This window comes from Rattus norvegicus, chromosome 19 (assembly GCF_021556685.1).
Source record: "Rattus norvegicus strain SHRSP/BbbUtx chromosome 19, alternate assembly SHRSP_T2T, whole genome shotgun sequence".
NCBI lineage: Eukaryota > Metazoa > Chordata > Mammalia > Rodentia > Muridae > Rattus > Rattus norvegicus.
The window spans coordinates 26,107,664-26,251,281 of NC_141552.1; the positions used below are offsets into that span (position 1 = coordinate 26,107,664).

Below are 143,618 nucleotides of genomic sequence, written 5' to 3' on the forward strand. Positions count from 1 at the left end.
ACTTCTCCACATCATGGATGCCAAGAAAAACACTAACAAAGAACAAAAAACTCTGACGTTGAACTGTGTGGTGCTGGTCACATACCCTGTTATGTTCTGTATGTTATGAGGTTTGTTAATCTTAACACGTTCCCCAAGTGTATTCTTCACATAGGACCCAATAGATTCAAGGAAAATTGGAACAATTATGTGTAAAATGGCCTCAGTCAGGGCCCATAGACCGAAGCATTTGCAACACTTGTGCATGAGCCCATGTGGATTTTGCAATGAGCGGGGCCTAGCAATGTCCAGTACACAGTTGTGAGCTGTTGCTCTGGTTGAACTGTATTGGTGTGTGCATTCAATGAACTACACCTATTTAAATGAATTCTGTGTCCTGTGGTTTGAATCCAGACCCCTTGACATCAGATCTTCCCTTCTGCAGCACTTGGGAAAAAGGCTAAGTTTAGGAAAGGTGACGTCTTGTCATAAGTTATGTGACAAGAGGGATGGTGAATGATCCCTTGTGATAAGAATCAAGGTTTCCTCTGTGGTATTTAGGTCTATACTGGCCCTGTGCAACAGCTTCAAGAACCCATTTCTGATTTTCCTTGGGATTCCCGTGATGATGCACTCAGACATGATTGGAAACAACCAAAACGGTGGTCAGACTTGATTTATAAAATGTAGGTAACATTGCAAACTTATGTTGTAGGATATTTGATCATATTGTCATCCCCAATATTGCGTTATTTACTTAGAAAAATACCTTCTGGCTGTGTAGTTCAGTACTAGCACCAATATTTAACCCTAGAGCTATTTTTGTTTGTTTGTTTGTTTGTTTTTTGTTTTTGTTTTTGGATGAACAAGTACTTTCCTATTTTGTGGCCCAGCCCTAGCTCTTACTTCTTTGCACAGTCATAGAGAGCCCTCAAACATATACTCAGACAAAGCCAGGGGAGTGTATAAAAGGGCCTAAGGCAATACCACATAATGACATTGAAAGTGGGCTCTCTTCTTGATCCACGCCTCCAGCTCTCCTGACATCTACATGAATTATAACTCCTAATGCAGTGTAAATGATGTCTGCGCTATTGCTGAAGGAATCATGAGAATAACAACTGTAAACATTCCACCATGGATAGAATTTGTGGAAAGAGGTGACTGGCAGCCAACAAGAGGGCTCTACAGTTAAAGGGGCTTGCTGTCAAGTCTGATGAGCTTGACTCAATCCCCAGGACCCACGTGGTAAAAGGGAGAGAACTAAGGGCCAAGCTGTCCTCTGGCTTCCACTCATGTGCTTACATGTATGTGAGTATATATGTATATGTCTGTATGTATGTGTGGATATGAATGTGTGTATGCATGTATGTGTATACGTGTATATGTATATGTGTGTATATGTCTGTCTATGTGTGTGTATAGGTGTATTTGTATGTGTGTATATGTATTGTATGTGTGTATATGTGTGTATGTATATGTGTATGTGTGTATGCATGTATGTGTGTATGTGTGTGTATGTGTGTGTGTATGTGTGTATGCATGTAGGTGTGTATGTATCTGTGTGTGAGCATGAATGTGTATAGTCATGTATATGCATGTGTTTTCATGTACGTGTATTCGTGTATATGTACGAATGTATGTGTGTATATGTATGTATGGACACACAAACACACACAATGTTAAAACATAAAAAGCTCCTTGGAGTATTCACCGTGCCTGGATAAGTGGTGACCATGTGGGGGAAACACATGTCCATGTAAGCACACCTGTTCACATGTGCTGAGCAATGCCCAGCCTGGTCTTGAGCTCACTACCTGCCCAACGATGAGTTTCTGCCCACCTGGTCTTCTCAGAGCCAGGCGACAATTGTTCCTGCCATTCCAGTTCTGTTCCCGTTTCTCATGCCACAAACCTTCTAGCTTGAATCTCACCTACTGACGCAGGAACCTAACAGCCTCCAACCCAGTGAAGTAAGTAAACTTCTTCCTGACATCCTCAGGCTTGGTGTCCCCCATGAGTCACAGGGAGGAAGGATGGCATGCACCAAGGAGAAGGGCCATGGGCAAGGAAGAAAGGATCATAAGTCAGTCATCACTGACACCAGCAAAGTGTGTGCTTCAGAGCTGGCTCTGCTCACTCTTGTCCCAGTGGCAGGACTTAAGAGTGGTGCATACCTGTCACCCAGCACTCAGAGACGTCTGAGGCATGAGAACCAGGAGTTCATGGCCATCGTAACTAATGGTGAGATCAAAGCCAGCCTGGGCTGCATGAGACTCAGTCTCAAAGCAGGCAAGGAGGAACTTGCTATATTTGAGCAAGGAAGCTGGAATCCTCCTGGGTTCTAAACATTCACTGCAATACAGAAAGATGCTAGGGCTAGTGTGGCAGAAAGTAGGAGACAGAGAAGCCAGGTTAACCCTCCCTAATCTTCTCATGCTGTGTGAGCTATGAGTAGATGGTGCCCTATACACTGTGGACAGGATGGTCTCTCAGACGGTTCAGAAAGCCATGGAGGACTCCAGCAATTCTCCACTTGGGTGTCACTTGAGTCTTATATGTGTGTGTTTACAAGCCAAAATATAAGATCCATAGGTGACTGTGTAAATTCAACATGGCCCAGCCATGTGCTGGAATATTATTCAGCCTTACATAGGATTCAGATTCTGACCCTTGAACAGGAACGAGAATGGTAGCCATTCTCCTAAGTCAGAACTCCAGGCAGTGCAAAGACAAACTAACACTGTATGACACCACTGAGGGCTGCAGTGTCACCAGTTATATAAAGACAGAAAGCAGGAAGGTCTACAGAGCTCCAGGGGTGACATGGAGTGGGGAGGTTGGAGGGTAGGTGTGTAAGTGTGACTGAGGCTCAGAGGAGTGAGACATGGCTGCAGAATATGCATGTGGCTGCCTCCCATACCTGTGGGTGCTGCCTCCTCAGAAAGGCAAATATAGCAAAAGGAAAGAAACAGAGGGGACAGGCTCTGACCACCTGTAGACACACACAAATGACATAACAGAATGTGCACACTGATGCCTTGCTGCAGGAGCAGTTGAGCATCCAGAAGGGTTGAAAGAGGCTGGAAGGGCTGAGCATGGCACTTAGTTCAAGGACATAGCTTTAGGTCCTGGGGAACCTATGGTGCCCAGGCCCCATCCTGCTGATACTGAGGGACATCGCTGACATTCAGGGTGATGGCCGGGCTGGGCTGGGGAATAGGTGTCCACTCTCACCTGCCTCAGCTTGAAGATGTGCTGGGTGAAGTAGGACTGCAACTGCTTGTTGGATTCATTGATGCAAATCTGCTGGAAGCTATTCTGTTCAAAGTCTTCAAATCTGAATATGGCCAAGACACCAATGGGCAAGCACTGGGAGACAAGGTTTGGTTATAGCCGGGGCCTCCTGGAAAGATTAGCCCTCCTGAGAGGAGTTGCAGCAGAGGGGGTGTGTTTTCCTGACCTGTTTGGTACCCAGTGTTTTTTACCAAGGGTTCCTTTATTACTTCTTGATGGAACCAGGCCTGCACATATCCAGTAAGCATTGGGGTGGAACCTGGGCTTGGTGCCCACATGCTGGCATCGCTGAGGGTGAAGCCTAGCCTATCACACTTGCAGACACCGAGTGCAGATGCCTGGGTTCCTATAGAATGGCGGTTCTTACCCTTCCTAACACTGTGACTCTTTATTTCAGTACCACATGTTGTGATCCCAACCTTAAACTTATTGGAGAGCTACTTCATGAGTGTAACTTTGTTACTGTGAGGAATTGTAATGTAAATGTCTGGTGTGCAGGAGCGCTGATGTAGAACCCACAGATTGAGAGCAGCTGCTGTAGAGGATCAGAGTCCCCTGCCAGCCCTGGTGTTTGCAGAGATCCCCTGGGTTCCTAGTCTCCATGGCTTTCCCAAGGACAGGGTTTATTCTTGGCCGTCTCAGGGCCCGGGACCTCACAGAAACAGCCTCTCCCATGTCCTTCCTGTTGAGGAGAGCGTGGTTGGTCCTCAGCACAGACCAGTCAAACAGGGCGCTGTATAGACACTTGGCCAGGGGTCTCCTGCAGTTATGGCCTCTGGACAGAGGGGTTTCTTACCTGGGGTGGGGCAACCGTGCCAGGTACAGGCAGTGATGCTCAGAGTCAAGACCTAGTTTTGTCTTATTTTCATAGACAAAATTGCCCAGGCTGGCCTCGAACTTGCCGTGTAGCCAAGGATAATTAAACAACTGATCCTACTGCCTCTACCCCCCATGGCCTGGCATTGCAGATGAGTGTCACCAGAGCTGGCTTGTCACAGGTGCTATACGGCTCTAAGTCTGGGGCCTCATGTGCAGGAGTGTTATGACTGTGCCATCCCCACCCCGCAACGAGGGTTTTCACCTTTCTCCTGCTGAAGTCTGCTTAATCCTACCCTGGCCCCAGGACACAGCAGCTGTGGGAGCCTCAAAGCCTGGGGCTTCAGCAGAGCATTGGTACACAGCATAGCATGCAGCCTACAGGGCTGTGAAAAAGCCAAGGAAGTGGTTCTCAGCTCACCCCCTGTAGGAGTGTCTAGTCCATCCTTCTCTCCATGGACGCAGACATCTGCTTCCAACTGCCCGACATGTCCCTCTGGTTTTGACTTTCCTGGATGCCATGTCAATGCCACCACACAGAGTGCTGCCTCTACTGGGGACACTCACACAACCTCTCTGGGGGACATCTGAGCCAAGCAGGGATTGGGTGCACTGCAGAGAGGTCAAGTCATGTCGTGAAGTACCTTGTCCCACAAAGGCTCACTGTTCAGGGAGTTGACTGGAAAAGTAAGCTTATGCCCCTGGGCAGGGTTCCCCATAGGGAGTGTCCCACACCCTGCTATCAGGTCTATTCCTGGTGCCATGCAAATTCAATTTGCAAGACCCAATGCTCTGGAAATGTCAAGAGCTAACGGAAATGTACCAGGAAGTGCACACCATAGCAAAGGGAGAGGATGGCACAGAGACCTATGCTATGGGTTAAAGGGCACGGAAAGGCCACCTCGAGCACAGGGGTCAGTCACCTCTTTCACAAACAAGGCAAAGGTCAATGCTCTCAGCTCTGGGAGCCTAAAGGGCTCTGTGGCTCCTAAGCCCTGCAGCTGCAGCCAGAAGCAGCACTGAACAGGATGTAAATGCTGAGTATGGCGATGTCAATAAAACTTTATTTACAAAACCAAATTGGTGGTAGTAGTGGTGGTGGTGGTGGTGGTGGTGGTGGTGGTGGTGGTGGTGGTGTCGGCGGACTGGTTCACTTCAAAGCATGCTGGAGTGGCATGGCCACTGAGCATCGGAAAACACAGAAAGGAATGCGACCGGACGCAGGGCTCCCAACACCCTAGACGTCGACCTATGGCACTGGAACAGGGTCCCTGAAGGTAAGTCTGGACAGTCAGATAAGGTAAGTACAATTTATTACAAGGAAATGGGACAAGATAAATCTTCTCTTCATCTCGCTATGCTTAAGCATCTTTAAGAGTGCAGGGAATTCATGTCTATCAGTCTGGTTTAGAAAAGTGTTTAGAGACAGCAAGAGTAAACTCCATGGTTCCCTGACGAGGGTTCCAGGGATTCTGATATCTGGGTCAAAGTGAAAGTTAAGGTGAAAAAGGCTGTCAGGCAGGGCAAAAAGATTCCAATTTCTGGTCTCTTTGAGCTGTAATTTTTACTGTGTTCAAGGCCATGAATGCAGACAGGGTAATAACGAATACAGAACAAGAAGCTACAGCTTCATTAAGACAAAACGAAAGTAAAAGTTTTGCCCTCTGCACCATTGCCTGAAGCAGGTTTTTCTAAGTCGTTTCCCGAGGATGGCATGTTGACCATTAGATTCACACGATGATAATGACGAATTCACCTGCCTTTTCTTTTCCTATAATTAGGCCAGCATCGATTCAAGGTGTGGCCCAACCGACTTATTATAAAGGATGATACTGGTTGGTTGAAAAAGGTAGTAGCTTTCTATGAACCATATATTAAGTTTTTATGTATATTAAAATTAACATTGGAAAGAACAATGGTAGGAGAGGAAGCTGGAGGACAACTGCTGCAAATGCTTGCTTTTGAAAATGCTAATGAAGAGTACAGGAGAGCATTATTACCTATAAAGGAGGCTGGGGATATTAATGCTTATATGAAGGCATGCAAGGGTATCTTTTCTGAAAATGGAAAGATGCATATTTGGCACGTATTGATCCAGATAGTGTTATTAAATTATATGTTTAAATACTCTTGAATATCCTACAGGCGCTTTCGCTCAGGATGAGTTGCCTTTAGAATGGGTTTATATTAAATAAAACTTTAACCAAACATTAACAAATAATGAGGAACAAATTTCTTTAATTATTCAGCAAGGCATACAAAGACCTGTTACTCTGTGGGGATATGATTGTGCTGCTATTGTTTTCCCATTATGCAAAGATAAAGGGGAATATTTAATGCAGATGTCTGAGGTTTTTCAATTAGCCATGATTTCTTACACTGGAAATATTGAATTTCATCCTCCCCATAGTAAATTGTGGGATTGCTTTAAAAAACAAAAAAAAATTTGATAAATACACTAATTTCTGTTGATCCATTACCATCAGCCTTTACTGTGTTTACAGATGGCTCTAACACCAAGATGGCTTATTGGACCAAAGATTAATTTTGGGGACAAGAATCTTCTTTTGGGTCAGTACAACAAAATGAATTATTAGCGGTAATTAATGTATTCCAGGATTTTACTCATGATGTAAAAATATTATAGCTGAGTCTGCTTATGTTGTAGGAGTAGTACAGAATATTGCGACTGCTGTTGTTTCTACATCTAAGCCTACATTAAATGTTATTCTCACATATTAAAGGACTATTGTTATTATGAAACTCTAGAATATTCATTACACATACTAGATCACATTCAAAATTTCCAGAATCTTTAACACTTGGCAATCCTATGGTAGATCAATTAGTGGCATTTGCTACCCCAGAAGAACACAGTCATAATCATGCCAATATAGGATATTTACATATTAAATATAAGCTTCCCTATTCTCAAGCCAAACGAATTATTGCTAATTGTCCTATGTGTCAGTCTTCACGTATAAAATGTGTTCCATCTCAAATTAATCCCAGAAGGATGCAACTTAATACATCGTGGCAGATGGATGGAACCCATATTTCTGAGTTTGGTCGCCTTTCACATATAGATGTAAGCATAGATAATTTTTCAAAATTTGTGTGGGCTACACCATTGCCAGGAGTACGCACTGCTCATGTTATACAGCATCTATTGGAAACTTTTGCTGTTATGGGACTGCCCTCTAAAATTAAAATTGATAATGGACCAACATATATTTCTTATCAATATAAACAATTTTGTCAACGATATCATATTGTACATATTACTGGTACAGAACACAATACACAAGGACAAGCTTTTGTTGAAAGGATTCACCATACCCTGAAATGACAAATTATAAAATTACAAAGGGGGAAAAGAGATGGCCTTATGCAACCTGAATGGAGTTTGCAGACCAGTCCCAGAGCTATATTGGCACAAGCATTATACGTTATTAATTTTCTTAATTTACCACAAGGTGAAGTTATATCAAGAGCCGATAGACACTTTGTTGAACTTCCCCCCAGAAGGCATGGAACAGACAGTATGGATAAAAATTGCCCGGGATACTGAATGGCAGGAAGGGACATCATTGTATATAGGGGAGAGGGTTTTGTCTCATTACAGGATGGGAGACTATTCTGGTTACCTGGGAGATGGATCCAAGCACAGAATAATAAGAACTGCTCCCTACCCTCAAAGGAATCCAGTTAAACCAGCTACATTTTCTCCTGATGGATGTTCTCAGGAGATGAGGAGGTGTCCTCCATTACTGAGGCCCTGGCTTCTCTTAGTGTCCACAAACAACAATGGATAAGGATCCGTGTAGTGACAACCCTATTACCTATATGGGGTAAGGTGAAGCGATTAAGCACTGAAAGGAATAATTTTGTCCCCTTCAGGAAAGTCCTGTACTGCTGAGCACTTATTCTTAGCAATGTGTGTTTTACTCATGGTTTCTTCTGCTGCGGCCAATGCCAGTTATCGGGCTTATATTGCTTATCATGATGAAATCCTACTACTTTTCTGTTAGTAAATATATGGATAATGACACAGAACATGATTGGAAGTTAATTCAAGCCTATTTAGAGGGTAATGAAAGTGCTTCAAAGTAATTAATGCCTTGAAATATGATGTTCGAATGTCTTTTGGTAAACAGCTAGAAGATACTACCCCTATGGAAATAGCGAAATTATTGGCTGATCAATTGACAGGATTAGATCCCAAGGCTTGGCTTCAAAGGATTTTCCATAGCTTGGGAGGAGGTAGTTTTGCCATAATCTTATGTACATTATGTATTATGTTGCTTTATTTTTACATGACTAAACCCCTACAAGGACCTTTAGCTATGTTATGTAAAGTGTTACTTTAAAACAAAAGAAAAAAGAAGGAATTGTTAAGACATAGAGATGCAGCTCCCAGGCAGGGTCAAGAAAGGCCTGGTGACAGATTCAAGTAGGGGCTAGAATGCCGCCCTGGAGAAGAAAATGTTTTTCTCACTTGCCTTAAATTATGTTCTGCTGTGTCCCATTTCTGTGGAAGTGGTTCTAACGCTCTCTTGGTAATGGTGAGTATATTTTGATTATAATAAGAAAGGTGATTTTTATATGAATATTTTTAGAAGAAGCTTTCGTTTATTCGTCTTTCTTTGTTTAATCTTCCCTCATTGTTCCTGGTATCCTGGGAATAATGATCTTATGGTATCTTGACACAATGAAAATTGTAGTAATGCATATTCTTAGCTTAATAAGGATTAATAAAGCTTGCAACTGCGTGCAGTTTCTTCTGCCTTTGCTCTGCATCCCCTGTGTCCTGGGGTATGCGACCATACCCAGGGCCCCAACTCACTACACATTGACAATGGGTCACCCCACAAAACACAGAAGCATCTACCTTAGTCAAAAATGGACATTTTATTGAATGCATACACTAACACTGATTGATCACATCCATAGCTAAGATACTAGGGGCAGATCCGTGGCCCAAAATACATTCCTCTAAACCTATAAAGAAAGAAAGAAAGAAAGAAAGAAAGAAAGAAAGAAAGAAAGAAAGAAAGAAAGGAAGGAAGGAAGAAGAAAAAACACAAAAAACTTAAGCTTCTCATAGGAACTTCGCAGGAAGTGTTGTCTGGCGGTCAGTTCTGATTAGGCCATTTTAGATGAAACAGTGCATAGTGACCCTTAATGTGATGGGCCCTATATAAAGCTTTTTGCAATATTGGAATTTTAACAAACCTCATCCAGAACATACAGCAGAGGCAAGGATGTGATCACCATGTCCTTGCTCTCTATCAGGTTATTTTTCTGTGTCCGTGATTGTCAGGCATAGAACAGCAACAATCTGAAATAGCTGGTAGACATGGAACAAAGTGGCTAAAACTATAGTTGTGGGTTGCACACCTCAACTGTCAATGCCTAATGCTGTCCTCACAGTCCTCGGAGGCCCCTCTTGTAAGACTATCTATTGGAAAGTGGAAGCAGGTTTATCTGAGCTCAAAGTGAACCTGGCCAGCCAGGGAGAGGGCAACATGGGATACTTGAGACCATCTCTTAAACCAGCACAAAAACCAACCCTTCATTCAAAGCATCATCTATTAATTCTTTATTATTTACCACTTTCTCCCTACCAGCCTTTCAGTCTGGAATGGTAGAAAAGGACTGGGAATGTTCCTTCTATTCTAAGGACCTTGATCTCTCTTTCCTTAGGTCCACATTAAGAACACATGCAAATGGGTATCACCATCTGAACAACTTAGTATCATCTACTCAGTATATCTAGCCTAATACTGTTGTATGACAATCTCAAGCTTCCCTGAGTTTCGCTGACCTAGCAAGAAGTATGAAGTACTGAGGCCACACCCCAGTGATCCTTTCAAGGGGTTAGAAGAAAGCCGTGAGAGAAACTCCACTTCTTTGTCCTTAGATTAAATCACATTGACACAATGTGGGTGGACTATTTAACCAGACATGTTTCTCCCAACCCCACCTTTTTGAGTTCAGACCATGGCAGAATTCATGCCCCACCACCCTAGATATTGAGTTTAGTGATATGTAATTATTATTTAAACCTATGTATTAAATTTTGTCATTTTGTTAATTTTTGTGGTTTTCACAGTCTTCTTTGATTAACTTTCCTAGTTTTATTAATTTATCCCCTGTGTTCTCTGGTGTTTTGTCCTTCCCTTCAAACTAAAGTATTCCTTTTAGGATCCGCTAAAGAGCTGTCTTACTGGTTACTCATATTGTGTTAAATTTATTTTTAGTGTGCATTAGTCAGCACAGTAGCTGTGCAGCTGCCTGACCTCCATGGACCAGATCTACTTTCCAAACAATAACGCTAACTCTTACTGACTGTGTAGTATCTTGGCTGCTCTTTGTTCCCCTTGGACAGCCCTCAGGACCAGGCTCTCCTCCCCCTTAACCATGGATGCTGTCCTCTTCCTCCCTCCTCTCCATCACACGTTCTTCCTTTATTCTCTGGCAGCTTCTTCTTCCTTCTTCCCTCCTCATGATCCTCTCTAGCAAAGCCCTCAAAGCTGACCTTCCCCATCTCTCTGCTGTGCAGCTGTTGGCTGTTGGCTTCATTATAATCACAGTTAACTGGGAGCAGGGTCAGTTATTTGGGGTTAACCAGTCTTGAGTTCTACAATTAGCATTAAAATACAAGCAGCATTAGGCCAATACACTACAGGGGTGTTGTTTGTTTGTTTGTTTGGTTTGGTTTAATTTTCATTTACCTTTTTACTTGTTATTTTATTTTTGGCTATTTTTTATTAAATGGTAATTTTATTTATTTACATTTCAACTGTTGTCCTGCTTTCCACACTCCCCTCATCAAACCTTACATCCCTTTTCTGCTCAGCTTTGCCTATGTGACAGTGCTTCCCCACCCACACATATCCATTCCCTCCTCACACCTCTAGGATCTCCATTTGGTGGGCAACAAGCCTCACCTGAACCATAGAGCATCCTTGCATACACTTTGGCTGGCAGTTTGGCCCCTGGGAGCTTAGGGATTAGGGAAAGAAGATCTGTTCAGATATTAAAGCCAATGATTGCTGCATTCTCTTCTTTTTCTGGTTATAGGTGAAATTATGTTTGTGTGCTTCTCTTTTTTTAAATTATTGAGAGAAGATTAATTTCTTGGTTTTTCTTGGGTATAGTTTAGTTCATTGTCTTGGAGTTTTCCTCCTATTAGCCTCTGTTGTGCTTTCCTACAGAAAAGAATTCTTTAAATTTGGTTTTGTCATGAAATATCCTGGTTCCTCCTTTTATGGTGATTGAGGATTATGCTGGATATAGGAGCCTGTGTCTGCATTACATCTGCCCAAGATTTTCTGACTTTTAGAATCTCTGTTGAGAAGTCTGGTGTAATTCAGATATGTCTGAATTTATTTGTTACTAGATATTTATACCTTACCCCTTTTAATGTTCTTTCTTGATCTGTGCATTTAGCGTTTTAATTATTATGTGAATGGAGGAATTTTTCTGGTACAATTAGTTTGATGTTCTGTAGGCTTGTTGTACCTTTATGGCCTTTTCTTTCTTTACCTTATGGAAGTTTGCTGCTATGATTTGTTGAAGGTGTTTACTGGACCTATGAACTAGAAATCTTAATTCTCTTCTCTATTTATTATCCTTAGGTTTCAACATTTAATTGTGTCCTGAAATTCATGGATGTTTTGGATTCAATAAACCATACATGTTTATCTGAGATGGGTGTTTTGTGCTTTGTGGGATGACCTCCTTGACCCAGGCTGCATGAAGAATCTCAGCTGACAATGGGGACATAAATTATGAGTATGTGTAGCACGACCCAGGCCTCTTCCAGGTTCTTAGATATTAACTGAGAACCTCAAATACAGTAGTAATGTGATAGTGTGGTGTGAATCTAGTTACTATTCTCTATTTTGATATAGGTGACTCTTTTTGTGTCATGGTCACCTTATAATGACTAGAAGACCTAAGCTTGAGAATGACTAAAGACTACCTTGCTTCTCTAACAGCTGAGCTCTCTAAGAGCCCTGGTGTGACAGCAACTGTTGGTGGACATTCTGGATTATTCCTTCTGTACTTTAACTCTCTGTGTCACTTCCACCATCAGTAAGTTAGTTCAATTCCATAAATTGGAAATCCATCACCTGGAAGAAATACTCTTTTTTTTTAAAGATTTATTTATTTATTTATTTATTTATTTATTTATTTATTTATTTATAGTATACAAGTACACCGTGACTGTCTTCAGACAGACCAGAAGAGGGCATCATATCTCATTACAGATGGTTGTGAGCCACCATGTGGTTGCTGGGATTTGAACTCAGGACCTCTGGAAGAGCTGTCAGTGCTCTTAACCACTAAGCCATCTCTTTAGCCCAAGAAATACTTTCTGAATATGATCTGAGATTGGCCATGGAAAAAGGGTAGCTTGAATTGTCCCACCTAGGTTCTGGGCCTGCACAGGCCTGCTCTCCAAAAGAAACCTGTGTTCACAGCTGTTGGCTGGCTAAGAACGATTTCACGAGACGTGATACACAGCCCTCGGACTTCTGCTTCAGTCATCTGCACAATTTCTCCCAGATGATGTCCTCATACCGCCAGCAGGCGGGTGATGAAGCTGTCCAGAACACCAGAGCTCTGAAGGGATGCCTGGCAACCTAACACGTTGAGCAGGCAAGCTCAGTAAGTTCCCTGTGAACACACATCTCCTGAGATCTCTCTATTTAATCATAGGTGATCTTGTCCACCTAATACAGCACCTCATGTGGAATAACAAAAGCCACCTGCAGGAGCTGTGGTGATGACTCACAGGTTAGAGCATCTGCTGTTCTCTCAGAAGAACCACATGCCCCTAACAATTGGGTAAAGTATGTCAGTGATTACATCATAAAGTGTTTGTTGGAGACACAGCCACATTATCCACACAAAAAACACTATCACACTGGGTACCCCTTAGTGAGTTTGAATTCACTTATTAGCCCAGGCTCCATGGAACATGCAGAGATCCATCTCTAGCTGTCAGTTCTAGGTCCACAGAACCCTTGAGTAAGAATGATGGTCTTAAGAGTCAAGAGATAGAATTCAATTTTTATTCATAACAAATACATTTTTACAACACAACAGGATTAAAATGAATAAAAATATTTAAAAATATTTGAAAGTGAAAAATAGTAACAAGAACACATAAATATGAAACAACAAAAAGAAAACTTCAATTAAAATCATAACAAAAAAATTTCTAAACATAAGCATATTCTTAACGAACATGTAGAAGCACAGACGTATTGCTGTTTCTCCTCTAGCACACATAATGAAAGGCGGTCCCCCAAGCTGTCTCTCAAGTTGTGTTTTCTGAAGAAGAAAGTGAGTAAGACCTCAATCAGTCAGGCTGGCTTAGTGTTATATAAATTTAGGGTCTCTAAGAAATGACAAATTAACTCTGAGGAAGAATATTCATCCAAAAAATATTGTTACCATTCAGGATGTTTGTCATCAGGGACTCCTGAGAAAGCAACTCATTCTTCAGGAAGCTCTCTTACTGGGGTGTGTCCAATTCCAGCTCTCTTGCACTTTCTGAGACCTGGGAGAGGAACACAGTTTTAAGACACTGATTTGGTGGGGAAATGCTAGCCAGCTGTCAGAATGCTGCCTTCTACCACCTCAGTTCTATTGGACAGTCGACATGGACCTTTTAACTGATATCATTGTTGCTAACTCTGCAGGTAGGGCAAAATCCCCGGCAAGCCTCACTGTAATGTGGGCTGACAATATGGGACCCAGACTTATACCAGTGCAAACCAAGAACAGGGCACAGGGAAGAGACCTCATTGGGTTGCCGGAAGAAAGGAGATGTCCATATGTCACCAAGGTTAAAGTCAATGACAAGTACTAATTTGACATTTGCACTTGGTTCTTATCCCGGAAAGGTGCTTCCTACACAAGAGGTCACATTAACACAGAGTGTCATTTGGCAAAGAACCACGAACTTGTTCAAAGCTCTGCATAGGATCCAATCTATCACATGGATATGCAATAATGAGGTATGTTATTCATCTGTCACCATTTCTAGACTGCAGCTTCAAAAAGAGCAGCAAAATATACTTGCAATATAATTCCATTTCTGAAAAGTGTTTACCTTCCCAGAATATTTGTGCATAGGCAGAGCAATGAACAATTCCATTACATGAGGTGGTTGGCTGGTTGTGATTGTAAATTAGAAAGGAGGTAGGAGGAAGCAAACATGTATCAAATTGGCAAATTTTATCAGATATTGTTAAGCTAACACAGCTGTTTGTCCCTACCAGATGATGCTGGGTCTGGACGTTGCTGGTCTTTATCTTTCTTGCTTAAGTCAACCAAATATTTCTGGTTCAGTGCACACTCAAGATGTCCCTCCTTGCTCCCCTGCTTCAGTGGGACCAACTTCTTCCTGCATGTGTTCTCCATCAGGAGCTGGCTGAGCAGGTTTCTGGAAATACAGTCTGCAGAGTAAGATCATGCTGCCCCTTTCTCCCATTCCTACTCCCAAGTCCCACTAACTCTACCAGGTCCCAGATACCCATGAAGACTTAATAAAATACATCTCGATACACATAATGCTGCTGCACAAACCACAAAGAGTTAATTCAGGGAAGAATAAATTGTTTGCTTGGCCCGAGCACCAATTAGTGTCCACATCTCTCAAAAAGAACATGGATCTACAACTATCCATGAAAGCCCAATGCATGGGGCAACATCAATTAGTAGTTGGCAAACACCCGCAAAAGAGGTCAGTAGAACCAAGAGAAGGTCATGCTAACCCTGTGGTCCACGCACTGAGTGTTGTAAAACCTGGTATGACCCCAGAGGCCCAGGTCAGCCTAATAACGTTCTGCTGACTTCAATCAGTGCTGTTCTATCTAGAGCCTTCTGCAGATGCCTAGACAGTCCTGGGATGAGTAACAGTCTTTTATGGAACTGAAAACTGAGTCCTAATGACCCTGGAACACTGATGTGTAAACAGCACAAGAGATAGAACCAGAACTGAAGACCGTCCAATCCAGAACAAAGAAATCAGAAATGGCCATTCCACAGGTGACAGCCTTTCTGACCAGGACTTACCTAGAGAAGGTAATCTCCTTCTTCAGCTTATGGTTGTTCTCATGGATCTCAGTGTTCTCCATCTCTAAGTTGTGCAGAATTGACATGACCCCCTCCTCCATTCTCTCCAGGTCTTCATAATATGGATTTGGCCTGAAGTGTGGCCTGGCCCCAAATGATAGAATACAATGAACATCAGCATTTAGGAAGATATGAACTCAGGGTGGGTCCTGTACTACACCAGTCCTGGAAGGACACCTTCTGAATTCTACATATTGGACCTTCTTCAGCTTCAGAAACATGTTTTTCTGCGTCCAGCACACCAGAATCTCGGCATCCAGATGGAGGGTTCCCTGGCTCCCTTTATTCAATCAAGAGGAAATCTGCAGTCCAGCCAGTAGAGCTATCAAGAGCCTAGGCCACACCTCCCCATGCTCCCCCACCCCCAACGCACCCAGAATCCTGTGATTTCCTTTTTCCTGTCCTGATAACAGACCATATATCAACCCAAAATTATAATCTGCACAACGAATACAAATATACAGGCAAACGTGGCCACATAAGCAAAGAACTGTGCTGTTGACCGTGGGGCTCCCAGAACAAAGCATTCACATCACCATGAAAGTGTCACAGGTAAATACTCAGGCCAAGACATAGACTCCTATATTCCAGGTGTGGAGGGAAATATAAACATATAACAGTTGTGCATATGCATTTGGATGTATGCACACACAGACTCACAGACTGAGACACACCCACAAAAAAAAAGAGAAATGTAAACAGAGTCAGAGAAAGAGAAAAGCAAATATGGAAACAGAGAGCACTGTGAGAACCAGGAGAAATGCATGCACCATTGCTGTGTCTGAGGGGCTCCCACAGACACACAGACAATAACAAACAGGCCTGAGCCTGACAACTTCTAGTCAAGCATTGAGATGAACTGTTTGGGACCAGGCCCCTCAGGCTGCTGCCTGGATCTTCCAGCACTCAGTCCCTGCCTAGCAAGTACAGAGACTCACCATAAACTCACTGCAATTACAATCTTGCAAAGCCACCAGCTGTCAAGGGCTTTGCAAATGCACACTAGACACTCACTCTCCCTGACTTTATCCCCGAATTCTTCATTCAGACCACAAGTTCTGCTTTTCAATAAATGGAAGCAGATGAGTCCATTGTCCATCTCTCTCCTCAGGAAGGGTCAAGGTTCTGAATCTCCTCTATATGGGAGGTGAGGTTTAGCACAGGGTGGTTAGGGATGCACAGCTTTCTAGAACCCAAAACCTTAATAGGATAAGATGAAGGTGACCTTGCAGACCCAGGAATGAAACAAGAGTGTTTGGAGCGATTCATACCTGTTGTTTTTGGATCTCTCTGTCAGAAACCTCAGGCGATCTCTCAGGTCATTTCTCTCCTCGGTAATGAGCTGCAGCTCTTTAATCAGCCTCTCCTTTTCCTTCTTGACCTGCTTCTCGCTTGGGGCAGTTTCAGGGGAAGATGTTTCTCTCCCAGCGTCTGTAGGTAGAAGAACACAAGTGAACCTGCATGGGGAGAATGCATAGTGTGTACATAGACCACAGTTAGGCCTAAACAGGAGAACAAGCCTGGAACCCAGTGTCACTGCTAGGCGATTGGTCTATCCTCAGTGGATCTCAGTTCTCCCACTACTCTATAGAGACCAAGAGATGTAAGCAGCCAGTTGTTCCTTATGCCGGACATCAGGTGCTTACATGTACTACGGAGATGGCTTCTCCAGGATTATCATTAACTGAACAGGGTACAGCTTTATTTCAGGACCCTCACCCCTGTGGCTTCAGAACTCAGATGATAAATTCACCATCCACAGGACTTGAGTGACTGGAGACACTCAGATGTCCTACCCTGATACTCTAGGCCAATATCTTTGGATTTAAATGCATTTCCAGGGAGGACATGGTCAACAGACTTATCAATTCCCCTATTTGAAATACCAAACCCCTGAAGTGCCAATGGGTTACAGGCTGAAACTTGGTCCACATATTCCAAATAGTTTTGGTATTTTAGAAAAATGTTTGTAACACACAACCTCTAATATATAAAGCTAAGGATGACCCTGCAATTAGAAGAAATCAGAGAAGGTCTAAGAACATAAGGTTATTGCCTGGAGCACAATTTTCTCCCTGTTCCTACTGTCAGATATCCACTGTATTTAAAGAAGCAATGATAGTGAAGTACATTGCTGCCCTGTCTAAACTCAAAAAAGGTGGACCCTCCATGACTCCTGATGGTGTTTTTATATCAATGTAACATACCAAATGAACTGAAAAGTAAAGGCCAGAAGTTCACAGTGTAATAGCATTGGCCTAACCATATCCTCCCAGTGGGGATAGAGAATCTAAAGTTCTGAAATCCTTGACTTTCAGGAATTGTGATATTCATGGAAATTCAATTCCTTTTCAGATGCTCCAGTTGTTGTGGCCCATTGCTAGAAAGGTCAGCTTAAGCCTCCAGCCCCCCTGACAGGGAGCTCAAAATATACTGCCCAGAACTTACTAAACATTCCCCAGAAGTGCTGTCTTTGTCCATCATTACTTTGAGACGAAAGGCCAGATTCCTTCACTCTAGTCTGTCCACAATCGACATTCCCCCTCCCAAAATGCTTGCGAAGACGGGAAAACATGTCTTAGCTTGTAACTGCCAGACTCAGACTGAGAGAAACTAGGGCACTGGTTGTCACTGATGTCTGGTGACATCACAGAGGATGCCAGAACTCTCTAGGAGACAATAGAATGTCCAAGAAGGGACAGCAGATGTCATGGGGAGCAGACTTTGCCTCCCTGCTAATGTTCTCCCTGTACTGAGCATAAGCTGAGGTGCCCTTTCCAGGAGACTTTCCTGGGGCAGAGTCACTGAGCATCTCCTGCTTCCAAAGCCAAATTTTCTTCAAGGCTTGATTATAAAAAAACCTTAGTAATTCCTATGCATCTAAATGAATGTTTCCTTCTATATCTTGCCCCAAAATGTCTCATCCTAACTCAAATTATCCTCATTCACCAATGTTAGCCATTAAAACTTCCTGAGATTTCATACCAGCTTGAATATGCAGTCAAAATTTCTTCTGTCTCATTATGTACGGGTGCTTTAAATCACATCAAGAAATAGTCTGCATGTAGGTTACAACATGGGTGTGTGTTAGGGGAACACTCATGAAGTCATGTGCTTAACAATCGACAATTGCCAGAATATTCCTTAGGAGAAAGAGTTGAAATCTTTATGGTGCTAGGAAAAGTGTGGAGACCAGTTGGCAGAGGAAAGTGCAATATTGGAGCCACCAGTGAACGGAACCTCATGCTGCTTGTGGGGTTCTCCTCTCTGCACCAATGTCGCCAAAGGAGCACTGCTCACAGGCCTGAGTAAGATATACCATGAGCTTCTATCAGAAAAATAAAATAGTCAAGAGATATAGGGGGTGCACAGAAAGGTCTAAAATGAGGCTATAAACATCATTAAGTGGATAGAGCAAGGTCCCAGCACCTGTACACTGGAAAATGGCCACCACACCAAACACAAAAGCATCTATCAAAGTGAAAAATGAATACTTTATAGAATGCACACACTAACATTGATTGATCACATCCATAGTTCAAATTTTGGGGGCAAATTCATGGCCCTAACTATCTTTCTCTCAACCCATATAGCAAAAAATAAGAAAGACAGAGAAAAGGAAAAGTCAAAACAAAATCCAAAGCTTCTCATATGAGGACTGCAGGAAGTGTTATCTGGTGGTCAGTTCTGATTAGACATTTTAGATAGAACAGTGCACAGTGACCCTTGATGTGATGTCCCTATATAAAGCTTTTTGCAATATTGGAATTTTAACAAACCTCATCCAGAACGTACAGAAGAGGTAAGGATGTGATCACCATGTCCTTGCTCTCTATCAGGTTATTTTTCTGTGTCCTTGATTGTCAGGCATAGAACAGCAACAATCTGAAATAGCTGGTAGACATGGGAAAACGTGGCTAAAACTATAGTTGTGGATTACACACCTCAACTGTCAAAGGCTAATGCTGTCCTCACAGTCCTTGGAAGCCACTCTTGTAAGCCTATCTATTGGAAAGTGGAAGGAGGTTTATCTGAGCTCAAAGTGAACCTGGCCAGCCAGGGAGAGGGCAACATGGGATACTTGTGACCCTGTCTAAAACCAGCCCAGAAACCCACACTTCATTCAAAGCATCATCCACCAATTCTCGATTATCTACCATTCTCTCCCTACCAGTCGTTCAGTTTGGAATGGTAGAAAAAAATGGAACTGATCTTTCTATTGTAAGGACCTTGATCTCTCTTTTCTTAGGTCCACATTAAGAGTATATATAAATGGATATCACCATCTGAACATCTTAGTATTATCTACTCTGTATATCTAGCATAATACTGTGCCTATGACAGTCTCAAGCTTCCTTGAGCATTGTTGCCCCAGCAAGAAGTATGAAGTACTGAGGCCAGTCCCCAGGGATCCTTTCAAGGGTTTAAAAGAAAGCCATCAGAGATACTCCACTTTTTGTCCTTAGATTAAATCAAGCTGACACAATGTGAACCTGGTGGGCTATTTAACCATGCATCTTTCTTCCAACCCCTCTTTTCTGAGTTCAGTCCATGGCAGAATTCATTCCCCACCACCATAGATATTTCTTTGTATATTTCCACAAGAGCCAGGTTTCTTTCTCTTTTAAATAGAATTAGTTGTAGTCAGTCAACTGTTGCCCTATGTAAGAAATGATTAGTATATATTGTAACTTACCACACTGTATTTGTGTATACAAGTACATTATTGGAAATCCAGCATTACTGAGGAATTGGAAACCAGCGCTGTGGCCTTGCCTTTCTGTGCCTAGTCCTGGCTCACAGGCAACAGGGGGCAGACCTTGATTTCCTCTTCAGGGACAGAGTGATGGTGAATGGGCACTGAGCAGGCAGAGAAACACAGCTGAGGCAGCTCCTTTCAGGTATCAAACACATCATCTCCTTCCCATCTTAAGGGCTGTTGCTGAGGTCTTGCTCCCGTACCTACCTTAATAGCAGCAAATTTGTTACACAGCAGCCAGCTCTTTCCTATTGTTCTGTAATACGCCTCCACATCATGGATGCCAACAAACAAACTAACAAAAAACAAAAAAACCTGACATTGAACTGTGTGGTGCTGGTCACATACCCTGTTATGTTCCGTATGTTACGAGGTTTGTTAATCTTAACAAGTTCCCCAACTATGAGCTTCACATAGTACCCATTAGATTCAAGGAAAATAGGAACAATTATGTGTAAAATGACCCGAGTCAGGGCCCATAGACAGCAGCATTTCCAGCACTTGTGCTTTAGCCCATGTGGATTTTGCAATGAGCTGGGCCTAGCAATGTCCAGTACACAGTTGTGAGCTGTTGCTCTGGTTGAACTGTATTGGTGTGTGCATTCAATGAACTACACCTATTTAAATGAATTCAGTGTTCCTGTGGTCTGAGTCCAGACCTCTTGACACCAAATCTTCCCGTCAGCAGCACTTAGGAAAAGAAGCTAAGGTTAGGAAAGGTGACGTCTTGTCATAAATTATGTGACCAGAGGGATGGAGAAATGATCCCTTGTGTTAAGAGTCAAGGTGTCCTCTGTAATATTCAGGTCTATACTGGCCCTGTGCATCAGCTTCAAGGACCCATTTCTGATTTTCTTTGGGGTTCCCATGATGATGCACTCAGACATGATTGGAAAGAACCAAAATGGTGGTCAGACTTGATTTATAAAATGCAGGCAACATTGCAAACTTATGTTACAGGATATTGGATTCATATTATCAGCCCCAAGATAGTGTTATTTACTTTAAAAAAAATTACCTCTGGCAGTTCAGTTCAGCACTAGCACCGATATTTTACCCTAGAACTTTTTTTGGTTGTTTGTTTGTTTTTTGTTTTTGTTTTTGGATGAACAAGTACTTTCTTATTTTGTGGCCCAGCCCTAGCTCTTACTTCTTTGCACAGTCACAGAGAGACCTCAAACATATACTCAGCCAAAAGCAGGGGAATGTAGAAAAGAGCCTAAGGCAATACCACATAATGACATTGAAAGTGGGTGGCCAAAAGGTGTTATACAATTAACCTCACTTCAGTGAGTGATGACATACCAACCTGGTGGCCTACGATTCTGGAATATTAATCAGAATCCTTTCGTCATATTAGATCTTAATAGAAACAAGGAAGCAGTCCTTTCCTGAAGTATATATTCATCATACGTAAAGAAGATATTACATCCATATACAACTCAGAATAGAATTATCCCCCAAGACCGGAAAGATCTGGCAACATTAATATTAGAAGCTTCTCCTGTGTTACAGTGGTAAGCACAGAAGAAAGAGGAAGATAGGGCTGAAAACAAAAGCATCAGGCCAGAGCACTGTTTCTCAGGATGAGTTGCTAGGTGAAGGTAAATAAACCTTACTAAGTTTAATACAGTATTACATACACTGTTGTAAGTAACTGGAGCCGAGGCTATCCCCAAAGGTTTGCCTGTCTGTGAAATCTGATACCCTAACTCAGGTGTCTTCCCTGGCCTCAGTGGGAGAAGGTGCACCAGCCCTACAAAAACTTGATGTGTCTTGGTGGAGGCACACTCTGAGGGATATTCCTCTACTCTCTCAGAGGAGATGGTGTGAGGACATTGGGGAGGAACTGTGGGAGAGAAGTAACAAGAGGAAGGACAGCAATTGGGATGCAAAGTGAATTTAAGCCTGAATTAAGGTGAAGAGACACCTTAACTAAGGTAACTAATAAAAGAATCAGTGTGTGCCCATGGCTCCAGGTAGATATGTAGCAGAGGACTAGCTTATCTGGGATCACTGGGACGGGAGAACCTTGTTTCTGAGGAAGCTTCATGAACCATGATATTGGAACTTAGGCCTCTGAGGCGGGAGTGAATTGGTGGGTGGAGGAGCAATCTCATAGGGAGAGGGTGTGGGGGACAGAAGAGGGGGTCATGTAGAGGAACATGGAGTGGGAGATAAATTGGAAATGTAGATAAAGTGATGAAAGAAAACTAAAAAACATCAGACTATGAGTATCATTTAATTCAAGCCTCAAATAATAAAAACATAAATGCGAGAGTCTCCTGGTCCTGTTCATGTCATCCTGAATCTTAAAATCTTTTTTCCTCCAAATTCCGTGCCACATGAGGTGCACTGAACTGTCAGCTGCCTGCTTGGATGACAACTGCAGCAGCTTCCCTATGCACTTGCTTTGTAGGAGCACGAAATCTATTGAGCTCCCTTTTCCAAGTTGGAACTTTAATTGGTAAGAGTCTTGCCTTGAGGACACCTTCCACATCTCTACAGTACAGAGGCAGGAGGCTTATCGTTAATAACATTCATCTCCTTAACTATGTCACCCTCCTCTTCAGCACATGAATTTGCTGTGACATTAAACTTCTTAGTGATCTTTTCCACTCAAAGCTGCACATGGTTTTCATGTGTTTGCCCTGTGTGTTGTTCCTTCTCCTGCAGTCTTGAGGAACAGTGACCAAAAGTAACCAAACCACAGACTCAAAGCCATGTTAATACTGTATTGTGTACTATTTTCACAGAGTTGCCTGAGGTGTAAATGGGACATGGAGAATTCGAACATAGTTTGAATCTTAGGCCTTTCACTGGGCAGTCCCTCATCTTCTCTAAAAATTAACCCCATTCTTCTACCATTGAGACCCACCTGCTGGTTAGCTCTTTACCCCTCTGCCGTGGTCTGTTCCATATCTCTTCCTGCCCATGTCTACTCTGAATCTCCTGCTTCAGCTTGCCTCTGCCTATGTCCCTCTCTATGCCCGGAAGTTCTGCCCACATACTTCCTGACGAAGCTCTTGGCCATCAGATCTTTATTACATCCAATCGGCAGTGAGACAACACCTGATACATCTCTTAGCTTGTGTTGAGCTGATGAGAAGGACAAACATCCACAAAATAGCAAACCTGATGATGGGACATAGAAATGACAAGAGAAATCCTGCCAGCACTTAGCTCACTGCCAGTACAGAACTAACAATTGAAAGTTGACACACCTTAGTACAAAGGGAGGTCACCTCAGCATTTCCCCTTTTACTCCAAGAAATACCTTTAATTTAACATTAATAAGCTAGATAAAATAAGAAAACTTATGAGATGCATCAGGTAAGAATTACTGTCACAATATTCTGTCCATTCGTATTTTGCAAAATTGGAGAAGGTACTTCATTATCTAAATTATATTAGTCTAAAATTTTGTACCTAAATCATTTTCTATCACTTTTTAAGCTTTGTATCCCTTATCTATCATAACTTTCATTTATTAACCATAATAAGTCTTCTGAGACCAAATGTACTTTCATTAATTCCAAACAATTTAAGCGTTTATGTCTTTCATCCTTAAAATTTGACACATTTTTTGCGTACAAATTTTCTTTATTCAGCTTCTACACGAAGATTATTTTTGCTCTGATTTAGAGCAGGATGCAAGGGTGGAGTGCAGACCTGAGGGGAGGGCAGATGAATGGAGTTGAGCTGCAGGATGTGAGGTTCACAGAGAATAAATAAGAAGTTAAAAAAAATAAGAAATGAGCACAGTGGGGATGAAGCTGTGAATACTTGGCATGGGGACGTTTGGCAGTGGACTGGGCATTTTAGGGGTGGGGTGGATTGGCGTGGGTTCTGGAGTAGTAAGGATGATGTCTGTTCTTGTCTTTTGGGGAAACTCCTCGGTCTTCTCCCATCCCTCCTCCACCTCTACCCCCACCTCCAACCGCCATAACTGCCTCCTACCACAGCAGCGGCTTCTGGGCATCGGCCTCTTTCTGCTCAAGCTCTTCTATGTGCTCGGGGTGGTACAAGCTTTTAAAAGTCCCAGGCAGTGGGCAGACCACGCACACTCTCCTGGCATCCCCATCCTCTCTCAGGACTTATGGTGCCAGAGCGGATATCGCAGGAGTTTTAATACTGCTGTGGAGTGTCCATAGAGCCCTGCTTTCTGAGCCTCCCATGTCCACCCTGTTCCTGTCCAGGTTCCTGGCTGTCACATTTCTGCACGATGGTGAACAAGTTTGTTTTTCTGATTCTCATAACAAGAAAAGGTTAAGACTAAACTATCTAATCTTCAACCCCATCCAAGATCTGAGGAGGAGAAATGTTGCCTGAATAAAAGGAAATTCAGAGCAAACAGCTTCCAAATCTAAAGAAATGACAGAAATTGTTGGCTACCCTGGGAGTCAGTCAGCAAATATTCCTGTGTCACTGTGGCATCCACCTTCAACTCACTGGGCCAGGAGCTCTGACAACAATCCTTTGAAGCAGGTCACTTGAAGGACTATCCTATTTTTTTTTCCAAAAACTGGGACACAGACTTCCCCATGATCAACTTCTGCACAGTCTGGACAGCTTTCTGGCAGCAGTAGAGGTAAGTGGGTAGTATTTCACCCAATGGTTCTTTAGAGCCCATCATCTTTTTCAGAATAGATTGGGGACACTACCAGGAGTTGAGGTCTCTCCCACTGTGAAAAGCCTTTAACTATTAGGACATCTGAAATGGCAGATTCTTCAGATCTCTAAAGGATTTGAGAACCACTTTTGTATATAATGTCTATCTCAGTGGACAAATGTGGCTTTTTTTCCCCAAGGGATTTACTTCCTACTTAACTTTAAAAACATACACAGGAAGTTAAATAAAGCTTATTTCTGTACCTAACTAAAGCAGTACCTAACATGACTGGAAAACTGATTATTTATAGTTGGAAAGTACTAGCTTGAATTCCTTAATTATCCACGGCAGTGTGCAGTAGTAATTTTATAAAATTAGAATTTTACACCACATTGTGAATAAGTTGCATATACTTATATCTTAAAAATGAATTGAATCATTTATGCAAGTACAATTTTAAATTCTATCATCATTCAAAAATCCATGCCATCCTAAAATATTTGAGACTTGTTATTGCTTTCTAGTATAAATAGAGATACAGTGATCTATGATTTTGTCATTTTAGTCCCTTCTCCTGATTTCCCACAACATTAGACAGAGAATTGAGGAGAGAAAGAGAAAGGAAGAAAGACATCCCTGATTCGAATCTGCTTTACTGTTTCCTCCCTGACCATGGCCAGTAAGAACTTGCAACCAACCCCCTAACTGACAATAATCATCTACAGCCCACGGCAGACAAATAACCACCCATCCACCCTTCCTCTTGAGAATGAGGGGGTCATGTTCCTTTAAGTTGCTTCCCAATGTGTGTGGGGTGACAACATGTTTTGGGGACCTTTCAACAATTGGGACATTTTCCAAATCCTGGGAGATCTTGCAGTTTCCTATGCGTCCAGACCCTGAATGTGGAGGGATTAACTGAAGTCCTGGCTACATTAACAATGAAAAATACAAACACACATTCCTACCATATGAGGAAGGTCACCGGATATCTACCCCTTGAAGTTTGCTCAAAACAATTAGTCAATTAGCTTTTTATTTATCTTCAGGTCACTTCTTAGTAACCAGGCAGAAAAGAGACAGATTGTTTGCCAAAATTATATCAATTGCTTCTAAGCCAGTCACCAATTGAGTTCCTGCCATCCTTTGAAGTTTCATCAGAGAGGCTCTATTTTGCACAGACTCACAATACTTATGTCTCCCATGTGGCAAACTAAAAGAACTGTTAAGATCTCCTTAAATAATTCAACAGTTTTCCCAATCCAAAGTCTCCCACCCTCCTCCAAAAAATCAAGAGATTCCTCACAAACATCTCCACTCACTTCGGTACCAGTTTATATATCAGTCACATTTCTGTTACTGCAGAAAAATACTATGACCAAGAACAACTCAAGGAATACAGTTCTTCACATTGTGGTAACCAACCCCAACTACCAAATTATTTCATTGCTAAGTCATAAATATAAGGTCGCTACTGTTTGAATTGTAATGTAAATAGCATGTATAAAGTATGTCTCATATGTGGTTGTTCCCTGAAGGGCTTGCAACCCACAGGTTGAAAACTGCACTTGTGTGTGGTGGTGGGAGGGGGGGTGGTGAGTTTTTTGTTTTGTTTGTTTGTTTTCCTTTTTCTCAAAACCCAAATGCTGATAAGAACATAGGCCAATATCAGGCTCTTCAATTTTATTCCATTAGGCACTGTGTCTGCTCTCATGATATTAACATGCTGGTTTTTCTTTTTTACTATTCCCCAAAATGAAGGTGAAATCATTAAAGGTGATGCCTCCCGCAGTGCTTTACTGTCTTATTAGTTAGCAGTGTCTGACTGCCCTGCTCAGTTGTGCTTTCATGTGAGTTCTGAGATTTTTTTTTTCATTCCCATGAAGTTCAGCATTGAACATCTGTGACTTATACCTGATTTTAGTGGAAATGCATTAAGATTTTTCTCCAGTTAGGATGCTGTTGGCCTTGTATATTGCCTTTGTATTGTGAAGTTATGTCTTCTCCATATCTCAGCTTCTGCAGGACTTTTTCTTGAATCGCTGTGTGATTTTGCTAAAGAAATTGTCTGCCTCTAGTGCAGTGATCATGTGTTTCCTGTTCTTGGTTTTATGTGGTAAATTGTTTATTCATTTGTATTTGTTGAAACATTCTTGTACCTCTGGAATCAAGCCAGCGTCATCATGGTACCTGATACTTTTGGTATTTTCCTGAATTTTATTTGTCAGTATTTTATTGAGAAATTTTTCACTTAAATGTTCCTTCCAATCTTATTTTCTTTTCTATGTTGCAAAGAGACACCATGAGCAAGGGAACTTATAGAAGAAAGTTTATTGCAGCTTACAGTTTCAAGATCATGAGTCTTTGATTATTATGCTGGGGTACATGGCAGCAGGTAGGACACCATGTTTCTAAAGAACTGGCTGAGATCTTACATCTTATCTGCAAGTTGGACACAGAAAGTGACTGTTAACTATAAATGGTATTGAATTTGGAAACCTCAATGCCCAATCCCATAACATTCCTCCAACAAATCGATATCTTATAATTCTTACCGAACATTTCCACAAACCAGGAATAATCATTCCTATATATGAGTTTATGGGGGCCATTATCATTCAGATCACCATATTCCACTCCCAATTCCTCATAGGTTCTTAAACATATCATAATAAAAAAATACATTAGCTCAGCTTCCAAGACTCCTGTAGTCTTTCGGTCTCTGTACAGTTTATCCACAGTGCTTTATGATACTCCAGGCAGTCCCTTAATTATTCCCCCTACAAAATCAAAAGGCAAATTATACACATCCAATGTGTAATGCCAAAAGTAAATGTTATCATTGCAATGGGAAATTGGGAATGTGGTGAGTAAATTCACGGCATAAACCAAAAAGAGCGCACTCCAAATTTGCTACTTCTGATGAATGACAAAGGGATTAGATGGGTCCACTCCCGTGGCTTTGCTGATTGCAACATAAATCCTAAAACTATGTTGTATCACAGAGATTTGTGGTGCTTGTGTTTTTATTGTCATTCGTTTCTAGGAATTTTAATTTTTCCTTATGGATTTCTCCCTTGGCCCTTTCAGTAGTGTGTTGTTTGTGTTGCTGACTTTCCATGAGTGTGTGCACTGACTGTACTTTCAATTGTGTGATATCAGTTTGATTCCTTTGTGCTCAGATAGAATGCACGACACTACTTCAACCTTCTTATCTTTCCTGAGGGTTGTTCTGTGTCCTAACCCGTAGTCAATTTTGGAGACAGAAGCACAGGCTGATAGAAAATATATGTATAGTTCTGTGTAGTTTGTTAGGTCCATTTGACTGATGATGTCACTGAATTCTGCTCATCCTCTTTTGTTTATTTGCATGTGATCTGTCAACTGGTCAGAATGGACTATTAAAACCAATTACAACCACTGTTATAGCTAATCTGTAGTTTCATATCTATCTGATAGTATGTACTTTTAAAATTAGGAAGCTTGTGTTTAATATGTATTTATTTAGAGTTGTGGTATCTTTTGATAATTGCAAAGTATGAAGTGAATGTCCTTACATGTTGTGGACAGGATTCGTTTGAAATCTATTCTGTCAGCTAGATAGAGAAACTGCATAGAATTGCTATAGGGACCTGTGTCTTAGGTCTGTTTCCCTAGTATATCCTCTACATCTCTCATGATGGTGATCCTGTTTCTGGCTAAATGTATGTCTGTTTACTGGGGAATTGAGTTTAGTGACATGTATTAAATTTTGTCATTTTGTTAATTTTTGTGGTTTTTATTGGCCTCTTTTGATTGACTGTCATAGTTTTGTTACATTATTTCCTGTGTCCTCTGGTATTTTATGCTTCCCTTCAAACTAAAGTATTCCTTTTAGGATCCTCTACAGAGCTGTCTTACTGGTTATACATATTTTGTTAAATTTATTTTTAGTGTGCATTCGTCAGCACAGTAGCTGTGCAGCTGCCTGCCCTCCATGGTATCAGATCTACTTTCCAAACAATAACGCTCAACTCTTACTGACTGTGTAGCATATTGGCTGCTCTTTGTTCCCCTTGGACAGCCCGCAGGACCAGGTGCTCCTCTCCCTTAACCATGGCTGCTGTCCTCTTCCTCTCTCCTCTCCATCACACACGTTCTTCCTTTATTCTCTGGCAGCTTCTTCTTCCTTCTTCCCTCCTCATGATCCTCTCTAGCAAAGCCCTCAAAGCTCCCCTCCCCCATCTCTTGGCTGTGCAGCTGTTGGCTGGTGGCTTCTTTATAAACACAGTTAACTGGGAGCAGGGTCAGGTTTTTTTTTGGATTAACCAGTCTTGAGTTCTACAAATTAGCAGTAAAATACAAGCAGAATTAGGCCACTCCACCACAAGGATTTCTTTTGCTTTGTTTTGTTTTGTTTTAATTTTTCTTTTACCTTTTACTTTATTTTATTTTTGGCTATTTTTTAATCATTAGTTTTTTTATTTATGTATATTTCAAATGTTGTCCCGCTTTCCTGACTCCCCTCATCAAATCTTACATCCCATTTCTGCTCAGCTTTGCCTATGTGACAGTGTTCCCCCACCTACACATATCCATCCCCATCTCACACCTCTAGGATCTCCTTTTGGTGGGACAATAGGCCTCAGGGTAGTCAATGGCCTCCCACCCCATGATGCGACTTAAGTCAGTACTCTTCTACACAGTTACCTAGAACCATAGAGCCATCCTTGCATATACTTTGGCTGGCAGTTTGGTCCCTAGGAGCTGCGGGACTGGTGACAGAGGATCTGGTTAGATATTAAAGACAAATGGTTTCTGCTTTCTCCTCTTTTTTCTGGTTATAGGTGAAATCATGTTTGTTTGCTTCCCTTTTTTGAAATTATTGAGTTGATTAATTTCTTGGTTTTTCTTGTGTATAGTTTAGCTCATTTTCTTGGGGTTTTCCTCATATTATCCTCTGTTGTGCTCTCTTAAAGAAAAATATTGTTTAAATTTGGTTTTGTTGTGAAATATCTTGGTTTCTCTATTTATGGTGATTGAGAATTATGCTGGGTATAGGAGTCTGGGTCTGCAATACATCTGCCCAAATTTTTCTGGCTTTTGGAGTCTCTGTTGAGAAGTCTGGTGTAATTCAGATAGGTCTGAATTTATTTATTACTGGTTATTTATACCCTACCCCTTTTAAAGTTCTTTCTTTGATCTGCGTATTTAGTGTTTTAATTATTATGTGAATGGCAGAGTTTTTTCTGGTACAATTCATTTAGCCTTCTGTAGGCCTCTTGTACAGTTATGGCATTTTCTTCCTTACCTTATGGAAGTTTTCTGCTATAATTTATTGAAGATGTTTACTGGACCTATGAACTGGAAATCTTAATTCTGTTCTATATTTATTATCCTTAGATTTGGACTTTTAATTGTGTCCTGAAATTCATGGATGTTTTGGATTCAATAAACCATACATGTTTATCTGAGATGGGTGTTTTGTGTTTTGTGGGGTGACCTCCTTGATGCCAACTCTTACATTTAGTAGCAGGTTGGATAATGAGACATGGTTAGGAATGGTGACCTCTTGACATAAACTATATGAAAATAGGTAGGTTAATTTATGTGTGTCAAGTATCAGTAGTCTCCTGGGTGGTTTTGGTTCCCAGTTGGCCATGTGCAACAGTTTCAAAAGCCCAGGTTTGATGTTCCTTGGTTTTCCTATGATGATGCACTCAGATATGACAGATATCAACAGAATCCTTGTCAAAGAACTTAATTTATATAATAGACCAAAAATTACTAATTATGTTACAAAATATTTGATCACACTGTGATCTCCAAGAATGTATTATTTACCGATAAACTATTGTGTGGTATAGCATCGCCATGGCACAGACATTTAACACGAGGGTTGGTTGTTTGATGCAAACATGGACTCTAATTTGGTAAGGCTAACCTACCACACACCTTTATTGCAAAGTTAAAACTGCACTTAGGTTCAGAGATGGTCAAGGAAGGACTTGAAAGGAAATGAAGATAACTAAACCAATGGAAAGTCTTTGAGTTGAAGGATTTTTAGAAAGTGTGCAGAGGGAACAGGAATGCTCTTCTGGGAGGTCAGTGAATTAGGAAGGACAGTTGGGAGTTGACTTCTGTATCTGACTCCTGCGACTTCACTGGTAAAAATTAACGTCTGGAATTTTGTGTTGTAAAACAACACATTGGCTCTGCAGCTTTTGGCAAGGGCCATGGACAGAGAGATCACACCAGCTGGGGACAATCTGAAAAGAAGTCAGGTTTTCTTAAGTCACCTGAGAAGTCCTCACGGAGAGAGGAATGAATGGGCAGCACCATAATAGAAGGCCTTAGGATCTCAGATAGTTCTACTCTAGATGCCTTGAAAATAGAAGCAGAAAATGAAAAACTAAATGACTTCACAGGAATTAGCTCAATTCTGAGTATGATTATTTCATATTGGCATTTTATACCTGATTCATTTTTTAAAAAATTAAAAAAAGAGCCTTCTGTTTTAATGCGAGGCTGTCTTAGAATCACAAAATGCTTACAACACCTACATCTAACAGTATCGGGCTCGAGATTCTACTTTTAAATGCATCACCATCGAGAGCTTCCATTTAACCAGCAGGGTCCATGCCAGGCAGACACTGAGCAGGTTGTATGTTCTGTTAATCTCCACAACAACCCAATTCAGCAGAAACACGTCCATTTTACAGATGAAGAAACCACAGCTCAAAGCAAATGAGTATCAGGGTCCCCTCAGTCTCACTGACTGTCACTCAGACCCACATCCTTCTCTGTAAAGGGAAGCCATGGGCCTGATGTGGGCTGTGCAAGCTGACTCTGCTGAGATGATCAATGCTATTCTTGACCCTGGGAGAATTTAAGACAAGGTGACCCACAGACTCCCGGGATAGATTCTGCCTCTGGGTTCTAGGGTGTGACACAGTATCCCTTGCCATGGGTCTCTACTCACATGAGGAGTCTGTTCCCATCTGTCAGCTTCTATGGCAGTGGCTCAAAACACTCCTAGTGGTGCAACCCTTTAATACAGATCTTCATGCTGTGATGGCTCCCACCAGGAAATTATTCCATTGCTACTTCATAACTAATATTGCTACTCTTATATGTGTCATTGCATGCTAAGTATCTGATATGCAAGGTATCTGACATACACTCTCCTAGAAGGGGTCATGACACACAGGTTGAGCAACATTACTCAATAAACTTTTTTTTTCTTTTATAAAGAGAGGCCTTCGTCTCAGAAGGACCTGGACCAGATGCCCTGTAGTAGTGACAAGTTTTAGCAGGCCCAAGGCTGCTTGCCTTAATGACACAGACATTCCTGGCTAAAGGCACAATCTGAAATCACTGTCCCCAGGATATTTCTTACCTCAACCCCCCCCCCCATTACAATGTCTGTCTCCTTGGACATATCTGTCCAGGAAGCCAGTCCCTGTAGTCTCTGATACAGACAGAATGCTAAAGGCAAGAATGCTTTCCCTCTGTTGGCCTACCGTCACTTCTACAGAAGTAAGTTCAAATCCCCGAGTGTAAATGTGTGTCTTTAACATAGTGTGTGAAACTTGAAATCTCATCTGTTTGTGTTAGCAAAAACCTACTCTCACTTCAGATTAACAGCTGACCAACAATTATTTTCAGGAGACCACAGAGGCTGGCCAGGCCTGCAGAGTCAGATCCCCTCCCTGCCTGGGATGATCCCACCCAGGTTGGACTTCAGCTTCACTTATCAGCTGATATCAGAAAAATGTTATCTTAAGATTCTGCAGTCCACGGTCTGGACAAAAGTTGTTAAATGGCTAGTATGGGAGTTTTCTCCAGCTTAAAATCATTCTGGTCTCTTCTCTCCCCTGGACTGCCCTCTGTTCTCTCAGGTCTGTTGGTCCTGGAAAGACCTGGGTTCACCTCAAGGCCTGGGTTGTGGAGGAGGACTTTTTGTTGTGGAAATGAGCATGGATCAAGGATGTAGCCCTACTCTGACTGGGCAATTAAGCTGCAGAAAATCTTCTCCAATGACAGAACTAGGTCATGTGGGAGCCAACACTGTTTCAAAGGGAGAGCTGGTTGCTTTCTCCTGGAAGAAGCACTTGGGGGTTGACTGTCACTTCTGAACCTTCTGTTCTAAGTCACTTCTCAGAAGAAACACTTTGCCTTAAGTCCTCTGTGGGACCCACCCAGCACTGGGGCTGGAGGATCCTATGGTGTTGCAGCTCTGAGCTGGGAGGAGGAGCTAGCACACTGACATGAAGAAGCCTGTTTTCACAGCTGATCTGGATCTGAGGAACAGGTGCTTTTAAAGAAGCATGTGAAAGTATCTCCTGCAGGGGAGCTCACTATGCAGGGAAAGTCACACAGGACAGGGAAAAGTGGCTTCCCAACTTCCACTGGGCAAGAACCAGGGAGGGTATTGGATGGATGATCAGAGAGTTTGAGAAAGGCCTGCACCTCCCTGAGTGTCCTCCCTCAATCATAAGTCCCCCTACTGCCCCAGGGGCACACCTGAGGCTCAGCAAAGCCTGCCACCTGCTGGGGTCCCTCAAACTAAGCAGTGAGTGTAGAACTGTGCAAAACACATCTGGGGATGGGGAGACATAAGTGTCAGCTGGGCCTGTCCTCACTGCCTTTAGACTCTAATGGCAGGGCCGGTGCAGGGAATGGCTACTCCAGATCTCAAATGTCTTGGGCTGAAGAAGTAGGAGATGTCAGAGTCAGGGTCAGGGGCCGGGGCCGGGGCCAGGGCTGGGGACAGGTCAGGGTCAGGGTCAGGGTCAGGGTCAGGCAGAGTCAGGCAGAAAAAATTCAAGTCCCTGCCAGCAGACTGATAGGCTATGGGCATGAAGAAGTGCTGTGGTAGAGAGTGCCCTTGTTCTCTCTGGTTCGGCAAGTAACCAAGGTGTGATGGGAAAAGTTGGGGAACTCACAGACAAATGATTTGACACCAAATCTTCCCTTTGGCAGCATTTAGGAGAAGAAGCTAAGGTCAGGAGAGGTGACACCTTGCCATAAGTTATGTGACAAGAGGGATGGTGAAATGATCCCTTGTGATAAGAATCAAGGTTTCCTCTGTGGCACTTAGGTCTATACTGGCCCTGTGCAACAGCTTCAAGAACCCATTTCTGATTTTCCTTGGGATTCCCGTGATGATGCACTCAGTCAGGATTGGAAACAACCAAAATGGTAGTCAAAGTGCTTCATTTAAAAAATGTAGGGAACACTGCAAACTCATGTTTCAATATATTTGATTACATTGTAAGCCCCAAGATTTGTTATTTACTTAAAAAAATGTACATCTGGTGGTGTAGGTCAGCACTAACACAGACATTTACCTCTAGAGCTTGGTGGTTTTTATTGATAGAGAAATTGCATAGAATCGCCATAGGAACCTGTGTCTTAGGTCTGTTTCCCTAGTATATCCTCTATATCTATCATGATGGTGATCATGTTACTTGCTAAATGTATGTGTGTTTACTGGGGAATTGAGTTTAGTGACGTGCAAATATTATTTAAACCTATGTATTAAATGTTGTCATTTTGTTAATTTTTGTGGTTTTTATTGGATTCTTTTGATTGACTGTTCTAGTTTTATTAAATCATTTCCTGTTTTCTCTAATAGTTTATGCTTCCCTTCAAGCTAAAGTATTCCTTTTAGGATCCTCTACAGAGCTGTCTTACTGGTTATACATATTGTGTTAAATTTATTTTTAGTGTGCATTAGTCAGCACAGTAGCTGGGCAGCTGCCTGCCCTCCATGGTATCAGATCTACTTTCCAAACAATAACGCTCAACTCTTACTGACTGTGTAGCATCTTGGCTGCTCTTTGTTCCCCTTGGACAGCCCTCAGGACCAGGCTCTCCTCTCCCTTAACCATGGCTGCTGTCCTCTTCCTCTCTCCTCTCCATCACACACGTTCTTCCTTTATTCTCTGGCAGCTTCTTCTTCCTTCTTCCCTCCTCATGATCCTCTCTAGCAAAGCCCTCAAAGCTCACCTCCCCCATCTCTCTGCTGTGCAGCTGTTGGCTGTTGGCTTCTTTATGATCACAGTTAACTGGGAGCAGGGTCAGCGTTTGGGGGTTAACCAGTCTTGAGTTCTACAAATTAGCATTAAATAAAAGCAGAATTAGACTAATACACTACAGGGATTTCTTTAGTTTTGTTTTGGTGTAAGTTTTCTTTTATCTTTTCACTTTCTACTTTATTTTAGGCTATTTTTTTTATTAATTGGTTATTTTATTTATTTATATTTCAAATGTTTTCCTGCTTTCCAGACTCCCCTCATCAAATCTTAAATCCCATTTCTGCTCAGCTTTGCCCATATCACAGTGCTCCCCCACCCACACATATCCATTCCCACCTCACAACTCCAGGATCTCCTTTTGGTGGGGCAACAGGCCTCTGTGTAGTCAATGGCCTCTCCCCACATGGATGCCTCTTAAGTCAGTCCTCTTCTACACAGTTACCTAGAACCATAGACCCATCCTTGTATACACTTTTGCTGGCAGTTTTGTTCCTAGGAACTGGGGGATTGGTGACAGAGGGTCTGGTTAGATATTAATGACCAATGGTTGCTGCTGTCTCTTCTTTTTCTGGTTGTAGGTGAAATTATGTTTGGGTGCTTCTCTTCTTATTTTTGAAATTATTGTGAGGTGATTAATTTCTTGTTTTTTCTTGGGTATAGTTTAGCACATTGTCTTGGATTTTTCCTCCTATTATCTTCGGTTATGCTTTCTTAGTTTAAATTTGTATTTGTCATAAAATATCTTGGTTTCTCCATTCATGGTGATTGCGAATTATGCTGGGAATAAGAACCTGGGTCTGCATTACATCTGTCCAGGATTTTTTGGCTCTTTCAGTCTCCGTTGAGCAGTCTGGTGTAATTCAGATAGGTCTGAATTCATTTCTTAGTAGATATTTATACCTTACCCTGTATAATATTCTTTCTTTTATCTGTGTATTTAGTGTTTTAATTATTATGTGAATGGAGCAAATTTTTCTGGTTAAATTAATTTGCGTTCTTTAGGCTTCCTGTACCTTTATGGCCTTTAATTTCTTTACCTTATGGAAGTTTTCTGCTATGATATGTTGAAGATGTTTACTGGACCTATGAACTAGAAATCTCAATTCTCTTCTATGTCTCTTATCCTTGTGTTTGGACTTTTAATTGTGTCCTGAAATCCATGGATGTTTGGATTCAATAAAGCATACATATGTATCTGAGATGGGTGTTTTGTGCTTTGTGGGTGACCTCCTTGACCCCAACTCTTCCACTTAGTAGCACGTTGGATAATGACACATGGTCAGCAATGGTGACTTCTTGCCATAAATTATATGAAAATAGGGAGGTGACTTTATGTGTGTCAAGTATCAGTAGTCTCCTGGGTGGTTTTGGTCCCCGGTTGGCTGTATGCAACATTTTCAAAAGCCCAGGATTTATATTCTTTGGGATTCCCATGGTGAGTCACACAGACATGACAGAAAAAGACCAGAATAAACAGGATAGTACTTGACTTATGTAATAGAGAGAACATTACTAAGTTGTGTTACAAAATATTTGATCACACTGTGATCTCCCTGAATGTATTATTTAATGAAAAACTATTGTGTGGTATAGCATCGCCAGGGCACAGACATTTAATGCAAGAGCTCTTTGTTTACTGTGAACATGGACTTTATTACTGTTCACCTCACCTACCTCACACCTTTACTGCAAAGCTAAAGGGCACTTAGGTCTAGAGCAGATCAAGGCACAACTTGATAGGAAATGAAGATAAGTAGGGCAATGGAAAGTCTTTGAGTTGAAGGATTTTTAAGAAAGTGTGCAGAGGGAGCTACAACGCTCTTCTTCTGGGGGGACAATGAATTAGGAAGGACAATTGGGAGCTTTACTTGAATTCAGCATCTGACTCCTGAGACTTCATTGGTAAAATTGATGTCTGGAAATTTTGTGTTGTAAAACAACACATTGGCTCTGCAGCTTTTGACAAGGCCCATGGACAGAGAGATCACACCAGCTCGGGACAATCTGTAAGGAAATCAGGTTTTCTTTCTTTTTTTTTTTTTTTTTTTTTGGTTCTTTTTTTCGGAGGTGGGGACCGAACCCAGGGCCTTGTGCTTCCTAGGCAAGCGCTCTACCACTGAGCTAAATCCCCAGCCCGAAATCAGGTTTTCTTAAGTCACCTGAGAAGTCCTCAAGGAGAGAGGAATGAATGGGTAGCACCATAAGAGAAGGCTTTAGGATTTCGTATAGTGCTACTCTAGATGCCTTGAAAATAGAAGCAGAGAATGAAAAACTAAATGACTTCACAGGAATTAGCTCAATTCTGAGTACGATTATTTCATATTGGTAGTTTATACTGGATTCATTTTTTAAAAATTTAACATAAGAGCCTTCTGTTTTAATACTAGGCTGTCTTAGCATCACAAAATCCTTACTTACAAACCCTGCCTGGCGCCCGGCATCTAACACTACTGGGCTAGATATTCTACTTTTACCTTCGTCACCATCGACAGCTTCCATTTAACCAGCAGGTGTCCATGCCAGGCAGACACTGAGCAGGTTGTATGTTCTGTTAATCTCCACAACAACCCAATTCAGCAGAAACACGTCCATTTTACAGGTGAAGAAACCACAGCTCAAAGCAAATGAGTATCAGGGTCCCCTCAGTCTCACGGGCTGTCACTCAGACCCACATCCTTCTCTGTAAAGGGAAGCCATGGGCTGATGTGGGCTGTGCAAGCTGACTCTGCTGAGATGATCAATGCTATTCTTGACCCTGGGAGAATTTAAGACAAGGTGACCCACAGACTCCTGGGATAGATTCTATCTCTGGGTTCTAGGGTGGGACACAGTATCACTTGCATGGGTCTCTACTCATCTGAGGAGTCTGTTCCCATCTGTCAGCTTCTATGGCAGTGGTTCAAATCCCTCCTAATGATGTAACCCTTTAATACAGATCTTCATGCTGTGGTGACCCCCATCACAAAATTATTCCATTGCTACTTCATAACTAATATTGCTACTCTTATAAGTTATAATGTGCAAGGTATCTGATATAAATCTTTGTGAGTGGTAGCTCCCCACAGGTTGAGAAACATTGCTTTATATACTTTTTTTTGAGAAGCCTTCATCTGAGGAGGACCTGATGCAGGTGTGAGAGCAGAGACACCCTGATGTAGTGACAAGTTTAGGAGGACCCAGGCTGCTTGCCTTAATGGCAACAGAGATTCCTGGCTGAAGGCACAATCTGAAATCACTGTCCCCAGGACATTTTTTCTTTTTTTTTAAATTTATTTAATACTTAATAATAATTCTTTGGTGTCCAGGCAAACATCCCCCTCCCCCCTCCCCTTCCTTATGGGTGTTCCCCTCCCAACCCTCCCCCATTGCCTCCCTCCCCCCAACCTGTTTTCACAGCTGAGCTAGATCTGAGGAACAGGTGCTTTTAAAGAAGCATGTGAAAGCATCTCCTGTGGAGAGCTCACTATGCAGGGAAAGTCACACAGGACAGGGAAAAGTGGCTTCCCAACTTCCCCAGGGCACTCAAACCAGGGAGGATTGTTGAATTTGTTCATTGTCTATTGTTATATCCCCCTTTTCATTTCTAATTTTGTCAGTTTTGGTATTGTCTCTCTGGTGTGCAGTTTGTTTCAGGAACAGGTTGTGTGTCTGGTGGATATTCTCAACAAAAAAAGAAAAAACAAAAAGAAAAAGGAAACAAAAAAAAAAAAAGCAAGCAAACAAACCAACAAAGAAACAAAAAAACCTACAAACAGCTCGTGGTTCCCTTGACTCTTTGTATTTTTCTCCTTGTTTGTAATTGATTGATTTGATTTGAGCCTTGAACTAATTTCCTGCCATCAAATCCTACCACACACTCTATAAGATGAGGCTTTGCCTCACCTTGGTAAGAGCAGCATGTAATAAATGAAGCTTATGCTGCTCTCTCTAGTGGGGATGACATCACAATCTCACTGCAAACCATGCACAGCGCGGTTGAGGCTGTATTAAAGTAGCCCACGATTTCAGTGCTCCCTGCGTGCCATGAGACAGTAGTAACATGAGTCTCCCTGCACCTGGACAGTTTTCACTAGGGACTACACACACACACACACACACACACACACACACACACACACACAAACGCACACCGCCTTTACTGACATGGTGCACATTCTTTACACACCAAAAATAAAGTGAGCAGTTATGAAACACATCAATAATGGAATCAATGGAGGGAGTTGTGGGGAAGCTGGGGCTTAGAGTTACTTAAAGGCCCTATGCAGGCTCAACTTTTGTTGGAGGAGAAACTTCAAGTGCAATGTGGTTCTTTATTTTCTTTCTCTCTAAGGAACACAGGGTTAGGGTAGGACCTACAGATTTGAGCATGTCGGGTAAGTACAGGGACACTGAATTAAATCCTAGGGATGGAACACAATTAATCTTCTACAAGATTACAGAGCAGCCTGGATGAAGATTCTCAGGTGAAAATGTGGACATCTCAAGGCAGGCACTGGACAATGGCTGTCAGTCTTGACTGAAGACTGGAAATGGTTTGCTATCTCATAGGAAAAGAAGGCCCCTCTGTCTACACTGTACTCTAAGGACAGTTTATTAGGTTAGGCATGACATGAACTATTGTCTCATGTCACAGATGTCAGTACAAAGTATCCAAGGTGTTGTATGCCAATGGTAGCATTAACAGAACAAAGCACACAGTGTCATTAAGACATAAATCATGAGTTTGTGTAGCAAGACCCAGGCCTCTTCCAGGTTCTTAGATAGTAACTGAGAACCTCAAATACGGTAGTGATGTGATAGTGTGGGGGTGAATCTAGTTACAACTACTTTCTATCATGACACAGAGGACACTTTTTGTGTTATGTTCAGCTTATAATGAATGACTAGACCTAAGCATGAGAATAACCAAATTCTACATTGCTTCTCTAGCTGCTGAGCTTTTAAAAGCCCTGGGGTGAAGGCAAGCTTTTGTGGACATTCTGGATTATTCCTTCTGTACTTTAACTCTCTGAGTCACCTCCACACTCAGTAAGTTAGTTCAATTCCATAAATTGGAAATCAGTCACTGGAAAAAATACATTCTCAATACGATCTCAGATTGGCCATGGAAAAAGGGTAGCTTGAACTGTCCCACCTAGGTTCTGGGCTTGCACAGGCCTGCTCTCCAGAAGAAACCTGTGTTCACAGCAGCAGGCTACATTCACTATAGATGTTCTTGAGGTTCCTCCCTAAATGGCTCAGATTAAAATAATTTTCTTGCTAACAATCAAAAAACTGATTATGCCAAGCTGGCCTAGAAGAAGCTAGCTTCTTTTCGGTATTTTATCAGTTGTGCACAATACATATGGTCATCATTGATAACAGTTGAAAGATCTGCTCTTATATGGAAACTAAGTGATGCTGGAGGATGATCCTGACCCACAATGAGGAGTGGGAACACCAGAGCCCTGTACGGATGCCTGGCAACCTAACACGTTGAGCACGCACGGCTCAGTAAGTTCCCTGTGAACACACATCTCCTGAGATCTCTCTATTTAATTGGAGGTGATCCTGTCCACCTAATACAGGACCTCATGTGGAATAACAGAAGCCACCTGCAGGAGCTGTGGTGATGACTCACAGGGTAGAGCATCTGCTGCTCTCTCAGAAGAACCACATGGACCCTAACAATTGGGTAAAGCATGTCAGTGATTATATCATAAAGTGTGTGCCGAGAAAAAGCCACATTATCCACACAAAAGACACTGTCACACTGAGTACCCCTTGGTGACTCTGAATTCACTTATTAGCCCGGGCTCCATGGAACATGCAGAGATCCATCTCTAGCTGTCAGTTCTAAGCCCTCAGGAGGGGACAGAACCCTTGAATAAGAATGATGGTCTTAAGAGTCAAGAGATAGAAATCAATATTTATTCATAATGAATGCATTTTTACAACAAAACAGGATTAAAATGAATGAATAAAAATATTTAAAAATATTGGAAAGTGAAAAACAGTAACAAGAACATATTAATATGAAACAACAAAAAGAAAACTTCAATTAAAATCATAACAAAAATATTTCTAAACAGCATATTCTTAACGAACATTTAGAAGCACAGATGTATTGCTGTTTCTCCTCTAGCACACATAATGAAAGGTGGTCCCCCAAGTTGTCTCTCAAGTGGTGTTTTCTGAAGAAGAAAGTGAGTAAGACCTCAATCAGTCAGGCTGGCTTAGTGTTATATAAATTTAGGGTCTCTAAGAAATGACAAATTAACTCTGAGGAAGAATACTCATCCAAAAAATGTTGTTACCGTTCAGGATGTTTGTCATCAGGGACTCCTGAGAAAGCAACTTATTCTTCAGGAAGCTCTCTTACTGCTGTGTGTCCAATTCCAGCTCTCTTGCACTTTCTGAGACCTGGGAGAGGAAGGCAGTTTTTCAGACACTGATTTGCTGGGGAAATGCAAGGCAGCTGTCAGAATGCTGCCTTCTACCACCTCAGTTCTATTGGACAGTCGACATGGACCTTTTAACTGATATCACTGTTGCTAACTCTGTGGGCAGGGAAAATCTCCAGCAACCGTCACAGTAATGTGGGCTGCCAATATGGGACCCAGACTTATACCAGTGCAAACCAAGAACAGGGCAATGGAAGGGACCTCATTGGGTTGCAGGAAGAAAGGAGATGTCCATATGTCACCAAGGTTAAAGCCAATGAGAAGTACTAATTTGACATTTGCATTTTGTTCTTATCCCGCAAAGGTGCTTCCTACACAAGAAGTCACATGACCACTTGTCATTTGTCAAGAACCAAGAACTTGTTCAAAACTCTACATAGCATCCAATCTATCACGTGCATGTGCAATAATGTGATATGTTATTGATCTGTCACCATTTCTATAATGCAGCTTCAAAAAGAGCAGCAAAATATACTTGCAAAATAATTCAGTTTCTGAAAAGTGGTTGACTTCCCAGAATACTTGTGCATAGGCAGAGCAATGAACAATTCCATTACATGAGGTGGTTGGCTGGTTGTGAGTGTAAATTAGAAAGGTGGTAGGAGAGAGCAAAGATGTATCAAATTGGCAAACTTTATCAGATATTGTTAAGCTAACACAGCTGCTTGTCCCTACCAGATGGTGCTGGGTCTGGACGTTGCTGGTCTTTATCTTTCTTGTTGAAGTCAACCAAATATTTCTGGTTCAGTGCACACTCAAGATGTCCCTCCTTGCTCCCCTGCTTCCGTTGGACCAACTTCTTCCTGCATGTGTTCTCCATCAGGAGCTGGCTGAGCAGGTTTCTGGAAATACAGTCTGCATAGTAAGATCATGCTGCCCCTTTCTCCCATTCCTACTCCCAAGTACCACTAACTCTACCAGGTCCCAGATACCCATGAAGACTTAATAAAATGCATCTTGATACATATAATGCTGCTGCACAAACCACAAAGAGTTAATTCAGGGAAGAATAAATTGTTTGCTTGGCGTGAGCACCAATTAGTGTCCACATCTCTCAAAAAGAACACGGATCTACATCTATCCATGAAAGCCCAATGCATGGGGCAACATCAATTAGTAGTTGGCAAACACCTGCAAAAGAGGTCAGTAGAACCAAGAGAAGGTCATGCTAACCATGTGGTCCACGCACTGAGTGTTGTAAAACCTTGTATGACCACAGAGGCCCAGGTCAGCCTAATAACGTTCTGCTGACTTCAATCAGTGCTGTTCTATCTAGAGCCTTCTGAAGATGCCTAGACAATCCTGGGATGAGTAACAGTCTTTTATGGAACTGAAAACTGAGTCCTGATGACCCTGGCACACTGATGTGTAAACAGCACAAGAGATAGAACCAGAGCTGAAGACCGTCCAATCCAGAACAAAGAAATCAGAAATGGCCATTCCACAGGTGACAGCCTTTCTGACCAGGACTTACCTAGAGAAGGTAATCTCCTTCTTCAGCTTATGGTTGTTCTCATGGATCTCAGTGTTCTCCATCTCTAAGTTGTGCAGAATTGACATGACCGCCTCCTCCATTCTCTCCAGGTCTTCATAATATGGATTTGGCCTGAAGTGTGGCCTGGCCCCAAATGATAGAATACAATGAACATCAGCATTTAGGAAGATATGAACTCAGGGTGGGTCCTGTACTACACCAGTCCTGGAAGGACACCTTCTGAATTCTACATATTGGACCTTCTTCAGCTTCAGAAACATGTTTTTCTGCGTCCACCACACCAGAATCTCGGCATCCAGATGGAGGGTTCCCTGGCTCCCTTTATTCAATCAAGAGGAAATCTGCAGTCCAGCCAGTTGAGCTATCAAGAGCCTAGGCCACACCTCCCCATGCTCCCCCACCCCCAACGCACCCAGAATCCTGTGATTTCCTTTTTCCTGTCCTGATAACAGACCATATATCAACCCAAAATTATAATCTGCACAACGAATACAAATATACAGGCAAACGTGGCCACATAAGCAAAGAACTGTGCTGTTGACAGTGGGGCTCCCAGAACAAAGCATTCGCATCACCATGAAAGTGTTACAGGTAAATACTCAGGCCAAGACATAGACTCCTATATTCCAGGTGTGGAGGGAAATATAAACATATAACGGTTGTGCATATGCATTTGGATGTATGCACACACAGACTCACAGACTGAGACACACCCACAAAAAAAAGAGAAAAGTTAACAGAATCAGAGAAAGAGAAAAACAAATATGGAAACAGAGAGCACTGTGAGAACCAGGAGAAATGCATGCACCATTGCTGTCTCAGAGTGCAAGACACACAGACAATAACAAACAGGCCTGAGCCTGAGACCTTCTAGTCAAGCATTGAGATGAACAGTTTGGGAACAGGCCCCTCGGGCTGCTGCCTGGATCTTCCAGCACTGAGTCCCCTGCCTAGCAAGTACAGAGACTCACCGTAAACTCACTGCAATTACAATCTTGCAAAGCCACCATCTGTCAAGGGCTTTGCAAATGCACACTAGACACTCACTCTCCCTGACTTTATCCCCGAATTCTTCATTCAGACCACAAGATCTGCTTTTCAATAAATTGAAGCAGATGAGTCCATTTTCCATCTTGCTCCTCAGGAAGGGTCAAGGTTCTGAATCTCCTCTATATGGGAGGTGAGGTTTAGCACAGGGTGGTTAGGGAGGCACAGCTTTCTAGAACCCAAAACCTTAATAGGATAAGAAGAAGGTGACCTTGCAGACCCAGGAATGAAACAAGAGCATTTGGAGCAATTCATACCTGTTCTTCATGGATCTCTCTGTCAGAAACCTCAGGCGATCTCTCAGGTCATTTCTCTCCTCGGTAATGAGCTGCAGCTCTTTAATCAGCCTCTCTTTTTCCTTCTTGGCCTGATTCTCACTTGGGGCAGTTTCAGGGGAAGATGTTTCTCTCCCAGCATCTGTAGGTAGAAGAACACAAGTGAACCTGCATGGGGAGAATGCATAGAGTGTACATAGACCACAGTTAGGCCTAAACAGGAGAACAAGCCTGGAACCCAGTGTCACTGCTAGGCGATTGGTCTATCCTTAAGAGGCGTCCTCAGTGGATCTCAGTTCTCCCACTACTCTATAGAGACCAAGAGATGTAAGCAGCCAGGTGTGCCCTATGCCGGACATCAGGTGCTTACATGTACTACGGAGATGGCTTCTCCAGGATTATCATCAACTGAACAGGGTACAGCTTGGTTTCAGGACCATCACCCCTGTGGTTTCAGAACTCAGATGATAAATTCACCATCCACAAAACTTGAGTGATTGGAGACACTCAGATGTCCTACCCTGATACTCTAGGCCAACAACTTTGGATTTAAAACACATTTCCAGGGAGGACATGTTCAACAGACTTATCAATTCCCCTATATGAAATAACAAATGCCCCAGAAATTCCAATAGGTTACAGGATGAATCTTGGTCCACATGTTCCAAACAGTTTTGGTATTTTAGAAAAATGTGTGTAACACACAACCTCTAATATATAAAGCTAATGATGACCCTGCCAGTTAGAAGAAATCAGAGAAGGTCTAAGAACATAAGGTTATTGCCTGGAGCACAATCTCTCCCTGTTACTACTGTCAGATACCCACTGTATTTAAAGAAGCAATGAGAGTGAAATACATTGCTGCCCTGTCTAAACTCAGAAAAGGTGGACCCTCCATGACTCCTGATGGTGTTATTATATCAATGTAACCTAACAAATTCACTGTAAAAGTAAAGGCCAGAAATTCACAGGATAATAGCATTGGCCTTACCATATACTCCCTGTGGGGTTGGGGAAACTAAACTTCCGAAATCCTGACTTTCAGGAATTGTGATATTCATGAAAATTCAATTCCTTTTCCGATGCTCCAGTTGTTGTGGCCCATTGCTAGAAAGGTCAGCTTAAGCCTGCAGCCCCCCTGACAGGGAGCTCAAAATATACTGCCCAGAACTTACTAAACATTCCCCAGAAGTGCTGTCTTTGTCCATCATTACTTTGAGACGAAAGGCCAGATTCCTTCACTCTAGTCTGTCCACAATCGACGTTCCCCCTCCCAAAACGCTTGCGAAGAAGGGAAAACATGACTTAGCTTGTAACCGCCAGACTCAGTATGAGAGAAACTAGGGCACTGGTTGTCACCAAGTTTCTCATATGAGGACTGCAGGAAGTGTTATATGGTAGTCAGTTCTGATTAGACATTTTAGATAGAACAGTACACAGTGACTCTTGATGTGATGGGCCCTATATAAAGCTTTTTGCAATATTGGAATTTTAACAAACCTCATCCAGAACGTACAGAAGAGGTAAGGATGTGATCACCATGTCCTTGCTCTCTATCAGGTTATTTTTCTGTGTCCCTGCTTGTCAGGCATAGAACAGCAACACTCTGAAATAGCTGGTAGACATGGGAAAACGTGGTTAAAACTATAGTTGTGGGTTACACACCTCAACTGTCAAAGGCTAATGCTGTCCTCACAGTCCTTGGAAGCCACTCTTGTAAGCCTATCTATTGGAAAGTGGAAGGAGGTTTATCTGAGCTCAAAGTGAACCTGGCCAGCCAGGGAGAGGGCAACATGGGATACTTGAGACCCTGTCTAAAACCAGCACAGAAACCCACCCTGCATTCAAAGCATCATCCACCAATTCTCGATTATCTACCATTCTCTCCCTACCAGTCGTTCAGTTTGGAATGGTAGAAAAAAAAAAAAAAACTGGGACTGATCTTTCCATTCTAAGGACCTTGATATCTCTTTCCTTAGGTTCACCTTAAGAGTGCATACAAATGGATATCATCATCTGAACATCGTAGTATTATCTACTCTGTATATGTAGCATAATACTGTGCCTATGACAATCTCAAGCTTCCTTGAGTGTTGTTGCCCCATCAAGAAGTGTGATGTACTGAGGCCAATCCCTAGGGATCCTTTCAAGGGATTAGAAGGAAGCCATCAGAGATACTCCACTTCTTTGTCATTAGATTAAATCAAGTTGACACAATGTGAACCTGGTGGGCTATTTAACCATGCATCTTTCTCACAACCCCACCTTTCTGAGTTCAGTCTATGGCAGAATTCATTGCCCACCATCGTAGATATTTCTTTGTGTATTTCCACAAGAGCCAGGTTTCTTTTCTTTTTTTAAAATAGAATTAGTTGTAGTCAATCAACTGTTGCCCTATGTAAGAAATGATTAGTATATATTGTAACTTACCACTCTGTATTTGTGTATACAAGTACATTATTGGAAATCCAGCATTACTGAGGAATTGGAAACCAGTGCTGTGGCCTTGCCTTTCTGTGCCTAGTCCTGGCTCACAGGCAGCAGGGGGCAGACCTTGAGGTCCTCTTTAGGGACAGAGTGTTGGTGAATGTGCACTGAGCAGGCAGAGAAACACAGCTGAGGCAGCTCCTTTCAGGTATCAAACACATCATCTCCTTCCCATCTTAAGGGCTGTTGCTGAGGTCTTGCCCCCATACCTACCTTAATAGCAGCAAATTTGTTACACAGCAGCCAGCTCTTTCCTATTGTTCTGTAATACGGCTCCACATCATGGATGCCAACAAACAAACTAACAAAAAACAAAAAAACCTGACATTGAACTGTGTGGTGCTGGTCACATACCCTGTTATATTCTGTATGTTACGAGGTTTGTTAATCTTAACAAGTTCCCCAACTATGAGCTTCACATAGTACCCATTAGATTCAAGGAAAATAGGAACAATTATGTGTAAAATGACCCAAGTCAGGGCCCATAGACAGCAGCATTTCCAGCACTTGTGCTTTAGCCCATGTGGATTTTGCAATGAGCTGGGCCTAGAAATATCCAGTACACAGTTGTGAGCTGTTGCTCTGGGTGAACTGTATTGGCGTGTGCATTCAATAATCTACACCTATTTAAATGAATTCAGTGTTCCTGTGGTCTGAGTCCAGACCCCTTGACATCAGGTCTTACCTTCTGCAGCACTCGGGAAAAAGGCTAAGTTTAGGAAAGGTGACGTCTTGTCATAAGTTATGGGACAAGAGGGATGGTGAATGATCCCTTGTGATAAGAATCAAGGTTTCCTCTGTGGTATTTAGGTCTATACTGGCCCTGTGCATCAGCTTCAAGGACCCATTTCTGATTTTCTTTGGGGTTCCCGTGATGATGCACTCAGACATGATTGGAAAGAACCAAAACGGTGGTCAGACTTGATTTATAAAATGCAGGCAACATTGCAAACTTATGTTGCAGGATATTTGATTCATATTATCAGCCCCAAGATAGTGTAAAAAAAATTACCTCTGGCAGTTCAGTTCAGCACTAGCACCGATATTTTACCCTAGAACTTTTTTTGGTTGTTTGTTTGTTTTTTGTTTTTGTTTTCGGATGAACAAGTACTTTCTTATTTTGTTGGCCAGCCCTAGCTCTTACTTCTTTGCACAGTCACAGAGAGACCTCAAACATATACTCAGCCAAAGGCAGGGGAATGTAGAAAAGAGCCTAAGGCAATACCACATAATGACATTGAAAGTGGGTGGCCAAAAGGTGTTATAAAATTCACCTCACTTCAGTGAGTGATGACATACCAACCTGGTGGCCTACGATTCTGGAATATTAATCAGAATCCTTTCGTCATATTAGATCTTAATAGAAACAAGGAAGCAGTCCTTTCCTGAAGTATATATTCATCATACGTAAAGAAGATATTACATCCATATACAACTCAGAATAGAATTATCCCCCAAGACCGGAAAGATCTGGCAACATTAATATTAGAAGCTTCTCCTGTGTTACAGTGGTAAGCACAGATAAAGAGGAAGATACGGCTGAACACAAAAGCATCAGGCCAGAGCACTGTTTCTCAGGATGAGTTGCTAGGTGAAGGTAAATAAACCTTACTAAGTTTAATACAGTATTACATACACTGTTGTAAGTAACTGGAGCCGAGGCTATCCCCAAAGGTTTGCCTGTCTGTGAAATCTGATACCCTAACTCAGGTGTCTTCCCTGGCCTCAGTGGGAGAAGGTGCACCAGCCCTACAAAAACTTGATGTGTCTTGGTGGAGGCACACTCTGAGGGATATTCCTCTACTCTCTCAGAGGAGATGGTGTGAGGACATTGGGGAGGAACTGTGGGAGAGAAGTAACAAGAGAAAGGACAGCAATTGGGATGCAAAGTGAATTTAAGCCTATCAGTCACTGCTCTATTGCTGTGAAGAGACACCTTAACTAAGGTAACTAATAAAAGAATCAGTGTGTGCCCATGGCTCCAGGTAGATATGTAGCAGAGGACTAGCTTATCTGGGATCACTGGGACGGGAGAACCTTGTTTCTGAGGAAGCGTCATGGACCATGATATTGGAACTTAGGCCTCTGAGGCGGGAGTGAATTGGTGGGTGGAGGAGCAATCTCATAGGGAGAGGGTGTGGGGGACAGAAGAGAGACTCATGTAGAGGAACATGGAGTGGGAGATAAATTGGAAATGTAGATAAAATAATGAAAGAAAACTAAAAAACATGAGACTATGAGTATCATTCTAATTCAAGCCTCAAATAATAAAAACATAAATGCGAGAGTCGCCTGGTCCTGTTCATGTCATCCTGAATCTTAAAATCTTTTTTCCTCCAAATTCCGTGCCACATGAGGTGCACTGACCTGTCAGCTGCCTGCTTGGATGACAACTGCAGCAGCTTCCCTATGCACTTGCTTTGTAGGAGCACGAAATCTATTGAGCTCCCTTTTCCAAGTTGGAACTTTAATTGGTAAGAGTCTTGCCTTGAGGACACCTTCCACATCTCTACAGTACAGAGGCAGGAGGCTTATCGTTAATAACATTCATCTCCTTAACTATGTCACCCTCCTCTTCAGCACATGACTTTGCTGTGACACTAAACTTCTTAGTGATCTTTTTCCACTCTAAGCTGCACATGGTTTTCATGTGTTTGCCCTGTGTGTTGTTCCTTCTCCTGCAGTCTTGAGGAACAGTGACCAAAAGTAACCAAACCACAGGCTCAAAGCCATGTTAATACTGTATTGTGTACTATTTTCACAGAGTTGCCTGAGATGTAAATGGGACATGGAGAATTCGAACAAAGTTTGAATCTTAGGCCTTTCACTGGGCAGTCCCTCATCTTCTCTAAAATTTAACCCTATTCTTCTACCATTGAGACCCACCTGCTGCTTAGCTCTTTACCCCTCTGCCGTGGTCTGTTCCATATCTCTTTCTGCCCATGTCTACTCTGAATCTCCTGCTTCAGCTTGCCTCTGCCTATGTCCCTCTCTATGCCCGGAAGTTCTGCCCACATACTTCCTGACGCAGCTCTTGGCCATCAGATCTTTATTACATCCAATCGGCAGTGAGACAATACCTGATACATCTCTTAGCTTGTGTTGAGCTGGTGAGAAGGACAAACATCCACAAAATAGCAAACCTGATGATGGGACATAGAAATGACAAGAGAAATCCTGCCAGCACTTAGCTCACTGCCAGTACAGAACTAACAATTGAAAGTTGACACACCTTAGTACAAAGGGAGGTCACCTCAGCATTTCCCCTTTTACTCCAAGAAATACCTTTAATTTAACATTAATAAGCTAGATAAAATAAGAAAACTTATGAGATGCATCAGGTAAGAATTACTGTCACAATATTCTGTCCATTCGTATTTTGCAAAATTGGAGAAGGTACTTCATTATCTAAATTATATTAGTCTAAAATTTTGTACCTAAATCATTTTCTATCACTTTTTAAGCTTTGTATCCCTTATCTATCATAACTTGCATTTATTAACCATAATAAGTCTTCTGAGACCAAATGTACTTTCATTAATTCCAAACAATTTAAGCGTTTATGTCTTTCATCCTTAAAATTTGACACATTTTTTGCGTACAATTTTTTTTTCTTTTTCTTTATTCAACTTCCACACGAAGATTATTTTTGCTCTGATTTAGAGCAGGATGCAAGGGTGGAGTGCAGACCTGAGGGGAGGGCAGATGAATGGAGTTGAGCTGCAGGATGTGAGGTTCACAGAGAATAAATAAGAAGTTAAAAAAAATAAGAAATAAGCACAGTGGGGATGAAGCTGTGAATGCTTGGCATGGGGACGTTTGGCAGTGGACTGGGCATTTTAGGGGTGGGGTGGGATTGGCGTGGGTTCTGGAGTAGTAAGGATGGTGTCTGTTCTTGTCTTTTGGGGAAACTCCTCGGTCTTCTCCCATCCCTTCTCCACCTCTACCCCCACCTCCAACCGCCTTAACTGCCTCCTACCACAGCACAGGCTTCTGGGCATCGGCCTCTTTCTGCTCAAGCTCTTCTATGTGCTCGGGGGTGGTACAAGCTTTTAAAAGTCCCAGGCAGTGGGCAGACCACTAACACTCTCCTGGCATCCCCATCCTCTCTCAGGACTTATGGTGCCAGAGCGGTTATCACAGGAGTTTTGATACTGCTGTGGACTGTCCATAGAGCCCTGCTTTCTGAGCCTCCCATGTCCACCCTGTTCCTGTCCAGGTTCCTGGCTGTCACATTTCTGCACGATGGTGAACAAGTTTGTTTTTCTGATTCTCATAACAAGAAAAGGTTAAGACTAAACTATCTAATCTTCAACCCCATCCCAGATCTGAGGAGGAGAAATGTTGCCTGAATAAAAGGAAATTCAGAGCAAACAGCTTCCAAACCTAAGAAATGACAGAAATTGTTGGCTACCCTGGGAGTCAGACAGCAAATATTCCTGTGTCACTGTGGCATCCACCTTCAACTCACTGGGCCAGGAGCTCTGACAACAATCCTTTGAAGCAGGTCACTTGAAGGACTATCCTATTTTTTTTTCCAAAAACTGGGACACAGACTTCCCCATGATCAACTTCTGCACAGTCTGGACAGCTTTCTGGCAGCAGTAGAGGTAAGTAGGTAGTATTTCACCCAATGGTTCTTTAGATCCCATCATCTTTTTCAGAATAGATTGGGGACACTACCAGGAGTTGAGGTCTCTCCCACTGTGAAAAGCCTTTAACTATTAGGACATCTGAAATGGCAGATTCTTCAGATCTCTAAAGGATTTGAGAACCACCTTTGTATGAAATGTCTATCTCAGTGGACAAATGTGGCTTTTTTCCCAAGGGATTTACTTCCTACTTAACTTTAAAAACATACACAGGAAGTTAAATAAAGCTTATTTCTGTACCTAACTAAAGCAGTACCTAACATGACTGGAAGACTGATTATTTATAGTTGGAAAGTACTAGCTTGAATTCCTTAATTATCCACGGCAGTGTGCAGTAGTAATTTTATAAAATTAGAATTTTACACTACATTGTGAATAAGTTGCATATACTTATATCTTAAAAATGAATTGAATCATTTATGCAAGTACAATTTTAAATTCTATCATCATTCAAAAATCCATGCCATCCTAAAATATTTGAGACTTGTTATTGCTTTCTAGTATAAATAGAGATACAGTGATCTATGATTTTGTCATTTTAGTCCCTTCTCCTGATTTCCCACAACATTAGACAGAGAATTGAGGAGAGAAAGAGAAAGGAAGAAAGACATCCCTGGTTCGAATCTGCTTTACTGTTTCCTCCCTGACCATGGCCAGTAAGAACTTGCAACCAACCCCCTAACTGACAATAATCATCTACAGCCCACGGCAGTCAAATAACCACCCACCCACCCTTCCTCCTGAGAACGAGGGGGTCATGTTTTTTTAAGTTGCTTCCCAATGTGTGTGGGGTGACAACATGTTTTGGGGACCTTACAACAATTGGGATATTTTCCAAATCCTGGGAGATCTTGCAGTTTCATATGTGTCCAGACCCTGAATGTGGAGGGATTAACTGAAGTCCTGGCTACATTAACAATTGAAAATACAAACACACATTCCTACCATATGAGGAAGGTCACTGGATATCTACCCCTTGAAGTTTGCTCAAAACAATTAGTCAATTAGCTTTTTATTTATCTTCAGGTCACTTCTTAGTAAACAGGCAGAAAAGAGACAGATTGTTTGCCAAATTATATCAATTGCTTCTAAGCCACTCACCAATAGAGTTCCTGCCATCCTTTGAAGTTTCATCAGAGAGGCTCTATTTTGCACAGACTCACAATACTTATGTCTCCCATGTGGCAAACTAAAAGAACTGTTAAGATCTCCTTAAATAATTCAACAGTTTTCCCAATCCAAAGTCTCCCACCCTCCTCCAAAAAATCAAGAGATTCCTCACAAACATCTCCACTCACTTCGGTGCCAGTTTATATATCAGTCACATTTCTGTTACTGCAGAAAAATACTATGACCAAGAACAACTCAAGGAATACAGTTCTTCACATTGTGGTAACTTGGGGTTGGTTACCCCAACCCCAACTACCAAATTATTTCATTGCTAAGTCATAAATGTAAGGTGGCTACTGTTTTGAATTGTAATGTAAATATCATGTATAAAGTATGTCTCATATGTGGTTGTTCCCTGAAGGGCTTGCAACCCACAGGTTGAAAACTGCACTTGTGTGTGGTGGTGGGAGGGGGGGTTGGGAGTTTTTTGTTTTGTTTGTTTGTTTTCCTTTTTGTCAAAACCCAAATGCTGATAAGAACATAGGCCAATATCAGGCTCTTCAATTTTATTCCATTAGGCACTGTGTCTGCTCTCATGATATTAACATGCTGGTTTTTCTTTTTTACTATTCCCCAAAATGAAGGTGAAATCATTAAAGGTGATGCCTCCCGCAGTGCTTTACTGTCTTATTAGTTAGCAGTGTCTGACTGCCCTGCTCAGTTGTGCTTTCATGTGAGTTCTGAGATTTTTTTTTCATTCCCATGAAGATCTGTATTGGGATTATAATGGGATGGATTTAAACCTGTAGATGACTCTGGTAGGATTCGATATAATAATATAAATCATACTGATACATGAAAATGAGAGGCCTCTTCATTTTCTGGTTTCTTCAGTTTTTTTTTATTATTCCTAATGATTTCATTTTAACAAGTCTTTACTTCCTTAGATATTACAAGATTTTTATTCTGAATGGGTTTGTTTTCTTGGCTTCTTTCGTCATATTTATTTTTGGTATACAGGAGTTCTATTGATTTTACTGTGATTTTAGTGAATGTGTCCATGAGCCATAGGAGTTTGCTAGTGGTTTCGTAGTGGTCTTTATATATGGATCATATCGCCTGCAAATGAGAATGCTCTGACTGCTTTCTTTCATATTAACATGCCTTTCCATCTCTCTCTTGTCATATTGTTTGGATAAGACTTCACATACTAGTTGAATTAGATGAAAAGAATGAACATCTGTGACTTATTCCTGATTTTAGTGGAAATCCATTATGATTTCCTCCAGTTAGTATGCTGTTGGCCTTGCATATTGCCTTTATAATGTTAAGGTATGTCTTCTCCATATCCCAGATTCTCCAGGACTTTTGCATTAATCACTGTGGGATTTTGCCAAAGAGATTGTCTGCCTCTACTGCAGTGATCATGTGTTTCCTGTTCTTGGTTTTCTGTGGTGAATTGTTTATTCATTTGTATTTGTTGAAACATTCTTGCACCTCTGCAGTCAAGCCAGCTTGATCACGGTACCTGACACTTTTGGTAAATGTCTGAATTTTATTTTCCAGGATATTATTGAGAAATTTTTCACTTAACTGTTCCTTCCAATCTTAGTTTCTTTTCTATGCTGTGAAGAGACACCATGAGCAAGGGAACTTGTAGAAGAAAGAGTTTATTTCAGCTTACAGTTTCAAGGATCATGAGTCTATGAATATTATGCTGGGGTACACGGCAGCAGGTAGGACACCATGTTTCTAGAGAACTGGCTGAGAGCTTACATCTTATGTGCAAGTCGGAGACAGAGAAAGTGTTAACTATAGATGGTGTTGAATTTGGAAACCTCAAAGCCCAATCCCATACACTCCTCCAACAAATCCGTATCTTATAATTCTTCCCGAATATTTCCACTAACCAGCAACAAACATTCATATATGTGAGTTTATGGGGGCCATTATCATTCAAATCACCATATTCCACTCCCAATTCCCCATAGATTCTTAAACATATCATAATAAAAATACATTAGCTCAGCTTCCAAAACCCCTGTAGTCTTTCGGTCTCTACACAGTTTATCCACAGTGCTTTTCGACCCTCCAGGAAGTCCCTTAATTATTCCCCTATGAAATCAAAAGGCAAATTGCATATATCCAATGTGTAATGACAAAAATATGTTATCATTGCAAAGGGAAATTGGGAATGTGGTGAGCCAGTTCAAGGCATTAACCCAACAGGGCACACTCCAGATTCTCTACTTCTGATGCATGACAAAGGGATTAGATGGGTCCACTGCTCTGGCTTTGCTGACTGCAACATAATTCCTAAAACTATGTTGTATCGCATAGATCTGTGGTGGTTGTGTTTTCATTGTCACTCATTTCTAGGAATTTTAATTTTTCCTTATGTGTTTCTCCCTTGGCCCTTTCAGTAGTGTGTTGTTTGTGTTGCTGACCTTCCACGAGAGTGTGTCCTGACTGCACTTTCTATTGTGTGATACCAGTTTGATTCCTTTGTGCTTAGATAGAATGCATGACACTACTTCACCTTTCTTATCTTTCCTGAGGGCTGTTCTGTGTCCTAATCCGTGGTCAATTTTGGAGACAGATCCACAGGCTGATAGAAAATATATGTATAGTTCAGTGTAGTTTGTTAGGTCCATTTGACTGATGATGTCACTGAATTCTGCTCCTTCTCTTTTGTTTATTTGCGTGTGATCTGCCAAGTGGTCAGAATAGACTATTAAAAACAATCACAACCACTATTATAGCTAATGGGTAATTTCAGATCTATGTGATAATTATATATTTAAATTTGTGACTGCTGTGTTTAATATGTATATATTTAGATTGTAGTATCTTTTGGTAATTGCAAAATATGAAATGAATGTCCTTACATCTTCTGGACAGGATTGGTTTGAAATCTATTCTGTCAGCTGGATAGAGAAACTGCATAGAATTGCGATAGGGACCTGTGTCTTAGGTCTGTTTCCCTAGTATATCCTCTACATCTCATGATGGTGATCCTGTTTCTGGCTAAATAATGTCTGTTCACTGGGGAATTGAGTTTAGTGACGTGCAAATATTATTTAAACCTATGTATTTAATTTTGTTAATTTTTGTGGGTTTTATTGTCTTCTTTTGATTGACTGTTCTAGTTTTGTTAAATTATTTCCTGTTTGCTCTGGTATTTTATCCTTCTCTTCAAACTAAAGTATTCCTTTTAGGATCCTCTATAGAGCTCCTTACTGGTTATACATATTTTGTAAATTTATTCATCATATGCCTTAATCAGCACAGTAGCTGTGCAGCTGCCTGCCCTCCATGGTATCAGATCTACTTTCCAAACAATAACGCTCAACTCTTACTGACTGTGTAGCATCTTGGCTGCTCTTTGTTGCACTTGGACAGCCCTCAGGACCAGGCTCTCCTCTCCCTTAACCATGGCTGCTGTCCTCTTCCTCTCTCCTCTCCATCACACATGTTCTTCCTTTATTCTCTGGCAGCTTCTTCCTCCTTCTTCCCTCCTCATGATCCTCTCTAGCAAAGCCCTCAAAGCTCACCTCCCCCATCTCTCTGCTGTGCAGCTGTTGGCTGTTGGCTTCTTTATAATCACAGTTAACTGGGAGCAGGGTCAGTTTTTGGAGGTTAACCAGTCTTGAGTTCTACATATTAGCATTAAAATACAAGCAGAATTAGGCCAATCCACTACAAGGATTTCTTTTGTTTTGTTTTGGTGTAAGTTTTCTTTTACCTTTTCACTTTTTATTTTATTTTTGGCTATTTTTTTATTAATTGGTTATTTTATTTATTTACATTTCAACTGTTGTCCTGCTTTCCACACTCCCATCATCATATCTTACATCCCATTTCTGCTCAGCTTTGCCTATATGACAGTGTTCCCCCACCTACACATATCCATTCCCACCTCACAACTCCAGCATCTACTTTTGTTGGGCAACAGGCCTCAGCGTAGACAATGGCCTCCCGCCACATGGGTGCCACTTAAATCAGTCCCCTTCTACACAGTTACCTAGAACCATAGACCCTGTATATACTTTGGCTGGCAGTTTATTCCCTAGGAGCTGGGGGATTGGTGACAGAGGGTCTGGTTAGATATTAAAGACCAATAGTTGCTGCTTTCTCTTCTTTTTCTGGTTATGGGTGAAATGGTGATTGTGTGCTTCATTTTTTGAAATTATTGAGAGATGATTTATTTCTTGGTTTTTCTTGGGTATAGTTTAGCTCATTGTCTTGGAGTTTCCCTACTACAATCCTCTGTTGTGCTTTCTTAGAGAAAAATATTGTTTAAATTTGGTTTTGTCATGAAATATTTTGGTTTCTCCATTTATGGTGATTGAGAATTATGCTGGGTATAGGATCCTTGGTCCGCATTACATCTGCCCAAGATTTTCTGGCTTTTGGAGTCTCTGTTGAGAAGTCTTGTGTAATTTAGATGAGTCTGAACTTATTTGTTACTGGTTATTTGTACCTTACCCCTTTTAATGATCTTTCTTTGATCTGTGCATTCAGTGTTTTAATTATTATGTTAATGGAGGAATTGTTTCTGGTATGATTAAATTGGCGTTCTGTAGGCTTGTTGTACCTTCATGGCCTTTTCTTCCTTTACCTTATGGATGTTTTCTGCTATGATTTACTGAATATGCTTACTGGACCTGTGAACTGGAAATCTAAATTCTCTTCTATTCTATTATCCTTAGGTTTGGACTTTTAATTCTGTCCTGAAATTCATGGATGTTTTGTATTCAATAAACCATACATGGTTATCTGAGATGGGTATTTTGTGATTTGTGGGGTGATCTCCTTGACCCCAACTGTTACACTTAGCACCACGTTTTATAATGAAACAAGGTCAAGAATGGTGACCTCTTGCCATAAACTATATGAAAAAGGCAGGTGAATTAATGTGTGTCAAGTATCAGTAGATTCCTGGGTGGTTTTTGCTCCGGGTTGGCCATATGCAACAGTTTCAAAAGCCCAAGTTTGATGTTCCTTGGGATTCCCAAGATGATGCACTCAGACCTGACAGACAACACCCAGAATCCTCGTCAAAGAAATTGATTTATAAAATCGAGGGAACGTTACTAAGTCATGTTACAAAATATTTGATCACACTGTGATCTCCAAGAATGTATTATTTACTGAAAAAGTAGTGTGTGGTATAGCAGGGCCATGGCACAGACATTTAAAGCAAGAGTTGTTTATTCATGTAAACATGGACTTAATTACGGTATGGCTCACCTACCACACACATTTATGGCAAAGGTAAAAAGTGCACTTAGGTCCAGCAGATCAAGACACAACGTGAAAGGAAATCTAGATAACTAAACCAATGGAAAGTTTTTGAGTTAAAGGATTTTTAAGAAAGTGTTCAGAGGGAACAGGACTGCTCTTCTTCTGGGAGGTCAGTGAATCAGGAAAGACAGTTGGGAGCTTTACTTGACTTCAGCATCTGACTCCTGAAACTTCATTGGTAAAATTAATGTCTGGAATTTTGGATTGTAAAACAACAGGTTGGCCCTGCAGCTTTGGGCAAGGCCCATGGACAAAGAGATCGCACCTGATGGGAACAATCTTAAAAGCCATCTGATTCTGGTAAGTCACCTGAGAAGTCCTCAAGGAGAGAGGAATGAATGGGTAGCACCATAATAGAAGGCTTTAGGATCTCGGATAGTGCTACTCTAGATGCCTTGGAAATAGAAGCAGAAAATGTAAAGCTAAATGACTTCGCAGGAATTAGCTCATTTCTGATTATGATTTTTTCATATTGGTATTTTATATTTATTCTTTTTTTAAAATTTAAATCAAGAGCCTTAGGTTGTAAGGTGAGGCGGTCTTAGAATCAGAAAATGCTTAGAACACTTGTATGGCGCCCCACAACTAACACTATCTGGCTAGAAATTCTACTTTTAATCTCGTCATCATCGACAGCTTCCATTTAACCAGCAGGGTCCATGCCAGGCAGACACTGAGCAGGTTGTATGTTCTGTTAATCTCCACAACAACCCAATTCAGCAGAAACACCCCCATTTTACAGGTGAAGAAACTACAGCTCAAAGCAAATGAGTGTCAGGGTCCCCTCAGTCTCACTGGCTGTCACTCAGACCCACATCCTTCTCTGTAAAGGGAAGCCATGGGCCTGATGTGGCTGTGCAAGCTGACTCTGCTGAGATGATCAATGCTATTCTTGACCCTGGGAGAATTTAAGACAAGGTGACCCACAGACTCCTGGGATAGATTCTGCCTCTGGGTTCTAGGGTGGGACACAGTATCCCTTGTCGTGGGTCTCTACTCAGCTGAGGAGTCTGCTCCCATCTGTCAGCTTCTATGGCAGTGGTTCTCAACAGTCCTACTGCTGCAACCCTTTAATACAGCTCTTCATACTGTGATGATCCCCTCCATAAAATTATTTCATTGCTACTTCATAAATAATATTGCTACTCTTATGAGTCATAATGTACAAGGTATCTGATATGCAATCTCTGTGAAGCAGTTGCCACCCACAGGTTGAGAAATATTGCTCTATAAACTTTTTTTTTTTAATGAAAGGCTTTCACCTCAGAAGTGCCTGGAGCAGTTGTAAGAGCCCTGAAATACTGACAAGTTTTGGCAAGCCCAAGACTGCTTGCCTTAATGACAACAGAGATTCCTGGCTAAAGGCACAATCTGAAATCACTGTCCCCAGGTCATTTCTTGCCTAAGTTTTCCCTCATTACAATGTCTGTCTGCTTGGACATGTCTGTCCAGGAAGCCAGTCCATGTAGTCTCTGATACAGACAGAATGCTAAAGGCAAGAATGCTTTCCCTCTGTTGGCCCACAGTCATTTCTATAGAAGTAAGTTCAAATCCCCTGTGGATAAATGTGTGTCTCTCACATGGTGTGTGAGACTTGAAATGTCAACCGTTTGAGTTGACAAAAAACAAATTTCACTTCAGATTTACAGCTGACTAAAAATTATTTTTGGGAGAATGCAGAGGGTGGCCAGGCCTGCAGAGTCAGATCCCCTCCCTGCCTGGGATGATCCCACCCTCAGTAGACTTCAGCTTCACCTATAAGGTGTAATCAGAAAAATCTGACCGTAAGATTCTGAAGTCCACAATATGCAAACCCCTAAAGTTGGTAAACGGCCTATATGGGGGTTTTCTCCAGTTTAAACTATTCTGGCTTCTTTTCTCTCTTGTGCTGCAATCTGTTCTCTCAGGTCTGTTGATCCTGGAAGGACCTGGGTTCAAGTCAAGGCCTCGTGGGTGGGGAGGAAGATGTTCTGTTGTGTGAATGAGTATGGATTAAGAATGTAGCCCCACCAACAGATTGGGAAAAGATCTTTACCAATTCTACAACAGATAGAGGGCTTATATCCAAAATATACAAAGAACTCAAGAAGTTAGACCGCAGGGAGTCAAATAACCCTATTAAAAAATGGAGTTCAGAGGTAAACAAAGAATTCACAGCTGAGGAATGCCGAATGGCTGAGAAACACCAAAAGAAATGTTCAACATCTTTAGTCATAAGGGAAATGCAAATCAAAACAACCCTGAGATTTCACCGCACACCAGTGAGAATGGCTAAGATCAAGAACTCAGGTGACAGCAAATGCTGGCCAGGATGTGGAGAAAGAGGAACACTCCTCCAATGTTGGTGGGAGGCAGACTGGTACAACCATTCTGGAAATCAGTTGGAGGTTTCTCAGAAAATTGGATATTGAACTACCTGAGGACTGAGCTATACCTCTCTTGGGCATATACCCAAAAGATGCCCCAACATATAAAAAAGACACGTGCTCCACTATGTTCATAGCAGCCTTACTTATAATAGCCAGAAGCTGGAAAGAACCCAACAGAGGAATGGATACAGAAAATGTGGTACATCTACACAATGGAATATTACTCGGCTATCAAAAACAATGATTTTATGAAATTCATAGGCAAATGGATGGAACTGGAAAATATCATCCAGAGTGAGGTAACCCAATCACAGAAAAACACACATGGTATGCATTCATTGATAAGTGGCTATTAGCCCAAATGCTTGAATTACCCTAGATGCACAGAACACATGAAAATCAAGAAGGATGACCAAAAAGCAAATGCTTCACTCCTTCTTTAAAAGAGGAACAAGAATACCCTTGGCAGGGAATAGAGAGGCAAAGATTAAAACAGAGGCAGAAGGAACACCCATTCAGAGCCTGCTCCACATGTGGCCCATACATATACAGCCACCCAATTAGATAAGATGGATGAAGCAAAGAAGTGCAGGCAGACAGGAGCCGGATGTAGATCGCTCCTGAGAGACACAGCCAGAATACAGCAAATACAGAGGCGAATGCCAGCAGCAAACCACTGAACTGAGAATAGGACCCCCGTTGAAGGAATCTTAGAAAGGACTGAAAGAGCTCAAGGGGGTTAAGACCGCATATGAAAAACAATTCCAACCAACCAGAGCTTCCAGGGACTAAGCCACTACCCAAAGACTGACCCTGGGCTCCAACTGCATACGTAGCAATGAATAGCCTAGTCAGAGCACCAGTGGAAGGGGAAGCCCTTGGTCCTGCCAAGACTGAACCCCCAGTGAACGTGATTGTTGGGGGGAGGGTGGTAATGGTGGGAGGATGGGGAGGGGGACAGCCATATAGAAGAGGGGGGGTTAGGAGGATGTTGGCCAGGGAAACCGGGAAAGAGAATACAATCGAAATGTAAATAAGAAATACTCAAGTTAATAAAGAAAAAAAAAAAAAAAAAGAATGTAGCCCCACTTTGACTGGCCAACTAAGCTCCAGAAAATCTTCCCCAATCACAAAACTGGGCCATGTGGGAGCCTAAACTGTTTAAAGGGGAGAGCTGAGTGCTTTCTCCTGGAAGAAATACTTGGGGGTTGACTGTCACTTGTGAACCTTCTGTGTTAAGTCACTTCTCAGAAGGGAAGCTTTCCTCTAACTCTTCCATGGGACCCACCCAGCACTGGGGCCTGAGGATCCTATGGTGTTGCAGCTCTGAGCTGGGAGGGGTAGCTCTCACCCTGGCATGGAGAAGCCTGTATTCACAGCTGATCTAGATCTGAGGAACAGGGGCTTTTAAAGAAGCATGTGAGAGTATCTCCTGCAGGAGAGCCCAGTCTGCAGGGAAAGTCACACAGGACAGCGAAAAGTGACTTCGCAACAAACACAGGGAATGGGAACCAGGGAGGGCACTGGATGGATGGTCGGAGAGTTTGAGAAAGCCTGCATCTCCCTGAAAGACTTCCCACAACCATAAGTCCCACCACTGTCCCCTTCTCACAGGGGAGGCTCAGCGAAGCCTGCCACCTGCTGGGATCCCTGCAAACTAAAACCGGAGTGGAGAACTGAGGAAAGCACTTTGGTGGAGGGGGAGACACAAGTCTCCAGGGCCAGGTCAGCCTTCTGTCCCTTTGGTTCTCCTCACTTCACAGAGGTGCCTATTGAAAGGTAAAGCTCAAAACACACATTGCACCTCACACAATAATAGTGGGAGATTTCAACACCCCACTCTCATCAATGGACAGATCATGGAAACAGAAATTAAACAGTGATGTCGACAGACTAAGAGAAGTCATGAGCCAAATGGACTTAACGGATATTTATAGAACATTCTATCCTAAAGCAAAAGGATATACCTTCTTCTCAGCTCCTCATGGTACTTTCTCCAAAATTGACCATATAATTGGTCAAAAAACGGGCCTCAACAGGTACAGAAAGATAGAAATAATCCCATGCGTGCTATCGGACCACCACGGCCTAAAACTGGTCTTCAATAACAATAAGGGAAGAATGCCCACATATACGTGGAAATTGAACAATGCTCTACTCAATGATAACCTGGTCAAGGAAGAAATAAAGAAAGAAATTAAAAACTTTTTAGAATTTAATGAAAATGAAGATACAACATACTCAAACTTATGGGACACAATGAAAGCTGTGCTAAGAGGAAAACTCATAGCGCTGAGTGCCTGCAGAAAGAAACAGGAAAGAGCATATGTCAGCAGCTTGACAGCACACCTAAAAGCTCTAGAACAAAAAGAAGCAAATACACCCAGGAGGAGTAGAAGGCATGAAATAATCAAACTCAGAGCTGAAATCAACCAAGTAGAAACAAAAAGGACCATAGAAAGAATCAACAGAACCAAAAGTTGGTTCTTTGAGAAAATCAACAAGATAGATAAACCCTTAGCCAGACTAATGAGAGGACACAAAGAGTGTGTCCAAATTAACAAAATCAGAAATGAAAAGGGAGACATAACTACAGATTCGGAGGAAATTCAAAAAATCATCAGATCTTACTATAAAAACCTATATTCAACAAAATTTGAAAATCTTCAGGAAATGGACAATTTCCTAGACAGATACCAGGTATCGAGGTTAAATCAGGAACAGATAAACCAGTTAAAGAACCCCATAACTCCTAAGGAAATAGAAGCAGTCATTAAAGGTCTCCCAACCAAAAAGAGCCCAGGTCCAGACGGGTTTAGTGCAGAATTCTATCAAACCTTCATAGAAGACCTCATACCAATATTATCCAAACTATTCCACAAAATTGAAACAGATGGAGCCCTACCGAATTCCTTCTACGAAGCCACAATTACTCTTATACCTAAACCACACAAAGACACAACAAAGAAAGAGAACTTCAGACCAATTTCCCTTATGAATATCGACGCAAAAATACTCAATAAAATTCTGGCAAACCGAATTCAAGAGCACATCAAAACAATCATCCACCATGATCAAGTAGGCTTCATCCCAGGCATGCAGGGATGGTTTAATATACGGAAAACCATCAACGTGATCCATCATATAAACAAACTGAAAGAACAGAACCACATGATCATTTCATTAGATGCTGAGAAAGCATTTGACAAAATTCAACACCCCTTCATGATAAAAGTCCTGGAAAGAATAGGAATTCAAGGCCCATACCGAAACATAGTAAAAGCCATATACAGCAAACCAGTTGCTAACATTAAACTAAATGGAGAGAAACTTGAAGCAATCCCACTAAAATCAGGTACTAGACAAGGCTGCCCACTCTCTCCCTACTTATTCAATATAGTTCTTGAAGTTCTAGCCAGAGCAATCAGACAACAAAAGGAGATCAAAGGGATACAGATCGGAAAAGAAGAGGTCAAAATATCACTATTTGCAGATGACATGATAGTATATTTACGTGATCCCAAAAGTTCCACCAGAGAACTACTAAAGCTGATAAACAACTTCAGCAAAGTGGCTGGGTATAAAATTAACTCAAATAAATCAGTTGCCTTCCTCTATACAAAAGAGAAACAAGCCGAGAAAGAAATTAGGGAAACGACACCCTTCATAATAGACCCAAATAATATAAAGTACCTCGGTGTGACTTTAACCAAGCAAGTAAAAGATCTGTACAATAAGAACTTCAAGACACTGAGGAAAGAAATTGAAGAAGACCTCAGAAGATGGAAAGATCTCCCATGCTCATGGATTGGCAGGATTAATATAGTAAAAATGGCCATTTTACCAAAAGCGATCTACAGATTCAATGCAATCCCCATCAAAATACCAATTCAATTCTTCAAAGAGTTAGACAGAACAATTTGCAAATTCATCTGGAATAACAAAAAACCCAGGATAGCTAAAGCTATCCTCAACAATAAAAGAACTTCAGGGGGAATCACTATCCCTGAACTCAAGCAGTATTACAGAGCAATAGTGATAAAAACTGCATGGTATTGGTACAGAGACAGACAGATAGACCAACGGAATAGAATTGAAGACCAAGAAATGAACCCACACACCTATGGTCACTTGATTTTTGACAAAGGAGCCAAAACCATCCAATGGAAAAAAGATAGCATTTTCAGCAAATGGTGCTGGTTCAACTGGAGGGCAACATGTAGAAGAATGCAGATCGATCCATGCTTATCACCCTGTACAAAGCTTAAGTCCAAGTGGATCAAGGACCTCCACATCAAACCAGACACACTCAAACTAATAGAAGAAAAACTAGGGAAGCATCTGGAACACATGGGCACTGGAAAAAATTTCCTGAACAAAACACCAATGGCTCATGCTCTAAGATCAAGAATCGACAAATGGGATCTCATAAAACTGCAAAGCTTCTGTAAGGCAAAGGACACTGTGGTTAGGACAAAATGGCAACCAACAGATTGGGAAAAGATCTTTACCAATCCTACAACAGATAGAGGCCTTATATCCAAAATATACAAAGAACTCAAGAAGTTAGACCGCAGGGAAACAAATAACCCTATTAAAAAATGGGGTTCAGAGCTAAACAAAGAATTCACAGCTGAGGAATGCCGAATGGCTGAGAAATACCTAAAGAAATGTTCAACATCTTTAGTCATAAGGGAAATGCCAATCAAAACAACCCTGAGATTTCACCTCACACCAGTGCGATTGGCTAAGATCAAAAACTCAGGTGACAGCAGATGCTGGCGAGGATGTGGAGAAAGAGGAACACTCCTCCATTGTTGGTGGGATTGCAGACTGGTAAAACCATTCTGGAAATCAGTCTGGAGGTTCCTCAGAAAATTGGACATTGAACTGCCTGAGGATCCAGCTATACCTCTCTTGGGCATATACCCAAAAGATGCCTCAACATATAAAAGAGACACGTGCTACACTATGTTCATCGCAGCCTTATTTATAATAGCCAGAAAATGGAAAGAACCCAGATGCCCTTCAACAGAGGAATGGATACAGAAAATGTGGTACATCTACACAATGGAATATTACTCAGCTATCAAAAACAACGAGTTTATGAAATTCGTAGGCAAATGGTTGGAACTGGAAAATATCATCCTGAGTGAGCTAACCCAATCACAGAAAGACATACATGGTATGCACTCATTGATAAGTGGCTATTAGCCCAAATGCTTGAATTACCCTAGATCCCTAGAACAAACGAAACTCAAGACGGATGATCAAAATGTGAATGCTTCACTCCTTCTTTAAATGAGGAAAAAGAATACCCTTGGCAGGGAAGGGAGAGGCAAAGATTAAAACAGAGTCTGAAGGAACACCCATTCAGAGCCTGCCCCACATGTGGCCCATACATATACAGCCACCCAATTAGACAAGATGGATGAAGCAAAGAAGTGCAGACCGACAGGAGCCGGATGTAGATCGCTCCTGAGAGACACAGCCAGAATACAGCAAATATAGAGGCGAATGCCAGCAGCAAACCACTGAACTGAGAATAGGTCCCCTATTGAAGGAATCAGAGAAAGGACTGGAAGAGCTTGAAGGGGCTCGAGACCCCAAAAGTACAACAATGCCAAGCAACCAGAGCTTCCAGGGACTAAGCCACTACCTAAAGACTATACATGGACTGACCCTGGACTCTGACCCCATAGGTAGCAATGAATATCCTAGTAAGAGCACCAGTGGAAGGGGAAGCCCTGGGTCCTGCTAAGACTGAACCCCCAGTGAACTAGTCTATGGGGGGAGGGCGGCAATGGGGGGAGGGTTGGGAGGGGAACACCCATAAGGAAGAGGAGGGGGGAGGGGGATGTTTGCCCGGAAACCGGGAAAGGGAATAACACTCGAAATGTATATAAGAAATACTCAAGTTAATAAAAAAAAAAAAAAAAAAAAAAAAAAAAAGAAAGGTGAGGCAAGCCGGGATCTCAACAGTCTTTGGCCAAAGAAGTGAGAGCCCACAGGGCAGAGCAAGGCAAAGCAGAGCCAGGCAGAGCAAAGTGAAGCCCTGCCAGTCAGCAAATAGGCCTTGCGCATGTGGGACTGGTGGCAGCAGTGCTTGCCCTTGCTCTCCTGGTGGTGCAGAACACCTGCCTGGATGTGGGGAAACTCACAGTGGCTTGTCCTCCAGCTGCAACTGCCAGTGCTTGGGGAGGGGGAAGTTGAAGATGCTCCCATGATCCTCCGATTTCTGGCCCACTTTGTCCACGGTTGTCCATGTTCAAGGCTGTGGTCAGCCCCGCCAGAAGCCCCGAGGACAGGTAGAGCAAGCACAACTGGCCAGCAACCACCATGGGCATCTGCGGTGGGACCCAGGCCAAGTAGCCACAGAGGCGCACCAGGCAGCCAGGCACCAGCCCCAAGCCTGTGCATACTGAGGCCAATGACACTCCACTAGTCCCTCCCACCATGCACATCCCACCCCTGGTAGGCAAGATCTCTCTGTCCAGGGCTTCCCCCAGACCTCCAACTACCACCAGCTCAATGAGCCTTTACTTAATTCTTGTTAACCATAATGGCTTGTCATAAAAGGTCATTGGGAAAGTCAATGATGAGATGAAAGCCTTAAAAGAAAACTAGAGAGACTTACAGAAATGAAGAAGAAAGCTCTCTTCCCAGTAGGAGCCTGGCAGTCCCAAGCTCAGGGCACCTCATGTCCAGTCTTGAACCCAGCATGCATTGTTGTGGAGAACCTGCCTGCTTAAGGACCTGGCTTCCCACTCATTCTCCTGAGATGATGACTTTAATTCTTTTAATTTTTACTGGTTATTTTCTTCATTTCCATTTCATGTGTTATCCCCTTTTCCAGTTTCCTTTCTCCACAAAGCAGAGTCCAGCTCACAAGCCTGAGCAGCTGCAGCCATAGTGCACCATGGGGGATCCTGGGGCAGACTGTTTCATCACCAAGATCCTGTGGACCCACAGGGGATGCATGACCTTAAAGGAACTGCAGAGTAGGATCAGGCTCCAGAGGCAGAGCTCTATGAGCTGCTGGGCAAGACTGCTTATTCCTATTGGAGACTGGAGATCAGGCAGGGATCATGCTGTAGGTGGCGGCTACTACTGAAGCCTGTGGCTTCAATCTCAAGTGCATCCAGGGACCATGCTACAGATTGCCCAAGCCTCTGCAAGCTCAAACTTCTGGGACAGAGTCATTATGCAAAATCCCAGAGAAACCTCTGCAAATATCCACACCAAGTTTTTAGGAACAGAGCTTCCAGGTCCTGAAGAATCATGAGCTTTCTGGGCTTAACCAAGAGGAGCCGGCCTTCTTCCTGGTACAGGGGGATTCTTTTCTCCTGCAAAAGTTACTACAAAGGAGACAGCCACAAACAGATCTGCTTGAAGCCACAGCCATGCAAGAGAGTCCAAGTCTGTGAGCACTTCACCCAGGCCAACTGCCGTTACCTCAATTGTCTCAGGTCTCATGACCTGTTGGACAGGAAGGTGCTGACCTCCGTGACTGAGCACGGGCTGAGTTCTGATGGGGTCCAGAACATCCAGGACATCTGCAACAACAAACACATTAGGAGGAGACCCACTGGCATGAGAGCTCCCCATGAACATCATAGCAGCAGGGCACACAGAGACAAAAGCAAAAGCAGAGACTGATTCCTTCCAAACAGTCTAGGATTTCTCTCCCATGTCTCATTTTGGCATCTGGTTCACTTTGTCCAGATGTCACCAGCTGTAAGGATTCCCTGGAGGATGTGTCTATAGCTGTCACTCAGGAGGTCAAGAACCTGGGGACCCAGGACTCTGCACAGCTTTCCTTGGTCTCATCTAAGGCTGCTGGTGTCTGAGGACCCAGTCACATGAGAGCAAGCCAGAGGTTTTCTGAGAATGGACATCTGGATGGCTTCTTTTCTAGAAATCCTACTGATTCTTTGTAAGCTCCTGCCTCCTCTGCTGGCTTTCTTCTTGCTGCAGCAAAAAGAGATGAGTCCATGTCCATGAGAACAGGCATGCCTTCTGGACACCGCATGGAGGTCAAGGGAAAGAATGAGGCTCCAGACATCGATTACATCCCATTTTAAATGGTTCTATTGATGGGGTGACAATGGAAGAAGCAACAGACTCAGGAATTCTAGGTAAAAGGAGAAACTCAGGGAAGGAGTTTGGCAATGTTCCTTCTCTTTCAATTCAGTGGAATAATTGAAGCACTATTGTTATTGGGTCTTCATTAAAAGTCTGGTAGAAAGGATGCATTAAAGCCATGTGGCCCTGATTATTATTATTTTTAATTTTTGGAGTGGCAGCCTTTAATGACTGTATCTATTTTCTTATGGGAATTATTCATTACCTTCCCAGATCTGTATTTAACTTGGTATTTGTTATCTGTTAGAAAAATCACCAGTATCAAATAGATTTTTCACTTTTCTGTAGTAAAGGCCTCTGAAGTAAGCCCTAATGATTGTTGAATTCACTCAGTGTCCTTTGTTATATCCCCCTTTTCATTTCTGATTTGGTACTTTAGATATAGGCTCTGTGGTTTGTCTGTCTTGTGGATCTTCTCAAAAAAAAAAAAAAAGCCAGCTCTTGCTTTGCTTGGCTCTTTGTATCATTCTCTTTGTTTGTAATTGATTGATTTTAGTTCTGAGTTTATTTCCTGCCATCAAATCCTACCAGACTCTCTATGGGATGAGGCTTTGCCTCACCTTGGTAACAGCAGCATGTGATACATGAAGCTTTTGCTGCTCTCTGTAGTGGGGACGACGTCACAATTTCACTGAAAACCATGCACAGCCTCGTTTTAGACTGTATTAAAGTAGCCCACGATTTCAGTGCTCCCTGCAAGGTGCCATGAGACAGTAGTAACATGAGTCTGCCTGCACCTCGACAGTTTTCACTAGGGACTTCTGAGTGATTTTATGAAAATTTATAGTGAGTTCATGGATGAACATGCACAAACACAAACGCACACACACACTTTACTGACATGGTGCACATTCTTTCCACACAAAGAAGAAAGTGAGTATTAATGAAAACACACCAATAAAGGAATTGATGGACGAGGTTGTGGGGAAGCTGGGGCTTAGAGTTATTTAAAGGCCCTGTGCAGGCTCTCCTTCTGTTGGAGGCTAAACTTCAAGTGCAATGGGGTTCTTTATTTTCTTTCTGTATAGCACACAGAGCTAGGGTGGAAACTAGTTTTTGAGCATATTTGGCAAGTACTAGAACACTGAATTAATTCCTAGGGCTGGAACCCTATTAATGTTCTACAGAATTACAGGGCAGGCTGGATGAAGACTCTCAGCTGACAATGTGGACATCTCAAGACAGGCACTGGACAATGGCTGACAGACTTGTATGAAGACTGGAAATGTTTGGCTATCTCAGAGGAAAAGAAGGCCCCTCCGACTACACTGTACTCTAAGGACAGTTTATTCAGGTAAGGGATGACATGAACTATTGTCTCATGTCACAGATGTCAGCACAAAATATCCTAGGTATTGTATGCCAATGGTAGCATTAACAGAACAAATCACACAGTGCTGTGAAGATATAGAATATGACTATATGTAGCAAGAACCAGGCCTCTTCTAGTTTCTAAGATCATACCTGAGAACCTCAAATATAGTAATAATGTGATAATGTGGTATAAGTCTAGTTACAACTAGTTTCTATTGTGACACAGATGACTCTTTTTGTGTCATGGTCAGCTTATAATGAATGACTAGACCTAAGCATGAGAATAACCAAATACTACATTGCTTCTCTAGCTGCTGAGCTTTTAAAAGCCCTGGTGTGACAGCAAGCTTTTGTGGACATCTGGATTATTCCTTCTGTACTTTAACTCTCTAAGTCAACCCCACTCTGAGTAAGTCAGTTCCATTCCATAAGTTGGAAATCAGTCAACTGGAAAAAAAAAATACTTTCTCAATACAAACACAGATTGGCCATGGAAAAAGGGCAGCTTGAACTGTCCCACCTAGGTCCTGGGCTTGCACAGGCCTGCTCTCCAAAAGAAACGTGTGTTCACAGCTGCAGGCTGCATTCACTATGGATGCTCTTGAGGTTCCTCCCTAAACTGCTTAGATTAAGATAATTTTGTTGCCATCTATCAAAAGAATTCATTATGCCAAACTGGCCTTTCTTCTGAATCTTCTGTTCTGTGGGCAGGGCAAAATCTCCAGCAACCCTCACAGCAATGTAGGCTGCCAATCTGGGACTCAGAATTATACCAGTGCAAACCAAGAACAGGGCAACTGGAAGAGACCTCATTGGGTTGTAGGAACCTCCTGTTCTGAGTCACTTCTCAGAAGGGGCACTTTGCTCTAACTCCTCCATGAGACCCAACCAGTACTGGGGCTGGAGGCTCCTTAGGTGTGGCAGCTCTGAGCTGGGAGGGGGAGCTGGCACACTGACAGGGAGAAGCCTGTTTTCACAACTGATCTGGATCTGAGGAGCAGGTGCTTTTAAAGAAGCATGTGAGAGTATCTCCTGCAGGAGAGCTCACTCTGCAGGGAAAGTCACACAGGACAGGGAAAAGTGGCTTCCCAATGTCCACAGGTCCTGTGACCCCAGGGAGGGCACCAGATGGTCCAAGAGTTTGAGAAAAGCCTGCATTTGCCTGAAAGACTTCCCTCAACCATAAGTCCCACCACTGTCCCAGACTAACACCTGAGGATCAGCAAAGCCTGCCACCTGCTGGGGTCCCCACAAAATGAACCCAGAATGGAGAACTGCGGGAAAGCACTTCCAGGGAGGGGGAGACACAAGTCTCTGGGGCCAGGCCTGGGGTCTGTCCCTTAGGCTCTCCTCACCTCCATTAGCCTCCTAGTGCAGAGCGCTGCAAGCCGGGATCTCAAAAGTCTTGGGCTGAAGAAGTGGGAGAAGGTAGCAGCAGTGGCGGTGGGGTCGACAGGGGAGTCGAAGACGGAATGGTAGCAACGCAAGCAGCGGCGGCGAGGGCGGAGGCCGGGGGGGGGGGGGGTGGTGAAGGAGAGGACAGGTGTGGGGGGGTCAGGGCGGGGGCAGGGTAGGGGCGAGGGCAGGCTGGGGGCGGGGGTTGGGACGGGTCTGAGTTGAGGGCGGTGGTGGGACTGGGAGGGGGGATGGGTCGGAGGCGTTGTCGAGTGCGGGTGTGAGGCGGGGGCGTGGGCAGGGGCAAGAGCAGGGGCGGGGGCAGGAGCAGGGGCAAGCAGAGCAAAACCCAGCCCTGTCAGCTGGCAGAAAGACTCTGGGGCTGGACAGACTCGCCCTGCAGCTCTATTTTGGGGTGACAATGGAAGAAGCAACAGACTCAGGTATTCTAGGTAAAAAGAGAAACTCAGAGAAGGGGTTTGGCAATGTTCCTTCTCTTTCAAATCAGAGGAATAATTGAAGCACTATTGTTATTAGGTCGTCATTAAACGTCTGGTAGAAAGGCTGCATTAAAGCCTAGTGGCCCTCATATATATTTTTTAATTTTTGTAGTGGCATCGTTTAAATACTATCTATTTTCTTATGAGAATAATCTTATGACTCTTTGTATTATCCTCTTTGTTTGTAATTGAATGATTTTAGTACTAAGTTTATTTCCTGCCATCAAATCATACCAGACTCTCTGTAGGATAAGGCTTTGCCTCATCTTGGTAACAGCAGCATGTGATAAATGAAGCTTTTGCTGCTCTCTCTAGTGGTGATGACGTCACAATCTCTGTGTAAACCATCCACAGCCTGTTTTTAGGCTCTATTATAGTAGACCACCATTTCAGTGTTACCTGCCAGGTGCCATGGGACACTAGTAACACACGTCTGCATGCCCCTCAACAGTTTTCATTACAGTCTTCTAAGTCATTTTATGAAAATTGATAGTGAGTTCATGGATGAACATACACAAACACCTGCACAGAAACACAAACAAACACAAACTCTCTCTCTCTCTCTCTCTCTCTCTCTCTCTCTCTCTCTCTCTCTCTCACACACACACACACACACACTTACTGACATGGTACACATTCTTTGCACACCAAAAATAAAGTGAGCAGTAATGAAAATACACCAATAATGGAGTCGATGAAGGGAGTTATGCAGAAGCTGGGACTTAGAGTTACTTAAAGGCCCTATGCAGGCTCTCCTTTTGTTGGAGGAGAAATTGCAAGTGCAATGTGGTTCTTTATTTTCTATCTCTAAAGCACACAGGCTATGGTGGAATGTAGGGCTTTGAGCATGTTTGGAAAGTACAATCACACTGAATTAAATCCTAGGGCTGGAACCCTATTCTACAGAATCACAGAGCAGCCTGGATGAAGACACTCAGCTGAAAAGGTGGACATCTCAAGACAGGCACTGGACAATGGCTGAAGACTTGTCTGAAGACTGGAAATATTTTGAAAATTCAGAGAGAAAAAAAAGGACCCTCTGACTACACCGTACTCTAAGGACAGTTTATGCAGGTTAGGCATGGCATGAACTATTGTCTCATGTGACAGATGTCAGCACAAAGTATCCAAGGTATTGTATGCCAATGGTAGCATCAACAGAACAAAGCACACAGTGTCATGAAGACATAAATTATGAGTTTGTGTAGCAAGACCCAGGCCTCTTCCAGGTTCTTAGATAGTAACTGAGAACCTCAAATACGGTAGTGATGTGATAGTGTGGGGGTGAATCTAGTTACAACTAGCTTCTATTGTGACACAGATGACTCTTTTTGTGTCATGGTCAGCTTATAATGAATGACTAGACCTAAGCATGAGAATAACCAAATACTACATTGCTTCTCTAGCTGCTGAGCTTTTAAAAGCCCTGGGGTGACAGCAAGCTTTTGTGGACATACTGGATTGGTCCTTGTGTACTTTAACTCTCTGAGTCACCTCCACTCTCAGTAAGTTAGTTCAATTCCATAAATTGGAAATCAGTCACCTGGAAAAAATACATTCTCAATATGATCCCAGATTGGCCATGGAAAAAGGGTAGCTTGAACTGTCCCACCTAGGTTCTGGGCCTGCACAGGCCTGCTCTCCAACAGAAACCTGTGTTCACAGCTGCAGGCTGCATTCACTATGGGTGTCCTTGAGGTTCTTCCCTAAACTGCCTAGATTAAAATAATTTTCATGCTAACAATCAAAAAACTCATTATGCCAATCTGGCCAACAGGAAGCTAATTTCTATTCTGTATTTTGTCAGATGTGCAGAATACATATGGTCATCATTGATAATAGGTGAAAGATCTGCTCTAATATGGACACTAAGTGGTGCTGGAGGATGATCCTGACCCACAATGAGGAGTGGTAACACCAGAGCCCTGTAGGGATGGCTGGCAAGCTAACACATTGAGCATGCACAGCTCAGTAAATTTCCTGTGAATACACATCTCCTGAGATCTCTCTATTTGATTGGAGGTGATCCTGTCCACCTAATACAGTACATGATGTGGAAGGACAAAAGCACCTGCAGGAGCTGTGGTGATGACTCACAGGATAGAGCATCTGCTACTCTCTCAGAAGAACCACATGGACCCTAACAATTGGGTAAAGCATGTCAGTGATTACTTCATAAAGTGTGTGTCCGAGAAACAGCCACATTTTCCACACAAAAGACACTGTCACACTGGGTACCCCTTGGTGACTTTGAATTCACTTATTAGCCCAGGATCCATGGAACATGCAGAGATCCATCTCCACCTGTCAGGTCTAAGTCCACAGGAGGGGACAGAACCCTTGAATAAGAATGATGGTCTTAAGAGTCAAGAGATAGAATTCAATTTTTATTCATAAGGAATTCATTTTTACAACAAAACAGGATTAAAACAAATAAATTAAAATATTTAAAAATATTTGAAAACATAAAAACAGTAACAAGAACATATAAATATGAAACAACAAAAAGAAAATTTCAATTAAAATCATAACAAAAATATTTCTAAACAGCACAATCTTAACGAACATTTAGAAGCACAGATGTATTGCTGTTTCTCCTCTTGCACACATAATGAAAGGAGGTCCCCCAAGTTGTCTCTCAAGTGCTGTTTTCTGAGAAGAAAGTAAGACCTCAATCAGTCAGGCTGGCTTAGTGTTATATAAATTTAGGGTCTCTAAGCAATGACAAATTAACTCTGAGGAAGAATACTCATCCAAAAAATTTGTTACCGTTCAGGATGTTTGTCATCAGGGACTCCTGAGAAAGCAACTTATTCTTCAGGAAGCTCTCTTACTGGTGTCTGTCCAATTCCAGCTCTCTTGCACTTTCTGAGACCTGGGAGAGGAAGGCAGTTTTTCAGACACTGATTTGGTGGTGAAATGCAAGGCAGCTGTCGGAAGGCTGCCTTCTACGATCTCAGTTCTATTGGACAGTCAACATGGACCTTTTAACTGATATCATTGTTGCTACTCTTTGGGAAGGGCAAAATCTCCAGAGAGCCTCAAAGTAATGTGGGCTGCCAATATGGGACCCAGACTTATACCAGTGCAAACCAAGAACAGGGCAATGGAAGGAACCTCATTGGGTTGCAGGAAGAAAGTAGATGTCCATATGTCACCAAGGTTAAAACCAATGACAAGTTCTAATTTGACATTTGCATTTTGTTCTTATCCCGCAAAGGTGCTTCCCACACAAGAAGTCACATGACCACAGAGTGTCATTTGTCAAAGAACCAAGAACTTGTTCAAAACTCTACAGAGCATCCAATCTATCACGTGGATATGCAATGATGAGGTATGTTATTAATCTGTCACCATTTCTATACTGCAGCTTCAAAAAGAGCAGACAAATATACTTGCAAAATAATTCAGTTTCTGAAAAGTGGTTGGCTTCCCAGAATACTTGTGCATAGGCAGAGCAATGAACAATTCCACTACATGAGGAGGTTGGCTGGTTGTGAGTGTAAATTAGAAAGGTGGTAGGAGAGAGCAAAGATGTATCAAATTGGCAAACTTTATCAGATATTTTTAAGCTAACACAGCTGCTCAACCCTACCAGATGATGCTGGGTCTGGACGTTGCTGGTCTTTATCTTTCTTGTTGAAGTCAACCAAATATTTCTGGTTCAGTGCACAATCAAGATGTACCTCCTTGCTCTCCTGCTTCAGTGGGACCAACTTCTTCCTACATGTGTTCTCCATCAGGAGCTGGCTGAGCAGGTTTCTGGAAATATAGTCTGCATAGTAAGATCATGCTGGCCCTTTCCCCCATTCCTACTCCCAAGTACCACTAACTCTACCAGATCCCAGATACCCATGAAGACTTAATAGAATTCATTTCGATACATATAAGGCTGCTGCACAAACCACAAAGAGTAAATTCCGGGAAGAATAAATTGTTTGTTTGGCCCGAGCACCAATTAGTGTCCACATCTCTCAAAAAGAACATGGATCTACAACTATCCATGAAAGCCCAATGCATGGGGGCAACATCAATTAGTAGTGGGCAAACACCCTCAAAGGAGGTCAGTAGAACCAAGAGAAGGTCATGCTAACCATGTGGTCCACACACTGAGTTTTGTAAAACCTGGTATGACACCATAGGTCCAGGTCAGCCTAATAACCTGCTGACTTCAATCAGTGCTGTTCTATCTAGAGCCTTCTGAAGATGCCTAGACAATCCTGGGTTGAGGAACAGTCTTTTGTGGAACTGAAAACTGAGTCCTAATGACCCTGGCACACTGATGTGTAAACAGCACAAGAGATAGAACCAGAGCTGAAGACCGTCCAATCCAGAACAAAGAAAGTCAGAAATGGCCATTCCACAGGTGATAGGCTTTCTGACCAGGACTTACCTAGAGAAGGTAATCTCCTTCTTCAGCTTATGGCTGTTCTCATGGATCTCAGTGTTCTCCATCTCTAAGTTGTGCAGAATTGACATGACCGCCTCCTCCATTCTCTCCAGGTCTTCATAATATGGATTTGGCCTGAAGTGTGGCCTGTCCCAAATGATAGAATACAATGAACATCAGCATTTAGGAATATATGAGCTCAGGGTGGGTCCTGTACTACCCCAGTCCTGGAAGGACACCTTCTGAATTGTACATATTGGATATTCTTCAGCTTCAGAAACGTGTTTTTCTGCGTCCAGGACACCAGAATCTCAGCATCTAGATGGAGGCTTCCCTGGCTCCCTTTGTTCAATCAAGAGGAAATCTGCAGTCAAGCCAGTTAAGCTATCAAGAGCCTAGGCCACACCTCTCCATGCTCCCCGACCCCAACACACCCAGAAACCGGTGATTTCTTTTCTCCTGTTTTGACAAGAGACCACATATCAACACAAAATTATAATCTGCACAAGGAATACAAATGTACAGACAATCGTGGCCACATAGGCAAAGAACTGTGCTGTTGACAGTGGGGCTCCCAGAACAAAGCATTCACATGACCATGAAAGTGTTACAGGTAAATACTCAGGCTAAGACATAGACCCCTAGATTCCAGGTGTGGAGGGAAATATAAACATATAAAAGTTGTGCATATGCATTTGGATGTATGCACACACAGACTCACAGACTGAGACACACCCACAAAAAAAAGAGAAAAGTTAACAGAATCAGAGAAAGAGAAAAACAAATATGGAAACAGAGAGCACTGTGAGAACCAGGAGAAATGCATGCACCATTGCTGTCTCAGAGTGCAAGACACACAGACAATAACAAACAGGCCTGAGCCTGAGACCTTCTAGTCAAGCATTGAGATGAACAGTTTGGGAACAGGCCCCTCAGGCTGCTGCCTGGATCTTCCAGCACTCAGTCCCCTGCCTAGCAAGTACAGAGACTCACCATAAACTCACTGCAATTACAATCTTGCAAAGCCACCAGCTGTCAAGGGCTTTGCAAATGCACACTAGACACTCACTCTCCCTGACTTTATCCCCGAATTCTTCATTCAGACCACAAGATCTGCTTTTCAATAAATTGAAGCAGATGAGTCCATTTTCCATCTTGCTCCTCAGGAAGGGTCAAGGTTCTGAATCTCCTCTATATGGGAGGTGAGGTTTAGCACAGGGTGGTTAGGGAGGCACAGCTTTCTAGAACCCAAAACCTTAATAGGATAAGAAGAAGGTGACCTTGCAGACCCAGGAATGAAACAAGAGCATTTGGAGCGATTCATCCCCGTTCTTCATGGATCTCTCTGTCAGAAACCTCAGGCGATCTCTCAGGTCATTTCTCTCCTCGGTAATGAGCTGCAGCTCTTTAATCAGCTTCTCCTTTTCCTTCTTGGCCTGATTCTCGCTTAGTTCAGTGCCAGGGGATGATGTTTCTCTCCCAGCGTCTGTAGGTAGAAGAACACAAGTGAACCTGCATGGGGAGAATGCATAGAGTGTACATAGACCACAGTTAGGCCTAAACAGGAGAACAAGCCTGGAACCCAGTGTCACTGCTAGGCGATTGGTCTATGCTTAAGAGGCCTCATCAGTGGATCTCAGTTCTCCCACTACTCTATCGAGACCAAGAGATGTAAGCAGCCAGGTGTTCCCTATTCCGGACATCAGGTGCTTACATGGACCACGGAGATGGCTTCTCCAGGATTATCATCAGCTGAACAGGGTACAGCTTGGTTTCAGGACCCTCACCCCTGTGGGTTCGAACTCAGATGATAAATTCACCACCCACAAGACTTGAGTGATTGGAGACACTCAGATGTCCTACCCTGATACTCTAGGCCAACAACTTTGGATTAAAAACACATTTCCATGGAGGACATGGTCAACAGACTTATCAGTTCCCCTATTTGAAATACCAAATGCCCGAGAATTTCCAATAGGTTACAGGATGAATCTTGGTCCACATGTTCCAAATACTTTTGGTATTTTAGAAACATGTTTGTAACACACAACCTCTAATATATAAAGCTAACGATGACCCTGCCAGTTAGAAGAAATCAGAGGAGGTCTAAGAACATAAGGTTATTGCCTGGAGCACAATTCTCCCCCTGTTCCTACTGTCAGATATCCACTGTATTTAAAGAAGCAATGATAGTGAAGTACATTGCTGCCCTGTCTAACACAGAAAAGGAGGACCCTCCATGACTCCTGATGGTGTTATTATACAATGTAACATAACAAATGCACTGTAAAAGTAAAGACCAGAAGTTCACAGAATAATAGCATTGGCCTTACCATATCCTCCCAGTGGGGATGGGGAAACTAAAGTTCTGAAATCCTGACTTTCAGGAATTGTGATATTCATGGAAATTCAATTCCTTTTCAGATGCTCCAGTTGTTGTGGCCCATTGCTAGAAAGGTCAGCTTAAGCCTGCAGCCCCCCTGGCAGGAAGCTCAAAATACACTGCCCAGAACTTACTCAACATTCCCCAGAAGTGCTGTCTTTGTCCATCATTACTTTGAGACGAAAGGCTAGACTCCTTCACTTTAGTCTCTCCAGAATCGACATTCCCCCTCCGAAAATGCTTGCGAAGACGGGAAAACATGTCTTAGCTTGTAACCGCCAGACTCAGACTGAGAGAAACTAGGGCACTGGTCGTCACTACAACACTGGTGACATCACAGAGGATGCCAGAACTCTCTAGGAGACAATAGAATGTCCAAGAAGGGACAGCTGATGTCATGGGGAGCAGACTTTGCCTCCCTGGTAATGTTCTCCCTGTACTGAGCATAAGCTGAGGTGCCCTTTCCAGGAGACTTTCCTGGGGCAGAGCCACTGAGCATCTCCTGCTTCCAAAGCCAAATTTTCCTCAAGGCTTGATTATAAAAACCTTAGTAATTCTTATGCATCTAAATGAATGTTTCCTTCCATATCTTGCCCCAAAATGTCTCATCCTAACTCAAATTGTCCTCATTCACCAATGTTAGCCATTAAAACTTCCGGAGATTTCACACCAGATTGAATATGCAGTCAAAAGTTCTCCTGTCTCATTATGTACAGGTGCTTTATATCACATCAAGAAGTAGTCTGCATGGTAGGTTACAACATGCGTGTGTGTTAGGGGAACACTCATGAAGTCATGTGCTTAGCAATTGACAATTGCCAGAAAATTCCTTAGTTGAAAGAGTTGAAGTCTTTATGGTGCTAGGAACAGTGTGGAGACCAGTTGGCAGAGGAAAGTGCAATATTGGAGCCACCAATGAAGGGAACCTCATGCTGCTTGTGGGGTTCTCATCTCTGCGCTAATGTCGCCAAAGGAGCACTGCTGACAGGCCTTCTATCAAAAAAATAAAATAGTCAAGAGATATAGGGGGTGCAGATAAAGGTGTAGGACGAGGCTATACACATCACTACGTGGATAGAGCAAGGACCCAGCACTTGTGCTCTGGGTCATGGGCTTCCCCACAAACACAAAAGTATCTGTCACAGTAAAAAAATGGATACTGTATTGAGTGCACACACCAACACTGATTGATCAGATCCATACCCCAGATTTTGGGGGCAGATCCATGGCCCCAAATATCTTCCTCTCAACTTATACAGCAACAAATAAGAAAGAAAGAAAAAAGTCAAAAAAAAAAAGCTCAAGCTTCTCATATGAGGATTGCAGGAAGTGTGATCTGGTGGTCAGTTCTGATTAGGCCATTTTAGATAGAACAGTGCACAGTGATGCTTAATGTGATGGGTCCTATATAAAGCTTTCTGCAATATTGGAATTTTAACAAGCCTCATCCAGAACATACAGAACAGGAAAGGATGTGATCACCATGTCCTTGCTCTCTATCAGGTTATTTTTCTGTGTCCGTGATTGTCAGGCATAGACAGCAAAAATCTGAAATAGCTGGTAGACATGGAACAAAGTGGCTATAACAAAACTATAGTTGTGGGTTACACACCTCAACTGTCAAAGGCTAATGCTGTCCTCACAGTCCCTGGAGGCCACTCTTGTAAGACTGTCTACTGGAAAGTAGAAGCAGGTTTATCTGAGCTCAAAGTGAACCTGGCCAGCTAGGAAGAGGGCAACATGGGATACTTGAGACCCTGTCTAAACCAGCACAGAAACCCACCCTGCATTCAAAGCATCATCCACCAATTCTCGATTATCTACCATTCTCTCCCTACCAGTCTTTCAGACTGGAACTGTAGAAAAGAACTGGAAATGATCTTCCTATTCTGAAGACCTTGATCTCTCTTACCTTAGGTGTACATTAAGAACTCATGCAAATGGGTATGACCATCTGAACATCTTAGTATCACCTACTCAGTATATCTAGCATAATACTGTGCCTATGGCAATCTCAAGTTTCCTTGAGTTTCGCTGACCCAGCAAGAAGTATGAAGTACTGAGGTCAAACCCCAGTGATCCTTTCAAGGGTTTAGAAGAAAGCCATCAGAGAAACTCCACTTCTTTGTCCTTAGATTAAATCAAGCTGATACAATGTGAACCTGGTGGGCTATTTAACCATGCATCTTTCTGCCATCCCCACCTTTCTGAATTCAGTCCATGTGAACCTGCATGGGGAGAATGCATAGAGTGTATGTACATAGACCACAATGAGGCCTAAACAGGACAACAAGCCTGGAATCCAGTGTCACTGCAAGGAGTTTGGTCTATGCTTAAGAGACCTCCTCAGTGGGTCTCAGTTCTCCCACTACTCTATAGAGACCAAGAGATGTAAGCAGCCAAGTGTTCCCTATGCCTGCTGACACACGCAATAAATGCAGTAAATTTTAATTTTTGTTCAGTTGTTCAGTAACTTACATATTGCTGTGGAAGTGATGGGGTTTAATGATCAGCATTGCATTTAACAATGCATAACCAATCATCCCTCCTAGAATGACTGTATATAGAGAAAGAAAATTTATTAGAATGGTGTATAGGCTGTGGTACAGCTAATTCAACAAGGAATGGAAGGTCCAAATTGCAGTAGTTGCCCCTGTTGAAGCCAATCCCCCTAGCATAGCTGTAGCCATTTTGTTCCATGCCTGCCAGATAGTTCATATTCTTGCTGTACTATGTCTGTCTGTCATGATTGTCTGAAAATAATTTAACTCAGAGCAGGGTCAGGAATGATCACATAACTTGTGTATGTTTTTTTTTATTGGTTATTTTGTTTATTTGCATTTCAAATGTTAACCCCCTTTCCAGTTTCCCCTACAATAACCCTGCATTCCACCCCCTTCCCCAGCCTCCTCGAGGGTGCTCCCCCACCCACCCATTCCGGAACCACTGGAAGGAAGTTCTTTATGTTGTGAGGTTTCTTAATCTTAAATTTCATAATTATAAGCTTCATGTAGGACCAATAAAATTAAAGGTCAATATGAGGGCTGCAGTGATGGCTCCATGGTTAAGAGCACTGACTGCTCTTCCGGAGGTCCTGAGTTCAAATCCCAGCAACCACGTGGTGGCTCACAACCATCTGTAATGAGACCTGATGCCCTCTTCTGGTGTGTCTGCAGACAGCTACAGTGTACTTATATATAAATAAATAAATCTTTAAACAGATAAAAAGTCAGTATGAACCTTTGTTGTCTAAAATGGCTTGAGTCAGGGCTGACAACCAGACAGCCCTTCCAGCACCTGCCTATGACCTCACAGTTTTAGTCTTTATAAACTGACATAGAAAAATGTCCAGGGTCGTAGCCTGACAAATTCTCAGCTATGTCTCTGATGATCAGTCTTAGGGTGGGCATTCAATAAACCATCCCTGTCTAAGTGAGGTCAGAGTTTGTGTGGTTTATGGGGCAACCCCTGGACTCCAACGGTTTTGTCCATAAGGCTGGATATTTAAGCTGGTCTTCAGTACATGCAGTAATCCTGAAGAAGTAGGCGAATTAATAAAGCAAACTTCCTTCTTCCATGTCCTTGATATGAGCCAGCAGAAGGTGTGGTCTAAACAACAACCAATGGATTGGGTAAAGATCTTTACCAATCCTACAACAGATAGAGGGCTTATATCCAAAATATACAAAGAACTCAAGAAGTTAGACCTCACGGAGACAAATAACACTATTTAAAAAATGGGGCTCAGAGCTAAACAAAGAATTCACAGCTGAGGAATGCCGAATGGCTGAGAAACACCGAAAGAAATGTTCAACATCTTTAGACACAAGGGAAATGCAAATCAAAACAACCCTGAGATTTCACCTCACACCAGTCAGAATGGCTAAGATCAAAAACTAAGGTGACAGCAAATGCTGGCAAGGATGTGGAGAAAGAGGAACACTCCTCCATTGTTGGTGGGATTGCAGACTGGTACAACCATTCTGGAAATCAGTCTGGAGATTCCTCAGAAAATTGGACATTGAACTACCTGAGGATCCAGCTATACCTCTCTTGGGCATATAACCAAAAGATGCCCCAACATATAACAAAGACACATGCTCCACTATGTTCATAGCAGCCTTATTTATAATAGCTAGAAGCTGGAAAGAACCCAGATGCCCTTCAACAGAGGAATGGATACAGAAAATGTGGTACATCTACACAATGGAATATTACTCAGCTATCAAAAACAATGACTTTATGAAATTCATAGGCAAATGGATGGAACTGGAAAATATCATCCTGAGTGAGGTAACCCAATCACAGAAAAGCACACATGGTATGCACTCATTGATAAGTGGATATTAGCACAAATGCTTGAATTACCCCAGATGCACAGAACACATGAAAATCAAGAAGGATGACCAAAATGGAATGCTTTACTCCTTCTTTAAAAGGGGAACAAGAATACCCTTGGCAGGGAATAGGGAGGCAAAGTTTAGAACAGAGGCAGAAGGAACACCCATTCAGAGCCTGCCCCACATGTGGCCCATACCTATACAGATATTAGATAAGATGGATGAAGCAAAGAAGTGCAAGCCGACAGGAACTGGATGTAGATCTCTCCTGAGAGACACAGCCAGAATACGGCAAATATGTAGCTGAATGCCATCATTAAACCACTGATCTGAGAACCGGGCCCCCGTTGAAGTAATCAGAGAAAGGACTGGAAGAGCTTGAAGGGGGTTAAGACCCCATACGAACAACAATTCCAACCAACCAGAGCTTCCAGGGACTAAGCCACTACCCAAAGACTATACATGGACTGACCCTGGACTCCAAGTTCATACGTACCAATGAATAGCCTAGTAAGAGCACCAGTGGAAGGGGAAACCCTTGGTCCTGCCAAGACTGAACCCCCAGTGAACATGATTGTTGGGGGGAGGGCGGTAATGGGGGAAGGATGGGGAGGGGAACACACAAATAGAAGGGGAGGGGAAAGGGTTGAGGGATGTTGGCCTGGAAATCGGGAAGGGGAATAACAATCGAAATGTAAATAAGAAATACTCAAGTTAATAAAGATGAAAAAAATAAAAAGAAAAAAGAAGGTGTGGTCCACATTAGAGGTGGGCCTTTCCATCTCAAAAGATCTGAATTAAAGATTTATCTTCTGATCTCCAAGATTTGGATTACAAGTAGGTCTTCTTGCTTCAGAAAATTTAATTAAGAAAAAAAATACAATGGTGCTTATGCCTTTAGCCTCAGCATCCAGGAGGTAGAGGCAGGTGGATCTCTGAGTTCAAGGCCAGCCTGGTCTACAAAATGAATTCCAGGACAGCCAGAGCTACACAGGGAAACCCTGTCTCAAAAAAAAACAAAGAAGAGGAGGAGGACCAAGAGGAGGGGGTTGAAGAGAGGAAAACAGAAAGAAGGAAGGAGAGAGAGTAAGAGAGAGAGAGACAGAGAGAGAGAGAGACAGAGAGAGAGAGAGAGAGAGAGAGAGAGAGAGAGAAAGATCTCCCCCTTGGGCATCAAGCCATTTGGCATTATTTAATTCCAGGTACACTCAAGTTGACAGCCAAGAACAGCAATCACATTACCCGTGGTTGTGATCTCACCCTGGTAGGCTCCTGAGTAGGAGGCTGAAGCAGGAGAATTGCCATAAGTCTGATGCCAGCATGAACTACACACATGTTCCAAGCCAAGCCAATCTTGGCTACAATTTGAGATTCTGTCTGAAAAATATGAAAGAGAAAGAAAACATAATTTCCTAGAGCAGTGTTTCTCAACCTTCATATGGCCTCAACCCTTTAGAACAGTTCCTCATGCTGTGGTGACCCCAACTACAAAATTATTTTGTCGCTACTTCACAACTGTAAATTTGCTACTGTAATGAATCTTTATTGTAGTGTAAACTATCTGATAGGAGACCCTGTGTGGGTCACGACCCCCAGGCTGAGGGCCTTTGCCCTAGAGGTGGTCTTGACCTAGTTCATATAGTTCATATTATAATGGGCTCTCTCAGTGTTTGAAGGTCAAGTATATTCACTTGTAACATCAAAACTTAAAAATTCAGTTGACCTGCTGGCTGGTATGGTCTGACATCCCCCAGAATGCCTTTGCCATTTTGTTCCATGTCTGCCAGCCATTTCATATTGTTGCTGTAACACGCCTGCCGTCACTGACGAGGAGAAGGGACTTGGCTCAAGGACATGCTGACCACACACCTTGCTTTGTTCTGAATGTTCTGTATGCGGTTTGCTAATCTTGAGAAATTCTACACCTGAAGGAGTGGTTCCCTGAAGTGGACACAGGTGAAAGGCTAAGGCAGATGTGTGAAGGAACGTTTCACTGAAGCAGACACAGGTAAAAGGATGTTCTGCTAAAGCACGCATGTGAAGGGACACGTGATGAAGGGTTCTGCACTAAGGACACACATGCATTGGTCTGCCTTGCATTCTGTAATTGAGCTTCATTTGTTGGGACTTCATAGAACCACAGCAAAAACCCTTCTGGTGGGCTGTGTAGTTTCTCACTGTTTCCTTGGACTCGGGCTGATGGGCAGAGTGATGTCAGCTGAGACAGACACATGTGCTGACACAGGACACACGCTAAGGCCAGGCCCATGGAGGACACGGATATTGAGAGGGAGTTTGGATGGAGTTATGCTTGCGTAGCTTATTGGTCTGGGGTCTCTGCTGATCTCTGCTCGCCTGAGAGCTGCTCTTACTACTGTGTAGCATCTTGGCTGCTCTTTGTTCCCCTTGGACAGCCCTCAGGACCAGGCACTCCTCTCCCTTAACCATGGCTGCTGTCCTCTTCCTCTCTCCTCTTCATCACACATGTTCTTCCTTTATTCTCTGGCAGCTTCTTCTTCCTTCTTCCCTCCTCATGATCCTCTCTAGCAAAGCCCTCAAAGCTCACCTCCCCCATCTCTCTGCTGTGCTGCTGTTGGCTGTTGGCTTCTTTATAATCACAGTTAACTGGGAGCAGGGTCAGTTATTTGGGGTTAACCAGTCTTGAGTTCTACAAATTAGCATTAAAATACAAGCAGCATTAGGCCAATACACTACAGGGATTTTTGTTTGTTTGTTTGGTTGGTTTGGTTTAATTTTTATTTACCTTTTTACTTGTTATTTTGTTTTTGGCTATTTATTATTAATCGGTTATTTTATTTATTTACATTTCAAATATTGTCCTACTTTCCACACTCCCCTCATCATACCTTACATTCCATTTCTGCTCAGCTTTGCCTATGTGACAGTGCTCCTGCACCCACACATATCCATCCCCACCTCACTCCTCTAGGATCTGTGTTTGGTGGGGCAATAGGCCTCACCTTTAACCATAGAGCATCCTTGCATACACTTTGGCTGGCAGTTTGGCCCCTAGGAGCTTGGGGATTAGGGAAAGACGATCTGATCAGATATTAAAGCCAATGATTGCTGCATTTTCTTCTTTTTCTGGTTGTAGGTGAAATTATGTTTGTGTGCTTCTCTTTTTTGAAATTATTGAGAGATGATTAATTTCTTGGTTTTTCTTGGTTATAGTTTAGCTCATTGTCTTGGAGTTTTCCTCCTATTATCCTCTGTTGTGCTTTCTTAGAGAAAAGTATTGTTTATATTTGGTTTTGTAGGGTTGGGTATTTAGCTGAGTGGTAGAACGCTTGCCTGGCAAGCTCAAGGCCCTTGGCTCGGTCCTCCGCTCCGGAAAAAAAATTATTCATTAAATTTGGTTTTGACAAGAAATATCTTGGTTTCTCCATTTATGGTGGTTGAGGATTATGCTGGATATAGGAGCCTGCGTCTGCATTACATCTGCCCAAGATTTTCTGACCTTTAGAGTCTCTGTTGTGAAGTCTGGTGTAATTCAGATACGTCTGAATTTTTTTGTTACTGGATATTTATACTGAAAGAACCCCAAATTTGGGGAGACTCTTGCTCCAGTCTCGGGATGGCGTGCCCCAGGAAACACGAGTAGCCGATCTTGATGTAACAACAAGAGGTAGCTTTATTAAAGAGATCTCGGGCCGACATGTATCTCATGGAGCCGACCTTGAGCCTCTAAAGGCAGGGGTTTATATAGGGAAAGCCAGGGGATTTCGCGTGGTTACACATGATTGGCTGATTCAAATGGTGCACAGTTACTTTTGTCGCGGAGTTACATCAGCAGAGAATACGTGTAATCTAGCATCTCAGCAATGTGTGTAGGGTGACTCATCTCACTCAGCAGGGGGTGGACTAATCCTCAGGGAGTGAAGGAAGGGGAAAGGGTGGCTTCAGATGGCCAGTGTCCTTGGGGGCTGATAGCCGGGTCAGTGAACCCTATCTCAAAATCTCTTAGGCATGTCAGGACTTTGTTTGTGACTGACTTTTTGAAATTTAACTCTTCAATACCTTACACCTATTAATGTTCTTTCTTTGATCTGTGCATTTAGTGTTTTAATTATTGTGTGAATGCAGGAATTCTTTCTGGTATAATTAATTTGATGTTCTGTAAGCTTGTTGTACCTTTATGGTCTTTTCTTTCTTTACCTTATGGAAGTTTTCTGCTATGATTTGTTGAAGGTGTTTACTGGACCTATGAACTAGAAATCTTAATTCTCTTCACTATCTATTATCCTTAGGTTTCAACATTTAATTGTGTCCTGAAATTCATTGATGTTTAGATTCAATGAACCATACATGTTTATCTGAGATGGGTGTTTATGCTTTGTGGGTGACCTCCTTTACCCCAACTGTTCTATTTAGTAGCACGTTGGATAATGAGACATGGTCAGCAATGGTGACCTCTTCCCATAAACTATATGAAAATAGGGAGGGGAATTGATGTGTGTCAAGTATCAGTAGTCTCCTGGGTGGTTTTGATTCCCAGTTGGCCACATGCAACAGTTTCAAAAGCCCAGGTTTGATGTTCCTTGGGATTCCCATGATGATGTACTCAGATATGACAGAAAAAGACCAGAATACACATGTGAGAACTTGATTTCTATAATAGAGAGAACATTACTAAGTTATGTTACAAAATATTAGATCACACGGTGATCTCTATGAATGTATTATTTAGTGAAAAACTAGTGTGTGGTATAGCATTGCCATGGCACAGACATTTAAAGAAAAAGTTGTTTGTTTACTGCAAACATGGACTTTATTACCATATGACTCACCTACTACACACCTTCATTGCAAAGGTAAAACGTGCACTTAGGTCCAGAGGAGATCAAGGCATATCTTGAAAGGCAATGAAGATGACTAATGCAATGGAAAGTCTTTGAATTGAAGGATTTTTAAGAAAGTGTGCAGAGGGAACAAGAATGCTCTTCTTCTGAGAGGTCAGTGAATTAGGAAGGATAGTTGGGAGCTTTACTTGACTTCAGCATCTGATTCCTGAGACTTCATTGGTAAACTTAATGTCTGGAATTTTGTGTTGTAAAACAACACATTGGCTCTGCAGCTTTTGGGAAGGCCCATGGACAGAGAGATCACACCCGCTGGGAACCATTTGTGTGGCCATCACATTTTGGAAAGACACTTGAGAAGTCCTCAAGGAGAAAATAATGAAAAACTAAATGTCTTCACAGGAATTACCTCAATTCTGACTATGATTTTTTCATATTAGTAATTTATACTTGATTCTTTTTTTTTTAATTTAAAACAAGAGCCTTCGGTTTTAATCTGTGGTGGTCGTAGAGTCACAAAATGCTTACAATACCTGTATGGCACCGGTGTCATCTCCATCTCCGTCCTGCAGATAGGAGAGACACCACAAAGTTCTTCTCAAAGCAGTTTATTCAGGAACCTTTCTTTCTGCATGCAAGCAGCAGTCTCCTACCCCCAAGGACACTCCCTACAAAAAAACCAGTAACCACGCCCCATCAGTGCAGTCTACATAGTCTCAGTTCATAGGTCCACGCCAAATGGCCTGATCTTGTGTCATGGTGCGCCTGCGCAGTTCTCACGATGGGCGTGGCTTACTTTTGGATGTATGAGGAAGTCAGGTGCTAGTCATAAGACTTGGCAGCAGTCCCGGGCGCCATCTTGGGATTGCCGCCACACCTGCTCCCCACAACCCGGGATCTAACACTATGGGGTTAGAGATTCTTCTTTTAAATGCATCACCATGGACAACTTCCATTTAACCAGCAGGTGTCCATGCCAGGCAGACACTGAGCAGGTTGTATGTTCTGTTAATCTCCACAACAACCCAATTCAGCAGAAACACCCCCATTTTACAGGTGAAGAAACCACAGCTCAAAGCAAATGAGTGTCAGGGTCCCATCAGTCTCACTGGCTGTCACTCAGACCCACATCCTTCTCTGTAAAGGGAAGCCATGGGCCTGATGTGGCTGTGCAAGCTGACTCTGCTGAGATGATCAATGCTATTCTTGACCCTGGGAGAATTTAAGACAAGGTGACCCACAGACTCCTGTGATAGATTCTATCTCTGGGTTCTAGGGTGGGACACAGTATCACTTGCATGGGTCTCTACTCATCTGAGGAGTCTGTTCCCATCTGTCAGCTTCTATGGCAGTGGTTCAAATCCCTCCTAATGATGTAACCCTTTAATACAGATCTTCATGCTGTGGTCACCCCCACCATAAAATTATTTCATTGCGACTTTGTAACTAATATTGCTGTTCTTGTAAGTCATAATATGCAACTTATCTGATAGGCAAAGTATCAGAAAAAAAGGGCCTGGGAAGGGGTCTCGACCCACAGGTTGAGAAACATTGCTCTGTGAAATACTTTTTTTTTTTTTTTTTTATTAACTTGAGTATTTTTTATATACATTTCGAGTGTTATTCCCTTTCCCGGTTTCCGGGCAAACACCCCCCTCCCCCCTCCCCTTCCTTATGGGTGTTCCCCTCCCAACCCTCCCCCCATTGCCGCCCTCCCCCCAACAGTCTAGTTCACTGGGGGTTCAGTCTTAGCAGGACCCAGGGCTTCCCCTTCCACTGGTGCTCTTACTAGGATATTCATTGCTACCTATGGGGTCAGAGTCCAGGGTCAGTCCATGTATAGTCTTTAGGTAGTGGCTTAGTCCCTGGAAGCTCTGGTTGCTTGGCATTGTTGTACTTTTGGGGTCTCGAGCCCCTTCAAGCTCTTCCAGTTCTTTCTCTGATTCCTTCAATAGGGGACCTATAGTGGTTTGCTGCTGGCATTCGCCTCTGTATTTGCTGTATTCTGGCTGTGTCTCTCAGGAGCGATCTACATCCGGCTCCTGTCGGTCTGCACTTCTTTGCTTCATCCATCTTGTCTAATTGGGTGGCTGTATATGTATGGGCCACATGTGGGGCAGGCTCTGAATGGGTGTTCCTTCAGTCTCTGTTTTAATCTTTGCCTCTCCCTTCCCTGCCAAGGGTATTCTTTTTCCTCATTTAAAGAAGGAGTGAAGCATTCACATTTTGATCATCCGTCTTGAGTTTCGTTTGTTCTAGGGATCTAGGGTAATTCAAGCATTTGGGCTAATAGCCACTTATCAATGAGTGCATACCATGTATATCTTTCTGTGATTGGGTTAGCTCACTCAGGATGATATTTTCCAGTTCCAACCATTTGCCTACGAATTTCATAAACTCGTTGTTTTTGATAGCTGAGTAATATTCCATTGTGTAGATGTACCACATTTTCTGTATCCATTCCTCTGTTGAAGGGCATCTGTGAAATACTTTTAAAGTAAGGCCTTCTTCTCAGGAGAACCCGGAACAGTTGTCAGACCAGAGATGCCCTGAACTAATTACATGTTTTAGCAGGCCTTAAGGACAACAGAGATTCCTGGCTAAAGGCACAATCTGAAATCACTGTCCCCAGGACATTTCTTGCCTCAGGTTTTCCCCATAACAATGTGAGTCTGCTTGAACATGTCTGTCCAGGAAGCCAGTCCCTGTAGACTGTTATACAGACAGAATGCTAAAGTTAAGAATGGTTTCCCTCTGACGGCCCATAGTCACTTCTCTAGAAGTAAGTTCAAGTACCCTGTGTGTAAAGTCACATAGTGTGTGAGACTTGAAATGTCATCCGTTTGAGTTGACAAAAAACAATTCTGACTTCAGATTTACAGCTGACCAACAGTTATTTTCAGGAGAACACAGAGGGTGGCCAGGCCTGCAGAGTCAGATCCCCTCCCTGCTTGGGACAATCCCACCCACAGTAGACTTCTGCTTCTCCTAACAGTGTTATCAGAAAATGTGACCTTAAGGTTCTGAAGTACACAATATGAACAAACCCTAAAGTTGTTAGATGGCCGATATGGGGCTTTTCTCTGCTTTAAGATCATTCTGGCCTCTCCTCTCCCCTGGACTGCATTCTGTTCTCTCTGGTCCGTTGATCTTTAAGTACCTGGGTTCAACTCAAGGCCTGGGTGGGGAAGAGGACCTTTTCTTGTAGGAATGAGCATGGATCAAGAATGTATCCCCACTGTGACTGGGCAACAAAGTACCAGAAAATCTCCTCCAATCACAGAACTGGGTCATGTGGGAGCCACCACTGTTTCAAAGGGACAGCTGGTTGCTTTCTCCTGGAAGAAGCACTTGGGGGTTGACTGTCACTTCTGAACCTTCTGTTCTAAGTCACTTCTCAGAAGGGGCACTTTGCTCTAAGACCTTTGGGGGACTCACCTAGCACTGGGGCTGGAGGATCCTATGGTGTTGCAGCTCTGAGCTGGGAGGGGGAGCTCTCACACTGACTTGAAGAAGCCTGTTTTCACAGCTGATCTATGTCTGAGGAACAGGTGCTTTTAAAGAAGCATGTGAAAGCATCTCCTGCAGGAGAGCCCATTCTGCAGGGAAAGTCACACAGGACATCCAAAAGTGGATTCCCACCTTCCACAGGGTGGGTGAACCAGGGAGGGCGCTGGATGGTCAGAGAGTTTGAGAAAAGCCTGGATTTTCTGAAAGACTTCCAGCACTTTACATCCCACCACTATCCCAGGCTCACATGTGAGGCTCAGCAACGAGCGCCACCTGCTGGGGTCCCTGAAAACTAAACTTGGAGTGGAGAACTGTGGAATACACCTCTGGGTAGGGGGAGATGCACGACTCCAGGGCCAGGCCTGGGGTCTGTCCCTTTGGGTCTCCTTGCTTCCCAGAGGCTCTGAGTGCAGGGCCAGAGAGCCCAAATCTCAAATTCTTTGGCCTAAGTAGTGAGAGTCAACAGGGCAGGGCAAGGCAGGGCAGGGATGGGCAAAGGAGGGCCAGGCACAGGAAAGCCAAGCCCAGCCAGCCAGTGGATAGGCTCTGGGCATGAGGGACTGGGGACAGCAGGACCGACCCTCACTCTCCAGGCTGGGCATGGCACCCCAGCAGGGATGTGGAGAGTCCTGGAACCGACAGCCCCTTGTCCTCTGGCTGCATCTGACAGTGCATGGAGGGCTTGAATTCAGAGAGGCTCCTGGGATCCCCCGATTTCCTAATCACATTGTGCTCACAAGAACACTATTAATCTTCTACAAAATTACAGAGCAGGCTGTATGAAGACTCTCAGCTGACAATGTGGACATAAATTATGAGTATGTGTAGCAAGACCCAGGTCACTTCCAGGTTCTTAGATAGTAACTGAGAACCTCAAACACGGTAGTGATGTGATAGTGTGGTGTTAATCTAGTGACAACTAGTTTCTATTGTGACACAGATGACTCTTTTTGTGTCATGGTTAGCTTATAATGAGTAGAAGACCTAAGCTTGAGAATAACCAAAGACTACATTAGTTCTCTAGGTGCTGAGCTTTTAAAAGCCCTGGGGTGACAGCAACTGTTTGTGGACATTCTGGATTATTCCTTCTGTACTTTAACTCTCTGAGTCACCTCCACTCTCAGTAAGTTAGTTCAATTCCATAAATTGGAAATCAGTCACCTGGAAGAAATACTTTCTTAATGTGATCTGAGATTGGCCGTGGAAAAAGGGTAGCTTGAACTGTCCCACCTAGGTTCTGGGCTTGCACAGGCCTGCTCTCCAAAAGAAACCTGTGGTCACAGCTGTAGGCTGCATTCACTATGGATGCCCTTGAGGTTCCTCCCTAAACTGCTTAGATAAAGATAAGTTTCTTGCTAACAATCAAAAGAATTCATTATGCCAAGCTGGCCTAAAGGAAGTTAGTTTCTATTCTGTATTTTATCAGATGTGAATAATATACATGGTCCTCATTGGTAATAGGTGAAAGATCTGCTCTAATATGGAAACTAAGTGGTGCTGGAGGATGATCCTGACCAACAATGAGCAGTGGGAACACCAGAGCCCTGTACGGATGTCTGGCAACCTAACACGTTGAGCACGCACGGCTCAGTAAGTTCCCTGTGAACACACATCTCCTGAGATCTATTTAATTGGAGGTGATCCTGTCCACCTAATACAGCACATGCCCTGGAAAGACAAAAGCCACCTGAAGAAGCTGTGGTGACGACTCAGAGGTTAGAGCATCGGCTGTTCTCTCAGAGGAACCACGTGGTCCCTAACAATAATATACAACGGGGAATGGGATTCCTTCCTTTGGACTATGAGGGAAATTCACCCAGGACAGGCCACAGACAGACTGTAGAAAAAAAGACCCATTGACATAAATGATAAAAGTAAGTCTAATCTACATCAATAAAAACACAGCATACTTCTGGTCAAGGACAAGACCATCTGTCAAAACCTGTTTCCCAGCATGACATTGAAGGTCATAATCTCTGGGGTAAATATCGATGCTGTATTGCAAGAAAAGCTGAAGCACATGGTTCTCCATTAGGATGACTTCTGTATTCCTTTGAGAATGTTGTCAATTTTTCTGTAGCTGTACAGCAATGAGTGTATATTACTCAATATGTGGGGCACAGGGTCAACAATGAATGTGAGATGCAGACTGTTATATGTTAAGGTGAGCAGAACACATGACAGTATGGGTAAAGTATGGCAGGGATTACATAGTAAAGTGTGCATCTGAGAGACAGCCACATTATCCACACAGAAGACACTTCACACTGGGTACACCTTGCTGGCTTTGAATTCACTATTTAGCCCAGGCTCCCTGGAACATGCAGAGATCCATCTCCAGCTGTCAGTTCTAAGTCCACAGGAGCAGAAAGAACCCTTGAATAAGAATGATGGTCTTAAGAGTCAAGAGATTAAAATCAATTTTTATTGATAAGAAATACAATTTACAACAAAACAGGATTAAAATGAATTAATATAAATATTTAAAGTATTTTAAAAATGAAAAATAGTAACAAGAGCATATAACTATGAAACAACAAATAGAAAACTTCAATGAAAATCATAACAGAATATTTCTAAACATCATATTCTTTTTTTTTTTTTTTTTGGTTCTTTTTTTCGGAGCTGGGGACCGAACCCAGGGCCTCGCGCTTCCTAGGTAAGCGCTCTACCACTGAGCTAAGTCCCCAGCCCCTAAACATCATATTCTTAACGAACATTTAGAAGCACAGATGTATTGCTGTTTCTCCTCTAGCACACATAATGAAAGGCGGTCCCCCAAGGTGTCTCTTAAGTGGTGATTTCTAAAGAAGAAAGTGAGTAAGACCTCAGTCAGTCAGGCTGGCTTAGTGATATATAAATTTAGGGTCTCTAAGCAATGACAAATTAACTATGAGGAAGAATATTCATCCAAAAAATGTTGTTAATAGTCAGGATGTTTGTCAGCAGGGGACTCCTGAGAAAGCAACTTATTCTTCAGGAAGCTCTCTTACTGGGGTGTGTCCAATTCCAGCTCTCTTGCACTTTCTGAGACCTGGGAGAGGAAGGCAGTTTTTCAGACACTGATTTGGTGGGCAAATGCAAGCCAGCTGTCAGAATGCTGCCTTCTACCACCTCAGTTCTATTGGACAGTCGAGATGGACCTTTTAACTGATATCATTGTTGTTAACTCTGCGGGCAGGGCAAATCTCCAGCAAGCATCACAGTAATGTGGGCTGCCAATCTGGGACCCAGACTTATACCAGTGCAAACCAAGAACAGGGCAATGGGAAGAGACCTCATTGGGTTGCAGGAAGAAAGGAGATGTCCACATGTCACCAAGATAAAAAAAAAAAGTCAATGACAAGGATGAATTCGACATTTGCAATTGGTTCTTATCCCACAACGGTGCTTCCTACCTAGGAGGTCACATGACCACAAAATGTCATTTGTCACAGGACCAAGACCTTGTTCAAAACTCTACATAGCATATCACACAGTCATGCCATAATATGATATGTTATTCATCTGTCACCATTTCTGGACTGCAGCTTCAAAAAGAGAAGCAAAATATACTTGCCAATAGTTCAGTTTCTGAAAAGTGGTTAACTTCCCAGAATACTTGTACATAGACAGAGCAATGAACAATTTCATTACAGGCCATGGTTGGCTCGTTGGGAGTGTAAATTAGAAAGATTGTAGGGGAAAGCAAAGATGTATGAAATTGGAAAATGGTATCAGATATTGTTAAGCTCACACAGCTGCTTATTCCTACCAGATATTGCTGGGGTCTGGCGGTTTCTGGTCTTCTCCTATTCATATTTATCGTTCTTGTTCAATTCAATCAAATATTTCTGTATCAGTGCACAATCAATCTGTACCACCTTGCTCTCCTGCATAGATGTGACGAAGTTCTTCATACATGTGTTCTCCATCAGGAGCGGCTAAGCAGGTTACTGGAAATACATTCTGCATAGTAAGATCTTGCTGCCCCTTTCTCCCATTCCTACTTCCAAGTTCCACTAACAACCCTAAAACCCATATACCCATGAAGACGTAGAATACATCTTGATACATATAAGGCTGCTGCAGAAACAGGAAAGAGCCAATTCAGGGAAGAAGAAAATTTTTATGGCCCAAGCATCAAATAGGGTCCAAATCTCTCAAAAAGAACATGGATCTACAACTATCCATGAAAGCCCAATGCATGGGGACAACATCAATTAGTACTGGGCCAACACCCTCAAAGGAGGTCAGTAGAACCAAGAGAAGGTCATTCTAACCATGTGGTCCACGCACTGAGTTTTGTAAAACCTGGTATGACACCGTAGGCCCAGGTCAGCCTAATAACCTTCTTCTGACTTCAATCAGTGCTGTTCTATCTAGAGCCTTCTGAAGATGCCTAGACAATCCTGGGATGAGTAACACTATTTTGTGGAACTGAAAACTGAGTCCTAATGACCCTGGCACACTGATGTGTAAACAGCACAAGAGATAGAATCACAGCTGAAGACCATCCAATCCAGAACAAAGAAATCAGAAATGGCCATTCCACAGGTGATAGCCTTTCTGACCAGGACTTACCTAGAGAAGGTAATCTCCTTCTTCAGCTGTGGCTATTCTCATGGATCTCAGTGTTTTCCATCTCTAAGTTGTGCAGAATTGACATGACCACCTCCTCCATTCTCTCCAGGTCTTCATAATATGGATTTGGCCTGAAGTGGGGTCTGGCCCCAAATGATAGAATACAGCAAACATCAGCATTTAGGAATATATGAACTTAGGGTGGGTCCTGTACTACCCCAGCCCTGGAAGGACACCTTCTGAATTCTATATATTGGGATCTTCTTCAGCTTCAGAAACTTGTTATTCTGGGGCCAGGACACCGGAAGCTCAGCATCCAGATGGAGGGTTCCCTGGCTCCCTTTGTTCAATACAGAAGACTGGACCTGGAGTCAAGACAGTTATGTTATCAAAAGCCTCAGCCACAGCTCTTCCGGGTACTCCCCTACACACCCAGAAAATGTGATTTGATTTTTCCTGTTTTGACAACAGGAATTATTCATTCTGAATAACTAATAGTGTAGAGACAGGCATTACACATAATTATGGAGTTGAGATCACATCTGGCCACAAAATAATAATCTGCCCAATGGTTTCAACTATACAGACAAATGTGACCACACAGTCAAAGAATTGTGCTGTTGACAATGGGGCTCCCAGAACAAAGCACTCACATCTCCACGAAAGTGTAGCATGGGTAAATACTCAGGCCAAGACATAGACCCCTAGACTCAAATTTGGAGGGAAATATAAACATATAAATGTTATACATATGCATTTGAATGTGTGCACATGCACATACACAGACTGAGACACAGCCACAAATAAAGAGAAATGTAAACAGAGAAAGAGAAATATGGAAACAGAGAGCACTGTGAGAACCAGGAGAAATGCATGCACCATTGCTGTCTCAGAGGGCAAGACACACAGACAATAACAAACAGGCCTGAGCCTGAGACCTTCTAGTCAAGCATTGAGATGAACCCCCTCAGGCTGCTGCCTGGATCTTCCAGCACTCAGTCCCCTGCCTAGCAAGTACAGAGACTCACCATAAACTCACTGCAATTACAATCTTGCAAAGCCACCAGCTGTCCAGGGCTTTGCAAATGCACACTGGGAACTCACTCTCCCTGACTTTATCCCTGAATTCTTCATTCAGACCACAAGTTCTGCTTTTCAATAAATGGAAGCAGATGAGTCCATTTTCCATCTGGCTCCTCAGGAAGGGTCAGGTTCTGAATCTCCTCTATATGGGAGGTGAGGTTTAAAAAGGGGTCATTACAGAGACACAGCTTTCTAGAACCCAAAACCTTAAAAGGATAAGATGAAGGAGACATTGAACACCCAGGAATGGAACAAGAGCGTTTGGAGCGATTCATACCTGTTCTTCATGGATCTCTCTGTCACAAACATCAGGCAATCTCTCAGGTCGTTTCGCTCCTCTGTAATGAGCTGCAGCTCTTTAATCCACCTCTTATTTTCCTTCTTGGCCTGCTTCTTGCTTAGCTCAGTTCCAGTGGATGATGTTTCTCTCCCAGCGTCTGTAGGTAGAAGGACACAGTGAACCTGCATGGGGAGAATGTATAGAGTGTACATAGACCACAGTGAGGCCTAAACAGGAGAACAAGCCTGGAACCCAGTGTCACTGCTAGACGATTGGTCGATGCTTAAGAGGCCTCCTCAGGGGATCTCAGTTCTCCCACTACTCTATAGAGACCAAGAGATGTAAGCAGCCAGGTGTTCCCTATGCCGGACATCACGTGCTTACATGTACCACGGAGATGGCTTCTCCAGGATTATTATCAGCTGAACAGGGTACAGCTGGTTCAGGACCCTCACCCCTGTGGTTTCAGAACTCAGATGATAAATTCACCATTCACAAAACTTGAGTGATTGGAGACACTCAGATGTCCTACCTTGATACTCTAGGCCAATATCTTTGGATTTAAAACGCATTTCCAGGGAGGACATGGTCAACAGACTTATCAATTCCCCTGTTTGAAATACCAAACCCCGAAGTGCCAATGGGTTACAGGCTGAATCATTGTCTACACGTTCCAAATAGTTTTGGTATTTTAGAAAAATGTTTGTAACACACAACCTCTAATATATAAAGCTAACGATGACCCTGCAATTAGAAGAAATCAGAGAAGGTCTAAGAACATAAGGTTATTGCCTGGAGCACAATCTCCCCCTGTTCCTACTGTCAGATATCCACTGTATTTAAAGAAGCAATGATAGTGAAATCCATTGCTGCCCTGTCTAAACTCAGAAAAGGTGGACCCTCCATGACTCCTGATGGTGTTTTTATATCAATGTAACATAACAAATGAAGTGAAAAGTAAAGGCCAGAAGTTCACAATATAATAGCATTGGCCTTACCATATCCTCCCAGTGGGGATGGGGAAACTAAAGTTCTGAAATCCTGACTTTCAGGGATTGTGATATTCATGGAAATTCAATTCCTTTTCAGATGCTCCAGTTGTTGTGGCCCATTGCTAGAAAGGTCAGCTTAAGCCTGCAGCACCCCGGTAGGAAGCTCAAAATACACTGCCCAGAACTTACTCCACATTCCCCAGAAGTGCTGTCTTTGTCCATCATTACTTTGAGACGAAAGGCCAGACTCCTTCACTGTAGTCTCTCCACAATCGACGTTCCCCCTCCCACAACGGTTGCGAAGACGGGAAAACATGTCTTAGCTTGTAACCGCCAGACTCAGACTGAGAGAAACTAGGGCACTGGTTGTCACTACAACACTGGTGACATCACAGAGGATGCCAGAACTCTCTAGGAGACAATAGAGTGTCATAGAAGGGACAGCAGATGTCATGGGGAGCAGACTTTGTCTCCCTGCTAATGTTCTCCCTGTACTGAGCATAAGCTGAGGTGCCCTTTCCAGGAGACTTTCCCGGGGCAGAGCCACTGAGCATCTCCTTCTTCCAAAGCCAAATTTTCCTCTAGGCTTGATTATAAAAACCTTAGTAATTCCTATGCATCTAAATGAATGTTTCCTTCCAAATCCTGCCCAAAAATGTCTCATCCTAACTCAAATCGTCCTCATTCACCAATGTTAGCCATTAAAACTTCCTGAGATTTCACACCAGCTTGAATATGCAGTCAAAAGTTCTCCTGTCTCATTATTATGGGTGCTTTAAATCACATCCAGAAATAGACTGCATGGTAGGTTACAACATGGGTGTGTGTTAGGGTACACTCATGAAGTCATGTGCTTAGCAATCGATAATTGCCAAGAAATTCCTTAGGAGAAAGAGTTGATGTCTTTAAAGTGCTAGGCAAAGTGTGGAGACCAGTTGGCAGAGGAAAGTGCAAATTAGAGCCACCAGTGAAGGGAACCTCATTCTGCTTGTGGGGTTCTCCTCTCTGCACCAATGTCGACAAAGGAGCACTGCTCACAAGCCTGAGTAAGATATACCATGAGCTTCTGTCAGAAAAATAAAATAGTCAAGAGATATAGGGGGTGCACATAAACATCTAAAATGAAGCTATAAACATCATTAAGTGGATAGAGCAAGGTCCCAGCACCTGTACACTGGGAAATGTCCACCCCACCAAACACAAAACCATCTATCATAGTAAATAATGAATACTTTATAGAATGCACACATTAACACTGATAGATCACTTCCGTAGTTCAAATTTTGGGGGCAAATTCATATAGCAACTTATATAGCAAAAAATAAGAAAGAAAGAGAAGAGAAAAAGTCAAAACAAAAAGCTCAAGCTTCTCTCTCATATGAGGACTGCAGGAAGTATTATATGGTAGTCAGTTCTGATTAGGCCATTTTAGATAGAACAGTGCATAGTGACCCTTAATGTGATGGGCCCTATATAAAGATTTTTGCAATATTGGAATTTTAACAGACCTCATCCAGAACATACAGAAAAGGCAAGGATGTGATCACCATGTCCTTGCTCTCTATCAGGGTATTATTCTGCATCCTTGATTGTCAGGCATCTAACAGCAACAATCTGAAATAGCTGGTAGACATGGGAAAATGTGGCTAAAACTATAGTTGTGGGTTACACACCTCAACTGTCAAAGGCTAATGCTGTCCTCACAGTCCTTGGAGGCCACTCTTGTAAGCCTATGTATTGGAAAGAGGAAAGAGGTTCATCTGAGCTCAGAGTGAACCTGGCCAGCCAGGGAGAGGGCAACATGTGATACTTGAGATCCTGTCTAAAACCAGCACAGAAACCCACACTTCATTCAAAGCATCATCTACTAATTCTCGATTATCTACCATTCTCTCCCTACCAGCCGTTCAGTTTGGAATGGTAGAAAAAAAAAACTGGAACTGATCTTTCTATTCTAAGGACCTTGATCTCTCTCTTTCCTTACGTCCACATTAAGAGTGCATACAAATGGATACCACCATCTGAACATCTTAGTATTATCTACTCTGTATATGTAGCATAATACTGTGCCTATGACAGTCTCAAGCTTCCTTGAGTGTTGTTGCCCCATCAAGAAGTGTGATGTACTGAGGCCAATCCCCAGGGATCCTTTCAAGGGATTAGAAGAAAGCCATCAGAGATACTCCACTTCTTTGTCCTTAGATTAAATCAAGTTGACACAATATGAACCTGGTGGGCTATTTAACCATGTATCTTTCTTCCAACCCCTCTTTTCTGAGTTCAGTCCATGGCAGAATTCATTCCCCACCACCATAGATATTTCTTTGTATATTTCCACAAGAGCCAGGTTTCTTTCTCTTTTCTTAAGTAGAATTAGTTGTAGTCAATCAACTGCTGCCCTATATGAGAAATGATTAGTATCTTTTGCAACTTACCACACAGTATTTGTGTATACAAGTACATTATTGGAAATCCAGCATTACTGAGGGATTGGAAACCAGCACTGTGGCCTTGCCTTTCTGTGCCTAATCCTGGCTCACAGGCAGCAGGGGGCAGACCTTGAGTTCCTCTTCAGGGACAGAGTGATGTTGAGTGGGCACTGAGCAGGCAGAGAAACACAGCTGAGGCAGTTCCTTTCAGTTATCAAACACATCATCTCCTTCCCATCTTAAGGGCTATTGCTGAGGTCTTGCCCCCATACCTACCTTAATAGCAGCAAATTTGTTACACAGCAGCCAGCTCTTTCCTATTGTTCTGTAATATGCCTCCACATCATGGATGCCAAGAAACAAACTAAGAAAAACAAAAAAATCTGACATTGAACTGTGTGGTGCTGGTAACATACCCTCTTATGTTCTGTATGTTATGAGATTTGTTAATCTTAACAAGTTCCCCAACTATGAGTTTCACGTAGGACCCATTAGAATCCAAGAAAATAAGAACCCTGAGTCAGGGCCATAGACAGCAGCATTTCCAGCACTTGTGCATGAGCCCATGTGGATCTTGCAATGAGCTGGGCCATAGCAATGTCCAGTACACAGTTGTGAGCTGTTGCTCTGGTTGAACTGTATTGGTGTGTGCATTCAATGAACTACACCTATTTAAATGAATTCAGTGTTGGTGTGGTTTGAATCCAGAACCCTTGACACCAAATCTTCCCTTCAGCAGCATTTAGGAGAAGAAGCTAAGGTCAGGAGAGGTGACATCTTGCCATAAGTTATGTGACAAGAGGGATGGTGAATGATCCCTTGTGATAAGAATCAAGGTTTCCTCTGTGGTACTTAGGTCTATACTGGCCCTGTGCAACAGCTTCAAGAACCCATTTCTGATTTCCCTTGGGATTCCCTTGATGATGCACTCAGACAGGATTGGAAACAACCAAAATGGTAGTCAGACTTGATTTAAAAAGTGTAGGGAACACTGCAAACTCACGTTTCAGGATATTTGATTACATTGTAAGCCCCATGATTTTGTTATTTACTTAAAAGAAAATATATGTCTGGTGGTGTAGGTCAGCACTAACACAAACATTTACCTCTAGAGCTTGTTGGTTTTTATTGATAGAGAAACTGCACAGAATTGCTATAGGGACCTGTGTCTTAGGTCTGTTTCCCTAGTATATCCTCTACATCTCTCATGATGGTGATCCTCTTTCTGGCTAAATGTATGTCTGTTTACTGGGGAATTGAGTTTAGTGACATGCAAATATTATTTTTTTTTTTTGGTTCTTTTTTTCGGAGCTGGGGACTGAACCCAGGGCCTTGTGCTTCCTAGGTAAGCGCTCTACCACTGAGCTAAATCCCCAGCCCCCGATTATTTAAAACTATGTATTAAATTTTGTCATTTTGTTAATTTTTGTGGTTTTTATTGGCTTCTTTTGATTGACTGTCACAGTTTTATTAAATTATTTCCTGTTTCCTCTGGCATTTTATCCTTCCCTTCAAACTAAAGTAATCCTTTTAGGATCCTCTACAGCGCTGTCTTACTGGTTATACACATTGTGTTAAATTTATGTATACTATGCCCTAATCAGCACAGTAGCTGGGCAGCTGCCTGCCCTCCATGGTATCAGATCTACTTTCCAAACAATAACGCTCATCTCTTACTGACTGTGTAGCATCTTGGCTGCTCTTTGTTCCACTTGGACAGCCCTCAGGGCCAGGCTCTCCTCTCCCTTAACCCATGGCTGCTGTCCTCTTCCTCTCTCTTCTCCATAACACTCGTTCTTCCTTTATTCTTTGGCAGCTTCTTCTTCCTTCTTCCCTCCTCATGATCCTCTCTAGCAAAGCCCTCAAAGCTCACCTCCCCCATCTCTCTGCTGTGCAGCTGTTGGCTGTTGGCTTCTTTATAATCACAGTTAACTGGGAGCAGGGTCAGCTTCTTTGGGGTTAACCAGTCTTGAGTTCCACAAATTAGCATTAAATACAAGCAGAATTAGACCAATACACTACAGGGATTTCTTTAGTTTTGTTTTGGTGTCAGTTTTCTTTTACCTTTTCACTTTCTATTTTATTTTCGGCTATTTTTTTATTAATTGGTTATTTTATTTATTTATATTTCAAATGTTTTCCCTCTTTCCAGACTCCCCTCATCAAATCTTACATCCCATTTCTGCTCAGCTTTGCCTATATGACAGTGTTCCCCCACCCACACATACCCATTCCCACCTCACACCTCTAGGATCTCCTTTTGGTGGGGCAACAGGCCTCAGGGTAGTCAATGGCCTCCCACCACATGGATTCCACTTAAGTCACTCCTCTTCTACATAGTTACCTAGAACCATAGACCCATCCTTGTATGCACTTTGGCTGGCAGTTTTGTCCCTAGGAGCTGGGGGGTTGGTAACAGAGGGTCTGGTTAGATATTAAAGACCAATAGTTGCTGCTTTCTCCTCTTTTTCTGGTTTTGGGGAAATTATGTTTGTGTGCTTCTCTCTTTTTTTTTTAAATTATTGTGAGGTGATTAATTTCTTGGTTTTGTTCTTGGGTATAGTTTAGCTCATTTTCTTGGAGTTTTCCTCCTATTGTCCTCGGTTATGCTTTCTTAGAGAAAAAATATTGTTTAAATTTGGATTTGTCATAAAATGTCTTGGTTTCTCCATTCGTGGTGATTGCGAATTATGCTGGGTATAAGAACCTGGGTCTGCATTACATCTGTCCAGGATTTTTGGCTTTTTGAGTCTCCGTTGTGCAGTCTGGTGTAAATCAGATAGGTCTGAATTCATTTGTTACTGGATATTTATACCTTACCCCGTATAATATTCTTTCTTTTATGTGTGCATGTAGTGTTTTAATTATTATGTGAATGGAGGAAATTTTTCTGGTTAAATTAATTTGCGTTCTGTAGGCTTGCTGTACCTTTATGGCCTTTTATTTCTTTACCTTATGGAAGTTTTCTGCTATGATTTGCTGAAGATGTTTACTGGACCTATGAACTGGAAATCTCAATTCTCTTCTATGTCTCTTATCCTTATGTTTGGACTTTTAATTGTGTCCTGAAATCCATGGATGTTTGAATTCAAAAAAGCATACATATTTATCTGAGATGGGTGTTTTGTGCTTTGTTAGTGACCTCCTTGACCCCAACTCTTCCATTTAGGAGCACGTTGGATAATGAGACATGGTCAGCAATGGTGAATTCTTGCCATAAAGTATATGAAAATAGGGAGGTGACTTTATGTGTGTCAAGTATCAGTAGTCTCCTGGGTAGTTTTGGTCCCCGGTTGGCTGTATGCAACAGTTTCAAAAGCCCAGGATTGATGTTCCTTGGGATTCCCATGGTGATGAACACAGACATGACAGAAAAAGACCAGAATACACAGGATAGTACTTGACTTATGTAATAGAGAGAACATTACTAAGTTATGTTACAAAATATTTGATCACACTGTGATCTCCCTGAATGTATTATTTAATGAAAAAGTATTGTGTGGTATAGCATCGACAGGGCACAGACATTTAATGCAAGAGCTCTTTGTTTACTGTGAACATGGACTTTATTACTGTTCAGCTCACCTACCTCACACCTTTACTGCAAAGCTAAAGGGCACTTAGGTCTAGAGCAGATCAAGGCACAACTTGATAGGAAATGAAGATAACTAGGGCAATGTAAAGTCTTTGAGTTGAAGGATTTTTAAGAAAGCGTGCAGAGGGAGCTACAATGCCCTTCTTCTGGGGGAACAGTGAATTAGGAAGGACAGTTGGGAGCTTTACTTGAATTCAGCATCTGATTCCTGAGACTTCATTGGTAAAATTGATGTCTGGAAATTTTGTGTTGTAAAACAACACATTGGCTCTGCAGCTTTTGGCAATGCCCATGGACAGAGAGATCACAGCAGCTGGGGACAATCTGAAAGGAAATCAGGTTTTCTTAAGTCACCTGAGAAGTCCTCAAGGAGACAGGAAAGAATGGGCAGCACCATAAGAGAAGGTTTTAGGATCTCGTACAGTGCTACTCTAGATGCCTTGAAAATAGAAGCAGAAAATGAAAAACTAAATGACTTCCAGGAATTAGCTCATTTCTGTTTATGATTATTTCATATTGGAACTTTATACTTGATTTTTTTAATTTAAAACAAGATCCTTTGGTTTTAATTCAAGGCTCTCTTGGAATCACAAAACCCTTACAACCCCTGTATGTCGCCTAACATCTAACACTATGGGGCTCGAGATTCTACTTTTAAATGCATCACCATCGAGAGCTTCCATTTAACCAGCAGGTGTCCATGCCAGGCAGACACTGAGCAGGTTGTATGTTCTGTTAATCTCCACAACAACCCAATTCAGCAGAAACACCTCCACTTTACAGGTGAAGAAACCACAGCTCAAAGCAAATGGTTATCACGGTCCCCTCAGTCTCACTGACTGTCACTTAGACCCACATCCTTCTCTGTAAAGGGAAGCCATGGGCCTGATGTGGCTGTGCAAGCTGACTCTGCTGAGATGATCAATGCTATTCTTGACCCTGGAAGAATTTAAGACAAGGTGACCCACAGACTCCTGGGATAGATTCTGCCTCTGGTTCCTAAGGTAGGACACAGAATCCCTTGCCATGGGTCTCTACTCACATGAGGAGTCTGCTCCCATGTGTCAGCTTCTATGGCAGTGGTTCAAATCCCTCCTACTGATGCAACCCTTTAATACAGCTCTTCATGCTTGGTGACCCCCAGCACAAAATTATTCCATTACTACTTCATAACAAATATTGCTACTCTTATAAGTTATAATATCTGATATAAATTTGTGAGTGGTTTCACCCCACAGGTTTAGAAACATTGCTATATATATATATATATATATATATATATATATATATATATATTTTTTTTTTTTTTTTGAGAAGCCTTCATCTGAGGAGGACCTGATGCAGGTGTGAGAGCAGAGACACCCTGACGTAGTGACAAGTTTAGGAGGCCCAAGGCTGCTTGACTTAATGGCAACAGAGATTTTTGACTGAAGGCACAATCTGAAATCACTGTCCCCAGGACATTTCTTACCTCAGTTTTCCCCCATTACACGGTGTGTCTGCTTGGACATGTCTGTCGAGGAAGCCAGTCCCCATCGTCTCTGATACAGACAGAATGCTAAAGGTGAGAATGCTTTCCCTCTGTTCGCCCCAGTCACTTCTATAGAAGTGAGTTCAAATCCCCTGTGGGTAAATGTGTGTCTCACATAGTGTGTGAGACTTGAAATTCATCCATTTGAGTTGACAAAAACCAACTCTCACTTCAGATTTACAGCTGACCAACACTTAGTTTCAGGAGAATGAAGAAGCTGGCCAGGCCTGCAGAGTCAGATCCCCTCCCTGCCTGGGACAACCCCACCCACAGCAGACTTCATCTTCACCAGCAGCTGTTATCAGAAAATCTGACCTTAAGGTTCTGAAGTCCACATATGCACAAACCCTAACGTTGTTAGATGGCGGATATGGGGTTTTTCTCCCATTTAAATTCATTCGGGCCTCTTCTCTCCCCTGAGATGCACTCTGTTCTCTCAGGTCTGTTGGTCCTGGAAGGACCTCGGTTCAACTGAAGGCCTGGGAGGGAGGGGGAGGACCTTTTGTTGTAGGAATGAGCATGGATCAAGAATGTAGCCCCATTGTGACTGGGCAACTAAGCTCCAGAAAATCTTTCCCAGTCACAGAACTGGGTCATGTGGGAGCCTACACTCTTTCAAAGGGAGAGCTGGTTGCTTTCTCCTGGAAGAAGCACTTGGGGGTTGACTGTCACTTCTGAACCTTCTGTTCTAAGTCACTTCTCAGAAGGGGCACTTTGCTCTGACTTCTCCATGGGACCCACACAGCATTGGGAGTGGAGGATCCTCTGGTGTTGCAGCTCTGAGCTGGGAGGAGGAGCTAGCACACTGACATGGAGAAGCCTGTTTTCACAGCTGATCTGGATCTGAGGAACAGGTGGTTTTAAAGAAGCATGTGAAAGTATCTCCTGCAGGAGAGCTCACTATACAGGGAAAGTCACACAGGATAGGGAAAAATGGCTTCCCAACTTCCCCGGGGCACTCAAACCAGGGAGGATTGTTGAATTTGTTCCTTGTCTATTGTTATATCCCCCTTTTATTTCTAATTTTGTCATTTAGGTATTGTCTCTCTGGTGTATAGTTTGTTTGAGGAAGAGATTGTCTCTCTGGTGGACCTTCTCAACAAAAAAAAAAAAAAAAAAAGAAAAAGGAACCAAAAAAAAAAAAAAAAAGCAAGCAAGCAAACAAACAAACAAACAAAAAACCAACACACATCTCGTGGTTCCCTTGACTCTTTGTATTTTTCTCTTTGTTTGTAATTGATTGATTTGATTTGAGCCTTGAATTAATTTCCTGCTGTCAAATCCTACCAGACACTCTATAAGATGAGGCTTTGCCTCACCTTGGTAAAAGTAGCATGTAATAAATGAAGCTTTTGCTGCTCTCTCCAGTGGGGATGACATCACAATCTCACTGCAAACCATGCACAGCCCGGTTTAGGCTTTATTAAAGTAGCCCACCATTTCAGTGCTCCCTGCAAGGTGCCATGGGGCAGTAGTAACCTGAGTCTGCATGCACCTCGACAGTTTCTACTATGGACCCTTCCCCATACAAACACACACACACACACACACACACACACACACACACACACACACACACACACTTTACTGACATGGTGCACATTCTTTGCACACCAAAAATAAGTGAGCAATAATGAAAACAGATCAATAATGGAATCAATGGAGGGAGCTGTGGGGAAGCTGGGGCTTAGAATTACTTAAAGGCCCTATGCAGGCTCTCCTTTTGTTGGGGGAGAAATTTCAAGTGCAATGTCGTTCTTTATTTTTTTTTTCTCTAAAGCACAGAGGGCTAGGGTAGATCATAGGGCTTTGAGCATGTTCGGCAAGTAGAGTTACACGGAATTAAATCCTAGAGCGGGGACCTATTTAATCTTCTACAAAGTTACAGAGCAGCCTGGATGAAGACTCTCAGCTGAAAATGTGGACATCTCAAGACAGGCACTGGACAATGGCTGACAGACTTGACTGAAGACTGGAAATGTTTTGCTATCTCATAGGAAAAGAAGGCCCCTCATACCACATTGTACTCTAAGGACAGTTTATTCAGGTTAGGCATGACATGAACTATTGTCTCAGGTCACAGATGTCAGCACAAAGTATCCAAGGTGTTGTATGCCAATGGTAGCATCAACAGAACAAATCACACAGTGTCAAGAAGACATAAATCATGAGTTTGTGTAGCAAGACCCAGGCCTCTTCCAGGTTCTTAGATAGTAACTGAGAACCTCAAATACGGTAGTGATGTGATAGTGTGGGGTGAATCTAGTTACAACTAGCTTCTGTATTGACACAGATGATTCTTTTTGTGTCATGTTCAGCTTATAATGAATGACTAGACCTAAGCATGAGAATAACCAAATACTACATTGCTTCTCTAGCTGCTGAGCTTTTAAAGCCCTGGGGTGACAGCAAGTTTTTGTGGACATTCTGGATTGCTCCTTCTGTACTTTAACTCTGTGCGTCACCTCCACTCTCAGTAAGTTAGTTCAATTCCATAAATTGGAAATCAGTCACCTGGAAAAAATACATTCTCAATATGATCCCAGTTTGGCCATGGAAAAAGGGTAGCTTGAACTGCCCAACCTAGGTTCTGGGCCTGCACAGGCCTGCTCTCCAAAAGAAACCTGTGTTCACAGCTATAGGAAGCATTCACTATGTATGCTCTTGAGGTTTCTCCCTAAACTGCTTAGATTAAGATACGTTTCTTGCTATCAATAGAACACATTATGCCAAGCTGGCTTACAGGAATCTAGTTTCTATTCTGTATTTTATCAGATGTGCATAATACATATGGTCATCATTGATAACAGGTGAAAGATCTGCTCTAATATGAAAACTAAGTGGTGCTGGAGGATGATCCTGACCCACAATGAGGAGTGGGAACACCACAGCTCTGTAGGGATGCCTGGCAAGCTAACACATTGAGCATGTACGGCTCAGTAAGTTCCCTGTGAATACACATCTCCTGAGATCTCTCTATTTAATCATAGGTGATCTTGTCCACCTAATACAGCACCTCCTGTGGAATAACAAAAGCCACCTGCAGGAGCTGTGGTGATGACTCACAGGTTAGAGCATCTGCTGCTCTCTCAGAAGAACCACATGGACCCTAACAATTGGGTAAAGTATGTCAGTGATTACATCATAAAGTGTTTGTTGGAGACACAGCCACATTATCCACACAAAAAACACTATCACACTGGGTACCCCTTAGTGAGTTTGAATTCACTTATTAGCCCAGGCTCCATAGAACATGCAGAGATCCATCTCTAGCTGTCAGTTCTAGGTCCACAGAACCCTTGAGTAAGAATGATGGTCTTAAGAGTCAAGAGATAGAATTCAATTTTTATTCATAACAAATACATTTTTACAACACAACAGGATTAAAATGAATAAAAATATTTAAAAATATTTGAAAGTAAAAAATAGTAACAAGAACATATAAATATGAAACAACAAAAAGAAAACTTCAATTAAAATCATAACAAAAAAATTTCTAAACATAAGCATATTCTTAACGAACATGTAGAAGCACAGATGTATTGCTGTTTCTCCTCTAGCTCACATAATGAAAGGCGGTCCCCCAAGCTGTCTCTCAAGTTGTGTTTTCTGAAGAAGAAAGTGAGTAAGACCTCAATCAGTCAGGCTGGCTTAGTGTTATATAAATTTAGGGTCTCTAAGAAATGACAAATTAACTCTGAGGAAGAATATTCATCCAAAAAATATTGTTACCATTCAGGATGTTTGTCATCAGGGACTCCTGAGAAAGCAACTCATTCTTCAGGAAGCTCTCTTACTGGGGTGTGTCCAATTCCAGCTCTCTTGCACTTTCTGAGACCTGGGAGAGGAAGGCAGTTTTTAAGACACTGATTTGGTGGGGAAATGCTAGCCAGCTGTCAGAATGCTGCCTTCTACCACCTCAGTTCTATTGGACAGTCGACATGGACCTTTTAACTGATATCATTGTTGCTAACTCTGCAGGTAGGGCAAAATCCCCGGCAAGCCTCACTGTAATGTTGGCTGACAATATGGGACCCAGACTTATACCAGTGCAAACCAAGAACAGGGCAATGGGAAGAGACCTCATTGGGTTGCCAGAAGAAAGGAGATGTCCATATGTCACCAAGGTTAAAGCCAATGACAAGTACTAATTTGACATTTGCACTTAGTTCTTATCCCAGAAAGGTGCTTCCTACACAAGAAGTCACAGGACCACAGAGTGTCATTTGTCAAAGAACCACGAACTTGTTCAAAGCTCTGCATAGGATCCAATCTATCACATGGATATGCAATAATGAGGTGTGTTATTAATCTGTCACCATTTCTAGACTGCAGCTTCAAAAAGAGCAGCAAAATATACTTGCAATATAATTCCATTTCTGAAAAGTGGTTAACTTCCCAGAATACTTGTGCATAGGCAGAGCAATGAACAATTCCATTACATGAGGTGGTTGGCTGGTTGTGAGTGTAAATTAGAAAGGAGGTAGGAGGAAGCAAAGATGTATCAAATTGGCAAATTTTATCAGATATTGTTAAGCTAACAGAGCTGTTTGTCCCTACCAGATGATGCTGGGTCTGGACGTTGCTGGTCTTTATCCTACTTGTTGAAGTCAACCAAATATTTCTGGTTCAGTGCACAAGCAAGATGTACCTCCTTGCTCTCCTGCTTCAGTGGGGCCAACTTCTTCCTACATGTGTTCTCCATCAGGAGCTGGCTGAGCAGGTTTCTGGAAATACAGTCTGCATAGTAAGATCATGCTGCCCCTTCCTCCCATTCCTACTCCCAAGTACCACTAACTCTACCAGGTCCCAGATACCCATGCAGACTTAATAAAATACATCTCGATACACATAATGCTGCTGCACAAACCACAAAGAGTTAATTCGGGGAAGAAAAAATTGTTTGCTTGGCCTGAGCACCAATTAGTGTCCACATCTCTCAAAATGAACACAGATCTACATCTATCCATGAAAGCCCAATGCATGGGGGCAACATCAATTAGCAGTGGGCCAACACCCTCAAAGGAGGTCAGTAGCACCAAGAGAAGGTCATGCTAACCATGTGGTCCACACACTGAGTGTTGTAAAACCTGGTGTGACCCCAGAGGTCCAGGTCAGCCTAATAACCTTCTGCTGACTTCCATCAGTGCTGTTCTATCTAGAGCCTTCTGAAGATGCCTAGACAATCCTGGGATGAGGAACACTCTTTTATGGAACTGAAAACTGAGTCCTAATGACCCTGGCACACCGATGTGTAAACAGCACAAGAGATAGAACCAGAGCTGAAGACCGACCAATCCAGAACAAAGAAATCAGAAATGGCCATTCCACAGGTGATAGGCTTTCTGACCAGGACTTACCTAGAGAAGGTAATCTCCTTCTTCAGCTTATGGCTGTTCTCAAGGATCTCAGTGTTCTCCATGTCTAAGTTGTGCAGAATTGACATGACTGCCTCCTCCATTCTCTCCAGGTCTCCATAATATGGATTTGGCCTGAAGTGTGGCCTGGCCCCAAATGATAGAATACAATGAACATCAGCATTTAGGAAGATATGAACTCAGGGTGGGTCCTGTACTACCCCAGTCCTGGAAGGACACCTTCTGAATTCTACATATTGGATATTCTTCAGCTTCAGAAACGTGTTTTTCTGCGTCCAGGACACCAGAATCTCGGCATCCAGATGGAGGCTTCCCTGGCTCCCTTTGTTCAACCAAGAGGAAATCTGCAGTCAAGCCAGTTGAGCTATCAAGAGCCTAGGCCACACCTCTCCATGCTCCCCCACCCAACACACCCAGAAACCTGTGATTTCTTTTCTCCTGTCCTGATAATAGACCATATATCATCACAAAATTATAATCTGCACAACGAATACAAATATACAGACAAAGTGGCCACATAGGCAAAGAACTGTGCTGTTGACAGTGGGGCTCCCAGAACAAAGCATTCACTTCACCATGAAGGTGTTACAAGTAAATACTAAGGCCAGGACATAGACCCCTAGATTCCAATGTGGAGGGAAATATAAACATTTAAAAGTTGTCCATATGCATTTGGATGTATGCACACACAGACTCACAGACTAAGACACACCCACAAAAAAGTGAAATGTAAACAGAGTCAGAGAAAGACAAATATGGAAACAGAGAGCACTGTGAGAACCAGGAGAAATGCATGCACCATTGCTGTCTCAGAGGGCAAGACACACAGACAATAACAAACAGGCCTGAGCCTGAGACCTTCTAGTCAAGCATTGAGATGAACAGTTTTGGACCAGGCCCCTCAGGCTGCTGCCTGGATCTTCCAGCACTCAGTCCCCTGCCTAGCAAGTACAGAGACTCACCATAAACTCACTGCAATTACAATCTTGCAAAGCCACCAGCTGTCAAGGGCTTTGCAAATGCACACTAGACACTCACTCTCCCTGACTTTATCCCCGAATTCTTCATTCAGACCACAAGATCTGCTTTTCAATAAATGGAAGCAGATGAGTCCATTTTCCATCTCACTCCTCAGGAAGGGTCAAGGTTCTGAATCTCCTCTATATGGGAGGTGAGGTTTAGCACAGGGTGGTTAGGGAGGCACAGCTTTCTAGAACCCAAAACCTTAATAGGATAAGATGAAGGTGACCTTGCAGTCCCAGGAATGAAACAAGAGAATTTGGAGCGATTCATCCCCGTTCTTCATGGATCTCTCTGTCAGAAACCTCAGGTGATCTCTCAGGTCATTTCTCTCCTCGGTAATGAGCTGCAGCTCTTCAATCAGCCTCTCCTTTTCCTTCTTGGCACGATGCATAGAGTGTTCATAGACCACAGTGAGGCCTAAACAGGAGAACAAGCCTGGAACCCAGTGTCACGGCTAGGCGATTGGTCTATGCTTAAGAGGCCTCCTCGGTGGATCTCAGTTCTCCCACTACTCTATAGAGACCAAGAGATGTAAGCAGCCAGGTGTGCCCTATGCAGGACATCACGTGCTTACATGTACCATGGAGATGGCTTCTCCAGGATTCTTATCAGCTGAACAGGGTACAGCTTTGTTTCCTCACCCCTGTGGTTTCAGAACTCAGATGATAAATTCACCATCCAAGACTTGAGTGATTGGAGACACTCAGATGTCCTACCCTGATACTCTAGGCCAACAACTTTGGATTTAAAACGCATTTCCAGGGAGGACATGGTCAACAGATTTATCAATTCCCCTATTTGAAATATCCAACGCCCCAGAAGAACCCATAGGTTACAGGCTGAATCTTGGTCTATATGTTCCAAATAGTTTTGGTATTGTAGAAACATGTTTGTAACACACATCTCTAATATATAAAGCTAACGATGACCCTGCAATTAGAAGAAATCAGAGAAGGAGTAAGAACATAAGGTTATTGCCTGGAGCACAATTCTCTCCCTGTTCCTACTGTCAGATATCCACTGTATTTAAAGAAGCAATGATAGTGAAGTACATTGCTGCCCTGTCTAAACTCAGAAAAGGTGGACCCTCCATGACTCCTGATCGTGTTTTTATATCAATGTAACATACCAAATGAACTGAAAAGTAAAGGCCAGAAGTTCACAGTGTAATAGCATTGGCCTAACCATATCCTCCCAGTGGGGATAGAGAATCTAAAGTTCTGAAATCCTTGACTTTCAGGAATTGTGATATTCATGGAAATTCAATTCCTTTTCAGATGCACCAGTTGCTGTGGCCCATTGCTAGAAAGGTCAGCTTAAGCCTGCAGCCCCCCTGACAGGAAGCTCAAAATATACTGCCCAGAACTTACTACACATTCCCCAGAAGTGCTGTCTTTGTCCATCATTACTTTGAGACGAAAGGCCAGACTCCTTCACTCTAGTCTCTCCACAATCAACGTTCCCCCTCCCAAAACGGTTGTGAAGACGGGAAAACATGTCTTAGGATGTAACCACCAGACTCAGTCTGAGAGAAACTAGGGCACTGGTTGTCACTACAACACTGGTGACATCACAGAGGATGCCAGAACTCTCTAGGAGACAATAGAGTGTCATAGAAGGGACAGCAGATGTCATGGGGAGCAGACTTTGTCTCCCTGCTAATGTTCTCCCTGTACTGAGCATAAGCTGAGGTGCCCTTTCCAGGAGACTTTCCCGGGGCAGAGCCACTGAGCATCTCCTTCTTCCAAAGCCAAATTTTCCTCTAGGCTTGATTATAAAAACCTTAGTAATTCCTATGCATCTAAATGAATGTTTCCTTCCAAATCCTGCCCAAAAATGTCTCATCCTAACTCAAATCGTCCTCATTCACCAATGTTAGCCATTAAAACTTCCTGAGATTTCACACCAGCTTGAATATGCAGTCAAAAGTTCTCCTGTCTCATTATTATGGGTGCTTTAAATCACATCCAGAAATAGACTGCATGGTAGGTTACAACATGGGTGTGTGTTAGGGTACACTCATGAAGTCATGTGCTTAGCAATCGATAATTGCCAAGAAATTCCTTAGGAGAAAGAGTTGATGTCTTTAAAGTGCTAGGCAAAGTGTGGAGACCAGTTGGCAGAGGAAAGTGCAAATTAGAGCCACCAGTGAAGGGAACCTCATTCTGCTTGTGGGGTTCTCCTCTCTGCACCAATGTCGACAAAGGAGCACTGCTCACAAGCCTGAGTAAGATATACCATGAGCTTCTGTCAGAAAAATAAAATAGTCAAGAGATATAGGGGGTGCACATAAACATCTAAAATGAAGCTATAAACATCATTAAGTGGATAGAGCAAGGTCCCAGCACCTGTACACTGGGAAATGGCCACCACACCAAACACAAAAGCATCTATCATAGTAAAAAATGAATACTGTATAGAATTCACACATTAACACTGATTGATCACATCCGTAGTTCAAATTTTGGGGGCAAATTCATGGCCCTAACTATCTTTCTCTCAACTTATATATCAAAAAATAAGAAGGAAAGAGAAAAGAAAAAGTCAAAGCAAAAAGCTCAAGCTTCTCATATGAGGACTGCATGAAGTGTTATATGTTAGTCAGTTCTGATTAGACCATTTTAGATAGAACAGTGCACAGTGACCCTTGATGTGATGGGCCCTATATAAAGCTTTTTGCAATATTGGAATTTTAACAAACCTCATCCAGAATGTACAGAAGAGGTAAGGATGTGATCACCATGTCTTTGCTCTCTATCTGGTTATTTTTCTGCGTCCTTGATTGTCAGGCATAGAACAGCAACAATCTGAAATAGCTGGTAGACATGGAAAAAGGTGGCTAAAACTATAGTTGTGGGTTGCACACCTCCACTGTCAAAGGCTAATGCTGTCCTCACAGTCCTTGGAGGCCACTCTTGTAAGCCTATTTATTGGAAAGTGGAAGGAGGTTCATCTGAGCTCAAAGTGAACCTGGCCAGCCATGTAGAGGGCAACATGTGATACTTGAGACCCTGTCTAAAACCAGCACAGAAACCCACCATTCATTCAAAGCATCATCTGTGAATTCTTGATTATTTACCATTCTCTCCCTACCAGTCTTTCAATCTGGAATGATAGAAAAGAACTGGAAATGATCTTCCTATTCTCAGGAAATTAATCTCTCTTTCCTTAGGTGCACATTAAGAACCCATGCAAATGGGTATGACCATCTGAACAACTTAGTATCATCTACTCAGTATATCTAGCCTAATACTGTGCCTATGGCAATCTCAAGCTTCCCTGAGTGTTGCTGACCCAGCAAGAAGTATGAAGTACTGAGGTCAAACCCCAGTGATCCTTTCAAGGGTTTAGAAGAAAGCCATCAGAGAAACTCCACTTCTTTGTCCTTAGATTAAATCACATTGACACAATGTGAACCTGGTGGACTATTTAACCAGACATCTTTCTCCTAACCCCAGCTTTCTGAGTTCAGTCCATGTGAACCTGCATGGGGAGAATGCATTGAGTGTACATAGACCACAGTGAAGCCTAAACAGGAGAACAAGCCTGGAACCCAGTGTAACTGCAAGGAGTTTGGTCTTTGCTTAAGAGACCTCCTCAGGGGGTAGGGGATTTAGCACTTGCCCTGGGCAAGGCCCTGGGTTCGGTCCCCAGCTCCAGAAAAAAAAAGAACCAGAGAGAGAGAGAGAGAGAGAGAGAGAGAGAGAGAGAGAGAGAGAGACCTCCTCAGTGGATCTCAGTTCTCCCACTACTCTATAATGACCAAGAGATGTAAGCAGCCAGGTGTTCCCTATGCCTGCCAACACACGCACTAAATGCAGCAAATTTTAATTTCTGTTCAATTGTTCAGTAACTTACTTACACTTGCATATGCTTTGGAAGTGGTGGGGCTTCATGATCAGCATTGCATTTAATAATACATAACCAATCATCCCTCCTAGAATGACTCTGTATACAGAGAAAGAAAATTTATTAGAATGGCTTATAGGCTGTGGTACAGCTAATTCAACAAGGAATGGACGGTCTAAAACGCAGTAGTTGCCCCTGTTGAAGCCAATCCCCCTAGCCATTTTGTTCCATGCCTGCCAGATAGTTCATATTCTTGCTGTAATATGTCGCCCATCATTGTTTCTGAAAATAATTTAACTCACAGCAGGGTCAGGCATGATCACATAACTTGTGTATGTTTTTCTTATTGGTTATTTTGTTTATTTATATTTCAAATGTTAACCCCTTTTCCAGTTTCCCCTCCAAAAACCCTGCATTCCACCCCTTTCCCCAGCCCCCTCGAGGATGCTCCCCCACCCACCCGTTCCCAAACCACTGGGAGGAAGTTGTTTATGTTGTGAGGTTTCTTAATCTTAAATTCCATAAGTATAAGCTTCATGTAGGACCAATAAAATTAAAGGTCAATATGAGGGCTGCAGTGATGGCTCCATGGTTAAGAGCACTGACTGCTCTTCCAGAGGTCCTGAGTTCAAATCCCAGCAACCACATGGTGGCTCACAACCATCTGTAATAAGACCTGATGCCCTCTTCTGGTGTGTCTGAAGACAGCTACAGTATACTTATATATAAATAAATAAATTTTTAAACAGATAAAAAGTCAGTATGAACCTTTGTTGTCTAAAATGGCTTGAGTCAGGGCTGACAACCAGACAGCCCTTCCAGCATCTGCCTATGACCTCACAGGTTTAGACTTTATAAACTGACATAGAAAAATGTCCAGGGTCCTAGCCTGACAAATTCTCAGCTAGGTCTCTGATGATCAGTCTTAGGGTGGGCATTCAAAAAACCATCCCTCTCTAAGTGAGGTCAGAGTTTGTGTGGTTTATGGGGCAACTCCTGAACCCCAACGGTTTTGTCCATTAGCCTGGATATTTCAGCTGGTCTTCAGTACATGCAGAAATCCTGAAGAAGTAGGCAAATTAATAAAGCAAACTTCCTTCTTCCATGTCCTTGATATGAGCTGCCAGCAGAAGGTGTGGTCCAAACAACAACCAACCGATTGGGTAAAGATCTTTACCAAGCCTACAACAGACAGAGGGCTTATATCCAAAATATACACAGAACTCAAGAAGTTAGACCACAGGGAGACAAATAACCCTATTAAAAAATGGGGTTCACAAACGCAGAAAGACATACATGGTATGCACTCACTGATAAGTGGCTATTAGCCCAAATGCTTGAATTACCCTAAATGCCTAGAACAAATGAAACTCAAGACAGATGATCAAAATGTGAATGGTTCACTCCTTCTTTAAAAGGGGAATACCCTTGGCAGGGAAGAGAGAGGCAAAGATTAAAACAGACACTGAAGGAACACCCATTCAGAGTGTGCCCCACATGTGGCCCATACATATAAAGCCATCCAATTAGACAAGATGGATGAAGCAAAGAAGTGCAGACCGACAGGAGCCGGATGTAGATCGCTCCTGAGAGACACAGCCAGAATACAGCAAATACAGAGGCGAGTACCAGCAGCAAACCACTGAACTGAGAATAGGACCCCCGTTGAAGGAATCAGAGAAAGAACTGGAAGAGCTTGAAGGGGCTCGAGACCCCATATGTACAACAATGCCAAGCAACCAGAGCTTCCAGGGACTAAGCCACTACCTAAAGACTATACATGGACTGACACTGGACTCTGACCTCATAGGTAGCAATGAATATCCTAGTAAGAGCACCAGTGGAAGAGGAAACCCTGGGTCCTGCTAAGACTGAACCCCCAGTGAACTAGACTGTTGGGGGGAGGGGGACAATGGGGGTGGGGTGGGGAGGGGAACACCGATAAGAAAGGGGAGGGGGGAGGGGGATGTTTGCCCGGAAACTGGGAAAGGGAATAACACTCGAAATGTATATAAGAAATACTCAAGTTAATAATAAAAAAAAATAAAATAAAATAAAATTAAAAAAAATAAATGAATTAAAATAAAAAAAATGGGGTTCAGAGCTAAACAAAGAATTCACAGCTGAGGAATGCCAAATGGCTGAGAAACACCTAAAGAAATGTTCAACATCTTTAGTCATAAGGGAAATGCAAATCAAAACAACCCTTAGATTTCACCTCACACCAGTCAGAATGGCTAAGATCAAAACTCAGGTGACAGCAAATGCTGGCCAGGATGTAGAGAAAGAGGAACACTCCTCCATTGTTGGTGGGATTGCAAACTGGTACAACCATTCTGGAAATCAGTCTGGAGGATCCTCAGAAAATTGGACATTGAACTGCCTGAGGATCCAGCTATACCTCTCTTGGGCATATACCCAAAAGATGCCCCAACATATAAAAAAGACACATGCTCCACTATGTTCATAGCAGCCTTATTTATAATAGCCAGAGCTGGAAAGAACCCAGATGCCCTTCAACAGAGGAATGGACACAGAAAATGTTGTACATCTACACAATGGAATATTACTCAGTTATCAAAAACAATGACTTTATGAAATTCATAGGCAAATGTATGGCACTGGAAAATATCATCCTTAGTGAGGTAACCCAATCACAGAAAAACACACATGGTATGCACTCACTGATAAGTGGATATTAGCCCAAATGCTCGAATTACCCTAGATGCACAGAACACATGAAACTCAAGAAGGATGACCAAAACGCGAATGCTTCACTCCTTCTTTAAAAGGGGAACATGAATACCCTTGGCAGGGAATAGGGAGGCAAAGTTTAGAACAGAGGCAGAAGGAACACCCATTCAGAGCCTGCCCCACATGTGGCCCATACATATACAGCCACCCAATTAGATAAGATGGATGAAGCAAAGAAGTGCAGGCTGACAGGAACCAGACGTAGATCTCTCCTGAGAGACACAGCCAGAATACAGCAAATACTGAGGCGAATGCCATCATTAAACCACTGAACTGAGAATGGTACCCCCATTGAAGGAATCTTAGAAAGGACTGAAAGAACTCAAGGGGGTTAAGACCGCATATGAACAACAATTCCAACCAACAAGAGCTTCCAGGGTCTAAGCCACTACCCAAAGGCTGACCCTGGGCTCCAACTGCATATGTAGCAATGAATAGCCTAGTAAGAGCACCAGTGAAAGGGGAAGCCCTTGGTCCTGCAAGACTGAACCCCTAGTGAACGTGATTGTTGAGGGGAGGGCGGTAATGAAGGGAGGATGGGGAGGGGAACACCCATACAGAAGGAGAGGGGGAGGGGTTGGGGTATGTTGGCCCGGAAATCGGGAAGGGGAATAACAATCGAAATGTAAATAAGAAATACTCAAGTTAATAAAGATAAAAAAACATAAAGAAGGTGTGGTCCAGATTAGAAGTGGGCCTTTCCATCTCAAAAGATCTGAATTAAAGATTTATCTCCTCATCTCAAAGATTTGGATCAGAAGTAGGTATTCTTGCTTCAAATAATTTAATTAAGAAAAAAAATCCAATGGTGCTCATGCCTTTAGCCTCAGCATCCAGGAGGCAGAGGCAGGTGGATCTCTGAGTTCAAGGCCACCCTGGTCTACAAAATGAATTCCAGGACAGCCAGAGCTACACAGGGAAACCCTGTCTCAAAAAAAAAACAAAGAAGAGGAGGAGGACCAAGAGGAGGGGGTTGAAGAGAGGAAAAAAGAAAGAAGGGGGAGAGAGAGAGAGAGAGAGAGAGAGAGAGAGAGAGAGAGAGAGAGAGAGAGAGAGAGAGATCGAGAGATCCCCCTCACAGGGCGTCAAGCCATTTGGCATTAGTTAATTCCAGGTACACTCAAGTTGACAACTAAGAACAGCAATCCCATTACCCGTGGTTGTGATCTCACCCTGGTAGGCTCCTGAGTAGGAGGCTGAAGCAGGAGAATTGCCATAAGTCTGATGCCAGCATGAACTACACACGTGTTCCAAGCCAAGCCAACCTCAGCTACAGTTTGAGATTCTGTCTGAAAAATATGAAAGAGAAAGGAAACATAATTTCCTAGAGCAGTGTTTCTCAACCTTCCTATGGCCTCAACACTTTAGAACAGTTCCTCATGCTGTGGGGATCCCAACTACAAATTATTTTGTCTCTACTTCACAACTGTAAATTGGCTACTGTAATGAATCTTTATTGTAGTGTAAACTATCTGATAGGAGACCCCGTGTGGGTCACGACCCACAGGCTGAGGGCCTTTGCCCTAGAGGTGGTCTTGGCCTAGTTTATATAGTTCATATTATAATGGCCTCTCTCAGCGTTTGAAGGTCGAGTATATTCACTTGTAACATCAAAACTTAAAAATTCAGTTGAGCTGCTGGCTGGTACGGTCTGACATCCCTCAGAATAGCTTTGCCATTTTGTCACATGCCTGCCAGCCATTTCATATTGTTGCTGTAACATGCCTGCTGTCACTGAGGAGGAGAAGGGACTTGGCTCAAGGACATGCTGACCACACACCTTGTTTTGTTCTGAATGTTCTGTATGCGGTTTGCTAATCTAGAGAAATTCTACACCTGAAGGAGTGGTTCCCTGAAGTGGACACAGGTGAAAGGCTAAGGCAGATGTGTGAAGGAATGTTTCACTGAGGCAGACACAGGTAAAAGGATGTTCTGCTAAAGCAGGCATGTGAAAGGACACGTGATGAAGGGTTCTGCACTAAGGACACACATGCATTGGTCTGCCTTGCATTCTGTAGTTGAGCTGCATTTGTTGGGACTTCATAGAACCACAGCAAAAACCCTTCTGGTGGGCTGTGTAGTTTCTCGCTGTTTCCTTGGACTCGGGCTGATGGGCAGAGTGATATCAGCTGAGACAGACACATGTGCTGACGCAGGACACACGCTGAGGCCAGACCCATGGAGTACACGGGATATTGAGAAGGAGTTTGGATGGAGTTATGCTTGCGTACTTGTTGGTCTGGGGTCTCTGCTGATCTCTGCTCGCCTGAGAGCTGCTCTTACTGGCTGTGTAGCATCTTGGCTGCTCTTTGTTCCACTTGGACAGCCCTCAGGACCAGGCGCTCCTCTCCCTTAACCATGGCTGCTGTCCTCTTCCTCTCTCCTCTCCATCACACACGTTCTTCCTTTATTCTCTGGCAACTTCTTCCTCCTTCTTCCCTCCTCATGATCCTCTCTAGCAAAGCCCTCAAGGCTCACCTCCCCCGTCTGTCTGCTGTGCAGCTGTTGGCTGGTGGCTTCTTTATAATCACAGTTAACTGGGAGCAGGGTCAGGCCCTGGCTTCTCTTAGTGTCCACAAACAACAATGGATAAGGATCCGTGCAGTGACAACCCTATTACCTATGTGGGGTCAGGTGAAGCGATTAAGCACTGAAAGGAATAATTTTGTCTCCTTCAGGAAAGTCCTTTACTGCTGAGCACTTATTCTTAGCAATGTGTGTTTTACTCATGGTTTCTTCTGCTGCACCCAATGCCAGTTATCGGGCTTATATTGCTTATCATGATGAAATCCTACTACTTTTGTGTTAGTAAATATATGGATAATGACACAGAACATGATTGGAAGTTAATTCAAGCCTATTTAGAGGGTAATGAAAGTGCTTCAAAAGTAATTAATGCCTTCAAATACGATGTTGGAATGTCTTTTGGTAAACAGCTAGAAGATACTACCCCTATGGAAATAGCGAAATTATTGGCTGATCAATTGACAGGATTAGATCCCAAGGCTTGGCTTCAAAGGATTTTCCATAGTATGGGAGAAGCTAGTTTTGCCATAATCTTATGTACATTATGTATTATGTTGCTTTATTTTTACATGACTAAACCCCTACAAGGAACTTTAGCTATGTTATGTAAAGTGTTACTTTAAAACAAAAGAAAAAAGAAGGAATTGTTAAGACATAGAGATGCAGCTCCCAGGCAGGGTCAAGAAAGGCCTGGTGACAGATTCAAGTAGGGTCTGGAATGCCGCCCTGGAGAAGAAAATGTTTTTCTCACTTGGCCTTAAATTATGTTCTGCTGTGTCCCGTTTTGTGGAAGTGGTTCTAACGCTCTCTTGGTAATGGTGAGTATATTTTGATTATAATAAGAGAGGTGATTTGTTATATGAATATTTTTAGAAGAAGCTTTCATTTATTCGTCTTTCTTTGTTTAATCTTCCCTCATTGTTCCTGGTATCCTGGGAATAATGATCTTATGGTATCTTGACACAATGAAAATTGTAGTAATGCATATTCTTAGCTTAATAAGGATTAATAAAGCTTGCAACTCCGTGCAGTTTCTTCTGCCTTTGCTCTGCACCCCCTGTGTCCTGGGGGTATGCGACCGTACTCAGGGCCTCAACTCACTACACATTGACAATGGGTCACCCCACAAAACAGAGAAGCATCTACCTTAGTCAAAAATGGACATTTTATTGAATGCACACACTAACACTGATTGATCACATCCATAGCTAAGATACTAGGGGCAGATCCGTGGCCCAAAATACATTCCTCTAAACCTATAAAGAAAGAAAGAAAGAAGGAGAGAAAGAAGGAAAGAAAGAAAGAAAGAAAGAAAGAAAGAAAGAAGGAGAGAAAGAAGGAAAGAAAGAAAGGAAGGAAGAAGAAAAAACACAAAAAACTTAAGCTTCTCATAGGAACTTCGCAGGAAGTGTTGTCTGGTGGTCAGTTCTGATTAGGCCATTTTAGATGAAACAGTGCATAGTGACCCTTAATGTGATGGGCCCTATATAAAGCTTTTTGCAATATTGGAATTTTAACAAACCTCATCCAGAACATACAGCAGAGGCAAGGATGTGATCACCATGTCCTTGCTCTCTATCAGGTTATTTTTCTGTGTCCTTGATTGTCAGGGATAGACAGCAACAATCTGAAATAGCTGGTAGACATGGAACAAAGTGGCTAAAACTATAGTTGTGGGTTGCACACCTCAACTGTCAAAGGCTAATGCTGTCCTCAGAGACCTCGGAGGCCCCTCTTGTAAGACTGTCTATTGGAAAGTGGAAGCACTGACTTCAAAGTGAACCAGGCCAGCCAGGGAGAGGGCAACATGGGATACGTGAGACCCTGTCTAAAACCAGCACAAAAACCAACCCTTCATTCAAAGCATCATCTATTAATTCTTTATTATTTACCACTTTCTCCCTACCAGCCTTTCAGTCTGGAATGGTAGAAAAGGACTGGGAATGTTCCTTCTATTCTAAGGACCTTGATCTCTCTTTCCTTAGGTCCACATTAAGAACACATGCAAATGGGTATCACCATCTGAACAACTTAGTATCATCTACTCAGTATATCTAGCCTAACACTGTGCTATGACAATCTCAAGCTTCCCTGAGTTTCGCTGACCCAGCAAGAAGTATGAAGTACTGAGGTCAAACCCCAGTGATCCTTTCAAGGGGTTAGAAGAAAGCCATGAGAGATGCTCCACTTCTTTGTCCTTAGATTAAATCACATTGACACAATGTGGGTGGACTATTTAACCAGACATGTTTCTCCCAACCCCACCTTTAGGAGTTCAGTCCATTGCAGAATTCATGTCCCACCATCCTAGATACTGATTTAGTGATATGTAATAATTATTCAAACCTATACATTAAATTTTGTCATTTTGTTAATTATTGTGGTTTTCACAGTCTTCTTTGATTAACTTTCCTAGTTTTATTAATTTATCCCCTGTGTTCTCTCCTATTTTATCCTTCCCTTCAAACTAAAGTATTCCTTTTAGGATCCTCTACAGAGCTGTCTTACTGGTTATACATATTGTGTTAAATTTATTTTTAGTATGCATTCGTCAGCACAGTAGCTGTGCAGCTGCCTGCCCTCCATGGTATCAGATCTACTTTCCAAACAATAACGCTCAACTCCTACTGAGTGTGTAGCATCTTGGCTGCTCTTTGTTCCACTTGGACAGCCCTCAGGACCAGGCTCTCCTCTCCCTCAACCATGGCTGCTGTCCTCTTCCTCTCTCCTCTCCATCACAAGTTCTTCCTTTATTCTCTGGCAGCTTCTTCCTCCTTCTTCCCTCCTCATGATCCTCTCTATAAAGCCCTCAAAGCTCCCCTCCCCCATCTCTCTGCTGTGCAGCTGTTGGCTGTTTGTTTCTTTATAATCACAGTTAACTGGGAGCAGGGTCAGTTATTTGGGGTTAACCAGTCTTGAGTTCTACAAATTAGCATTAAAATACAAGCAGCATTAGGCCAATACACTACAGGGATTTTTGTTTGTTTGTTTGGTTGGTTTGGTTTAATTTTCATTTACCTTTTTAATTGTTATTTTATTTTTGGTGATTTTTTATTAATCGGTTATTTTATTTATTTACATTTCAACTGTTGTCCTGCTTTCCAGACTCCCCTCATCAAACCTTACATCCTGTTTCTGCTCAGCTTTGCCTATGTGACAGTGCTCCCCCACCCACACATATCCATCCCCACCTCACACCTCTAGGATCTACATTTGGTGGGGCAACAGGCCTCACCTTGAACCATAGAGCCATCCTTGCATACACTTTGGCTGGCAGTTTGGTCCCTGGGAGCTTGGGGATTAGGGAAAGAAGATCTGTTCAGATATTAAAGCCAATGATTGCTGCATTCTCTTCTTTTTCTGGTTATAGGTGAAATTATGTTTGTGTGCTTCTCTTTTTTTAAATTATTGAGAGAAGATTAATTTCTTGGTTTTTCTTGGGTATAGTTTAGTTCATTGTCTTAGAGTTTTCCTCCTATTAGCCTCAGTTGTGCTTTCTTAGAGAAAAGAATTGTTTAAATTTGGTTTTTTCATGAAATATCCTGGTTCCTCCTTTTATGGTGATTGAGGATTATGCTGGATATAGGAGCCTGTGTCTGCATTACATCTGCCCAAGATTTTCTGACTCTTAGAATCTCTGTTGAGAAGTCTGGTGTAATTCAGATACGTCTGAATTTATTTGTTACTAGATATTTATACCTTACCCCTTTTAATGTTCTTTCTTGATCTGTGCATTTAGCGTTTTAATTATTATGTGAATGGAGGAAATTTTCTGGTAAATTAGTTTGATGTTCTATAGGCTTGTTGTACCTTTATGGCCTTTTCTTTCTTTACCTTATGGAAGTATGCTGCCATGATTTGTTGAAGATGTTTACTGGATCTATGAACTAGAAATCTTAATTCTCTTCTATATCTATTATCCTTAGGTTTCAACATTTAATTGTGTCCTGAAATTCATGGATGTTTTGGATTCAATAAACCATACATGTTTATCTGAGATGGGTGTTTTGTGCTTTGTGGGATGACCTCCTTGACCCCAGGCTGCATGAAGAATCTCAGCTGACAGTGGGGACATAAATTATGAGTATGTGTAGCAAGACCCAGACCTCTTCCAGGTTCTTAGATATAAACTGAGAACCTCAAATACAGTAGTAATGTGATAGTGTGGTGTGAATCTAGTTACTATTCTCTATTTTGATATAGATGACTCCTTTTATGTCATGGTCAGCTTATAATGACTAGAAGACCTAAGCTTGAGAATAACCAAAGACTACATTGCTTCTCTAGCAGCTGAGCTTTTAAAAGCCCTCGTGTGACAGCAACTGTTGTTGGACATTCTGGATTATTCCTTCTGTACTTTAACTCTCTGTGTCACTTCCACCATCAGTAAGTTAGTTCAATTCCATAAATTGGAAATCCATCACCTGGAAGAAATACTCTTTTTTTTTAAAGATTTATTTATTTATTTATTTATTTATTTATTATATACAAGTACACCGTGACTGTCTTCAGACACACCAGAAGAGGGCATCATATCTCATTACAGATGGTTGTGAGCCACCATGTGGTTGCTGGGATTTGAACTCAGGACCTCTGGAAGAGCTGTCAGTGCTCTTAACCACTAAGCCATCTCTTTAGCCCAAGAAATACTTTCTGAATATGACTGAGATTGGCCATGGAAAAAGGGTAGCTTGAACTGTCCCACCTAGGTTCTGGGCCTGCACAGGCCTGCTCTCCAAAAGAAACCTGTGTTCACAGCTGTTGGCTGGCTAAGAAAGATTTCACGAGACGTGATGCACAGCCCTCGGACTTCTGCTTCAGTCATCTGCACAATTTTTCCCGGACGATATCCTCATACCTCCAGCAGGCGGGTGATGAAGCTGTCCACTCTCAGCTCCCCTTCAGCCATCTTGTGGCCACCAGACTCTCCTCCCTGCAGCAGGAACAAGGGCTTCTCCATGGTGGCTGCAGCAGCAGTGGTGGTTTGGCATTCTCACCTAGGAGGCCCTATGCCTTTCTACCCCAGTTCCAACTCACCTCAGGCCCGGGCCTTCCCCCCATCCACTTCCCATGGAGCAGGGAGAGCAGCACCCACTAGAAATAAAAGGGAATCCCTTGGTCCTGCCAAGACTGAACCCCCAGTGAAGGGGCTTGTTGGGGGGAGGGTGGTAAAGGTGGGAGGATGGGGAGGGGAACACCCATAGAGAAGGGGAGGGGGAGGGGTTAGGGGGATGTTTGCCTGGAAACCCAGAAAGGTAATAACAATTGAAATGTAAATAAGATATACCCAATTTAATAAAGATGGAGAAAAAAATAGAAAGAAAAGGCACACATTTAAAACAGAAGAATATGGACCCTAATTTTAAACCACAGCTCTGTCAATTAACTATACCTTAAGGAAGCTCAGAAAAGCAGGCCAAACAATTAATATTTTCTCGGTTTAAGTAAATAATAATGTCCGCTTCTTGCTATTGTGGAGGGAATTAAATAGATAATATGTAATCATGGAAGTTTTGAAGTTCCATCCATTTTTCTGTTCATTAAATCAATCTTACTAATTTCATTGATCAAATATGTATGTTTTCCGTTTCACAGTTATATGTATAATAAAACCAGTATAAAAACCTTCAGAATATTCAGTTATTATAGATATTTGTCATTTCTTACAGAGGGCAACTATGATTGACTACACCCAATTCTATAAAAAACAAAACTCAGGAAACCTGGCCCTTGGCAGCAATGAATCAAGAAATATCTAGGATGGTGGGGCATGAATTCTGCCAAGCAATGAACTCAGATAGCTGGGGTTGTGAGGAAGATGTATGGTTGAATAGCACACTAGATTCACGTTGTATCATCTTGATTTAATCTAAGGACAAAGAAGTGCAGTATCTCTGATGGCTTTCTTCTAACCCCTTGAAAGGTTCACTGGGGATTGACCATAGAACTTCATTCTTCTTGCTGGGGCAGCAACACTCAGGGAAGCTTGAGATTGCCATAGGCACAGTATTAGGCTAGAAATGCTGAGTAGGTGATACTAAGTTGTTCAGATGGTCATACCCATTTCATTTGTTCTTAACGTGGACCTAAGGAAAGACAGATCGAGGTCCTTAGAATACAAAGATCATTTCCAGTTCTTTTCTACCTTTCCTGAATGAAAGACTGGTTGGCAGAGAATGGTAAAAATTCAAGAATTGGTAGATGATGCTTTGAATGGAGGGTGGGTTTCTGTGCTGGTTTTAGACAGGGTCTCAATTACCCCATCTTGTTCTCTACGTTGCTCGTCCTGTTCACTTTGAGCTCAAATAAAGCTGCTTCCACTTTCCAACAGGTAGTCTTACAAAGGGGCCTCCAAGGACCGTGAGGACAGCATTAGCCAATGAGAGCTGAGGTGTGTAACCCACAACTATAGCTTTATCTGAAAGACCCTCAGACAGAGGAGACTCTCGCTCCAGTCCTGAGGACAATCACCACCCCATGAACACACAGGACTCAGTCTTGATGTAAAAACAAGAGGTTTACTTTGGGATACCATGCACTGGGGCTCGACACGGTCCTCACGCAGGAGGGATGTGAGGAGCCTCGAACAACAGAAATGTACAGCTTAAACAGTCATTTACGATCACACAGTTTCATTAGCTCAGCTATTTCGGTGCCAAGGATAACTAGGCAGATGTTTCTCGTCCTGGGATAAGGCCGTAACCACATCAATGCAGCTATTTCAGTACCAAGGACGTCTGACTTGATACATGTTTTCTTATCCTGGGGTTTCCAGGACAAGGACCAAGGATATCTGTCTTGGCAGGTGTTTCTCTTCTGGAGTTCCCAGGACAAGGCTATAGCGATGTCAGCCTATAGCACAGCTACATTCAGTACCCAGGACATCTCACTTCTATAGTGGTCAGTCAGCTTCCCAGAGATGTTTCCTGTCTTGTAATTGCCCTGCAGTAAATATGTTCTGTACCCTCTGTTCTTATGGTCCAGCAGCTTCCTAGAGAGTGGGTTGGAATGTGCTTTCTGTACTTTCTGTTCTATTGTCTAATGTGTAGGGGCTAAGCGAGGGCCAGCTTAAAAGATTCTCATGCTTAAGAAATGGCTGTACTGATATCAAACGGGTATCTTTCATATCCACTTTCTTCCAAGTCTACCAGCCATCTCAGATTGTTGCTGTAATATGCCTGACAATCAAGGACATAGAAAAATAACTTGATACACAGCAAGGACATTGTGATCATATCTTGTGTTGTTATGTATGTTCTGGATGAGGTTGGTTAAAATGACAATATTGCACAAAGCTTTATATAGGACCCATCAAATTAAGGGTCACTATGCACTGTCATAGCTAAAATGGCCTGGTCAGAAGTGACCACTGGATCACTCTTCTGTAACTTCACATGAGAGGCTTGTGCTTTTTGTGTTTTTTTATTTTTCTGTTTTTTCTTATTTATTTATTTATTTATTTATTTATTTATTTATTTATTTATTGTTTTATATGTTGTCAGGAAGATAGTTCAAGTCATGGATCTGCCCCCAAAATCTGAGCTTTGCTACCAATACTGTAAACAGTATTAGTGTATGCATTCAATAAAATAACTTGTTTTTTTTTTTTTAGTACGATAGATGCGTTTGTGTTTTGTGGGGTGATCCATGAAACAGGAGTGAAGATGCTTGTTTCTTACTCTGTCCACTGAGTTATGTCTCTAGGCTTGTCCTACTCCTTTGGCTGCATCCCCCCCTACATCTGCTGACTATTTTATTTTTCAGATGAAATCACACGTTATAGCTTAGAGAGGCCTGTAAGCAATCCTGCTTTGGTAACTTAGGTGCAGAGAGGAGAGCCCCACACTCAGCCTGAGGGTGCATTCACTGGTGGATCCAATATTTCAGTTTCCTCTGCTAACAGATCACCACATTGTTGCCAGGACCATAATGAATGCAATTCTTTCTCCTAAGGAATCCGGTGGCAACTGTTAAATGTTAAGCACAAAGCTTCAGGTTGTACCTATAACACACACGCACATCGCAACCTACCCTACAGGCTATTTCTGGGTGTGATTTCATGCACCTGCACATCATGAGACAGGAGACCTCTTTGGCTACTTATAGGAACTGGTGTGATTTCTCAGTAATCTTTAATGGGTAATATTGCTGACTGAGGAGAATTTGAGGTAGGATGAAACATTTCTGTGCTTTGATTGGGGAGGAAGCACTCATTTAGATACATAGCAATGACTTAGGTTTTTCCAATCAAGCCTAGAGCCAAATTTGGCTTTGGAAGCATGTGGTGCTCAGTGGCTATGCCACAGGGAAGTCCCCTGAAAAGGGTCCATAAGCTTTTGCTCAGTACAGGGAGAACATTAGCAGGGAGGCAAAGTCTGTTATCCATGACATCAGCCGTCCCTTCCTGGACATTCTATTGTCTCCTAGAGAGACCTTGGAATCCCTGTGATGTCACCAGTATCGTTGTGACAACCAATTCCCTACTTTTTCTCTTAGTGTCCAAAGGATATATCCACAGACATGTTTGCCCGTCTTTGTAGGCGCTTTGGGAGAGTTGATGTTGATAGAGAAGAGTCTAGAGTGAAGCAAACGAAACCTAAAGGTAATGATGGACACAGGACATGGGGAATGTGGAGTAAGTTCTGGGCAGTGTATGTTGAGCTTCCTATCAGGGGTGTGTGTGGGGGTCTTCCGCTGGCCGTTTTAGTAATGGGCCAAAACCACTGGAACATCTCCACAGATATTGAATTCCATGATTATCACAATTCCTGAAAGTCAAGGTTTTCACATCATTAGTTTCTCCATAACCACATGGAGGATATGGCACTGCCTCTGCTATTATTGGGTGAACTTCTAGTCTTTACTTTTACAGTGCATTCGGTATGTTAAATTGATATTATAACACCACCAGTACTCATGGAGGGTATAACTTTTCTGAATTAAACAGGGCATCAATGTACTTCACTTTCATTGCTTCTTTAAATTCAGTGACTCTCTGACAGTAGTAAGAGGGAGAGAACTGTGCTCCTGGCCATGACCTTATATTCTTAGAACTCCTCTGACTACCTCTGGCTGACGGGGCCAATCTTAACTTCATATATTAGAGGTTCTGTGTGGCAGATATTTTTCTACAGTAGCCAAAGTATATGGAGCAGGTAGAGAAAGAGCCTGTAACCTATTGGCACTTCTGGGGCATTTGTCATTTCAGTAGGGGTAATTAATAAGTCTGTTGACCATGTCCTCCCCCTACATGACTTTTTAATGCAAAGTTATTGGACTAGAGTAACAGTGTAGGATATCTGAGTATCCCTGAAAAATCAAGTCATTGTGGATGCTGAATTGATGATCTGACTTCTGAAACCAGAGGGGTGAGGGTCCAGAAATAAGGTTGTAGCCTGCGTACCTGATAATAATCGTGGAGAAGGCATCTCTCTGGTACTTGTAAGCCTGTGTGGGCTGGCATAGGGAACACCTGGCTGCTTACATCTCTTGGTCTCTATATAGTAGTGGGGGAACTGTGATCCACTTAGGATGCCTCTTACACAGACCAAACTTCTTGAAGTGACACTGGCTTCCAACCATGTTCTCCTGTTTGGACCTCATTGTGGTCTGTGTATGCTCTATGCATTCACCCCATACGGGTTCACTTGTGTTCTTCTACCTACAGAGGCCTGCAGACAGACGTCATCCCCTGAAAATATCCTAAACAAGGTGCAGGACAACGAGGAAGAGGAGAGGCTGAATAGAGAACTGGAGCTAACTACCAAGGAGAGAAATGAGCTGACAGATCGCCTCCTTTATGTGACAGGTGGATCCATGAACAAGAGGTAGCATTGCTCCAAACAAACGACCTTGTTCTAAACCTCATCTCCCATAGAGAGGAGATTCAGAACCTGACCCTTACTGAGGAGTGAGTTTGGACATGGACTCTCTGATTCTGCCTGTTGAAAATCTGAACTTGTGATCTGAGTGAAGAATTCAGGGATAAAGTCACTGGAGCATGAGTTCCCAGTGTACAATTGGAAAGCCCTTGACAGGTGGCAGCTTTGCAAGGTTCTAGGTGCTGTGAGTTTGTGGAGAGTGTTTGTACTTGCTAGGAAGGTGACTGAACGCTATCATCTCCTGCCAGCTCCCTTAGGTGACAGGTCCCACATTGTTCATCTACATGCTTAACTAGAAGGCCTGAGGGTCAGGCCTGTTCCTTCTTGTCTGTGTGCCTTAAACTCTGAGACATTAATGGTGCATACATTTCTACTGATTCTCATTGTGCTCTTTCCATATTTGTCTCTCTTTCTCATTCTCTGCGTCTGTTTAATTTTCTTTTCTTGTGGGTGTGTCCCAGTTTGTGTGTCTGTGTGTGCACAGGTCTGCATGCATATGCACAACTTTTATATGTTTCTGTGTCCCTCCACCCTTGGAATTTAGGGGTCTGTTTTTTGACCTCAGGATATACCTGTATAATAGTTTCATGGAGGTGTAAGTGCTTTATTTTGGAAGTCCCACTTTCAACAGTACAGTTCTTTGCCTGTGTGGTCACATTTGTCTATACATTTGTATGCCTTGGGCAGATTATAAGTTTGTGGCAATATCTGGTGTCATCTCCAGAATTATGTGTACTGTCTGCCTCTAGAATATTAGTTATTCGGCTTGTAGCATTCCAATTGTCAAAACAGGAAAAATGAAATTAGAGGTTTCTGGATGTGTGTGTGTGTGTGTGTGTGTGTGTGTGTGTGTGTGTGTGTGTGTTAGCGTAAGAGCTGTGGCCTAGGCTTTTGACAGCATAACAGGTTTGAATGCAGATCCAGCCCTCCTGATTGAAAAAAGTGAGCCAGGGAACCCTTTATCTGGGTGCTTAGCTTCTGTGGTCCTGGGCACACAATTCCAAGTTTCTGAAGCTGAAGAATTCAAATATGTAGAATTCAGAAAGTGTCCTTCCAGGACTGGGGTAGTACAGGACACAGCCTGAGTTCATATAATCCTAAACCTCGATGTTCATTGGGTTCTATCTTCCTGGGGCCAGCCCCTACTTCAGGCCAAATCCATTTTATGAAAACATGAAGATAAAGGAGAAAGAGGTCATGTCATTACTGCACAACTTAGACACAAAGAACATTGAACATCTTGAGAAATTTCAGGAGCTGAAGAAGGATATTAACTTCTATCGGTAAGTACTGGTCAGAAGGGCCCCTCACTTGTGGAATGGCCATTGCTGCCTCTCTTTGTTCTGGACTGGAGAGCCTGCAGCTCTGGGTCCATGTCTTCTGCTGTTTAAATATCACTGTGCTGTGGGTCTTTTGGACTCAGTTTCAGTTCTTTAAGAGACTGTGACTTCTCACCACAGTGTCTATGCATCTTTACAAGGCTCTGGATAGAACTACACTGATTCAGGCATCAGAGTGTTATTAGGCCAACCTGCGGCTCTGGGGTCATACCAGGTTTAACAAAGCTCAATGTGTGGACCCCATGGTTTGCATGACCTCCCTTGGTCATACTGTCCTCTTGTGGTTATTTGCTGCCTACTAATTGATGCTGTCCCGATGCATTGGGCTCTCATGGGTAGTTGTAGATCCCTTGTTCTTTTGGAGAGACATGGACTCTTATTGGTGCTTGGGTCACAGAAACAATTTATTCTTCCCTGGATTGGCCGTTTGCTGTTTGTGCAGCAGCCTTACATGTATGGAGATGTATTCTATGAAGTCTTTATGGGTATCTGGGTCCTGGTGGAGTTTGTGGGATTTGGCAGTTGGAATGGGAGGAAGAGGCCTCAGGATCTTACTATGCAGAGTGTGTTTCCAGCAACCTGCACAGCCGGCTCCTGATGGACCAGGCATGTATGAAGAAGAAGTTGGTCACATTGAAGCAGGAGAGCAAGGAGTTACAGCGATATTTGTTTGAGTTGAACCCGAAAGATGAAGATGAACAGGAGAAGGCCAGCAACCTCCAGACCCAGCAAAACTTGGTAGGAACAAGCAGCTGAGTCAGATTAACAATGTCTGATACCATTTGCCTATTGGATACATCTTTGTTTCCCCTATCACCTTTCTAATCTCCCCACACCCAGTCAGTCACCCACCTCATGTGATAGAGTTATTCATTGCTCTGTCTATGCACAAGTATTCTGGGAAGTTAACCACTCTTCAGAAACTGAATTATGGTCAATTATACTTCTCTGCCCTTTTTGAAACTGCAGTCCAGAAATGGTGACAGAGGAATAACATATCACATGACTAAATCTCCCTATTACAGATTGGATGCTATGAAGAGTTTTGAACGAGTTCTTGGTCGTGTGACAAAGGTCATACAGGGGTCATGTGATGGTTGGAAGCACCTTGTAGGGATAAGAACCAAGTGCAAATGGCAAATGAGTCCTGGTCATTGGCTTTGATCTGGGTATCATGTGGCCTTCTCCTTTCTTCCTGCACCCCAATTAGGTCTCTCCCCATTTCCCCATTCTTGGTTTGCACTGGTAGAGTCTGAGGAGCAGCTTGTTCTCCCACAGTACTGTGAGGGTTGCTGGTGATGTTCCCCATCCTGCATAGATATCAGCAATGATTTCAGTGAAAAGATCAGTGCTGTCTGTCCAATGAGCTGAAGGGACAGAAGGCAGCAACTTGACAGCTGGTATGCATGTCCCCACCAAATCAGTGTCTTAATAGCTGCCTTCTCCTCCCAGGTCTCAGGATCTGCAGGAGACATGGCATAGGACGGATCCCAGGAAGACAGCCCCCTGAAGAGTGAGTTTCTTCCTCAGGAGTTCCCTGTGACGACAATCCTCACAGTCAAAGACTTTTTGGCGGAATATTCTTCTTCTCAGATAATTTCCTCAATGTATAGAGACCCTAAATTTATGTATCCGTATGCCAGCCTGTCTCATTGAGGTCTTTCTCTTCTCTCATACAGATAACACCATTTGAGAGAAAACTGAGGGGACTACCTTGACATCTCACGTCCTAGAGGAGAAACAGCACTACAACTGTGTTTCTAAACGTTCATTAAGAAAATCCTGTTAAGAAATGTTTTTGGTTATGATTTTCATTGAAGTTTTCTTTTTGTTATTTCATAGTTATATATTCTTGTTACTGTTTTTCATTTTTTATACCATTTTAGTTGTTCATTTTATGCCTGTTTTTTGTAAATTGTATTCCTTATGAATAAAAATTGATTTGTAACTCTTGACTCTTAAGACCATCTTATTCAAGGGTCCTTTCCCCTCCTGTAGACTTAGAACTGACAGCTAGATATGGATCTTTGCATGGTCCAGGCAGCATGGGTAAATAGGGAATTCAAAGCCACCAAGGTGTACACAGGGTGATAGTGTCTTTTGTGTGGATAATGTGACTTTTTTTATGGACACACACTTTATGATGTAATCACTGACATACTGTATCCATGCTGTCATGTGTTCTGCTCATCCTAGTCTATATCAGTCTACAACACACATTCCTTATTGACTGTGTGCACCAGATATTGAGTAACACACACTCATGCCTGTAGAGCTGCAGAAAAAATGACAACTTTCACAAAGGAATATAGAATAATCCTAATCGAGAACCATGTGCCTCAGTTTTTCTTACAATACAGCATTAGTATTAAACCACAAAGATAATGACCATTAACGTCATTTTGGGAAATAGGTTTTTATAGGTGCTGTTTCATTTGATCATTCATATGCTGTGTTTTTTATTGTTGCTGATTATATTTATTTTTATCATGTAACTCAATGGATCTTTTTTTTTCAAATGTATGTCTGGGCCACTCCTGAGTGCATTTCCCTCATGATCCAAAAGAGGGAATAGCATTCCCCACTGTAGATGATTGTTAGGGACCATGTGGTTCTTCTGAGAGAGCAGCAGATGCTCTAACCTGTGAGCCATCACCACAGCTCCTGTAGGTAGCTTTTGTCCTTCCAGGGCATGTGCTGTAGTAGGTGGACACGATCACCTCCCATTTAGGAGAGAGATCTCAGGAGATGTGTATGTACAGGTGGTTGAGCGGTGCCTGCTCAATGTGGTAGGCTGCTAGGCAACCAACTGAACCCCAGCCCTGCTCCACCTGCATTCTTCGAGGCAGAGTTTCTATAGCCCAGGATGGTCTAGAATGCATCATCTGCCTATGTCTTTTTTCCACTAATGCTAGGATGAGGAGCATATGTCCTCCACACCCTTCTTTCCAAACAATGAACATGCTCATGGTCTGATTATCACATGGCCATGAGGGAGGTAAATAACACTCAGCCAAAACAGAGGCGCATTGCCACAGTCACACAGACAGCCTGGACAGATCTGACACGATCAGCACCAGGTTTGACTGCCACTACTTGAAGCAAGGTCCTCCAGTGTTAGGACAACCGTTCAAACAGCAAAGAATGAACCTGTTCCCAGCATCCGAGGAGTGGGAGACCCAGAAACCCATGTGTCAATGTGCCATTTGGAAAATGGAAGTGAGGAGGCAGGGAAGCAGCCAGAACTGGACACAGTTGCAGGGACCCAGGCAAAGAGGGAATATTGGGGCAGAGTCCATGAGATGTCAGTAGGCAACAGGCCAGCTGGGACTAGTGTGGGTACAGGGCTTCTAGTGTGGGTGAGAGAGGAGCAAATGTAGCAATGGTCAGATTCTGATGCAGCATAAAGATTGGAAGGAGCTTAGACCGTCTCAGTGTCTTATAGGGACATTATAGACACTGATGGGCAGTGTGGGGATTGCAGGGTCCCTTATAGTGTTCTCTGCAGGTGTCAGGGCTCTGTCAGACCTATGACTATCAGGCAGGCTCTGAGCGCAAGTGAGAGTCACGGGACAGGCCCTGTGTACAGCCTGGTTTGGGGACATTTCCAGGTGCCCCATGGACTGCAAAATAAAGGCAAAGGACACAGGGAAGCCAGCAGTTCCCCTGCACAGGACATAAATACTTGTAGACCTTTCTAGAATTTCCATAGACCATCTGTCACTAGTCCTCACTATAGAAGGCACCAGCATTCTGCCCTCTACTTCAATTGGTGAGACAGCTAGTCTAACTCCAGCAGTAAGGCCTCAGGGAAGACAGTAAGAACTCACAGGTGACCTCTTTTACTATTGAAACAGGCTCTTCCTATGGAGCCCAGAGTGACCGTAGGGTCCTAATTCTCCTGCCTCACAGTGACTGTAAATTCAAATCTACCTTCAAGAGCAATTGATTCATAGCACAGGGGGGAAGATCAGATTAAGGCTATCTAAAGGCCCCAGGGTGGTAGGATTACCAGGGTCCTAGTAAGTTTCTCCAGCCTTAATTACAACCTGAGTCAGTCCTGCTGTGTGGGATATCGCCTGCTGCCCAGTGATGTCACAACTTGGAATTCTTTGTCAAATATAAGCTATTATGGGAATGAAGTAGCCACACAATAAACACTGGTCTGGATACTCCTAGGTCAAGAATCCCCTGTTGGAAATGCCTTGGACCGCAGCATTTTACATTCCGGATCCTTCTGGCTTTTTAGCAGATTTATAAATACAAAAAAGAAAAATGGGCATAGTAATTTAAGCCTATGATCCCAGGCATGGGAAACTGAGTCAGGGTGATGGAAGACTGTAAGTTCCAGGGCAACCTGTGTTTCAAGAAAAAAAAAAAAAGGCATGGTGAAGATTCCACTCAAGTAGAAACCAAAAGGCTTTCACATGGGGCCTGCCATCCACTGGTCAGCACTCCCATCGTCACAGCCACAGGGAGACACTGGGGAACATTTCCCACTGTCTCTCTTTGGGATGCAGTCCACCCCATGATTCTATGTGAGGAATGCCCCAAAGGTTGCATCATGTGAGTGACCTAGATAGTTCCAGGATTGGGAGAATTCAGGAGTTTATAATTAGGGATGATCTACAGCTATGGCAAAGCCTTTTCCCTCCACATGGCAGCCCCAGGTTTGGCCCCAACAGTAAAAATAAAATCCCCCCAAAATAATGCCAACAAAATATCACGAAGCCTAAACGTCTGACCACTCTCCTCAAAAGTGCACAGGAACCTGACTCCACATTTAGGACCCACTATGGCCTCTGTGACCTGTGAGAAGGGATCTAATATGGGAATTAGTACAGTATGACTTATCCTTATGGATATCTTTGGTGACAATCACCACCTGACCCCTGAAAACCCATCTACCTGGGAGGCTCAGCACTCATGTCACCAAAAAAGCCCAGATCCTAGGGCCAGCATGGGCAGGTGGTGAAGAAAGTTTGTCTCTCGTGAACATCAGTTGCTGCTCCTGATCTGACTCTATCCTCAGGAGACAATGTCACTCCAGAAAGTGTGGGTGTCAATGGCTCTTCCCAGGCCAAGACTGGGATACTGCTTAAGTTCCACAATGCACAGCAGTGCTCACTCTAGAGCTAAATGTTCTACAGCTAAAAGGGGTGGGTGCTCTGTTGGCCACGCCCCTCCCCAGCAGTGTTTAGTGCACTCTGAGTGGAGCTTCAAATGAGAGGGACTTCTTGAAGCTACTCCCGTGGAGAATGGCAGATTCATCAGAACAGGGAACAGGGTGAGTTCAGAGCATAGCTGGAAGGAATTTAGGGGTGTCAAGCCATGACTACGACCAGATCCTGTGCTGACAGGCAGTTGAGCTGGAGAACTGGCATCCAAAGTGTGACTGCCTGAATTCCTCTTAGACCAAAAGCCCTGGATCTGAGCTACTTTGCTGCATTCTCCTGAGCAGGGTCCCAGACGCAGCTCAGAATCGGGGTTGTGCATGGACTTTGGTGCTGGCAGCAGGTGGCTTAGCCACAAAGTGCCCAGCTTTCCCATCTGTGCCCACTCAAACTCCTCTGTTTCATTTTAGGTGTGTTTGGTATAGTTTTAAGACAGGGTATCTTGTAGCAGCCCAACTCGCTTTGAGCAACAATGTAACATAAAAATAACCTTGAATTCAAGATCCTCCAACCCCTCTGTCCCAAGTCCTGGAATTAAGACCTCCAGCTGTGACCATTTTACTGCAGCATAGGATCCATCTGTGTTAGAGTGAGCTTTGGAAATACTGGAGCTCCGACTGTTCCTTAGAATTCAGGTTTCCTTAATTCTTAGCAGGAGTTTTGTGATGATGCTGATCAGAGAGTCAGGAGTTAGACTGGGAGAGGTAACAGTCCTGGCAGCCCTGAGTGCGCAGTGAAAGTCAAGACAGAAGCCTGCTGATTAGCACCTGAGTGAAAGTGGGAGGATTCAGAGTTCAAGAACAGACTCAGTTACATTCCTAAAACCATATTGCAACATTTTTGTTTCATTTTTGGCTTGTTTTCTTTGAGACAAGGTGTTAATTTATAGCCCTGGCTGTCCTGGAACTCACAATGCCTCTGCCTCCCAACGGACGGAATTAAAGGCATGTGCCAACATGCACTGCCACTAATTAATTTTTAATTAAACATGCTGGCACAATCCAGTAATCCCAGTGTTTAAGAGGCCGAGGCAGGGAGATATCTGGTTTCCTGACAAGTCTGGTCTACAGAGAGCATATCAGAACTGCCAGGGCGGAACAGAGAAACCCTGTCTCAAAAAATAAACAACAAAATGTGTTTTTTTTTTTTAAAGAAAAGAGGACGGGGGTGGGGTGGAGATTTAGCTCAGTGGTAGAGCGCTTGCCTAGGAAGCACAAGGCCCTGGGTTCGGTCCCCAGCTCCAGAAAAAAAGAACCAAAAAAAAAAAAAATAGGAACGAATTGTCAGAGAATTAGAGGCAGAGATCCAAAAGATATTGGGCAGTTCAGAGTCTAGCTTCTGAGATGAAACTGGACACTATGGGGTTAGGGTGAGGATTCTCATCTTGGACTGGGAGACAGAGGCTGGCTTCAGGGATGGAAGGCTCAGTCAGTCATTAGTCAGGATTCTCAATCAAGAGGATGTTGTAAGATCCAAAATGTGTGAGCAGTGTTCTGCATGAGACTAGAAGAACCCGCCTACCCATACAAAACAGCCAATGAAGAGTAATCACAAGCATACGTCTGGAGGTCCACAAGAGGTTAATGTCCACCTTAGTGTGGATTATTCAGAGCACAGGTGGAGAGGAGTAGAAGAGCTGATGGTGGCTGAGGCAGGAGAGGAGTTCAGGTGTGAATTTGAGCCAGTAAAATGGAGCTTGGAGGTCGGCAGAGCAATGAGAGGTCTAACAGCATAGCTGTTGATATCCTTCAGATTAATTTGTCTTAAGAGCCTCATGCAATAGCCAAGGACAGGAATACATCTGACTATTGAGTGGCTGGGCTCACATAGCCCAACAGATTTGGCCTTGCCTCTGTGGGATTCCAAGTCTCTCCCTTTAGACACAGCCATGGTGAAGGTGTAGCAATGAAGGTGCAGATGGCTTTGCAATGCTTGGCTTATGGTGTTGAGTACTTCATGCTCCATAGAGCTAGGGAATGTCCTAGAAGCCAGGGAGGCTGAGCCATGAGGAAGACAGGTCTCTGGGAGAGAGAAATGATAACCAAAGTCACTAAGAACTTCCTGAATCACAGTGTCTGTTAACCATATATTTTATTTACTTATTTTATGTGCCTGACTGTTTCACCTAATAAATGCTTGTGCACCATGTGGTATGTGTGGTGCCCGTGAAGTCCAGACTGATTCCCTAGAATTGCAATTACAGGTTAATAGGAGCCACCATGTGGACACTGGGAACTGAACCTTGGTCTTCTGCTCTTAGCCACTAAACCAACCATCTCTTCAGCACCACCCCCCAATTGTATAGTCATTAAGATTTAACCATTTGGCCTTCAGTATTTGAATTAATACAGATGTGACAAGAGTTATAGTTAACATGGTGGTTCAGGTATAGACAGGCAGGCATCTCATTGTATACAAAATATGAATCCTTCCTTCCTTCCTTTCTTTCTTTCACTTCTTTCTTCCTTTCTTTCTTTTCTTTCATTCTTTCTTTTCTTTCTTTCTTTCTTTCTTTCTTTCTTTCTCTCTCTCTTTCTTTCTTTCTTTCTCTTTTTGTTTTACTCTTGGAGACAGTGTTGTTTTTTTGTGTATCTGACCTGGAATTAGCTCTGTAGAGGAAGCTGGCCTAGAATTCAGAAATCTGTCTGCCTCTGCCTCCCAAGTGTTAGGATCAAAGGCCTGTGCCACCACCACCACACATCCTTCTGTTTAAAGGAAAAATGTAGTCTTACAGGTCAGCATGAGTTTAGCCCCGATATAGAAATTTTCCTAGGCCTCAGGAGCTCTAGAGTTCATGAAGGATTTGCTGCCTTCCCCTTTAGCCCTGGCTAACTATGAGAGCTCCACACACATGGGTGTTTGCTTCATTAGAGTCTGGAGGATGAGGGTCACAGGCTGAGGTAACTGTGTAGAGCAAAGGATGCCTGGTGAAGGTCAAGTGGGTAAAATGCTGAAATGCTAAGGGAAGAGGCCTATGGTTGGCGCCTCCTACACCTGAGATATCCAACCCAGAAAAGCAGGGGGTAGAGAGTGAGGATGCAGAGTGCACACAGGTCAGGAAAAGGCCATGTTCCTGAAGCCTCCATGAGTGGTGGACAGGCTCTGGGGCACCATGAGGGACATCAGGAGCTTCTGCACTTTGTAGAATTACAGGGTTCCATGTTGTCTCATATGCCCACGTTTTGCCCCCTGCTACAGGGAGACCCAACACCAGAGTCTTCCAGCTCCCAGCCCTGCTTTTGCCATGTAGGTTTATCCAGAAAGAGCTTGGAAGTCCCTGGACCTGGAGTCTCAGGTGGTTGTGAGCCAACTGACCCGGGTGGTGGAGACTGAACCCAAGTCTTCTGCAAGAGCAGCAAAGACCTGTGCACTGCCTGGCCCAGCCAGGGCTGTGAAATGGTGTTTATTTTCATGCTGAACAAGCCCAACAACAGTTTAGGTCCCTAGAAGCCACATAAACCTGGATGCAGTAGTGTCTGTCATCCAGCACTTCCCACAGGGAGATAGGAGCATAAAGTGGACAGTCTCTAGGATTAGGGGGAAGGGCTAGCCTAGCATACACAGCCATGGAGGAGAGGTAGAAGTTGAGGACCTGTGCTCAGGTTGTCCCTGACCTTTACACAGGCACACACACACCTGTACTCACAGAAACGCTATACATACATACGTGAAAAAGGAAATAAAAACAAACAACATTGAAAATACAATATACTGGGGCTGGAGGGAAGGCTCAGTGGTTAAGACCACTGACTGCTCTTCCAGAGGATCTGAGTTCAATCCCCAGCAACCACACATTGTGTCTCATAACCATTTCTACTCTCATATACTACCCTTTACTGTTGTGTCTGAAAACAGGGACAGCGTACTCAGATAGGCAAAATAAATAGTTTTTTAAAATCCTTTTCTTAAAAAAAAAAACTCTTCTGTGACACATGCTCATTGTGTGATTCCAAATGTTGCTAAGTCAGTAAAGTCCTATTGCTACATGGTCACCAGTTGTGTCAGCCTTGGTAGTAGAGTGGCACAGTTGAAAAGTTGCTGGTCACAGTGACCAGGCAGCCTAGAAAGCTAACCATGTGCAGAGAAGGCTGTGCTGTGTCCTAGTCCTCTACCCCACACTGCCCCTCATCCCTACGTACAGAGCAAAAAGAACAGATGAGGAATGTTCCAGGATTCTTTCCTCTTTGATTGCCTTACTAACCTAGCCCTGTGCTACATGTAACCTTGTCACATCATCTGTCCCATCCCTAAGCCCTCATAACTGTCAGATAAGATAGGGATCTTGCTTTGGGGGGAAGCTCTGGTCCCTCTCTGTCCTAAGAGGCTCTGAACCACCGCTGAAAGAGAGTCATCTGAGGATTGAGGGACGTCCATAGCCAGTGCTCTGACTTCCAGGAAGGTTTGAGGAAGGTGGTCCTCTTCTTGTGGTGCCTCTAGTAGGAACAGCCCACACTTGGGCCCAGCTCCCACTGTCAGAAAAAGGCGGGTGGCTCTGGTCTTTGCACAGCTCTCCAGCTGAATGAACAGTGCATCTGTCCTCTCTCTCTTGCAGGAAGTCTCCAGTCTCTGGTGCAGGTGCTGTTCCCAAGACAAAGGAAAGGAAAGTGCTAAGTGAGTGTTCCCGGGATCCTTTAATACATTGTATGCATTGTCTTCATTAATGTTTCTGTTTAATTTTTTATTCCATGTGTATTGATCTCCTTGTAGGGGTGTGCATGCCAAAGCATGAGTGTTGAAGGTAGAGGAAAATCCATGGGAGTCACTTTATCCTACCGTGCGGGGTCCCAGGCTCTGCTCTGCGTCATTGAGCTTCTTTACAAAGAGCTTTCATGCTGAATTTCTTGCTGGCTCTGATTTCAGGGAGAGCATCTCATAGAGCCCAGACTGGCCAGTAAACTACTGATCATCCTACCTCATGCATTGCCATCTACTTCATGAAAGGTTGAGTTATTGACATGAGGAACTGGGGATGGGCAGAGGTGCATGACGGAAGCTATCTCTGCTCAGTGGCATGCCTTTGGGGACAGATAGTTTTCATCACTGAGGTGTCATTTGAGTGCAGTGCTCCTCTGGAGAGAAGGAGTTTCTTTTGCCAGGGCATCAAGACAGGACCTGAAGGTGGAGTTCTGGAGGCCAGGCCTGCATTCCTCTTCAGAAGCTGCAGTCCCCACTCAGGACAGTGCTTTAGCACAGGGTCACATATCCAGTTCTACCCTGAGACCTGCTGAGTCACATGCAGTTTGTGCTGAGAAGCAAACTGGGGTCTCCTGCAAGGGCAGTGAGTGCCTCTCAACCACTTACTCATGCTTTCCTTAATTGTACACTCGAAGTGGGGTGGGCATGACATATGTAGGGGTCAAACACAAATCAAGGGAGTTTTTTCTCTTTTTCTATCAGAGAGGGCCTGAGGATCAAACTCAAGCCCTCAGGATTGACAGTGATGCCTGGACCTGGTGCGTTCAGGGTAGGGGATGAGGGTTTAGTCCTAGGGATGGAGCCCAGGACCTCACATACGCTAGGCAAGTGCCTAATCACTGAGCTACATCCCCAGGAGATGTTGGTTGCAAGAGAACTTGGGCCCTCACCATGCCAAAGGAGCACTCTATCACTTAGTGGCCCCAGCCTGGTAGTCTTGTTTGTAACCTCTGCTGTGTTTGCATGCTGCCTGAGCTTATTAATATATCCACATCCTCAGGGTGACAAAAACTTCATGGAGACTCCCACTGTCAGATACCTGAAGACAGGTTTCAAAGAGAACAGGTAACCAATGCAGAAGTCTCACAGTGTTCGTGTGAAGTACATGGAATATAAGTCCTAGATGACAGAATGCTCAGAACACTGGTGTCCCCATTGTTGGAAGTAACCAGGACCACAGATCCCAGTCTTTCATCACACTTGAAGACTCCTAGCTGGCATGGTGGCACATACTTCTCATCCCAGCACTTGGGAGACTTAGTCAGGAGAATCTCCTGAGAACAGGAGTAGGAGGACAGCCTGGCCAACACATCAGGTGTTACCTGCAGGTCTAGTTCCAGACATATTCCTAGCATGCAGTCAACCCCAGCCATGCAGGGAAAGCATCATGGCACACCAGGAAGCCAGTGAGGCCCATGTTGCTTGACTGGGCAGCTACTTGTTAGCCATAAGGACTAGGGCTCAGAGTGCCCAGAGGCTGTGAGATTGAGGGTTTCAAGGACCCAGCAGCAGGCCAGATGGTCTCAGCCTGGACTCGATACTGAAGAAGGAAGGAGCCCTGAGTCCTGGGCCAAAGCTGTTAGTAGCCCCATGACCTGGGCTGCTGGTGGCTGCTGGGGTCAGGAGCAGTGTCTTGGTGGGTCCTGCTGTGGTGAGAGATAGCAGCAGAACTTCTGGAGGACAGAGAGGGAGCAAAATAGAATGGGAAACCAGTGTAGAGATCTCAGAGTGTTTGTGTGAAGCAGAGCTAGGAAGTGGGTTGCAGGGGCAGGGGAGCAGCAGGCTGTGCCTATAGAGATGAGTCAGCCCAAGGGCAGAGTTGTCAGAGCCCAGCAGCATGGGGTGGGAGAGTATCTCAGGGGAGGGGCTCCTGTCCCTCCAGGGCAGTCTCCACCAGAGAC

At 42.9% G+C, this 143,618-nt stretch overlaps 6 protein-coding genes, 1 long non-coding RNA gene and 1 pseudogene across 9 annotated transcripts in view; 3 read left to right on the forward strand and 5 right to left on the reverse strand.

Annotated features, from left to right (window-relative positions):
* Nucleotides 1-13,164: 13,164 nt before the first annotated feature.
* LOC147999261 (uncharacterized) lies at nucleotides 13,165-17,855 on the reverse strand. Its single transcript, XM_087596321.1, has 6 exons — nucleotides 17,698-17,855; nucleotides 16,521-16,680; nucleotides 15,190-15,333; nucleotides 14,391-14,557; nucleotides 13,564-13,669; nucleotides 13,165-13,440 (listed from the first exon to the last, which is right to left on the reverse strand). Exons 1-5 carry the CDS (start codon nucleotides 17,822-17,824, stop codon nucleotides 13,605-13,607), a joined length of 663 nt encoding a protein of 220 aa, XP_087452447.1. The 5' UTR covers nucleotides 17,825-17,855; the 3' UTR covers nucleotides 13,165-13,440; nucleotides 13,564-13,604.
* Nucleotides 17,856-40,526: 22,671 nt separating this feature from the next.
* LOC147999262 (uncharacterized) lies at nucleotides 40,527-45,204 on the reverse strand. The gene is made up of 5 exons (XM_087595411.1): nucleotides 45,078-45,204; nucleotides 43,885-44,044; nucleotides 42,560-42,703; nucleotides 41,761-41,927; nucleotides 40,527-41,044 (listed from the first exon to the last, which is right to left on the reverse strand). Exons 1-5 carry the CDS (start codon nucleotides 45,202-45,204, stop codon nucleotides 40,980-40,982), a joined length of 663 nt encoding a protein of 220 aa, XP_087451537.1. The 3' UTR covers nucleotides 40,527-40,979.
* A 5,172-nt stretch (nucleotides 45,205-50,376) lies between these two features.
* LOC147999263 (uncharacterized) lies at nucleotides 50,377-78,639 on the forward strand. Of its 2 annotated transcripts, XR_015643918.1 has the most exons (6): nucleotides 50,377-50,999; nucleotides 57,677-57,758; nucleotides 69,154-69,266; nucleotides 72,088-72,255; nucleotides 74,402-74,515; nucleotides 77,996-78,639. It is a non-coding gene; the product is annotated as an uncharacterized LOC147999263 (long non-coding RNA). The 2 variants fall into 2 exon arrangements; XR_015643917.1 differs by lacking the exons at nucleotides 50,377-50,999; nucleotides 57,677-57,758; nucleotides 69,154-69,266 and adding an exon at nucleotides 70,558-70,714 and having other exon boundaries at nucleotides 72,067-72,255.
* Nucleotides 66,747-68,033, forward strand: LOC147999264 (zinc finger CCCH-type antiviral protein 1 pseudogene; annotated as a pseudogene).
* Nucleotides 73,557-77,226, reverse strand: LOC147999265 (uncharacterized). The gene is made up of 5 exons (XM_087596497.1): nucleotides 76,852-77,226; nucleotides 75,575-75,718; nucleotides 74,777-74,943; nucleotides 73,951-74,056; nucleotides 73,557-73,833 (listed from the first exon to the last, which is right to left on the reverse strand). The coding sequence occupies exons 1-4, from the start codon at nucleotides 76,893-76,895 to the stop codon at nucleotides 73,992-73,994; spliced, it is 420 nt and encodes a 139-aa protein (XP_087452623.1). The 5' UTR covers nucleotides 76,896-77,226; the 3' UTR covers nucleotides 73,557-73,833; nucleotides 73,951-73,991.
* A 14,390-nt stretch (nucleotides 78,640-93,029) lies between the features above and the next one.
* LOC147999266 (uncharacterized) lies at nucleotides 93,030-97,888 on the reverse strand. 2 transcript variants are annotated; one of them, XM_087596499.1, is made up of 5 exons: nucleotides 97,732-97,888; nucleotides 96,548-96,707; nucleotides 95,188-95,330; nucleotides 94,379-94,559; nucleotides 93,030-93,658 (listed from the first exon to the last, which is right to left on the reverse strand). In XM_087596499.1, the coding sequence occupies exons 1-3, from the start codon at nucleotides 97,856-97,858 to the stop codon at nucleotides 95,210-95,212; spliced, it is 408 nt and encodes a 135-aa protein (XP_087452625.1). In that variant the 5' UTR covers nucleotides 97,859-97,888; the 3' UTR covers nucleotides 93,030-93,658; nucleotides 94,379-94,559; nucleotides 95,188-95,209. The 2 variants fall into 2 exon arrangements, with proteins under 2 accessions (XP_087452625.1, XP_087452626.1); XM_087596500.1 differs by having other exon boundaries at nucleotides 93,038-93,428.
* Nucleotides 97,889-108,430: 10,542 nt separating this feature from the next.
* On the reverse strand, nucleotides 108,431-113,064 carry LOC147999267 (uncharacterized). Its single transcript, XM_087596516.1, has 6 exons — nucleotides 112,869-113,064; nucleotides 111,725-111,915; nucleotides 110,458-110,601; nucleotides 109,658-109,824; nucleotides 108,830-108,935; nucleotides 108,431-108,706 (listed from the first exon to the last, which is right to left on the reverse strand). Exons 2-4 carry the CDS (start codon nucleotides 111,766-111,768, stop codon nucleotides 109,695-109,697), a joined length of 318 nt encoding a protein of 105 aa, XP_087452642.1. The 5' UTR covers nucleotides 111,769-111,915; nucleotides 112,869-113,064; the 3' UTR covers nucleotides 108,431-108,706; nucleotides 108,830-108,935; nucleotides 109,658-109,694.
* A 16,060-nt stretch (nucleotides 113,065-129,124) lies between these two features.
* The window catches only part of LOC147999268 (disks large homolog 5-like), a 45,330-nt gene continuing 30,836 nt past the window's right edge, over nucleotides 129,125-143,618 (forward strand). Inside the window, exon 1 of the mRNA XM_087596434.1 lies at nucleotides 129,125-129,229. Within this exon, the coding sequence (XP_087452560.1) occupies nucleotides 129,148-129,229 (82 nt within the window). The 5' untranslated portion in view covers nucleotides 129,125-129,147. The remainder of the gene's footprint in view (nucleotides 129,230-143,618) is intronic.

What these genes read in the sequence shown, in the direction of transcription:
- LOC147999261 (XM_087596321.1), bottom strand. Translation starts at nt 17,824, where the DNA reads ATGTTTTCCCGTCTTCGCAAGCATTTTGGGAGGGGGAATGTCGATTGT. An exon ending in AAGGAGATTACCTTCTCTAG is followed by an intron (nt 14,558 to 15,189) that starts GTAAGTCCTGGT and finishes CTGTATTTCCAG; the next exon opens with AAACCTGCTCAGCCAGCTCC. An exon ending in TCCAGACCCAGCATCATCTG is followed by an intron (nt 13,670 to 14,390) that starts GTAGGGACAAAC and finishes TTCCTCTCCCAG; the next exon opens with GTCTCAGAAAGTGCAAGAGA.
- LOC147999262 (XM_087595411.1), bottom strand. Translation starts at nt 45,204, where the DNA reads ATGTTTTCCCTTCTTCGCAAGCGTTTTGGGAGGGGGAACGTCGATTGT. An exon ending in AAGGAGATTACCTTCTCTAG is followed by an intron (nt 41,928 to 42,559) that starts GTAAGTCCTGGT and finishes CTGTATTTCCAG; the next exon opens with AAACCTGCTCAGCCAGCTCC. An exon ending in TCCAGACCCAGCACCATCTG is followed by an intron (nt 41,045 to 41,760) that starts GTAGGGACAAGC and finishes TTCCTCTCCCAG; the next exon opens with GTCTCAGAAAGTGCAAGAGA.
- LOC147999265 (XM_087596497.1), bottom strand. Translation starts at nt 76,895, where the DNA reads ATGAATCGCTCCAAATGCTCTTGTTTCATTCCTGGGTCTGCAAG. An exon ending in AAGGAGATTACCTTCTCTAG is followed by an intron (nt 74,944 to 75,574) that starts GTAAGTCCTGGT and finishes CTATATTTCCAG; the next exon opens with AAACCTGCTCAGCCAGCTCC. An exon ending in TCCAGACCCAGCATCATCTG is followed by an intron (nt 74,057 to 74,776) that starts GTAGGGTTGAGC and finishes TTCCTCTCCCAG; the next exon opens with GTCTCAGAAAGTGCAAGAGA.
- LOC147999266 (XM_087596499.1), bottom strand. Translation starts at nt 97,858, where the DNA reads ATGTTTTCCCGTCTTCGCAACCGTTGTGGGAGGGGGAACGTCGATTGT. An exon ending in GCACTTCTGGGGAATGTGGA is followed by an intron (nt 96,708 to 97,731) that starts GTAAGTTCTGGG and finishes TTCTACCTACAG; the next exon opens with ACGCTGGGAGAGAAACATCA. An exon ending in GAGAGATCCATGAAGAACAG is followed by an intron (nt 95,331 to 96,547) that starts GTATGAATCGCT and finishes ATTTGGGGCCAG; the next exon opens with ACCCCACTTCAGGCCAAATC.
- LOC147999267 (XM_087596516.1), bottom strand. Translation starts at nt 111,768, where the DNA reads ATGAATCGCTCCAAATTCTCTTGTTTCATTCCTGGGACTGCAAG. An exon ending in TTCATTCCTGGGACTGCAAG is followed by an intron (nt 110,602 to 111,724) that starts GTCACCTTCATC and finishes ATTTGGGGCCAG; the next exon opens with GCCACACTTCAGGCCAAATC. An exon ending in AAGGAGATTACCTTCTCTAG is followed by an intron (nt 109,825 to 110,457) that starts GTAAGTCCTGGT and finishes CTGTATTTCCAG; the next exon opens with AAACCTGCTCAGCCAGCTCC.